Source organism: Colossoma macropomum, unplaced genomic scaffold (assembly GCF_904425465.1).
Source record: "Colossoma macropomum unplaced genomic scaffold, Colossoma_macropomum, whole genome shotgun sequence".
Classification (NCBI taxonomy): domain Eukaryota; kingdom Metazoa; phylum Chordata; class Actinopteri; order Characiformes; family Serrasalmidae; genus Colossoma; species Colossoma macropomum.
The window spans coordinates 14748032-14863849 of record NW_023494801.1 but is presented as its reverse complement, the minus strand read 5'-3'; the positions used below and the strand labels follow the sequence as shown (position 1 = coordinate 14863849).

At 37.7% G+C, this 115818-nt stretch overlaps 6 protein-coding genes across 8 annotated transcripts; 2 read left to right on the top strand and 4 right to left on the bottom strand.

Annotated features, from left to right (window-relative positions):
• Positions 1-3866: 3866 nt before the first annotated feature.
• Positions 3867-9084, bottom strand: LOC118821688 (protein SCO1 homolog, mitochondrial). Its single transcript, XM_036590415.1, has 7 exons — positions 8553-9084; positions 7799-7912; positions 5874-5964; positions 5396-5593; positions 5160-5252; positions 4923-5038; positions 3867-4305 (listed from the first exon to the last, which is right to left on the bottom strand). The coding sequence occupies exons 1-7, from the start codon at positions 8691-8693 to the stop codon at positions 4171-4173; spliced, it is 888 nt and encodes a 295-aa protein (XP_036446308.1). The 5' UTR covers positions 8694-9084; the 3' UTR covers positions 3867-4170.
• Positions 9085-9669: 585 nt separating this feature from the next.
• Positions 9670-34302, top strand: tbl3 (transducin beta like 3). Its single transcript, XM_036590314.1, has 23 exons — positions 9670-9828; positions 9994-10045; positions 10712-10807; positions 10910-10957; positions 11790-11931; positions 12077-12161; positions 14107-14277; positions 14814-14889; positions 15034-15130; positions 16437-16648; positions 17183-17324; positions 17465-17523; positions 18882-18988; positions 20143-20278; positions 20549-20779; positions 20941-21011; positions 22014-22170; positions 23849-23907; positions 25443-25546; positions 26836-26907; positions 28036-28194; positions 29509-29602; positions 33630-34302. The coding sequence occupies exons 1-23, from the start codon at positions 9797-9799 to the stop codon at positions 33976-33978; spliced, it is 2751 nt and encodes a 916-aa protein (XP_036446207.1). The 5' UTR covers positions 9670-9796; the 3' UTR covers positions 33979-34302.
• A 5464-nt stretch (positions 34303-39766) lies between these two features.
• On the bottom strand, positions 39767-43024 carry noxo1a (NADPH oxidase organizer 1a). Its single transcript, XM_036590486.1, has 8 exons — positions 42883-43024; positions 42694-42774; positions 42502-42571; positions 42215-42389; positions 41103-41293; positions 40836-40946; positions 40634-40751; positions 39767-40406 (listed from the first exon to the last, which is right to left on the bottom strand). Exons 1-8 carry the CDS (start codon positions 42949-42951, stop codon positions 39767-39769), a joined length of 1455 nt encoding a protein of 484 aa, XP_036446379.1. The 5' UTR covers positions 42952-43024.
• A 9405-nt stretch (positions 43025-52429) lies between these two features.
• Positions 52430-62124, bottom strand: gid4 (GID complex subunit 4 homolog). Its single transcript, XM_036589712.1, has 6 exons — positions 61771-62124; positions 61136-61195; positions 59912-60019; positions 58532-58633; positions 58248-58378; positions 52430-55824 (listed from the first exon to the last, which is right to left on the bottom strand). The coding sequence occupies exons 1-6, from the start codon at positions 61957-61959 to the stop codon at positions 55761-55763; spliced, it is 654 nt and encodes a 217-aa protein (XP_036445605.1). The 5' UTR covers positions 61960-62124; the 3' UTR covers positions 52430-55760.
• Positions 62125-63004: 880 nt separating this feature from the next.
• On the bottom strand, positions 63005-75947 carry drc3 (dynein regulatory complex subunit 3). The gene is made up of 13 exons (XM_036590034.1): positions 75893-75947; positions 72326-72497; positions 72068-72184; positions 71813-71979; positions 71283-71429; positions 68869-68988; positions 68333-68445; positions 65906-66080; positions 65649-65780; positions 64073-64143; positions 63869-63992; positions 63654-63785; positions 63005-63154 (listed from the first exon to the last, which is right to left on the bottom strand). Exons 2-13 carry the CDS (start codon positions 72483-72485, stop codon positions 63044-63046), a joined length of 1569 nt encoding a protein of 522 aa, XP_036445927.1. The 5' UTR covers positions 72486-72497; positions 75893-75947; the 3' UTR covers positions 63005-63043.
• A 998-nt stretch (positions 75948-76945) lies between these two features.
• On the top strand, positions 76946-115198 carry LOC118820875 (TOM1-like protein 2). Of its 3 annotated transcripts, XM_036589160.1 has the most exons (16): positions 76946-77030; positions 90867-90951; positions 93399-93477; positions 93875-94024; positions 94916-95050; positions 95404-95565; positions 95825-95941; positions 97199-97332; positions 100019-100061; positions 100802-100967; positions 102238-102355; positions 103217-103292; positions 105295-105360; positions 110251-110310; positions 111017-111053; positions 112237-115198. In XM_036589160.1, exons 1-16 carry the CDS (start codon positions 76979-76981, stop codon positions 112383-112385), a joined length of 1629 nt encoding a protein of 542 aa, XP_036445053.1. In that variant the 5' UTR covers positions 76946-76978; the 3' UTR covers positions 112386-115198. The 3 variants fall into 3 exon arrangements, with proteins under 3 accessions (XP_036445053.1, XP_036445051.1, XP_036445052.1); XM_036589158.1 differs by lacking the exon at positions 105295-105360; XM_036589159.1 differs by lacking the exons at positions 105295-105360; positions 110251-110310 and having other exon boundaries at positions 112237-112385.
• The last annotated feature ends 620 nt before the right edge of the window (positions 115199-115818 follow it).

Genomic DNA, 115818 nt, shown 5'->3' with positions numbered 1-115818 from the left:
AATCAAAACTGTGCTCTTGCACTTTTTTCCACAAGGACCTGAGGCCCTCAGTGTTTTGTGTAATATAGACTATGTTTCAGACAAAAAGTCAAAAAGCAATGTGGCCAACTAAAACCCTAGCTTCTCTTAACCTCTGCAGACGCACTAACTAGACTTTGACAGTTTTTATAAGAGCTCGTCTTTTTTTTTTTGTCTCCTGTATTAAACCTGGGCCATATTTGGATTGGGATCTATTATGGATCCAAAGCCACCTTGGGCGGTGAACAATGTTGATTTTGTTTTTGAAATATCTATCTATAGCTGTATTGTGTCACCTCTAAATGTTTTCAATTCTAATCTCCGAGCCAGCCCATTAAAAAGCAATGATGGTTAAGAACGGTAGATTATTGGGTTCTGGAGCCTGACATGGCAGGCCTCATTTTGTAGGATCAGGGAAGATTAGGTGCATGTGGGCATCGCTTAAATTCTGGCAATGACTGTCAGGGATCAGGCCTGGGCAGAATGCTTAGTAGAATAGCTCCGAATGTAAGAGCATTGTGGCATACAATCGTTTACCAGCTTTTCCTATAAAGTAACCATGCACTAAGGTAGAGTCCTTAAGAGTAATGTTGAAAATTCTGCAATTGTAGTTGAGATCCAAGAGAACTTAGCTGCTTAATACTGCTCAGTATTAGTTTGTCTACCCTTTCAGAAAGATTCTCAGTGAGTATATTAAAAAAAAAACAACATGGTGAAGTTTTTCAAAGAAGACAATTAAGTCAGTTAGATGGTTAAGTGATGCAGACCTTTTGATGAACAGTTCAAGTGCATTATGACAATACATTGATCCCTGGAGTCCATCTCTCCATTTGCAAATACCCAGTAGAGGCTTATAAATAACAATGCTGACAATGGATCTGAAAAAAAAAAATCCTTCTAAATCCAGTCGAAATCCCCTGTATAGATTTATATCAATGTGCCCCTATTGCTCTTGTCAATTTAGCAAAGAATGTTTTTCAAGTACCCAGTATGTCACAACCATGTGATGCCAATTCTCTATAAAGAGAATCTGGAATGTCATTCCCTGCTTTAAGTCTGTTAAGCTATATTTATTAAAATCCTTCTGCATACCACACTGGTTAGCATGCTAAAAATGTCTACTAACAGTATAGCAGATTATATAGTGTAATGAAGGTATGCTATGGTTACCACAGTATTTTTGCTCTTTGACATGTGGGAGTGTTATCAACACTACACACTCCTAAAGCTCCACTGACACCCATTTGTGCTCATCCTTCAGTCAAAGTGTATCTGGCCTAACCCTACATATGGCTTTTGCTAGATGTTTTGTCCAGTAATTATTAAATACACAATGGTGCCTGAAGTATATATTTGAGCTAGGGATGCAAATTGTCAGCTGAAAATGGCTTTTAAAAAAAGGCAGTTTTTAACAAAAACAATGTAACACTTTACAAATCATTTTAATAATGAAGAAAAGTAGAAACAGTGAAATGTGATGGAAAATGATGGACAATGGAATTCATTGCCATGGATAACCAACCATCATGTGTTGCTGAGGACGCTGGTTGTTATGTTAACTGTTTTTAATGATTGTTTCATTATCTTTTGTCTTAATGAAAAGGCCTTTTTTAATGTTTCACTCAAACACATCAAAAGGCTTAAATTAATAAATATAAATAAATAAACAAACAAATGAATAAACAAACACTATTAAAGTGAAGTAACCATAGCACAATAATCTGGCAAAAAATAACTTCACAATTATATATATATATATATATATATATATATATATATATATATATATATATATATACACATATATATATATATATATATATATATGTGTGTGTGTGTGTGTGTGTGTCATATCATGTCAAAAACTCAACAACTCATTGGAGTTTGAGGCAAGTGCTTTAGGCTTGTAGTTTCCACAGTGCTAATTGGTTAGTATAAGCTTCCATTACTTGTTAGCTACATTAGCTCCTTGTAGTACCAGGACAAAAGTCAAGAAGTAAACTTTAGAAACCAAACATGTGAGAGCTGAATGGGGAAATTTGTAAATTGTAAACAATTCTTTGTGTCCAATTCACTGATCTGAATCTCATTATTTTTCCTTTCTCTCACTAGCATAATATTGGTGATTTGCAGAGATGTTTAGAGGTGTTTTCCAGCACGTTTCCCATCCTGAACAGCTGAACAACAGCCTGGTCATTGACAATAGCCGATGACGTCTACTAACCCCCAGCCAAACAGTCACAACAGGGTTCTTGTGTTTCTCATCTCGGTCCTTGAGGACATAGAGGGTGAACTGTGACCCATCTTGGCACCACATCATAACGCAGCTAATTGGTATTATTCCAATGGTCCACGAAATGTCAAATGAAGGGCTGGCAACAGCTGTGACTGTTATTCGTCTTTAGCAAACATGACAACTGCTGCTCTGATAACGGGGCCCCATTCCAACCCCTTTGGTCATATCAACTGGTCCCAGAACAGCAGTAGACTCACCAGGAAAGAATAAGGTCACCTCAGCAGCAACTGAAGACAAGGAAGACATTCTCCTGTCTGAGGAAAAATAGATCTGACGACATACGGCTTTAGAAGAGATTAAGGAGTTCAGAAGTTAAAAGACAGAATCTGAATAAAGCAGCCTCTCCTAAAACCAGTCTGCAAAGCCAACTTTACAGGTCAAAAGGACAACTGGGTGTGCATGTTTTTGTATGCTTTGTGAAGAATCAGCTCATCAAAGTGGATCTCAGTGTAGGAGTTCATCAACGGTATGCATGCCTTTACATGCATGTGAAACTGACCACATTCATACCTCCGATTTCAAGACCTGTTTTAATATGGCCTCATCCACTTGGCCTCACTATTTCTCCAGAGGGGCATCCCTGATGCCACATTGAAGGAGAGTTCCCTTTTTTCAGAATTTCTGCATAATTCAGTCACTGAGATGTAAACAAAGTCATTCGGATTGGTTTGATGTGAAAGTCAGATTTCTTTTCAATGGTGTGTACAGGAACAAAAGGCAACAATGTATACAGCACAAATCTAGCCATTTAGTCACTATCCAAAGGTACCAGTAAACCTACACATGTCGAGTTTTTAATCCATAATGTCAATAATGGAAAAAATAAGTTTTCTTTGGGGATTATTTTGCTTTATTACACCCTGCATGTACAGGACATATTGTTTTATTCAAACCTCATCTCAACTTTAACTTTTTGGATCTTTTCCATTACTGTGTTCACAATTGAAGGGTGATATGACATAAGCACTCAGAGGGGTGAGGGATCGAGTGAACATACGTGTCGACTTCAACAGCAGAACTTTGTTGCCATGCATTTCCCTTTTCAAATCTGAAGAAAATATTGGATAAAACTGTTCATGGCTACAGCAGTAAACTACTTTAAAATGCTTAATATTTTAAAACCATAACATTCAATTTGCTGGGATTTGGTTTGCAAACTACTTCATCTCTTATACATGACAGCTAATACAACTTTATCACTTTACTCTGCTGGCTTGCTGGCTGGCATACTAGAGGACAAACGGCTAACAACAACAAAATGAAGGCAATACACCACACTAAAGCTTATAGCCAGGTAAAGCAAGTATTCACGTTTTATGTGGGCTTTGTTAAAACTTAAAAAAAAAAAAAAATTAATGGCTAGCTGATTTGCATACAGAGGCTAACCTAACTGAGGGTATGTTCCAACTGAAAAATTTGCTCCTTGCTGTCTCCTCCATCCCTTGTGTGGCGTAAGTGTGATGCATTTCCAAGCAATGACTGAGTCACTTGGTGCAGGCATGTTAAAAAGCTATTTAAAGGGGGCACCAGTCATCACAACAGTTCTGCAATACTTAAACACCTTATTTTATTGGATACCCTTTAAAAAAAACTGTATTACAACTCAAATCATTCATATTTGTGTTCACTATAAACTGATTATGAACAGTTTAGCTGGAGAGAAACCTGCACAACAGTCTGATTAATAAAAGTAAGGGTGTAACATAATAAATAGTTAATTTTACTTAGAAGTAAAAACGTAAGAATGTTCTGAAGTCCAGAACATTCTGTTGGAAAATAAGGTGTGAGAGAGGTACTGCAGGAATGTGCTTTGAGCACTTATCATCCTTTAAGGTAAGCTCCAGTGTCAAAGAATATTACTTAGTCTGCCTGTGTTTCCTCATGTGTGATGCAATGGAGGAGGAGATTTCAGCTGCTTTCTTGTTCTGTCCGTAATAGTCCACGAACTTGCCATCAGGACCCACCAAGTACATAATGATGGTGTGATCAACCTGAATACAGAAACACATAAACACAAAAGTAATTTAAAAGAAATTCAGAATGTTTGTCAATTAGGACGCCTTCTGCTGAAGCACATCATTGCTACCATACCAAAACCTCTTATCTCCAAAACGGCGAATTTATAAAGAAAAAACATTACAAACTGTTAACTTATGTACTGTTATGATTTTACCATAATTGTATTAGTCATTTTGGAGCATTGGTAGTTATCTATTTATCACGAACAGATTACAAAATGCAAAACGGCAGTTGTTGTTTTACAGTTGGTGCAAAAAATGTAACTAAAAAAGCAGATATGAGATTTTCATATAATAGCGACAATATGAACTTCTGAAACAAGCCAAAACAAATCAAGAACCAACTATTGTGATGTGATTGTGTGCTTAGCATCTACAGCACAAGCATTTGCAATGTGTTACTTTAAACAAACTACTCAAGCTGACAAATCTAATGCTCCATGTCCAGGTTATCAAATATTACATTGTGTTACAAGACTCTAAGATCAAAACATTTACATACATGAGGTCTATTACACAGACATTCAAATGAAAGGTTCCTAATGTTCATTTACAACACCACTAAATGATTAAAGGAATGCAAAGCTCACAATGTAGTCGTTGTCTTCATCTTTTGGACCCTGGCTGTAGTAAACTCTGTAGGCTCTGGAGACCTGTTCAATTTGTTCTGTAGTTCCTGTCAAGCCTATCAGCTTGGGGGAGAACTCTGCAGGGATGAGAAAAAAGTTTAATCTACAAAAATTTACATAAACAAAACCAACGATTAAACCACAAAAATTGCTGTTTTATCTAGTTAGAAACTATACAATTTTCCACATACAAATTACCTTTGACATATGTTGCTAAAGCCTCTGGTGTATCCCTTTCTGGATCAATTGTGATCAAAATTGGTGTTAGATCTGGGAGTGTCTTTATCCTATCTGTAAGAGAAAAAAACAATGATAACTGCATATTAACGGAACAAGTTTTATTTAAAATACTCATTTTTATGTCAACAAAAAAGTGTAATAACACACATGATCCAGAAATGAACAAAGAAGTGGTGTTTTAAAGGTTACATTACCAATTTCATCCACGACTGCAATCATTTTCTCCAATTCATCAGGACAGATGTCTGGACAATGTGTAAAGCCAAAATAGATCAGAACCCACTGGCCGAAGAAGTCTTCACTTTTCGAAGGCTTTTTGTTGTGATCGACAAGTGAGAATGGGCCTCCAAGAGCTGGTTTACCCAAAGACTTTGTCCTCTCTTTCTCAAGCACTGTTGAGATAAAATAAATAATACTTTAAGTATTCTGCATAGGAAGCTTTTCATGGTAATTAATGACTATAGAGACACAACTCCCCAGATCTCCCCTTCAGGACCAATACAGTAATCAGTCTAATCTTTTAATGCAGTAATAACAGCTTAACAAAAACAAAAATATGATACTAGCAATGATCAGACTGCACTTCTGCTCTTGAGGTGTTGTTTTAGACTACATCATTTATGTAGTGCTCTCATGTATGCACTAAAGGAAAAAAACAAATGAATGCCGTACTTTCCTCTTTCTCCTTTTTAAAGTATTTCATCCCCAGAAGAAGAGCCCCACCAAAGGCAAATGTGATGGCGAGAGATTTCCATGTCACTGGCTGTGAAAAGAATGACAAAAGTAGGAGTCTTCAATAGAATGAAGTAAGGTGTTCATCTCCACATGTAATCAAGGTACTATATTTTAGTCTAGGGCAGTGCACATAATAACATTATGTCTTACAAAAATACATGTCTGCGAACAAATTTCTAAGACTTTTGGTGCTGGATTCTGGCAAAATCCCACATTCCTCTGGTCTGGGCTCTTATATACAAGCAAAATAAGCTAGCTAGCCCCTTGCTGTCATTAGATAGACTGTTTTTCCATTGCAAGAGATGTCAATTTTTACCACATGTAATGTGTTTTCCATGAGCTAACAACAGGCTTGTTGTTCATCGCCCCCGTACTTTAAGCTCAACTTGCTCAACAGTGTTGGATCGGTTTATAAATATACCACTCAGTTTGTTTCCACCCACATTTAGCCCAAAATTTCTCATGGTTGTCCCAAGATGCTCTTGTTATGAGATCATGCCTGGCCATGCAAGACAGTAGCATGTGTGGCCATTGCAATAAAATTTAGAATCCAATTTTTGTTATGTACATGTCTGTTGATGCCATTAAAAAGAAATACAACATTTATTTCTTCAGGCTTACAAAGACAGTAAAATATTACTACACTAGCTCAGCATCGCCTAAACGTTCTGCTATTCCAGAGCACAACATACACTAACTGGCCACTTCATTAATCACACCTACCTTGTATCGACACTTATTGTCCATTTTATCAGCTCCACTTACCATAGAGATGCACTTTGTAGTTCTACCATTACAGACTGTAGTCCATCTGTTTCTCTTCATACTTTATTAACCCCCTTTTACCCTGTTCTTCAGTGGTCAGGAACCCCACAGGACCGCCACCATAGTGCAGGTATTATTTGGGTGAAGGATCATTCTCAGCACTGCAGTGACACTGACGTGGTGGTGGTGTGTTAGTGTGTTTTGGTAGTATGAGTGGATCAGACACAGCAGTGCTGCTGGAGTTTTTAAACACTGTGTCCACTCAATGTCCACTCTATTAGACACTTCTACTTTGTTCGCCAACTTTTTAGATATAAAGTCACAGAGAGTAACTCATCTGTTGTAGCACAATTTGTGTTAGTCACCCTGTAGTCCTTCCTCAGTGGTCACAGGACGCTGATGTCTAGATATTTTTTTGGTGGACTATTCTCAGTCCAGCACTCACACTGAGGTGTGTTAAAAACTCCTGTGTTGCTGGTGTATTGATCCACACATATCAGCGCAACACACACTAACACACGACCACCACATCAGTGTCACTGCAGTGCTTAGAAAAATCCAACACCCAAATGAGGCCTGCTCTGTGGTGGTCCTGACCACTGAAGAAAAGGGTAAAAGGCAGTTAACAAAGTATGCAGAGAAACAGATGGACTACAGTCTGTAATTTTAGAAATACAAAGTGCACCTACATGGTAAGTAGAGCTCATAAAACAGACAATGAGTGTAGATACCAGGAGGTGCACTTAATGAAGTGGCCGGTCCCTGAATACATCAATAAACATCAGTTTAATATATAGGTCAAATCTAAACATCTGCCTAATGCCATTTATTTTTTTTAAGCAAATGTGTGCTGAGTCTGATATGATTCTGGTATTATCATGCATCCCTAGAATCAAGTCAGTCACATGACCATAGAAATGTAATCATTTAGCTCCTCCGGCCAATCTCTGACCACATCATATTACGCATTCAGGAATCTGTGCAGCCCTATTTCAGTAGTGGTCTATAAACATCATATGCAAAGCTGACCTGACCAAGATAAATTTCACTCTGATCTAATCTCTCTATAAACTAGAGTCTACAGCAAATATGCTTACACCAGTCTTCTTGTCTGTAGATTTGTTCCCATCAGATGAGGGAGGTGGAGGTACAGCAGACAGTGTTCTTACAGTGGATAATCGTGGTGTTCTGCATGTAAAGGTAAGATTGAACTGCAGAGACGAGAAGAGACAAAACTTTAATGCAGGTGAGAACAAATATGCTTTAGCTTGGCGGTTTCTCAAGCAGGTCCTTTTTTTTTACATTGTTGCTCTAACCCTATGCGTTGAGAGTTGTAATAGAACAAAAATGTGGACCGTTTTGGGGGGTGGGTTTCTAAGATCTGGAGTTGGGCAATATGACAGTATTTATTGTTAGTGTGATAAAATACATCACAATATGCTTGTCTAAGCTTATTGTGCATATTGTCAGCACTTCAAAAACACTTCCTAACTGCATGCTTGATTACAAAGAGAGCATGATTTGTCCAATAGAGTCTAGCAGCAGAAATGCATTTCTGAATTTAGTGCAGTGCAGTATACAAAATGTTCAATATAGGTTACATAACTAGGTTTACAGTTTTTAAAGGCACCTTTAAAATGCAGCTCTACTTTGTCTGTTCTAATTTATCAAATGACAGAAAACATAAATATCGTGACGCATCGTGTATCGTAAAAAACGTCCTGAAGTATCGTGATATTACATTTTGCCATATCGCCCAGTTCTACTGAGAACCACTGCACTGTGATGGACTACAAACACAGCTCTGAAGAGCACTGAATCAGGTGGCTTTCTGAATAGACATGGACCTACCAGTCGGCAGCCTCTCCTGTTTGACAGCTCTGAAGGTGTGAATCCTGTCCTCCACTGCAGGACCAGGCTGCTGTAAGACTTATTGAGAATGAGTGGTTTAAACAGTGGACACCTCAGTCTCTGGACGCACAGCGTGGCCATGACTCGCACTAAACTGTTTTAGGGCTCTTCACTGCGGCACTCTCTCAAAAACATAACTCGAAGCAGCAGCACACGAACGGACTTCTCTATTTCAGTACACTTAGCAGAAGCACAGAGAGGTCAGAAGAGCTGTGTGGTAACTGTTAGCCAGCTTGCTAACGAAACTGAAAGCGGACGTGAGGTAACAGAGGAGAGCCGTAAACAGATGATAGCGACATCTAGTGAGTCTGTAGGTGACATTAACTATGAACCACGTCGCTAATAACTGATTATAGTAGTTGTACAAGAAAACTAAATTCCAGAAAATTTACTAAAATCTCAGTTGACAGATATCCGAACCTCACAGAGCTCAATCTGAGCACTGAACACTGAGCGCTTTCTCCGTGTTCATGTGTCGCCTCAGGCTGTTCGGTTCCAGAAGTGTTGGAGTCGACTCCGATTCTGATTCAAAGCAACTTAAATCCATAGAGTCGATTTGGTAAAATTAAAGCGTGCAACATTAATTATATTTGACATTAGCAAGGAAATGTGGAGAGCCGATACAAATAAAGTAACTTAAAGTGGAACTCCACCGATTTTCCAAAACTTATACGTAATTAAATGGTTAATATGCAAATGAAGTCATTCAGAGTGGTTTGGTGTGAAATACTCCGTTCTAGAGAAACTTACCGAGTCAGACTTGTTCACAGTGGTGATGATAGGAACCAGAGGTCCACCTCTAAAAGCTCCTTCACAGAATGTTATTACATGAAATAGGTATGAATAGTCAGACTGATGTCTTAGACATGCTGTTTTATGATAGGTTTGTGATAAAGTTTAGGCTTAAATGTACTTTTTTCCATTTATTTAAATCCATTCATGACAGAGTGGTTCATGCAGGTTGTTTTTTGCTTTGGAGTCGACTCTGGATTGTTTGGAGTAGAAGATTCGATTCATTTTTGGATTGAATCGCAGCTCTAGTGACGCCATATTTGTGCGACCACCGCTTGAACACATGTACATGTGTGAGGAGAAACTCTGTTCAAATGAAGTCGCAATATTAGGATTTTTTCATTGTAAATAAGATTATTCACGAAAAGCTTGGAAGAGGACTTTAGGCTGGCATGGCTGGCAACAACCTGCGATTCAAAACGAAGTAAGAAAACCTGTTTTCTCGGGCCAAAGGCAGATAGTATAACGTTCTGTAAGCCAAGCTGTGGACATGCTTCAGTTTATGGAGAACGAGATAATAAATGCTCGCAGATCCAGATTAGAGTGTGATGGAAACGTTTAGACACTAATCATCATATTATGTTTTTAGCTATGCTGTCTCCAGCAAAATCGAGCCCTTCTACAAGGGAGGGAAAGTACAGGTAAGTTCTGCTTATATAATAACGATTTATTATTATTATTATTATCATTATTATTATTCTTTCATATGCCAGTCAGTGTACAGACACACAAGGCTTACACTGCATACAGAACTGTGAAAGACCACCATGTTGAACAGTAAAACAGCAGTTGGAAGGGTAAATAAATGAACAAACAGGATAAAATGAAAAGCATCTTAATGAGGATCTTCATCAATTAACCAAAAAACAGTCCATTAAAGTTAACAGTCTTTGGGCTTTCTTGTTTTTCACACTTTTCAGAGACTTGCACAACAAATGAACATTCCTCTTAAACATATTTAGTCCAGGAATCACCTGAGTACATCAGCACTTCTGTATAAAGTATTTGCGTAACACAATCAAAATATTCACTAAAATTCAGTATTTTTCTCTTCCAGGAATAGTCCAACCTTCACAGACATTTCATTAACCATGCATATGTCAATATTTGTAGATCTAAGCCAGTTTTAAAAGGATGTGCAGAATGTTTGTACTTTTTCACACTGCAAGAAAATATTTTCCTCAGTTTCAATGTCATTATGACAAAAACGACATGCATTTGTGTCTAAATTAAATATAGTGATGATTCGCTGCGCTGTGATTTTTTAAAAAATAATTTTTCTCACCTATGCTTTCGTTATCTTGAAGATAAGTCATGATGAAAAGTACATTTTCTGCACCTGTGGACCACGAGTCAACGTTTTGCAAATTGCTACAGGCAAAATTGTTCACAGCATTGAGCAGGTAAGTGTGTTCAGTCTGGTTAAATAAGGAAAGATGTTTCTGCATGTTCTTGTCTATTGGTTTGCATGGCTTGCTGTTCATAATGTGTCTTTCTATGTGTAGGATGATCAAGAGGATATCACCTCGTTTTCCCTCAGTCCCGATGATGAGGTATTTCAAGCTTGCATCTGTTGTTAACACATATGTATATATATGTTTGTGTGTGTATATATATATTTTACAAACATGTTTTCATGTTCAGTTTCCGATAACAGCACAATCCCCCTAAATTGGAACTTTGAGGCCAGTTTCGTCTCTCATATTAACATACTTCTTGGATGTTCTCATTCTAAGCAGACAGCGTCTGAGCAGGGTCCGGTGCATCTCTTTTCACTCAAACTACTATTAGAGGTGGTCAGGGACACGTGTGACCACGTAACATTTGAGAGGGATGTTAAAGTGGAATTCCACCGATTTTTCAAAACTTCTGCCTGATTAAATTATTAAAGATGTAAACAAAGTCATTCAGAGTGGTTTGATGTGAAATGCACCATTCTGAAGAAATTCACTAAGTTAAAATAATTCACAGTGGTAGTGATAGGAACCAGACGACTGAAGTGTTTAATTTCTATGAAACCTCCCTCACAGAAAGATATTACATGAATATCCTGCCTGATGTTTGAGACACTGTTCTTTGATAGGTTGCACCTAGATGCCTAGTTGTGATTACTGACAGCAGTCTCCATGAAAGATGGCAGATGAAAGACCTTTGAATAGACCCAGGGGCATATCAGCACAATTTTAAATTTTGATATGCTGTTTTGACCATTGATTTTTTTTTTTTTTCCCAGATTCTTTGATACTGTGTTGAAATCAATACACCCTTAAACATTTTTATTTAAATCTGCTCGTTTTTCAAATTTCACTTGGTAAAGTTGTAACAGTTCTGCTCACTCAGTAGCAATGCAGGACTGGCCTTGAAATTGTTTTGTTGTTTTTGCAGATGCTGGTGACTGCCAGCAGGGCTCTGCTGCTAAAGCAGTGGGACTGGAAACAGGAGAAGTGCACACGCTCTTGGCGGGCCATTCACAATGTGCCTGTGGCCAGCATGACTTTCGACTGTACCTCTACTCTGCTAGCAACAGGTGGGACACACAAGTATTCAAATGTCCAAACGCTGCTCATGAAATTTTTAAATGAACATTCATCCCGATGTTATGAAAGTGGTGTCCAGATATAAAACCTAATCAGAATTATTGCAATTTTGTGATCATTTCTCTGTCTTTTTAGGGGGTTGTGATGGCACTATAAAGCTGTGGGATGTAGTGAAACAGTACTGCACACACAATCTGAAAGGCTCGTCGGGTGTTGTCCAGTAAGTAGTAAAATATGAATTCTTTTGACTGAGAAATGTGATGACCTCCCCTAATGAGAATTTTTTAGTCGAAGTGATCTTCAGTCAGGTTTCTACATGTAGATTAGAGCAGATTTATAGTGTTAATCGTTATTGGGGCTGTCACAGTTATTGAGACACATCATGAGTCTTAAAGAAGCAACAAAAGTTGGGCAATAATGTTAATAACTTATGTTTGTACAGTAAACAAAAAACACATTTACATTTTAAATTGCAGTTTTTTTAAGTGGCAGTTTACCGTCAGCTAAATTTTTATGATCGTGACAGGCGTAAATGTTTTTGTGATATTGGATTTTGCAATACTACTCTGAGGAAAGCTGCAATATAAGAGATTCCGTTGAAGCAATTGCAGTGTTTTACTGTTTGCTGTATTCATGTAAACACACTAAAGTGTTTTGGTCAGTGCTGGTCATGCTGGTCTTAACCATGTCCCATTATTGCTTTACTTTTGCCTTTTTAATCTGTTGTAAGGTCAAGGTTAGTCAAGTATTTATATTGCACTTTATACAACAGGCGTTGTCGCAAAGCAGCTTTGCAGAAAAATCCAGGTCTAAGCCCCCATGAGCAAACCAGTGGCAACAGTAGTAAGAAAAATTCCCTAATAGTGAGAAGAAGAAACCTTGAGAGGAACCAAGACTCAAAAGGGGAACCCATCCTCCTCTGGTCAACACTGGATAGCAAACAATAACAGAAGAGCAAAATGAACAGAGGATAAGGTTTTTTTAACATTAGTGTAAAATAGTAAAATGCAAAAAATGGGAAAAACAAGTGAAGCAATGGCTATCATTAAACAGTTTGAGTCTGTGCAGCAGCAGCATCATCAGGAGGGTCAGTTAGTGCAAGTGATGTTTGCACAGTGTTGTACAGCAGAAAGCAGAGAACTGGTCCAGAAGCCTGGCGAGCAACAGCATCAGACCACGCAGGATGGACAGTTATTCAGCTCAGCAAAGAAAACACACAGAGAGTTAGTTCTGTTAATAGAGACTGATTACAGTACACAGTGTTAACAGAGTGCAGCAGAGACTCCGGCAGGTCAAGCTGTTACAGCCCAACTAAGTGTAAGAGCAGCGAGACGACAGCACCAACACTCCCACTTTACCATAATACTCGATGTCCATGAACCCTGCACCTTTTATCTAACAGGAAGAACTAATTACCAAAAGCTTGACTGAACAAGCCTGTGTCTGTGTCTCGAGCACTGACTGGAAGATTATTCCAAATCTGGGCAGCAGGCATACGCATTTACAACATCTAGCAATGTAACTGCAGTACTAGTATTTTGTCTTTGTGTAGCCATAATGTAGATGCTTATCTGTGTAATTGCGCAAATCCCCGGTGTTAAATTATATGGAGAGAAATTTGTGCCAAATCAAAATGCAATCACTATAGTGGTAAACTGTAAAATACAGTGCACACATGACATTACTTTTTATAGTGACATGCTGAATATATGACAAAAACAAAATCTCTGTTGCACTGTTTTCATGATGCTTGACCCATTTGTATTAAAACAAAACATGAGGATTTATAAAATTCTGAATTCTTGTCAATATTGAATATAATCCACCTAGAAATATAATCAAAGCACAGGTGTATATTTTTGACACTATGCAGTATAACAACTCCATCAAACTCAATTTCATGTCTGCATTGCATTTCACTGTTCTCAGGCATGTTCATTTTGAAGTACTGCACAGTGAAAAGCATTATAGCTGTGCATTCATAACATTTCAAGGTGAACTGGGTTCAGTTGTGGCACATTTGGCTTTTTTTAAAATGCAAATCCTCATGTATTGTTTTTCAGAAAACAAAACATTGTAATAAAGGTTTTTCTTTTCATTTTGCCTCAAAATAGGTGAAGGTCTAGGTCTTGTGTGCTCAATTTCTGCATTTTTGCCTTGTTTAGTTTGGTTGAGTTCCATCCAAACATCAGCCTGCTGCAGCTTTTCTCCTCCTCTCTGGACTGCGCCATTCGCATTTGGGACCTGCGCACCAGCAAGTGCATCTGTGTGCTGGAGAGCCACTACAGTGCTGTCACCTCCTTGGCCTTTTCCCCTGACGGCCACACTCTGATCAGGTATATGGCAGCTACAGCATGAACAATTTTGGTTAACGATCTTTTTGATAGGGATAGGAAGAAAAGTGTAGTTGTGAATAATAGTGAGAAGATGTAGCCTTTAATTTTTAATCCAGTATGAATCTGCAATGTCTGTAGTTTTCACAAGCCTGACAATAGTAATGTAATTGTCTAAACCTGAAGCTTCCTTAGTAATAGTAGTAGTAGGGAAATAACAAAGCCTGATAATATACAACTGTGCTGTGTGTTATTGTTTTGAAGTGTGTGGCACCTTTTGCGTAATGCTCTGTGTGCATTAGCATGGGCTATGTCTTGTCAATATGGGCTTTCTGTGGAAATTTGGGGAAATCACGTGGTCCAGTCCCATCAGAATTGGTGTGTCAAATCCCTATACCAATGCAAATTACATCACAGAACCTGCTTTGGTAAAACTACTCCAACTAGAATAGTGTTTCATTCATTGGTGGATTTATGGGTCGATCACCTTTTTTCGCTGCATGAATGTTTGAGCCAAGGCATGCTGTGTTTGATTCCAGCTCTGGACGTGACAAAATCTGCACAGTGTGGGACCTTAAACAGAGGAAAGAAAAGAGGACTGTGCCTGTCTATGAGGTGAGACTGCCTTCAGAGCTGCTTCAGAATTCCATGTGTTGAGCCTAAGCTTCTAAATGTGTGCTATAAATGAAAATCACCTAAAAAATGGAAATGGGGAGAATTGTCATTCATAAGGGACATGTATGTGTTTTCTTTGTTTAGGCTGTGGAGGGAGTCGTAGTTCTCCCTGCAAATGAGGACTGCTCTCAGCTTGGGGTGAAAAGTAAAGACCTGCACTTTATCACTGCTGGCAGTAAAGGTAGGCACCACAGCAGCCATTGTTCTAAAGCAAGCCTGATGTTATACAGCACTTACCCCAACAGTGAAGCACAGGAATGTCACAGAAGACAACAAAGAAAAGGAACTACGTTCCTCCAAAGCTTTGATGCAGCATACACACATGGCCCTTGTTTACAGGACCATACAGTCAGAAAGACGTAGACAAGTGTAGCTGTAAAATGTCCCAAAAATAAATTTAACACAATAAATAGCTGAAAAAATCTGTAAAAGAGTGCTGGTTTGATTGCCTTTAGTGACATATAAACTAATCTGCGTTCAATGTATGTAACAAGCAGAGATTTGAGTGCAAATCATGAATCAGTTTCAGTGCGTGAAATCAAGCACCAGCCTACTAGTACCTAATTTACATATCATTTACATAAAACATGCTCTAATACATGTAGGTGTTTCTCTAGGGAGTCAATACAATGATAGTATTCACTGGTTCGTGACAACTTCATAGTGTTAAAATGACAACTGGAATGACTAAAATGTGACGTAAAGAAAATGTCTTAGTGTTTTAAGACAGTAGGATGATGTAATTACTTTCCTTAAATAGGAAATATAGGGAATTGTTACCAGGAATGTATGAGGGTGTTGAGTGGTAGATATTGACAGTCCTGAGATATTGTCATATATTCAGATGGTTAGCTTGAGTTGAGTTAGACAGAGTCTGGGTGGGTGGAAGGGGGCACCTGACAGTCTGTGGGGCTATTACAGAGTCTTGTTTATAAATATTACAAACACAAAAACAAAATGCATTCTTTTATGAAAATATGACAGAGCTGGCACAGAACTAGTGGGAAGACATGCGAAAACAACAGTGTTGTGTGACTTCCATTCACAGTTACAAGCGAGTGAGAGTTTGTCAAAGACAGATTAGCATGATTTACTGTTGGGTGGAACCTGAAATCGGATGAATTATGTGGGCTGGTTGTTCAAACATTTCAAAGATCATTAAAAATCCTTTGTGAAATGTCTCTTTTACAAGGCTGCATAAAGATTGTAAGTTCTAAGAAGTGTTCCTACAGGGAATAACGCATGGGCTTTGGGAGAATACTGTTATTGACATGGTCAGTTCCTTTTGGAATGTTTGGTCAGCGATTAAAAGCTTTACTAATTTTGTGACTGAAATTCATACCGATAGCCCATAACATGGGAAAAGAAAAAAATAACAGGAAAATGCATTTAAGCCCCAGATCTTTTTACAAATTATGTTATTGTTTAATCTGTAAAGTATATTCTCATATGATTGCACTTACTCATGGGTTTGTTGTCCTCTGTAGGTGTGCTGCGGGTGTGGGAGTCGAGCACAGCGCGCTGTGTGTTCACACAGACGCTGCCCAGTGCTCCAGTGTCCAGTCCGGAGCAGACTGATGGAGACCCGCTCAGCCTGGTCTACTGCCTGCCCCTGCCTCTGTCCAACCGTCTGGCTACTGTCACTGCTGAACACAACATTCTGCTCTACCAACTGCCATCTCTGAGTGTGCAGCAGCAGGTTAGGACTCCTCTCTTACTGCCCCCTCCCATATGTCGTCCCGTCCCCCGTCCCCCACCCTATTTATTTAGGTGCAGTTTGGGGTTATTAATAAAAATATTCTGAATACACAAATATAACTGGAGAACCTACTTAACCAGTTGTGATATTCAGACAGTAAGACATTTTTTTACATTTAAAAATAGCCTGAGCATTTTATTTTGGTTAACTTTAACAGTGTTTGAATGTTATTTCAAACCATTTTATTTCAAAACAATGAGAGAAATTTGTTTTTCCATGATATGGGCCATTCACAAATGGGTGTATGCTTTATTGAATTACATTATAGTGGATTATAACAATTTCCAACATTCCTAAACTGTTAGTGTTGCCAGTGTCGATTGTTAAATCCCCAACATTCTTGATTGAGGTTTTTGTAGTGAGAAAACAATAATATATAAATGAATGAACATCAGGTTATAATGGGAATGTAATAAAGACAGAATCTGATTTTATCTGGAGAGTCGTGATGAAGATGTCTTTCTTTGTGTTAAGTTTGTGGGCTACAATGATGACATCCTGGATGTGAGGTTCCTGGGGAAAGAGGACACTCATATTGTAGTGGCCACTAACAGCTCGCAGCTCAAGGTGTTCGAGCTGGCCACCAGCAGCTGCCAAATTCTGTATGGACACACAGGTAAATAATAGCCACCAGGTGGCAGCACTACTATAAGTTATGGATCTATGTATTTATAAGGTGCTAAGATGCAAGTACAGTTGTAGTTGACACTTTTTCAAATTCTAAAGTGTTTTTTTTTCTGTGTGTGTGTTTTGTAGACACTGTCTTGTCCCTAGATGTGTTCAGAAAACGTTCCATGTTTGCAAGCTGTGCCAAGGTAAGACGGTAGTGTTAATGAAAAACAAAACAAGCCTGTTGGAAATGCAGTTGCATTAGATTAGGGTGGTTAATAGAATTACCTTTTTTCCTCAATACATTGTCACATCTACACGATGCACATTTACATTTTTTGCATCCCAGTATCACAGTGTCACATTGTGACTATGTTACAGCCAGCGTTAGGAGGGTTACTTTAGAAATGGATTGTGGTACAGATTACTGATTATCTTTTAAAAAATAAAGTGTATGCCTTAATCCAAAGGATTACTAAATTAAAGTAGCATAATCTGATTACTTTTCATTGCTTTTAAATTTCTTTGTCTTTTTAGAGTCATGGAATTAAATAAATACCAGGGAAGAGCAATTTCTGTGGGATGACATCCAAACACAAGTTAAACAGAAATGTGTTCTGTGAACATACATTCGAAAATTACTTTAAAAATAAAAAATAAATTCATCAGTAAAATCAGTTACAAGCAGGATTGGGATTTAATGGAATACATATTCAGAATACAGAAATCAAGAATCTATATTCAGTCCAAGTTACATTTTGTAACGGCAGTATTCAGAATACAGTTACCTTTTAAATATTTTACATATACTTTTAGAGAATACTAACCCACTAAATAAAATATATACCATTTTTAAAAGAAATACCATCAACGCTTGTTTAGTAAATATTTTAAAGTCAGCACATGATGTGTAAAGATGTGCTCTAAAGAAGAACACAGAAAATGGCTTCCTTACCAACTCTGAAGTTCTGAAGCCTGAGTAGACTGATAAATCAGTGTGAGTTATTAATCTCACTGTTACTAAACTCATTTTCTGGAAGATTGAACTGAACAGTCTCCTCTGTAGTGGGCACATTCATGAGTGATCAGCTTAGCTTAGTCTGTATCAGACTAATACAGTACACTAGTGTGTATTTTTTTTGACAAGGTACATGCATGCCATTAATTGAAAATCACTTGGCTGCCTTCTTTATAGTCAATATGTAAGATGCAGGGGTGAGACAGGCTGCAGCTCATGACAAAATCTGCATTTAACATACAAATTTAGCTTATGGACACAAATACAGGCAAAAAAAGAATCATTAGAGTTGAAGTGATCGTGCTAGTGGTCAGTATTTTTTCTAATGTACTCTGATGACTGATTTTTTTTTTTTCTCCTGTAGAGTAATACAGTAACCTTTCTTTTGTATACTGATCATGTAATGGTGTTACAGGTATTCCGGTACTGCCCATCCCTTGTCACACCAATACGCAGTAATGACAACGTCAGTTCTGCAGTAAACGTTCATGGATGTAACTGGAAGATGGTTCAACTCTGAATATGCGAGTGTTGTGTTTTGTGCAGGATAAGTCTGTTCGAGTATGGAGGATGGACCCCGAGACTGGTCACGTGCGCTGTGTGGCTGAGGGACATGGCCACTCCAATGCTGTGGGCTCCATTTCCTGTTCCAGGTCAGACGCGAAAGTTAAAGCTGAGCAAACACTTCACGTTTGAAACAGATTTCAAAAATGGCGCATGACTCTTTTATAGAATTTCTTTTATTTTTGTCATTAGGGTCACACACATTAGACAATTTGGCAGATCCCCCAAAAAAGACCCAAATCCACGCTCCCCCACTCATCATGTAATACTACACAACTTAAACAAACTAAACTGTGCTTTTATGCACAAACAAGAAGCCTAGCAAAAACACAAACTGTGGATGAATATGTCGTTGAGAAACACAGATATTGTAGTGACAGCTATGGAGATATTTCACTACAGACTTCGATACATTGCATTTCACTGTTCCACTGTTATGATTCCATTTCAGTGAGGCATGTACTTTGAAGTATTACACTGTGGAAACTTTATAGCTGTGTGTTCATAACATTTCAAGGTGAACTGTATTCAGTTTTGATGTGAATTTAACATTTTGCTTATTAAATGCAAATCCTCTTGTACTATTTTTCGTGAACAATGTAAAATCACTGTAATAGAGTATTCTTATTTATTTTTATTTTGGCTAGATTCTGCATGTCACTGTGGAAAAGTAAAGTCTTTTGTGTGTCGCATTTCATGTTTATCCACTGTAGTTATTACATTTCTCTGTATAATTTGACTCATTTGCCATCCATCGCTTACAACTGAGCTCCAAGTTAACTCCGAGCTAACATTCAGCCCTATAATCACTGCGTCATTAATTGCTCTTGTGTTCTTGTAAATGTCTTGGAAAGTTTGTAACTTGAAATACAACTGTAACAAGTGAATCATGAATAAGATGTGTGTGTGATGGTGCTTCAAAATTAATATTAGCTGCAGATCAGTCATCAGTACAATATTTACATTGCGCAGTGATGATTCAGTTGTAGAACTATGAGGATCAAATAAAAGCGGCATGTCTTTGTTAGTTTTCTCTTATCTCGGAAGTGACGGCAGCAGTGCTACACAGTTCTCCCTGTCTCAACCTACCTGGGCAAACCCAGTAAAGACCTGTTGAATAGCTGATCAGTGGAATCTAGGATTCAGGGAAAACACTGTGCTGCACAATCCTGTGGCTTTCCATGAGTTCTGATGAACAGTCCTGAGGTGACCCTTCTCTCTCACATTCTTTGCATGAGGGCAGGTTAAAGAAGGCCTTCCTGGTGTCGGGCAGTCAGGACTGCACTATTAAAGTATGGGATCTTCCTGGCGATCTTCCTGCTGTGGGCGAAGAACCAGCCCAACTCGTTGCGCAGATCACTGAGAAAGCCCATGACAAGGTTAGTCATTCTCATAAGCATTCTTTTTACTATGACTCAATGGGGTCCCACATTGACCTATTTTGGGCCCATTAGGGTTTTACTTTCAGGAAGATGCCAGAAGGAAATAGTCTCAGGTGTCATTTCCTTCAGAGCAAGGTGTATTAATCTCAAATTGCAAGAACAAATGATTTGTTTGCTCTTTATTCATTCATGTTATTCCTTTCTTAACCTCCTCCCCAAAACACATGCACTCATTTTTCAGTTTTCTTCTTCCCTTTTTTTCTTCAGGATGTGAACAGCGTGGCCGTCTCACCCAATGATAAACTCCTGGCATCTGGCTCTCAGGACCGCACAGCTAAGCTGTGGTCCCTGACGGACATGAGTCTGCTTGGAGTTTTTCGGGGTCACCGCCGAGGCATCTGGTGTGTCCAGTTCTCCCCTGTGGACCAAGTCTTGGCCACTGCATCTGCTGATGGCTCAGTCAAGCTGTGGGGCTTACATGACTTCAGTTGCCTCAAGGTAATTCACATAGAGGAAGCATGCGAAGGTTAAATAAGTAGTTGCTGAAAAAGTAAAAAAATGTATGAGGTTTATTTGTTGCTTTTTAATGTTAACCATGTAATCATTTTTTCTGATATATTCTTTTTCTTGACTTTTTATATCTTTTAATCTTTCTCCAGACCTTTGAAGGACACGATGCGTCTGTGCTGAAGATCATTTTTGTCAGTCGAGGAACGCAGCTAGTTTCTGGGTAGGCCACACACTTCCTCTTATTTTATCTTACAGTGGAACACATACAGGCATTTGTAAGCAGTGGGATCCTGGGTGAGTGTTATGAGCTGTATGAAGATTCCTTATCTCACTCCCATGGTAGTGTTCAACAAATAATTTCCGTTACTGTGGTAAGTAAGTAAGTAAAGTTTATTTATATAGCGCTTTTTACAACAGGTGTTGTCACAAAGCAGCTTTACAAGGAAATGAGCATTACAAAAAGAAATCCGGGTCCGAGCCCCCATGAGCAAGCCAGTGGCGACAGTGGCAAGGAAAAACTCCCTAAGAGAAACAAGAAGAAACCTTGAGAGGAACCAAGACTCAGAAGGGGAACCCATCCTCCTCTGGTCGACACCGGATAGTACACATTGTCATGCACTCGTCATGGCAGGAAACAGCACTCTTCAGGGCATAAAGCAACAGTTACAAGGAGTAGTTGAGCATGTAATTATGAAGTACATAATTACATGCATCTAAGGATTAATGCACACAGATTTTTCTTTGTATAACCACTGAGCGTCTGTATGAGAATTGTTTATATGTGCACACTTAATGGGGTGTTCTTAGAGACCTGAAGAGCTAACTTTGATAGTCAACTATTGTTAGCTAACATTTTACATAATGTTACATTATTATGCAAATGAATGACAAACAAACAGAACCAATTCTGAAATGGCATTTTACTATTAAGTCAACAAGAATTTACAAGCAATACAAAATCTACATTGATTGTAACGTTAGTCAACTGCTTTAATCTTCTGACAGGCTAAGTTACCAAAGCGGTTTTGCTCCCGGCTGCGTGGTCACCCAGTAATGTTTGTTAACAGGAAACCTGTCTATAGGAGTGAGGGGTCCTGGGCATGGAAGAGACTAAGCAGCTAGCTGAAGTTTGGTCATCAGCATTGAAATATTGAATCTCTGTTTCTTTCTGTCACTATCTTTCTTTCTCTATCTCCCTCTATCTCGCTGTCTGTCTCTGTAGTGGATCTGATGGCCTGGTGAAGCTGTGGACTATTAAGACCAATGAGTGCGTGAAAACCTTTGATGCTCACCAGGATAAAGTGTGGGCTCTGCATGGCAGCAGCAACGATGATCTGATGGTAACTGGATCTGCTGACTCCAACATCACGATCTGGAAGGTCAGTCTGTTTAGGGTGTCCTACTGTAATGGTTGAACAAAAACAAGTAAGGTAATTTTGCTTCAGTGATCAATGGGGCTGCACACCGTATCGTTTGTTAATTTTTATTAAAACATCTGACGTTTCAGTACTGATATAGACAGATGCAAATGTGTCTCTGTCCACTTAGTGACTGGCCAGTCTATACATGTTTTAATGTACTGCAAATCATACTGTAGTTGCAGTATGTTATTTTGTCCATATTGTGCAGCCCTAGCCAGAATATTTAACTACTGCCTTCATTAACTCTCTTTGTCCACCATTTCCATTGAGTGATCAGTAACTCCATTGAGAATAGTTTTAGTTTATCTAGAGTTTTTTTAATATTGAAATATTTGTTGGGAAAAAATGTGACTTTTTTCCTCCAGCCTTAATCACCAGTGATGTATCCTGTGTAGAGAGTCCTCTGTTCAATGATTAAAAAAGGAAGTGGTGCTTTTGCATGTTTATATCCAACAGGTTTAATAAGGGTTGATGGTTTAAAAGTACCCTATAACAATTTCAGGGAAATGTACATTTCATAAACATGGTAGCTGGATTACTTAGTAACTTTCTGAGGAAAACAATGTGTGAGCCACTTGACAAATGGTATCCTGAATCATCTTGGCTAATCAACTCAGCAGGAAAACAAGTAGAAAGTGATAAATCAGCAGTATTTTGATCTTGACTGCCAAGGGAACTCTTTCAAGTCTTTTTAGGCCCAAACAGTTTTTTATGACTTCTGTTTACTTAGTGTCACTCAGAGGGAAGTTCAGAGAGTATTATACATGCATGAGTACTTCAGTTGCCCTTCTGAGGAAGCCTCTAGTCCTTACGTTTGAAACAATTTCCTCTGACTCTTCAGGGAAGACGGATTTGAGTACATTTTCTGCTTTGCACATTTATACACACTGAGAACGGACCAACCCATATGAAGTTTCTCTGTGATGTTGAGCTATAAGGTTAATGTAGCTAGCACACAATGGAAGCTTAGAATCACTAGGTTAGCATCGGACAAACTGCATGCCTAAATCGTCACACACTTGCCTGTGGCTTTTGACGCTGGATAACAAACTGTTACCTATAAAAAAAAAAAATAGACAAGGCATGATGCAGGGCTAAAAACAGCTGTAGCAACCGTCTTGCACCCTGAGTTTTGTTCATAATTTTTCCACTTTTATATTTAAAAATAGGTTAAACAATGTCAGCAATCACATAAAGAAGTATATTTATGATTTCTTAACAACTGAACATAAGTGTTTGAGGTGGTTGTTTTATGCGTGCAATTTGCACAGTTCTATTCTAATTGCTATATTAACCTCATGGCTCCATTATTAAACAACAGAAGAAAACATCAGACACCAAACTTGTCTTGGCTCATCAAATACATTTAGGGAAAAGTAAAAAAATGCTTAAACTCTATTTTTGGCCAAATCATTGCTCTGAAGAAATTCTTCATTGCATAAAACTTCATTCTGTTTGTTCAAATCAAGGCCCAAAGCTGTTCATTACTTTTTGTAGCTACTTTTTTTTGCAGAGCAGAGTGGTCCAGATCTCAGTACGTAGTGTGGAAAAGGATGACCCTAAAGCTGTTACATTGATTCATTCATTCTTTTTCTTTCTTTTTTTTTTTCTTTCTTTCTTTCTAATCTTCTTTCAGGACGTCTCAGAGGAGGAGCTAGCAGAGTTGCAGGCGAAGCAGGAGGATCAGATCTTAAAGTAGGTTTGCTCTTCATATCGTCTCTGTCCAAAGAAAAACATGTCTCCAAAATAGGAAGTTCACAGGAGAAGGCAAAAACTTTCTTTACTTTTAATGTAAATTAAGGGTAAAGAGATTTTATTCCAAGCAATTTTGGAGCATTTCTGTTGGTCACTTCACCATGAAATTTTAATGCAATAAAAAGGGTAGCTTCTGAGCTCAAATGATGTAGAAAAATAAAAATGGAGAAAAGGGTGTTTTTTTTTTTTTTTGGGACAGCAACAATATGCTCATATTGTTTATCTTGTGAACGTATTTCCATAAGATTTCATATCCTAAATTGCCAACTGTGCATGCTTATCTCTCAGCGTTACACCAGTTTTATTTTGAGTGCCTGTCTGGATCCCCAAAAGCATTGCAGTGTTAGGCGCATCTTAAGAGTTGGACTGTTCAAAGTGATTCTTGCTTTACTGTAATTACAGTCTGATGAGTTCATCTGTGAAACCAAGCCATACACTTTTACTGTGCTGGGAATGGGTGTTAGGTAGAGGTGTAAATGACCTTAACATTTAGATGGACATTGGCTTTTTCACAACGATACAATGCGTTTACAGTACTGAACAATACTGAAAAACAAATGGCAACAATAATTTTGCCTTTTTTTTTTTTTGGTAAAAGCATAAGTGGCACAAACAGGTTCTTAGAAGACAAATATATTTGAACACATACAAAGTGTCCTGTGTAGTACAGGAGAATCATCCTTTCTACTTTTGTGGTTGTCTGTTTTAGGAGTATCACAGAGTGTTTTAAAAGGACAGCAGAAGCATTAGAATTTGGCAGTATGTCTGATATCACAAACATTTTTACGGCATACAATCTAAGTAATTGATTTACAGTACATATTTGTTCACAACCCCTATGTTGGGAAAAATGAATAGGCCTGTTACTGTCATGAAAATTTAGCTGACAATTGCCATATAAATAATTGTGATTAACTGCAGTTGTCTTTGTTGCCGCTGTATGCAACTATTACCGTACAAGCCTAAAGTGGTCAAATTGATTGATTAGCTTTTATCTACAGGTGGCTTCCCAGCTGTAGAGAAATGCGTTATAGCACAAGTCAGAACTTCTGTGTCCCAGTAAATGCTTTTTCTGCATTTATCACAGTCCAGCAGAGGAAAAGGCACCCATTCTTTTTTACATAAACATATGATCTTAAAAAATCTGGAAACTGTGGAAAAAATTGCAGTCAGCTTAAATAAGTTCGATCAGCTGGCATTGCAACATCCTTAGTATTACGTATGCCTAGTCCTGGTATTATATGCTAAGGAACATTTGAAAGTTGCTCACCTTTATTTTATAATTTTTTTTTGCTCCATGCTAAATCTCATTTTTTCCTGCATATTCTGATCACTTTCATAACTCATTGTGTTTGTGCTGTATAAATTAGTTTTGAGGGTAGAAACTGGAGCATCTCTTTTTTACACCCCTTGTACTTGTTCTAGATGCCCAGTGCAAATAAAATGGCTCTGATTGATATAACTCCTCATTTCAGGCAGCAGGAGTTGTCCAATCTGCTCCATGAGAAGAAATACTTAAAGGCTCTGGGTATCGCCATCTCTCTGGACCAGCCTCACACTGTCCTCAAAGTAATCAAAGGTACTGGCATCAGCACTCAGACTACTAACTCTGGCACACTGCCAGAGAGTATCAGTGTGACAGACGCAGGAAGTTAATAGTGGAACTGTTGCTTCTGCTTCTTTTAGTGCTGTTGGCATTTTTGCAAGTTTTCTGCAGCAGACAGTGACCAGCCAAACAGGTCAAGCAACCAGCTTGAATCTCATTCTGAGTAGGTTACGCTTTTCCCAGAAGAAGAATGGAGTGGAAAGTCAAAGTCAAGTGCTCTTCTTGTGATGGAAACCTTTAATAAAAAAGGTTATGAAAAAAAATTATGAACAAAAAGGTTTATTGAAAGTTTTTATATAAGAAGTAACAATCAACCTGAGCTGGTATGTGGTTGAAGCTTGCATTAGCAGTATTGTGAGACCTTTTGGATGGTTACTGTAATTGATGATCTTAATTTGTTAGTGTGGGATTTTTGTGGTCCATCCAGTCTGACTAATCTGTTAGTCATGGATCATTTTTTTCAACTGATGTTTGTCTTTTCGAGCCAGTGCCCACACACATTGAGTGGCACTTCAGTTTCCTTTGCTAGTAATATCACCAAAGGTTCAGGAAAAGGTTTCCTTTAAGTCTGGGTTTTGAAATTAGGTACTTTTATGGTATGGACTGAATTACTTCAGTACTACAGAGTTACCAAATTTCAGAACCTATGTTAGTTTTCTTAGCATCTGTGAGTCAGTAAGCATGCTTGTATCAAAATCTGGATTGGTGATTGGCTTTCTAAATTGATAGACTAATGAAAAAGACTTCTCAGACAATTACTCTTTTCCTGATGACTGTTCAACATAAAGGGGGATTCATCATTCAATTTCCACCTGTTGACACCTTAAAGATCCTATTGACAGTGAGTCATAGCCAGATACAATGAGATGAAATACAGTGAAGTACAGTGAAGTTTCTTCCGTCTCAAATGGAAACTCCAGAGACACGTCTGGGAAGTCGGCCAGAAGTCTTGTGTTGACGATGGTTTTTTCAGTATCAAAAATACTTTAGTCTGAGCAGGAAATCAAGGCTGTCAGTGTGACTGACTCATGCTTCTGATGCAAATTGTTTATTTTAAATGGGCAGTTCACAGATTACACATCTTCTCATTATTGTGATTTTCACATTTTAAAAAAGTGAGCTTATTTCTGCCCACTAATGCAGTTGAGTACATCTGCTGTATTTCAGATTGAGAAGCATAATGTAGTTTTAATGTCAGGGACACCGAGCCTGTCACACTCTCTGATGATGCTGATGGTGGTCTTTAATCACTCTGTTGGCAGAAATCCGGCAGGATAAGGAGGGTCCGCAGCAGCTGGAGAAGACCCTTCTTAGGCTCCGACAGGACCAGAAAGGTGAGCTTAAGGCGTCATCAACTGTGTTCAAATTTCTAATATTACACTGGCTAAGTTCGGATGAAAGAAAGAAAGGATGAAAGAAAGAATAAGACAAGGAAGACAGAAAAAGTTAAATTAGAACTGGAAAGGAAAAAGAAAGAAACTAAATGAAGAAATAAAGATATATATATATATATAGTAATGGAAAAAAGAAAGATATAGAAAAATATAAAAATAAAGAAAAGAAAAATGAGAAAGAAGGAAAAGGGAACATAGAGTAAAGAAATAAATAAAAGATAATGGAATTCAAAATGGAAAAAAATGGAAAAAAAGAAACTAAATGAAGAAATAAAGATAGAAACAGAAGAAAAAAAAGATAAATGAAGAAGAAGACAGAGTAAAAAAAGAAAGGAATACAAAATAGAAAGAAAAGAAAGGAAATGGGAAAAAAGAAATGCAAAAATAAAAAATAAATACAAAATAGGAAGAAAAAGAATAAGAAATTGAAGAAACCAGAAAGAAAGGATAAGAGAAATAGAAAAAAGAAAGACAAATGAAAAAAGAAATGAAAGACACTAAATGAAGAAATTGAAAGAAACGAAAGAAAAAAAGAGGGAAAGAAAGAGAAAGACGAGGAAAAGAAGAAAAAGAGAAAGTTAAAGGTGGGTAAAATAAAGAAAGTGATAGAAGATAACTGAGTTTACAAATGTGTGCTTGAATGACAGTGAATGTTTGCATATAATTAAAATTGAGGTCGTGAATGAGATTTAAAAGGAATGCAAGTGTAAGTGAAAGTTCTATGTGTATAAGTTGTTGCAGGTGAGATAGCAGGCAGAGTGAAGTTCAACTCCAAAAATAATTTGATTATTAGATTATTGTGGTCAGTACCTCTGATGGTGATAGACTGTTTTATTGTACAGTCTAATGGGCCTGAGGTTGGGATGACCTCCCACAGCGCTCTCTGACTAAATCTAGAAGGATTTCTTTGTTCTGGTTTTTTCGAATATCTAGAAGCAAAATCGTTTTCAGTCACTATATTAATATAAGGTAGTTTGTACATTGTAGGATTCGCAGTAATATGAGCTGTAATATGAGGTATGTAAGCCTAGCCTAATGTGAGTGTGTTGTTTTTTTGCATGTGTGTAGAGTCTCTGTTGCGATACTGTGTTGTGTGGAACACAAACGCTCGAAGCTGTCTGGATGCTCAAGCAGTGCTGCAGGTCCTGCTGACCCACCTGAGCCCTGATGATCTGCTGCAATTTCAGGGAGCACGTACTCATCTGGAAGGCCTCATTCCTTACACTGGTCAGTGTGTGTGTATGTACGGATGTGTGTCCATTTATGATCATGCAGTGGTCTGCACAATATTTGTAAGGACCCTGATTTAAGGGGTCCATATTTTGGAAAACTGTTTTCAAACAAAAGAGTTTGATGCAGTTTGTAAACATAGTTAAAGTCATACTAGTTCAAAAAAGGGCTCGTTTACATATATCAGTCTTAAAGGCACAGTAACATAAACAGCCTGTTTAGTCCTATGGAATAAAGAGAGGCTGGAAATGGTCATGTAAAAATGAATTATACATAAAACCACACAAATGGCATAAGTTGTCCTCAGGAAAAAAAAATCAAATACACAAAAAATGTAGAATACAGGACTATAAGCACTAGTCCATAACAGCATATAGTCTATTTTTATTTAACATTGCGCTTTGATTGTTTGTTTGTTGTGGTCTGTTAGTGTTTTTGTGAGCCTACATTGCTAATGTTAATAAGCCTACATTGTTAATGACTTTTATCTGAGGAGTTGAAGTTAAAATGCAAAATAAATCTCCACTGTATGTTATTTTCAACTTTTATTCTTACTAGTGGTATTATAGATAATATTTATAACCGTTTTGATTAGTTAACTGCAAATCAGCCATGTCTTCAGGTTTTTTAATGGTTATGCTCAAATTTACAGGCACTCCAGCCAGACATTAATTTGATCACACAGATACCAACCATGAAATTGGTGAATAACAAAACTGCTGGTGAAATTTGTGTGTTCATTTTACAGTCAGATTTGACTGAATGCATTTTTGTCATTTACCATTTGCACCGTGTTAGAATTTTATGAACGAGAGAGATAGAAAAGGTCCAAAACTTACATTACGATTACATCAACTTCCGTTACAAGTTAATAACGTTTTTTCATTGTCCTGTAAAGTTGCCATTTTGGAGATTTTATTCAGACAGCAACATTGTCAACATGTATTGTAGTAATAAAATTACTAATATCATTTCTGACCTGATTCTACATGCTTGTGTGACAGGCACAAACAGGCCTGTGTGCAAATAATTGCAGCCCTGTGCTCTAAAGTTACTAAAAGCAATGAAATGTGCTCCATCTGCTTTTCTTTTGAATCCAGAGCCTTGTAGCCAGGTGTAACCCATGGTGAATCCCTGTAATGTACACCAAACAAACTGCTGCTAATTCCTTAAGAAGGCTCTGATAAACCACTTAAGCATGTAGTAGAGATGGTGTCATAATGCTGGATTTCAGAAACAGTGAATTTCATGCACTTAGCGGAACAGCATTGCTAACTGGTGCCGACAGATTGTTCTGACTTTGCCTTGCAGAGAGACACATGCAGAGGATCAGTCGTCTGCTCCAGTCCTCGATGTTCTTGGATTACATGTGGCAGAAAATGCGAGTCACAGGAGGCAAAGACAGGTAAGCTCACACTTTTACAAGAAAGTTTTTAACCCTTAAAATGTTGCCCACTGCCTATGTCCTTTGACTGACTCCATTATGCTTAAATGAAAGGACAAAGGTGGCTACATTATGTGAGTGGCAAGAACTGTTTGACGGATCTGATTCATCTGGCAATGATTTTTCTAGGATTTACTGGTGTAGACCAAAGTATTTTCTTTTTTTAATTCATAGGATTAGAGTGACTACAAATGACATATAACCTTTATAGCTTTGTTGGTCAAACTGCCAAACTCAAACTGTGAGAGAGATCGGAGATCAAAATTCGTATTGCAGGTTCTAGGCAGACAATCTATCATACAAAGAAATAGATTCAGACTTGCTCTTCAGTTCCTAAACCTGAACGGCAGCAGCACAGATTTTCAACGTGTTAACCCAACATGACTTATAAGGTATAGAGATATAAATCTGAAAACGTGATGCACAGATCAGGGTTTACCAGTATTTGACAGGTAAAAACTCTTTTTAAATTAAAATTAAAATGGACACAATGTCTGGTAAAGCTTTTAACCCATATAAAATTCTGTGGCAGTGCAATTCTCTGCTGTCATCTGTATGTATCTGTGAAAAGCATTAAAAACGTAGTACATTTTTTAAGTGTAGTTGTTTTATTAAAGCCAACATCTAGGCTAGGCTGTAGTGATAGCCATAGCAAGATAGCTTGAGTGTCATCATTCAAACAGCTAATAGCTATGATCAGATTTTTTTCTTCAAAAACTTTTTGATTATTTACAAATGGCAGCATATGAATCCCTTTCAGTGCGTAAAAGCAAGCCCCTGACTGCCGGTGCATCCATTACATTTCATTTACACGAAGCATGTCCTAATTTATGCAGGTGTTTGGATAGGGAGCCATTAAAACGACAGCATGCAGTGGCTTGTGAGACAATGGCTGTGCTCGTAGGCAGAGTTTGAGGTCAAATTGTGAGCACACTGCTCCCCCCCGACCAAGCTTTATAGTGTGAAAATTACCACGTCCGAATTATGTCAGCAGAAATTGCCATAGCGTTTTGAGGGTTAACAATAAGTTGGATTAGCATAATCCTCAGTTTCAGTCAGACATGGAGCATTCTTTAAACAGACACCATGCCAGACATAGCTTTGTCTGAAGCAGAGATTAAAAGACAGACATTCCAGATGTCAACTAAAGGCCACTGATGAGGACATAATTGTTGTTAGCTTCTGCACGTAGCCTATTAGTCATTCCACTGCATCCGAGTGGTTTCGTTTCCAAGGACGCATGAATGCCATTTTCCTCAACATGGGTTAAACATCCTTCTAAGCTGCCACAACAGACAGCTCTTGTGTGGGAACAATGAAGCTTTGTGGTTGCAATATAACATACTAGATTTAGATATAACCTGTTTAACCAAGTGCCAGGTTTAATAAACTACTTGTGTGGTCTTGTTCTTTTATGTTGTCTGTATTATAAAAATCCCCTATAAAAAAGTGAACCTATTGCAAGATTTTGTCAGTATATTTCAGAATGATGAAAGAGTAAGTAGGCTTGTCATTACTCTTTAAATTTTATCTGCTGAGTAACTGCCATATACAGTCAATTTATCTTTTTTTTTTCATTGCATGCAACTATTAAAGTACGAGCAATGGAATATTTTTAGATATTAAATTTTTGTATGGAACAGCACTGATGAGGTAATGATCTGAGGTTATGGTCACACAAGCCTTATTTCTCACTTCTTCTAATTTTTTTGCTCAGATTCGATCTTTGATGGTACTCGTTTCTAAGTAACCCGTAGGTGATCCCATATCTGTCATCAGTGTGACACACCTGTACCCTAAAAGGACATGTGATGACATTTTATCATTTTCCATCACGTTTTATGGATGATGGCAATGATATGCACATAGTGAACATTTTATTTACATTCATAAAGAAATTCATTTCCAATCAGCAATACTATGGAACAACTGTTTTTGTACACTGTTAGAAATAAAGGTTCTGTGCTGGTACATTCTTTGTTCATCAAGGTCCAAACAATGTAAATGTTACCTCAAAGGTACAATAGTTGTTTTAAGGTCCAATTGTGTACCTTACATAAGTTTTTTTCCCCAGTGGCAAAGTATGTATTTGTACCTTTTCATAAGCCTAATGTTTTAAAATAGAACAATAAATAAAAAGCCTGGAGACGAGACGGGGTGTGTGGAGACAATATAACTTAGAAAATATAATTTCAATGCATTACGGTACAATTATGTTCTATGACTAAAGGTACTGAGATGTACCCTTGAAGGTACCACCCCAGTGACAAGCAGGGTACTACCCCAGTGACAGTTTGATGCCTTTATTTCTAACCATGTAGAAAATGGCATGAGTTGGACATTACTTGAATCTGTATAAAAAAAAAAGGTGTAATGATTTCCCCTATGAAAAGTGAACATATTGCAAGATTTTGTCAGTATATTTCAGAATGATAATATGAACTGAGGTTATGGTCACATAAACAAGCCTTATTTTTTCCTTCTGATTGAGATGCAATCTTTGAATAGTACTCGTTTCCAAGTAATCCATAGGTGACCCATATCTGTCATCAGTGTGACACACCTGTACCCTAAAAGGACATGCATGATGACATTTTAACAGTGTCCGTCACGGTTTATGGATGATGGCAGTGATATGCACATGCTCAGTGAAGTGTGATGTTTTAAAAATAAGTAAATAAAAAGATTTCCGATCTGAGAGTTCTTATTACAGAAAATAGATTTGTGTCGCTACAGCCATATAACATACCCTTATAGAGAACATTTTATTTACATTCGGAAAGAAATTTATTTCCCGTGGGGAAATTGTTATTACACTGTTAGAAATAAAGGTTCTGTGCAGGTACAGATTGTGCACAGGTCCAATTGTGCACATTTAATAAGTTTTTTTTCAGGTGAAAAGTACATATTTGTATCTTTTCATAACCTAATGTTTTAGAACAGAACAATAAAATAAAAATTCTGGAGATGAGACGGGGTGTGTGGAGAAAACATCATTTTAATGTACTATGGAACAATTATGTTCCCTGACCAAAGGTACTGAGATGAACCCTTGATGGACCCACCCCAGTGACAAGAGGCGTACTGCCCCAGTGACAGTTTCATGCCTTTATTTCTGAGCATGTAGAAGATGGCATGAGCTGGGCATTACTGAAATCTGTATAAAATAAAGGTGTAATGATTTCAGTACATTGTTCCATACAGTTGAAAAAAATAATGTTCAGATATATTAAAATTTAAATCTAATAAAACTGCTGTCGGTGATGGGATGCACCCAGATGCCTAGTTTTGATCAGAGTACAGTTGGACTTCAAGACACCTCACAGCAGACATGCCGCATTGTGCAGTGTCCGGAAATTAAAAACCACTGTTTTTAATGAAGGTACACACCAGAGCCGATATTCGTCGTCTATGCGCAAATGTTCTCAGCGCTTGTGCCGCTCAGCATTTTGCCATTCCTGATTTAAGGTAAAGGCATATCGGGACCACAGAAAGCCATAGTGGATAGTGTGGCTTGAAATTTAAACAGAGAAAGGCAGTTAGTCTCTTAGGTGAAAAGACAAATGCTAAAGGTAAGTTGCCTTGTCTAACATTAGTAGCTTATTCCTTTTTATTCTTGTATCTTTTAGCTTGAAAACAGCCAGTTTGTGACAAGGTAGTAAACTGATACCAAATATGATAAATGTAGTTGAATGTTTTATTTATTTTAAATGAGTAGACTGTAAAAGTAACCTTAAAATACGTTTATGATGCTTTCACTGCGACACATTCTACGTAGTACAGCAGCGCTTTGTACTGTGTCTACTGTGAGATGTGACGTGACACACTGTTTGACCTTTGAATTGACACTCAGATCGAACCTCAAAATATGTCTAGCCTTACACTAATATAAAGAAAGGAATCCTCTACATATCTTGAGCCAAAATAAAACTTGAAAGCTCTTAGTATTAATTAACAGATCAATGATATTGTGCTTTGTCTTCTGCAGTGGGGAGCTACAAGGGGAAGAGATGGACGCCAGTCCTCAGGGCATATTTATATTAGACAAGCAGTCTGAGCAGGAGAAAGCTACCCATGCAGCCCAACAGCAGGAACAAGAAGATGATAATGATGAAAGCAAAGCACCAGACAGTGATGAAGAAGTGCAAGAGGAAGAGGAGAGCATCAGCACCTCCAAAAGTGCAAACAGGCAGGCGAGGAAAGAGGTGGGGACAAACGGGGTTGAAAACAGGGGCCACGTGTCCAGTGAAGAGAGCTCGGACGAGGAAGACGTCATGGAAATTTCTACCTCTAAGTCTGTCGTTCCCACCCCCTGCATAGTGAGAGATGCCAGGTGATTGATATGTTTATCAGCAGGTCATGGAAAAGGGCCTTGGGGCCTCGTATACAGTGCAGTGTGGCTGTGACTCGGAACATCCAGGAACCTCAGTGGACAGCTTGAGTTGAACAGTAGTAGAGTTTCCATCAATTATTCATAACATCTTAACATCTGAATGGTTGCTTTTTCCTGTTTCAGGGAGATGGACATTATTTGTACCTGAATAAAAAAAAAAGTCATCTACATTTTATATCTAGCTCCAAAATTAAAGTAGTCTTCTGACAAGCTTTTTCTTTGTGATTACTCCAATGGATTTAAAATAAACTTTCTACTTTGTGAGTTACCGCTTTTTGTTCTTAAATATTGTTGTAGGTATGAAACATTTTTTGACATCCTGCTTCAATTATAAGGAGCATAAACAAATAAAACACATTTACAAAGTATAAACACACAAGACACAACTGATGACTGTATAATCACAATTGTTCAGACTTTTTAATGCCAAATTTAAATGGGTTCAGATACCTGACGTACAGTAGCCCAAAAACGTGTTTGGACGTATGTGCCATACCTAACCTACGTAAGTTGATTGTGTAAGAAACAATGTCAAACCAAGTCAAGACCTTTCAAAAGGCTGTTGCTGTGTTTGTCATCGCTTGAGCAACTTCTTTAAATACTTCTGCAGGTTTGCATTCAAAATACCTTTGCTTTGTTCGATCTCATCAGTGAATACTTTTGTAAGAAAAACAGTTCTAGACTTTGGTGTCTCCACCTCTGTTCTTCTCTAGGATTTCTCTAAATCAGTTTGATGTGCTTAAAAAGTGTTTTTCTAAAACGGTTAATGTTTTGTTGAACATTTTAGAAGCACTCTGTTTAATGGTCAAGTGGTAAAAGTGTCCAAATACATTTTGGGGCCACTCTATAATGCAGTGTTTCTCACTGCTCTGTATATTTTAATGTTTTTCCTGCATCAAACACACCTGATCCAACTAATTAACCCATTAACATCCCATTACTGCGCAGCTAACAAGTGCAGTGTCCTATAATCCTAATCTAGATCTAGAGTGCAGTATAACCACTGCAGAGACGCTGGAGTCTTTTACTTTACTCCAACAACTTGTATACTAGATCTAATTCCTACAGGTTTACTTAAAAACGTTTTGCCAGAAATAACCAAGCCTTTTCTATCTATAATAAACTCTTCTCTCAGCTTCGGCTATGTTCCAAAATCTCTTAAATTAGGTGTTATTAAACCCCTAATAAAGAAACCTAGTCTTGCCCCCCTCTGAGTTATCAAACTGTAGACCTATTTCAAATCTTCCCATTTTCTCAAACATTTTTAGAGAAAGCCGTGGCAAAACAATTATGTTCCCATCTGCATAGGAGTTATATATATGAAAAATTTCAGTCTGGCTTCAGGTCTCACCAAAGTACTAAAACAGCGTTAGTGAAAATTATAAATGATCTTTTATTATCCGCTGACAAAGGAAACATACCCCTACTGGTTTTACTTGATCTTAGTGCAGCTTTTGACACAATAGACCATTCCATTCTATTAGACAGGCTTGAGAAAACTAGTAGGAGTGACAGGTAAAGCTCTTTTGTGGTTCAAATCTTACCTTAGTCATCGCTTTGAGTTTGTTAATGTATATGGTGAACCATCAGCTCTCACAAGACTAAAGTATGGTGTTCCATAGGGCTCTCTCTTAGGACCCATATTATTTACCTTATATATGCTACCAATAGGTACCATCATTAGAAAACATGGCATCAGTTTCCACTGCTATGCCGATGATACACAATTGTATATTTCAGCTAAACCAGAGGACAAAATTGAACTTAATAAGATAGAGGACTGTGTAAAAGACATTTAAGACTGGATGTCAAGTAAGTTGCTGCTAGGAATAATCTGCCTACATTAACTCTTAATCTCAGTAGTTTCTCAATTGCACCAGGCACATCTGTAAATAGCCTTGGTGTCACGATCGATCCAGATCTGGCCTTCGATGAGCATATTACCAATATTACCAGAATAGCTTTCCTCCACCTTCGTAACATCGCTAAATTAAGAAATGCACTGTCGCTGCAGGATGCAGAAACATTAGTTCACCCCTTTATCACGTCCAGGTTAGATTACTGTAACGCTCTGCTTTCTGGTTGTTCCAGCCAAAACCTTAACAAGCTTCAGTTAGTCCAGAATGCTGCAGCCAGAGTTCTCACCAAAATTGTGGTTGCCAGTTAAATTCCACATCGAGTACAAAATTCTTCTACTGACATATAAAGCTTTGAATGGCCTTGCTCCTCAGTACCTCAGTGACCTTATTTCCTATTATCAACCGACCCGCCCACATAGATCACAAGGTGCGGGCTCATTATTAGTACCTAGAATAAATAAAGTTACGTCAGGGGGAAGAGCCTTTTCATACAAAGCCCCCCAGCTTTGGAATAACCTACCAGTCTGTGTTCGGGACTCAGACACAGCCTCCATCTTTAAGTCTAGGCTAAAAACTTACCTGTTTAGTCAAGCCTTTGGTTAATTTGTTTTCCTGTTAGAATAAGGCGCAGATCTGAGACAGAGAGTCCTATGGTAATCTGGTAATGTTGGTGCTGAACTAACTATCTGTCCCCCTTATCCCCCCTCCCCCTCTCTTTCCCTGAGCTGAGCAGCTGCCCGTCCTAAGAGGGTCTGACGTGACTGATGCGGCAGGCGCACTGCACAGAAGTGTAAAACTGTATCCACTAATACTGTTTTGTGTCTGTGCTGTTGTCCGGTGTCAACCAGAAGAGGATGGGTTTCCATTTTGAGTCTGGTTTCTCTTGAGGTTTCTTCCTCTTGTTGAGGGAGTTTTTCCTTGCCACTGTCGCCAAGGCTTGCTCACTGGGGGCGTGGACCTGGATTTTCTGTAAAGCCGCTTTGTGACAACATCTGTTGTAAAAGGCGCTATATAAATAAATTTGACTTGACTGACTTGACTTAAAGTGGATGTATAAAAGCAGGGAAAACTACAATGTGCAGGACAGTGTGTCTCCAGGATCAGGATTGGGAAACTGCTTTAATTACAGAAACAAACATTTACACAACACAGCCGGTTAGTTTAGTGTCACTAAAGCATTCTGACCTGAATTGAGGATTGAGTAATTCATTGAGTCTACAAAACAACAAAAGTGTACGCTGGAAGTGTCGGCTATGTAACAGTGGCATGTCTGTGTAATCATGGAAAGGGAAGATATGCACAATGCAAAAACACTGTTTTGTGGGGAGGGGGAATCTGTTGATTGACTGTAGGAGATGTACAGATGTTCAGAGTAACAGGAGTGTATTTCCTGCTATTTGTTTCAAAATGGGTATTATGTATGATGGGGTCCAAAAGTCCACTACTTTTTTCTTTCACAAGTTATCAAAAACAAATACAATTTCTTTATTAATTTCTGTTTCTCAAACAAGATGACATCATTCTACATTAATATTTGTTAAAAGTTAATATACATGTAGTATGTCTACCTATGAGGAATGGAAAAGTTACATATAAACTTAAGTGAAAGTATGAGGACTGTAAAATTTTATTCAATTAAAAGTGAAAGTGTGGAGCAAAACATACTTGAGCAAAAGCCAGAAAGCATCTAGAAAGTAAAAAGTAAATGTTTGAACAGTAAAGTAACTTGTAAAAGTAAAGTAGCTAATGCTGAGCACAAGCTGATCTCACTCAGTGTAACATAGACTAGTGAGTTTGTCTCGTCGTAAACCTTATCCACAAATTCTTAGATGTTCATAAAATGTCACTAAAATGAAGCTATTTGAAGCCTATAAAGCACAGAAGGGCTATAAAAGATATCAAAGCGCTTCCAGCTCACAATTCCCCCTGTTCAAAATGTCATTAAGTAAACAAGTGAAAGTCCAGGCAAGATCTGGAAGACCAAGAACTGCTTGTATCTTGGCCAGAAATTCCAAGAAAACACCCATATGACAACAAAAGACCTGCAGAAAGGTTTAGTACACACAGGAGTGGTGGTGCACCATTCTACCATGCAGCATTGCTTGCACAAACATAATACATATGGTTAAAATAAGAATTGAATGTTGACAACTAGGCCTAGTACCGGCCCTTGAAAAAAGCTGAATTAACGTAGCTTTGAATGGTTTTATTTTACATGAATTGAATGTGCATTTATCTGGATGTTTTTAGAAAAGCCTATGAATACAAAAACTTAAAAAATAATTTGTAGGTATACTAACTGAGTATTTTCTACCCCTTTCATCATTTGCCTTAACTTACAGCTTGAGCTCTGCCAAGAATTCTCGAAGGTTCTGTAGAACTGGAGAATCCACATTGTTCCACAGATTATCTTGAGTATGTTTTACCTTCCATTTTCAGTTGTCAAGACACACGACACGGTGTGGAGGCTCCGTAGTGAACAAAGTATGTTTCACATATGAAAAGTATGTTTTGCCTGACAGCAGTTATCACTGGCTGGAAATGATTGTGTGCTGTTCAAGATGTGAAAAAAACATGGTTTTAGTCACAATGGAGGATTTTAGTGTGGGTCTGTGTTCAGATTTTACTAAAACGTTGAAAGAATTGGTTCAAAAGTGCATTAAAAACCACTTTAAAAAGCTTGTTTATATTTGCATTGTTTGTAAAGAATGGTGTCAAACTTAATTTAACCTACAACTGCAGAAAATAATCATATTGGGAAAGTTACATCTAAAGTAGTTAAAATAATTTCATGTTATGTTGAAGAAGGCTATTCTTAATTGTGGCTTTAAGAAGGAAATGATGCTCTCAAACTACATGAAAATTTTCATTTTTCATATTTTTAATGTAAGCATTCTACATTTAACATTCTCATGTACCAAATAATGCAAATTGTAATTATATTGTACAAAAAACATCTGCTTTAATATGTAAGATCACATTATCATTGATGGATTACATGTAACAACATCTGAGACAGACACATAGTTCTTTACAATACTAATGCTGAGAAGATCAGTTGATAAGTGCAGTAAACAATGCATATTTTCCAGTATGGAAAAGTGAAAAAGTGAGATCAGTGCAGCACAAAGTTAAATCACATAACAATAAACAGGAAAAAAACTTAAGCTATGATACAACATACCACTATTTAAAATGAGGGAAATGGGACTGTGGGTCAATGCAGATAAACCATATTTTTCACATACATATCGGCCGAAGCTGAAACATTTACATATATTTTACATTTATAAAATGTAGAAATTAGGATTAGGGTTTTGGAAAATATATATTTATTCGTAGAGGGTTACAAATGCAGTAAAATGAATAAAATGCAGAAATTTTAGTGCAGTAGCCCGGCGTCACCTACACATTCTGAGTACAATAAATATGTCTTCATATAATGGTTAAAAATATTGGTCAAATCTTTTTTTAAGCAAACGTCTGCTGATGCTGATAAGACTCCAATATCATTATGCCCCCTATTTACAATGTATTCTATCCAACAAGTAAAGAAAAAACTTTTTCTGCAATTTTGGAGATCGCTTCTCAGAATCAACATGCAGCATACATACACAATCAACATGCAGCTGTAGTGCATCGCTGTTTTTTTCAGCGCTATCAGTCTATAGTTAAACATCTTTGACTACAGGCCTGATATAATCTACTGATGACAATGGCCCATAAAATAAACTAAACATAAACAGCATTATGACAGTAACAGCTGGTTCTCTTTCATTGCATGCTGATCTGAACCTGTAACACCTGTCTGGATCCTGGCCAACAGCCTGCCCAGATCTGGCTTAACATTCTGAACAAGTCCCAAAGTTCTGCTCAGCGACTGTAGACCTCAAGCGGAGGTGACTGTTGGTTCTTGGAGGCATTTTTGCGGGTGATGGTAGTGCAGCGTTTGAGGATCTCCTGCGCCTGAGGCCTGGGGGGTACTTTGGGGGTGCTAGGCAGCTTGAACATGTTAGGGTCAGAGGTGCTGGTCGTTAGCTTGCCCTCTTTGGTGCTGCTCGGTGTCAAGCGGCCGGTTACTATGGGTGTGGGGGTGCGACTCTGCTGGATGTCTGAGGGGCTGGTGCTGCGGGACTCGTTGTCTGAGGAGCTACTGTCGTCGCTGAAGCCTGTCTCGCTGCCCTTGCTGACACTGCTAAGGCTTCTGTCTCTTCCCTCCTCTGCAGGCTGCACCTGGATGGTGGGTGCGACCCGCTGGGCCATGGGACTGGCCTGGGGGTGAGGGATCACATCCATGGAGCAGGATTTGGGCTTACCCGCGAGACGCAAGCCATTGCCTGGGAGCTGCAGGAGGTTGCCCTGGGATCGACTAAGCTCGTGGCCTGGGTTCTGCAGCTCAGCCAGGTTTAGTGAAGAACCACGATTCTCCCTTTGAGCAATAACTACGCGTGCTTGTGGGTTATTGTATGGCTGCAGGTACATGGAAGGGACGTAGCCCGTCCTGCTGTTGTATCTGAAATAAAAGGGTGCAAAATTAATATCAGGTAAAGATACTGTAGCTCCTAATTAAACTGACTTTAGCATTTTCTCTGGAACATTTTTGGAAAACAACTCCATCATGCACAGCTGACAGGTAGGTATCTCTGAACATTCACTAATGAATGGCATGCATGCCTGATGCGTATCATGTTTCACGCATCATTTGGTCTTTTGTCTGCAGTCAAAGAGATATCTGTTTACCTGACAAGCCACCATCCGTTATCAGTTCTTTGAAGCACCTCAGCCACGGAGCCAATCTCTAAAGATAGTTCGTCTCTGTTCATGGATTTGTAACTTCTGGCAGCAACATACAAAACACCTACAGGGAAGAAAATGAATGTTTATATGAAGCTTGTTTATCTTATAGAGAAGAGAAACTTAATTTCAGAAGATGCAATCTTACATTCACCATCTGCCAGATCCTCATCGTCATCATAATCCATCTCTGCCTTTTCCAGATATGGAGCAGGAAACCAGGCGAGACACTTGGCCTCGTTCTCCACCAACCACCATCCTGAGCAGAGACAGATACCAAACTTAGATCTACAACTAATACATCTCAGTGTTAAAACATAAAAAAAGCTCTATTCATAATGCAGTGAGTTCATATCACCAACTCCATCTAAACTGTTTAAATGAAGATGTCACTTTAGTCAGTCGTCCGCCTCACCTGCTTTGTCCTTGATGAGCACATCCAGAATCTCATCCGCCTCAACCTTGAAGGGTCGGTTCTTTGTGTCTTTTGTCTTGTAGGCAGCGATGCAGCGATACGTCTCGGTCACAAACGGCTGCGTTACTCCAGCATCTGATTCTCTACCACCGCTTCTGCCCAGGGACTCTTCAGACGGCATGATCATAATGCTGCGGCAAACAGAACACCAATTTCAACATTTCACTACTTACTTTGACAGACTCAAAGACGATTAATACAAGTGTAACAAATGTTAGCCCAAAGTACAACACAGGCTTGATTCAGGTATATAGTGATAAGCCTAAAATTTGGGTTATTTTAATTATTTTACATATTCATATGTAATATATTTATATCTTACATTGTTTATGGGCACAAGTTTACAACAAAATGTCCATGAATAGGATGGTTAGAACTACATTTCTGTCTGCATTTGCCAACTTGTAGTGTATAAAGCAATACTTTGTACTTTGTAAAAGTACTTTTTACTCTTTATTTCATCTATTAAACATTTACAGGCCGAGTTTAGAGCTTCTCTTGCCAAATGGAGGAGCTCCTTTGCATTTTGATCTGTAACCATTTACTTTTTTACACTTACACTTGAGTACATTTAAAAGTCTATACTTTTTGACTTTCTAGTATTTTTGGCCCCATGTTTCCACTTTAAATGAGTACCTTAATATGGGCTGCATCCAAACCTAATACTAAGCAGTATGTCAAAAATACTACACCACCAGTGTAGTCCACTACACTATGTCCACTATGTGAAGTATACAAGTGTGTGGTTTTGGACGCAGCTATAATTTAACTGTACTTTTTTCAACCCTGTCAACAACTACATGGAAACTTCACCAGTGAACTACACTACTGCAGAACAGTAAGTGTTAAAGTATGCCACAAAAACAACGAAGAAAGAGAAGGACCATCGCCACAAGTAAAATAATGAAGAAAATTAATGCACTGCTAAAGCTAATAGCAGAATGCTGGGATGGCTAGCAGAGAAACATACTAAGCCCTTCCTCTAGAGACGCTACGGCCATTTTATTCGATAATATGTTGACTTTAATGGGTATTAGTAAAAAAATAAATACCTGTTCTGTGCGAATTCAGGTTTGAGGTCGTCTGGTCTGGGCAGCAGAAAGCTGCTGAGCTCGGGGCTCTGAGCGATGCGCGGCTCGGTGAGCAGAGCGCTGCAGTACTGCTCCAGAGAGCGCAGCCTCAGCACTGACCGGCCCACACCCTTCCTCTGAGCGCCTCGCACCTTAGCTGCAAAGAGAAGCCCAAAGAGCCGCATAAATGCCCTGTCCAAGGCCCAGTAGGTGACCACACTTTAATATTCATTTATTTATTACATTTTTAACGTATGCTGTGCGTTCACCTTTGAACTTGGGAACAACTCTTTCTGACTTTCTTAGAGAGCTTGAGGGGAACTTCTTCTTCAGTTGTTTCTAAAAAAAAAAAGAACGAGAATAAGAGAGCGCATTAATGAATAAAGTGAACTGCGTTACAACCATGATAAATAATGATTTTTTTTTTTTAAAAAAAAAGGAAAACAACAAAAACAACTCACATGCAGTGTCTTGAAGTCCTCCAGGTTTCTGTAGATGATGAGCTCGTTTTGATCTGACCAAAGAACGGAGGTCATGTACAGCTAGAGGAAAACAACAGGCGTTTAGTAAGTGAATGCAGTGTTTTTCCTCATTTATTCCCCACAGCTGCATAATACAAAATTCTTAACGATAGCCACAAGCTGCCTTACTTTGCTTGCCTCCTTGTGCAACACTCCGATAAGGCGAACGTTTACTGGGTATCTCTTCTCTTCTTCCATGCTGGACAGGCAGAGTAAGTCACTCGGTTTTATAGCTTCCTCTTGGTATCAGTACCAGCACTTCCACCCTCCTGCAATCAGTGATGAGCTCCGGAATGATTAGGCCTTTATAGACAGATAGAGACTGGAGGCGTGGCCTGATGAGCGTGCACGTGCAAGCCAATCCCAGCGCAGATAGCGGGACCTATTAGCCAATAGCGGTGAAGCTGAGAATTCCACTGCAACTCAGTTTCGCGCTCCCGGAGAAGTTCTGTTGCGTCATTCGTGTAGGTGGAAACTGCTTTAAGTGATGAAGGTGTAAAGAAACACGTAGGAATGCAATAGACGCTGCTTTAGTTTTTGACGTTTGAGAAATGATACGCTGAGCTGGTTTGTCTGAACCAGAAGTTTCCATCTTTCTGTATTGTCTGAGGCCAGGAGTGGAAAAGGGACAGTGCTTCTGTATTTTTATTTGAGTAAAAATAGAAGTTCCTAAAATATTACCTGTATGAAAGCGAGGTGCGAAATACAGGGTGTCCCGGGGGGTCTGGGACTTCCTAATTCCTAAACTCTTTGACCCCCCTGACTCAAAAGTCTGGTGGAGGGTCCCTGAAAATGAATATATTCTGACGTTATGCTGCTGTCTGTTAGGAAAAATAGAAGCTCAGATACAAATTCAGGGAAAGGTAATTGATGAAGCTAGCATCAGCACCAGCAAGAGAGTTAACAGCCAGCTAACGTGGGAGCCCCTGAACACCAAGGGGTATTTCGCACACTGAGTAAAACTTACGCATATTATATTCTGAAGTGCTTCTTCTAAACTGTTCTAAACTCGCTTGTGTGTGTACTATTCTCAAAAGTAAAATTAATTTGAGTTGTGGTTGCAGAGACGACCAACTGGTTTTTCATGTCTGCAGACTCACTGTGCATTAAAATAGTATTACACAAAATCTCAACTGGTTCCACATAACTTTGTTAAGTAGCTTCTGTTAAGTAGATACTTGATTGAGGAATGTGTGCTTAAGAAATTCAAGTAAATTTGCACTAAAGTGATTTGAGTAACTTTTAATTAACTGGACAGATTATTTTTATGGATTACCCCCACAATGTTGGATTTATTTAAAATTGTCGGTCTAGTGGTTCTATATGTTAAGGAACTTTTATGATACTCAACTGAGTAATATGTACTGAGTGAATTCAAGTTAATCACACACAAGTCACTTGTAATATACTGGACTGATTAGTTGTGTATTTATTATTCCAACATTTGACTTAAAATGGTTGTGGTGTACTCATCAAAATACACAAGAACATAAGGTTAGCACATTTATAGTAGAGAACATAATTTCATCACGTTTTTATTGTGCTCCTGTGCTGTCAGAGAATTACACTTAGCAGCAGGTTAGATGGTAACTTGCACTTGTGTATAAAAAGCAAAAAATAAAGATATAGTTCTAGACACCATTAACTATTTACCATGCCATCTAAACACAACTTTTCTTGGCCTTTTCTCTCCCCTCAGAGAGATTTTCCTTTTTTTAAGATAAAACAATATTTTGAGAAAGTTAGTAACTTTTTATGATGTATTATATTATGCATTTTAATGTCAGCTCTATATGAGTATAAATGAAAGGGGAAATAAAAAGAAAAGTATGAGTAAACACTAATTTTTGCTTCCACACTATCCACCTATAATATAACCTACCTACAGTCGTATGCAGAAGTTTGTGTGCCACTGGTCAACTGACGTTTTATTGATTTTCTGTGTGAAGAAAAGTGAACACATCCTCTACAGAGAACACACTTCTGCACATTTTAATACACAATTGCTGATTATTTGGTAAATTTATCACATTGGACAAAAAAAAAAAAACATATAATGTGGCCTTTTATGTTTTCCAGTATGTTAAACTCAGCAAATAAACAGTAACTATGCCCTAAAATTTGCAAACAAATGCCATATTAAAGTTTGTTCCATGTGAAGGTTGTATTCACCTATTTTCACTTAGAAAATCAACAAAATGTAATTTTACTGGGGGTGTAAAACCTTTTGCATTAGACTATATAATAAAACCTCATTATTGCCTTGTACTTTCCCAGTTTCCCAATCCCCCATTTTTCATGGCTTCTTTACATGCGTGTATACAGGCCTATATATATGTTTTCTATAATTCTTTGGTAAATTTTGTTGAAATTAAGTGATTTTCAGTAAATCCATTACTTTCGCCACTGAATAACATTCTTTTTTCACCTATTTACATTTGACCTATATTCTGCCTTCATTTGGCAGCACAACCTTCAGATAAAGTACATTTCAAAACAGGCCTTAAATCCACTTTCATTTGACAGATCATTTGAGCCAATATATTGAATTAGCAATTTCATCCTAAACTTAACTCCTAAAACCATGTTTACGTCAGCCTGTGTTACTGTAATTTTGCCATCAGTCCTGTTTCAGGTGTTACGGTAACTTAACGTGATTCAGATGGTGAGTTGGAGATAACAGATCATAACCATAAAATCATTAGCTGGTTCCCACCGAAACATCCCCCCCAAAAAAGGCAATGACACTTTTTTAGGTCAAACAGTAAATAAGCAGTTACGTGTTGTGCTTAACTTACAGCAGTGAAACTGAAAAACAAAAGTACATAAGCGTCCTGTGGAATTTTCTGAGCATCCTAAATTGTAGTTAGCGAAAGTTGAAGAAAACATTAACTAGGCTTCTTCAGTTTGTTCCTAACTGTTAAACATACCTCTTCATTGGCTGTTTGAGTCACAACACCTTTTTCTGTTGCCTTTTAAATTTTAACTTGTTTTTATATTTGTAGCTTACATTTACAGTAGTACATTGCAACTAAGTTACTGTAAGAGTATTTAGAGATATAAGTAGGTGTTTTATAAATGAGGAGTAAGCGACTTACATAGGCTAAAGCTATAGACCAGAGAAGTTAAGTACTTAAGCAGTTTTTCAGTGATCTGGGTGATTTGTACTTTTGTTTTAGGAAAATGTATATGTATATATATATATATATATATATTGAGATATAAGTAGGTGTTTTATAGCTTAAAATGTGGTTAATTGTATTGTGATCCCAAGCAAGGTGACAACCACTGGATGGGAAAAAACATATTTTAAGGCAGTGGTCACCCATCTTCCTGCAGAGTCTAATTCCAACCCACAATCTGGCCATTGTTTGGTTGGTTCAGTTGCTGGTACCCACCAAAACACCCCCCACCCCCTGCCCCAAAAAGGCAATGACACTTTTTCAGGTCAGTAAATAAGCAGTTACCTGTCATGCTTTTGTGTGTCAGGAGCAGGGTTGGTGACCACTGGTGTAAGGTTTTGTACATTTATTAACAGCAGACACTTTTTTTGATGCACACTTTACATCTTCTTAACATCTGCAGTTAAGGGTCTTTTCCTTTTACATTCACTATTGCCTTTAGTCCAGCATGTCATTCAAATCTTAATGAGAGCATTTTTTTAAAGCTATTACCTCACCTGTAGTAACGTATATTGAAATTTATCAATGAAATAATCTGCACCATTTATATGTGCTAAGAAGCATGTTTGTGGAACTGCATCCGAAAATAAAGCAATTATTAACACTGATTGTAATTTAATAATCATACACAAAGGATTTTTATGTTGATTGCACATTAAAGTAATCATTGGCACCTCCTGGACTTGCCAGTGTGTAGACACACCTGCCTGTTATCTAGCCATGCTGTTAAACATAACCCAGGTGTTCTGGAAAAGGCTTAAGGAAGTTGTTGGCATAAATGAGAATTCCTGTTAGGTCATAAAATAGGTTGAGGAAATACTTGTGGTGTCCACTCCCACACATTGACCCAGCCTTTTCCTAAACTCTACAGGAACACCTTTGTCTTCATCTCCTCCATCACGTACGCAATCCACTTGTTGTTTAAATCGCCACATTAGAGTTTCAAGCGTTTTTCTAAATTACAAAAAATTAAAAATTTAAGGCATTTGAAATGTTTTTGATCATTATGTGTATATGTATAAATATATGCTCAAAATCTTCACTACTGAGACAATCACTACTAAAATCATTGATAAAGTTTCAGTACTGTTTATATACAGGGTTGGGAAGTAACAGAACACAGGTTTTTCGGTTTTTCACCTAATTTGAAAGTACCTGTTGCCATTTGCATTGTGTGTGGATTTCATGATGAATGGACCAAAATAAACAGCCCAAAATTGAAAAAAGTCTGGTTCCATTGACTTACATTAAAAGTAAAGTAGGTTTTTTCCTTTTTCTGTAAAGCCATTTTGGAGATGTTTTGTTCTGACAACATCTCTTATGTTTTGTTGGAGGTTTTTTTTCCAACAGCAGCGATATGTCTTCAGAATATAGACATTAAGTATCTGTATACAGTCCAAGTTACATTTTACATTTTTAGAAGAAAACTTTTACAATACTTAACCACTAAATAAATTTTGGATGAATTTGACTATGGTGTTGATGTTGTCCGCACAGTTGGAAGAGGGGTCATATTGAGCACTAAACTTTATGCTCACTTAAACCATTTACAATTTACTGCACTGTTCTGTAATGATATACAAGTGAAATAAATCATTTAGAAATCGGATTAATCTTTTTGGATCACCTGTATCTATAATATAGTATTTGGGACACCTACAGGAGTTTTTATGACATCCCATTCTAAATCCATAGTCATTAATATGGAGTTGGTTCTCCCTTTGCAGCTATAACAGCTTCCACTCTTCTGGAAAGCTTTCTACTAGATTTTGGAGTGTGTCTGTGGGAATATTTACCCATTCATCCAGAAGAGCATTTGTGAGGTCAGACACTGATGTTGGACGAGAGGGTCTGGCTCACAATCTCCAGTCTGCTTCATCCCAAAGGTGTTCCTTGGGGTTGAGGTCAGGGCTCTGTGAGGACCAGTCAAGTTCCTCCACGCCAGACTCACCCAACCATGCCTTTATGGACCTTACTTTTTGCACTGGGGCTCAGTCATGCTGGAACAGAAAAGGTTCTTCCCCAAACTGTTCCAACAAAGTTGGAAGCAGACAATTGTCCAAAATCTCTTTTTATGCTGAAGCATTAAAATTTCCCTCACTAAGGGAACTAAGGGGTCTAGGCCAACCCCTGAAAAACAACCCAATAGCATTATCCCACCTCCAAGAAGATTATGACATTTTCCTATTGTTCTCTGGTAAGAACACGCTAAAGAGCACAAAGGTGCAAACAATTCTGTGGTTTAAGATGCCATGAATCTGACGTAGACTTTTTCTTAGGACCTTTCTCAAGAACAAAACTTAGGAAGATATTGGTAAATGGGGCCCATTGACACTACTTAGCCCAGAGTGTCACAGTGCCAATGCAGAAGAATGCATTCTTAAGAATGTCCTGGACACAGATTAATAAGCCTCGGCTAAATACTGTCTACTGGATTTTAATGTATTTACTGATTTGTAATATAGTACTTAAGGACTGATTTTAATCTGTAACCCAAAGAGGTCTTGCTGACTAGGATGAGTGCAGCTAATGGTGGGCGATGGTACAAAAATATCATGATTCTCAAAGGCGTTTTTACGATGCATGATATATGTCACAATATGAACTCTAAAGAAGACCTCAATTAACATCTTCTTTGCAAACCACTACCAACCACTAACAGCTGGGAACAGTTGAATTAAGTCAAAATTACAGCAGCTTTTCCTATGTGTCTTATCAGTATGTATTCTAAATGTATTCTGAGTATTCTGAATATGTAACTTTTTTTGTACATTGTAACTGAATATATATATATTTAATAAATATTTAGTTTTTCATAGATTTGTGAACTAGAATGGAATGGAGAAAACAGCAAAACACTTAGCAAAAAAGGATCTAAATAGTATGTAACTATTTTTGTTGTTATATGTAATCATTCCATAGTGAAGAATAATTTAAACATTCAAATGGTTATTTGCGTCCTTACAGATCTATATAATCATTGCCTTTACTAAGAACCCTCAAATAACCTACCTTTATTTCAATGTTTGCAAAATTAAAATTTTTAAGAAGTAACAGGAGCACAAAAAATCTAACCATCTGTAAAAAATAAAGTAAAATAAAATTGTCACAGTGGGATGATGCTACTCATTATGCTCAGAAAAGTGTATTGTGATGATATTCATATAGTCATATTTACTCCCGCCATGTGTATGCTTGTTTATCAGTAAAGACCTTGTACTATTAGATATGTTTCTCATAGAATCCTACAATCCTGGTTGTTGATGGTACTGAAGGGCCAGAAATGTGGTCCAATCGCCCTGAAGCTTTCTTTCAGTAGGGTTCTAGTTCACAGACCAGGAAAGTCGCTTTCTGTTCAGTGATATCCAACTGTGAATTTTTTAATCCTGTCATTATCAGCCTCTTTCCATGCTGGAGTGCACTCGTTTTCGCAACAGAGTCCTGAATGTCTTCCCACACATAACTTCCAGATTCCTTCACGTTTCACTTGTCTTAAATTAAATGGTGTTATCTGATTAGCCTTCCATGGAACCTGCCATTAGAATTTGCTCTGCTCAGTTTTGAGAAAAGAGATATAAAATAATCACATGCCCTTCTAGAAAAACCAGCACAGACCAGCATTGTCGGTCAGCAGCAAAACCAGCATATATTGTGTTTTGGATGCTGGTGTGCTGGTCAGCAGCAAAACCAGCAAATCACTGCTGTCAGAACAAAACCTTGTATCTCCAAAATGGTAATTTTACCGGAGAAGAACAAAAACAACCAGAACCAGAATTTTTTCCAAGTCATTTTGGGCTGTTTCTTTTGTCCATTCATCATGAAATCGACGCACAGTGTAAAGGGCAACGGACATTTTCAAATTATGCCAAAAAATGAAAATAAAAAAGAGGAAGATACGAGGTTTTGTTCTGACAGCAGTGATATGTTGTGTTTTGATGCTGGTATGCTGGTCTACCAGTGTGACCATGCTGGGGTCACCAGCTTAGACCACCAGCATAAGCAATAACTATGCATTTTTATGTTTTTATGCTATTCCATAACATTTATGCTAGCCAAGAGCATTATTTATCTGGGCAGCATTTGTGTTTTGGCCAGTAAAACACTATATGACAATGAAATAAAAACAAATAAACATAAATTTAGTAAAACGTAACGGGAGTTTTAAAAGATTATTGATATATTTCTTAAAAGAATAAGAAAAAAACAGGACTGGTTCCTGACCCCTCAGTGAACTCCAGCCATTTCATAGATTTGTGAAGTTCCATGAGTAGCTCCTGATTTATAAAGGACTGATTAGCTGAACTGGGTATTGGATGTAAACACTGTAAATACTGCTACTGTAACACAGGGCTTCCTCAAGGAGAGATCTGGAAAATGTTAGGCTAACACATCAAGTCACAGTGCATTGTTTAACTGTTTATTTGCATTTATTCACATTTTTCTTGCTGAAAAAAATGCTTCATGTACAGATACAGATGTTTTCAGATGCCTAAAACGTTTGCACACTACTGTATTTAATTAGCCTACAGATGAAAATGCTAATTTTTTAAGCACTTTCACGAACTGACGTAAAACATGACGTACACGTAAATACCTAATTACTCAATTACAGTCGAGCAGGAGGTTTATGAACAAAAACAATGTTATATGGTCCTCATGATTCCAGTATCTCTCACTCACTGACAGTAAATCCACGTCGTCAGCTTTGAAACTTTGCTTGCTGGAGTTTTATGACTTAAAGCAGTGATGAGTCCGTCACGACTTTATTGAGCAAAGGTTTCGCACGTAGTTTCACAGAATAGGCTAAATTCTGACTCATTGGCATCCAAGAATGCAGTGAGGCCTTTTGTATGGTAAAACACTGCCTACCTAAATCCTGAACCACCTTATCGATAAGCAGCTTTTTCTATAATCGGTGTCGTTTATGGTTATTGATGAACAGTCAGTCAGCTTCGATATCTGACAATGTAACACAGTAAAGAGCGCTTCAGTACCGAATCAGAGATCCGGCTGAGGAACGCAAAGTATTGACACTGCCATCTAGTGGTCAGGACAGAGGGTAATTTTTGTTATTATCTGGAGTGAATTTTTCCTGTGTTTAATGAACACCGTTACAGCTTTCAATTAATAATCAATTCATCCATAGAGAACAAACGTTTTGGGATGATTTTAAACTGTAAGTACACAGTAGCTGCGACCAAACAGCTCAATGGAAGCTCCTTTCCGCTCTGCTTGCTGGATCCACATGCTAGTCAGCTCTGTTAGTAGCCTGTGTTTAGTGAGGCTGTGAGATCCATTGATTGATTGGTTGATTAATTGATTGAATAAATACTTCAGCAAGACGTATCAATTTCAAGAACAGACTTAATGAACATAAACTAAACTACATATACACTCTTTAAAAAGATGGTTCTTCAAGAGTTCTTTAGTCAAGAAAATGGCTCTATATGGAACCATGAACACTCATAGAACCCTTTGAATGATTTGAGGATTCTTTGCATTGTGAAAGCGTTCTTCAGATTGATGGGGAATGTGCTGTAGATGACTCTATTTAGAACCTTTTTGAAAAGTGTTCTATATAGCACCAAATGGGTTCTACCATTGTTGCAAGCCAAAGAACCCCTTTGCTAAGAGTGTAGGGGTACAGTTACATAAAGACTCAAAATGACTGGCAGTTTTACTTTGTCTTTATATACCTTATTCAAACAAAACAAAACATTTTCCAGATATAAAGAAAAATCAGATTCAGGATGATTAATTATAAATCTGGCCAGGCCTTTCTTAAAAATTTTCAAAAACCCACAGTGTCAAAATCAATGAAATAAGGTTTCAGTAAATTACAAAACGAGCAGTGTGGGTTAAGATCTTTTTTACTCAGTTAAATACTAGTTTGTTTGGTAGTATCTGTGAAACTTCCTTTATTAGTCACTAGAAATGTATGAGGTGTAGTCTGTTGTTGTTTTTAAGTCCAGAGAAGAAGGAGATTTCACCATTTGGGGTTTTAGTTGGGTCAAGGCTTGGCACAAGGACCAGTGGAGCTCTAATTTTACCTTTATACATCAGTACTACCCCATATTATTTTCCAAATTGAATTAGACTGAAAACAGTGAGGGCTGAATGAACCAATGCAGTACTGCCATCTAGTGGTTATGACAAATGACTGCAGATAACGAGAAGGCCTGATTATCTGACTGAGGTCCTTCCTACATTATTATAGCTTCAACTAAATAATTAGGCAGCTGAGCACTAATAACTTCTAAACATCTACTACAGGTTCCCAGTACACAGTGAATATAAGTGGCAGTTAATGAAGCTGTGCAGCATTGGCATATATTAAAGAGGAATTCCTGCAGTAGCTGAACTTGGGTTTTCCTCTTCACATTGTGATAGATGTTTTACACTATACCAGCAGAAGTGACGTTTTGCATGTTTAACACCTACAGACTTTGTTATTGAAGAAACTACCATAAGCCAAGAAAAGACAGTACATTTTGAAGAAAAGGTTTTTTTTATTGCAATGTAAATGAAACAAAGCTGATCCACTTAACTTCAGTTAGACTTGTATCTTTGTCCATGACAACAAAACCTCGTGACGTAAACCTTTCTCCATGCAGACGCCCTGGGTCAGGAACGAAAACCACAGAAGACTATCGTAAGCTTACATTACTTGTATCTTCAAGGACGAGTCCTTATATAGTCTTTAATATCTCATCTTTATAAATTTGTCTCAATTAGAACATCATATATTTTAAGGAATCCAGTCATCATCACAAAACAACTTTATGTACACCACTCGTGGGTCAATATTACACGGTGCATACACCTTTCAGATACCATTTCACAAACCGATCTGAATTAAAACCTTCGTAGAAAGCCTCTCTACATGTGCAGTGCTTTCAGTAAAAAAAAAACACTTCGTCACATCGTCTCAAATTACTCCAAAACTAAAAGAGGGTCACCTCAGTGCATTGATCTTGCTTCTTCTATCTGAGTGAATGTAATTACAAGGGAAGGGAGCAAGGAGATCCTAGATCACCACTTATACTCGCTGGTGTCTGATATATGAGTGGGCTGGGATTAGGGCTGGGTATAGAAATTCATTACTTCCATGGTACTGAACAAATCACTTCAGTACTACCGAGTATTGAAAAACAGTACCAAATTTCAGTACACAAGAAGCTGGTCTTATCAGCATCCAAGAGCCAATAAGCATGCTTGTTCCAAAATCTAGACTGCTCACTGGTGGCCTGTTGCATTCTGCATGTTTTTAACAACAGCAGTTTTTGTTTAGCATGCTGTGAACAGCAGTCAGTAAATTTAAACAAAATTTCCTGTTTAAAGCCACTACCCTTTCAGTGAGTCATGTAAAAGAGGGTATCAACGGTAGTTTAGGAATTTGTACTGAAATCAAGGTACTGATACAGGTATCGAAAAACGTTCAATAATGCCCAGCCCTAGCTGAGATGTGAAGTTAATTTTGCCTCCAGATTACCTTTAGACATCTTAAAACAGTCTAAAAACTTCAAAACTTGAGTGTCTGGTTTAAGAAGGAATTAGGCATTTAGGCCCAGCTTTGGTCTCAGACCAGGGCTACTTCTCCAGGAGACCTACCCTTTTATAAAAGTATAGCTCCAACCTAATCTTAGCACACCTACCTCTAATGTATGTTCCCTGTCCTCTTTTGAGTAGGTGTGTTAGATCAGAGCTAGAACTAAACACTTTGCAATTGAGCCCAAGACTAATCTTCATTCTTGTCTAGCAAACCTTAGAGACTAGTGAGTAATCCCCAACTGCAGGTATAAGATTTCGCTATGTATTACTGTGCTGCAGCGTTTTACAATGCGCAAGCTGAACAGACTTGACCCCCACAGCACTTGCCACACCACCTTATTACACAACGCAATGCAACCCCAAACCAAGAGGGCCAATTACAAGTGGAACAGCTTTTGAGCTATGGGACATATTACGCATCCACTGATGTGCTGCTAAAAGCCTGGAAGAAGTTTTGGCTACTGAGGCTTTGCATGTCCCACTCCCTCTACCAGACATCATCTTTAATACCCGCAAACTTGCATACATTTCCCCATCCGAAACAGTCGTCCTGTCCATACGGAACCACTCCAACACTTATAAAAATGTATTATATACAAACATTTGACGTTTAAGGCAAATGGTTTGACTAAAGCTTAGGAGGATTGATCTGTGTGGGTGTTTTTTTCCCCTCTGCAACAGGTACATCAGTTCCAATCACTTCACAAATGTTTGTTCATCACCTCAAAAGAGCTTCTTTAGGAAAGTGAGTCAGACGGATTTTCTTAAATCTTTTAGTCTTTTTTTCCTTTTCTTTTTTTGTGCGTTACTTGGGTTCAAAGAAGTGAACAGTTCAGCTCATAGACAGCAAGTTATATTACATTTGTCTTTCCCGGCAAATTCCCTCTGTGCTATAGGAACGAACTGCTGCAGGTATCTCACTGCCATCCGATCAGAATCCAGTATGGCCACTCATGATGGACATTCAAGAGGACATTTTGCTTTGTTTTGTTCGCCTGCCAATCCTTTTCAGCTTTAACTCCAAACGTAGAAAAGGGGCGAAGAAAAAGACAATCCAGGATGTTTCCAAGACCTGTTAAAAATATAAACACGGTCCAGCCCATCCAATCCAAAACTGATATGCCAATGAATGCCAAAGTGCATACCAACCAATACTCTTCTGGTTGTGATTAGTTAAGTGAAAATTACTACTGTTGAGAACATTTTCAAACAATGTGTGATGGCCTAAGATGCACTGAATGCTTACAAGCTGAGATTTTCTTTAACATTGCATAGCAAAACGGAGCATTACAAGTATTGTCAATTTTGCTTTTCTCAAAAGCTGAACACCCCCTACCAAAAAGGAGAAAAAAAAAAAAAAAACTAAAAACCCAAAGCAGCCTACAACTTTACCACTGTGGGATATAAAATACCTCTTTCCAAGACATCTGATTCAATTTCATTACAAAATATATATTATATGTATGCAATCACACTAACAAACAAAAGGGACCCAGCTACTTTGTTTGGAACTTTAAATACAAGCAGTGATTTTTAAAACTAGGAGGGGATGCTGGATGATCTAATGTAACTATCAATTCTTAAACTGGGAACATTGACTCTATTGGCCATGTCACTTAAGGGTTGTCTCCATAGACCCCACACATACAGTGCTGCGCTGCAGCTCATACTGCCTTTAACCTTGAACTCCATTATAGTCTCTCTCCCTCAAAGAGGCCCTGCTGCTTTTTATATAGACTTATTAAAAAAAATAGTAACACAATAAATTAAAAGAAATTTTCAGTTACCTGCATGAGCTGACCTGAATTTGTCCACCCCAATTTTCCAATGACACGGCCAAGAAATCAAAATAAAACGCTTCAATGATTAGCTTCTCCATCAAGAAGAAAAATAAGAGTAACTTTAATCCCAAAACACAGGCTAAAAAGTAAAAATGATGTCTAAGATGGCAGGAGGACAGAAGCTTTAAAAACTTGGAAACAAAATGAAAGTAATGAAGGAGGAAAAAAACAAAAACAAAAAAAACACTGTTGCAAATCCCCAAATCCAACACACTGATCCACTTGTTGCTTGTGAAGACTTGCTCATTTCATGAGTTCTCCATCCATTCATCCATCCATTCATCCATGTGTCCATCTTTGTCATCCTCTTAGTAAAGAGAGAAAATGGCTGAGTCCTTGGCATGATTAGACAGTTTGTCATTCCCTCGACACCAATACTTTTCCCCCGTCTGCCGTAGTTTCACCCTCTTTCAGCCAAGAGAGGGCTCTAGTGTCACCGGAACTCATAGATGGGTGCACTGTGTTCAGGAACATGGGTAAGATTTAGGGACTGGTACCTAGAAAAACAACACAAGAACATGAAGCCATTTGTAATCAGTCTTGACTGTTTCATGTAATAAACATACTAGGGCTGGAAGATACAGACATAAAATGTAATGTTCTATAAAGCTGGATACTGCAATCTTGATATGAGAAGCCATGAATTATGAATAAAATAGTGTCTCTGACTGGCTGTGCAGCAATTACAGACTTTTTGCCAGGTAAACAGAAACAGCGTTGCTGCACAACTTAAAATCAAGTTCAATGCTTTTTAATTCCTTTTTAAGATGTTAGCATAAAAGTACTACTATTTCCACCGCATAACACTGCACACCCTCTAATATGGTAGGTATTAAATAACTATTTATTTACATTTACTGGCTGAAAAAACATGGATATGTGCTTTCAGACTGCACAACGTTTATGTTCATTTAGGTTAGAAACACTGCTGGAGTGTATCAGTACATGGGTTTGGTGGCACGTCGCTTGCAACAAAAGGCAGAAAACAGTCTTTAGCTGCACACACACATTTTACACGCCAGTGTTTGGACTAAAGGCAGATAATTTAAACACAATGGAAACTGGAACTCCAGATGGTACATGTTTAAAGCTCGCTCTTTACAACAGTTCAACACTGTATGCTTTAAGATTGCTTTGTTACTATTCTGAAAACACTCACTGCTGCATGTTGGGCATAATGTTCATTTATGGCACCTCTACAACAGTGGAGTAAACAGAGCTCAAAAAGAAACAAAGGATCTGAACTGGAAAGAGCTTATTTTAGTGGACATATAAACCACTGAAATATGTGTAGCATGGACATCTTTAAATTTTACACCTTTAACAGAAAAAAGAAGACATTTTTGTTATCTATTTTAAATAAAAATAATAAAAATAAGGAAACAGTACTATCTACAACTGCAAATGACCGTTTGAACAAGATTAGACTTCTAAGGGGAGGTGGTGTATGCAATTTTACCACAGGACATCTTAATGTTTATGACTGATTTGCATGGGAAACAAATTTTCTCAGTATTACAGAGATGGGAGTGACTACTCCATTTACACGTTGCCTTCATGGCAAAAAACAAAATGCTGTAGAAAAGTAATAAAAATACTAGGGCTCCATGATACAGACATAAAATGCAATGTTCTATAAAATTGTTGGATATTGCGACGACGATATGAGAAGCAATAAATTATAACTACAAATGTGTCTGAGTGGCTGTGCACCAAATATAGATGTGCAATTTTACCACAGGTTGTGTGTGATGTAGAAAACAGGGCAAGACAAGTTATTTCATTTACCCTAACAATTTACTTTGCTGTCTTAAGTGGAATTTACAGCCAACATCACTGCATACAAACTATCATTTTACAATATAATGTTTAGAATCATATATTTGAAAGGCAGTACACATCGTATATGAGCCACAGGAAAAACAATACACGCTTTTTTATATACGTCCATGCTTAAAAACAGGAAAACTCTCTCCACTAAATTTGTTTATGGAAACAGCAATTCCCACAGGATTAATGTGATTTGGAGTTATTTCTATCCTTTGTTTTATAGCACGTAAATAGCACAGGAATCTTTCCTGAAAAAGGAGCGTGTAATCTGTAAAATGACCGTTATGGTGGATTCAGATGGGTTTAAAATCAATAAGAAATGCAGGTAACTATTACATTACCCCACCTTCTCATGTGAAACTAACACCGTTCGAATAGTACAGTCAGAATACTTTAAGCTGGTAGAAAGCATTCAGCAGTCAGCATTCACTGAACAGCTGTTTCTATCTAGGTTTAAAAAAATGAATAAATATATATATTTTTTTCTACATAGGCCTACAAATATATTTTTAACTCCTTGAAGCAATCCTTTTTCATGGATGATGATGCAGGTTTGTTATGACCGTAGCCATTACTGCTGCATCTTACACACAACTCTGGGACTGAGAATAGTCAACATGTTTGAAACATTTATAGTAGAGGCTTTATAGCAAAATGGTTAACTCATTCTACATGCAAAAGAGTGGGGTTCAAGCTCAGCTCATGAGAGCACACCAGTGATCTATTCCTGCCAATCTAACTATACCACTGTCGCACCACATGACAGTTAAACTCAACTGCATTAAACTTGACCTCTTTGGATAATCAGCAATTATTAGCTGACAACTTCTAGCACATGGATATTATAGATTCTCCTGGTGGTCTGTGTTCTAATAAAAAAATAAAACCTGATAGACAAACCCATCTATTTGGATTTTTATTATCTTATAGCATGTTTTAGAAACTCTGAAAAGTCATGCATGTCAAGTCTTTTAAAAACTCTGAATGGCCATGCTTCAGTCAACACTGACAGCTCTAATCATATATTAATAATGTCTTCTAAATGACTGACAGGCTTAATACGTATGTGAATGAGTTACTGGAAAAGTACCATTCAGAGCTTCTGTGGTAGTAGAAGCCCTCGATGGTGGCTGTGGACTTCTGGAAGCAGATGTAGTAGAAGCCAGCAAAGGAAGCACCACTGATGTCTTTGATTGTGTGGTCTGGGACCAAGAACTGCTCCTGCACACAAAAAAGGTGCGTTTGAGAAAAACAAAAAAGTACTTCATCTTTTGGCTTCATTTATCACTCAATTCAGTGTAGTCATTACACTCCCGCTAAATATCACACCAAGCAATAATATAAAACTGGTTAAAGGATCTTAATATACTATACCTTCCATCGCATGAAGACAAAGTCGCTGTTCTTGAGTTCTTCATAGTCAAAGTCGTCAGAATTAAAGCTTTTTGCATACTGATAAAATGCCTGAAATTTCCCCTGAGAAAATCAATATGAATGTTTAGACACAAATTAGAAAATTTAGAAAATTTATACAGGGTAAAAATGTCACTTGATTAACATTCCTGACAATAACTGCAGAAACTTGCGTGTAACAAGTCCTAAAACATGTAAAGGATAACTATGTGGATGGTTACGTGAAGCTTTTGTTTTTGAATCAATCAAAATCAGAAACAGAGAAATTCTCTCTCATATAGAGAACGTCAAGAAAAACAAGAACAGTGCTGAAAATCATAACCCAAAACACCCCAAAATAGATTAAACAGATGAGGTCTAAATTTTCAGTAGGCCGTAGGGGATTTCTCCTTTATCATATTGTAGTTGCTATCTACTTACAGTTTAATTAAGCAATAGAACATAGCTGTGATTTAGTTGCAGGTACGAGCCAAAGGCGAGATGTTATTTGAGATAACACACAACCTCGAGTGTTCTCTTGCTTTTATACAACAGTTAAATAAATAAAGTAAGAAAGAAATAAATTGGACCATGAACGTGGTATTAATATGTTTTAATGTTCCTTTGCCAAACTATAATTCCTTAACAAGCAGCTTGTTGCTACATCAGAGCAACGAACTCCGCTCACTCGCTGCACAGCCAGCAGTCCGTTCTCCAGCTCCTTACATTAAATTCCGAAACTGTCATTACCACTTGGCAAGCTTTTCAGTCGACAGCTGTGACAGCTTCAGAGTCTGACCAAATCGTATTGAGCCACAAAACTGTCGCAATAAAGAGTTTAGCTCAGTTTTGTCAATTTTTGCTAGATCAATATTAATGTTGTTTTGTTCCAGCCAGTCTGTAAAGCGTCTTACAGCCCATTTCGTTTGGTAAATGGTATTCGGTTCATTTCTGGCTAATTCCAGGTTTTTTAGGTGTTCTTCTGTCACAGCTGCTGACAGAAAAGCTTGCTCAGTGGTGATGACAGTTTCGGTATTTAGTGTAGTCTCATCTTCAGAGTCTGACCAAATTGGCTGTAGGTCAAATGTAAACCTTAAACAGTATCCATTTTCTGTTTGTGGGCAAAGTAAGAAGTAAAAACTTTTAAATGACTTGAGCGTCTCCTACAGCTGTCAAAGTCGTGGCTTAGCAACGGTGTCTCAGCAGAGTGATACAGTGTTTGTAAAAAAAAACAAAAACACAAAAAGAAAAAGATAGCTTCTCAACCAATCAGCTTGCGTGGCTGGAACTAACTGTTGTATAACACCAACAGATCATAGAACAAACAAATAAACAGCAAAATGTAAAATTCAGTTTCATTACCCAGTGTTTGCGGTCAACATCCTCATCTGCATCCCATTTCCTGGTTAGAAAAGGCCGTTTCTGACTGATAATCTCTCCAGCAAAGAACGTGGTGAGGGTGGGATATTCCTATAAAGGGTCATGACACAGAACTTACGGACTTACTGAAAGACATTTACTATTATATTCAGGCTTCTGTAGTCGCTTGACCACAAAGTAATGCATGGTGATCCAAAATATGAAATGGAGTTTTACATAGTATGTCAAATCCTCAACTTCAATTATGCTAAATCTATAGCATATTCTTTCAGGTGGCCTTAAATATACTATTATTCAACATAGTAATGGGGACAATAACAGTGTACCACCCAGTACATCTGAACGCTAATATGGAATGTATTCTCCGGAATGCAGTGGACACATTAAATCTGGGCTTGGACTATATTTCACTGTCTAGTGGATTTTAATTTATTTATTGTGTGATTAGAATGGCAAAGACACAGAGACGCCCTGCAAGCTGAGATTTAAACTGCAGATATGCTTTTTAGTTAAAAACTGGCCCAGTCAGGTAATATTTTCTCAGAAAACCCTAGAATGTTAGAGGCTGATGAGACAACCTTGGTTATAGCCTCTTGAAACATAGCTAAAATAGCCATCACGGTCACATCAGGGCTCAAAACTCAATTAACTTTAAAGATATGATCAGTTCTGTTTATCAACATATTATTGATTATATGTTGATTATTAACAAGGCGGGCAGAAGATGGGAGCAACAAAATAACCTGTGCCAGTGAAAGAGACTGCACAGCAATCACATTCTGCATTGTCACTCTGTATTTCTAAACAGACAATGTAGACCACAACAGGCAAAAAAGGACTAAAACAAAGTGGACCGTCGTGTTTACAAAACTAGGAGGGATAACGTTCCTGGTTGCTGATTACTTAGACCAACGTTGCTCACCTTAACTCCTGTACTTAAGCCCTACATTTCCTATTTTAACGTATTCCCTGCTCCAACACACCCATTCTAACCATATGAAGGTATCGCCCATTAGCTGATCTGTTGAATCAGGAGTGCTGGAGACAGAGCAAAGTGAAATCCAGCACTGAAAACCTCTGACCTAAGCGACACAATTAGAGGCATCAGGTGCACTCCTGTCAAAGCCAGACACTTTATGTAATCCGTGAGATATTAGGCTAGCTTTTAAAACCTCTCATGCCATTAGAAAGCGGACAGCATCTCACCTCGGTTAGACCTTTGATCTTGAGGTATCCGCACAAGTACGAGTCCTCCATGGTCACATGCTACAAGTAAAAGAGAGGAAAAAAAGAGATTCGTCGATTAGCGCTGATACGTGTTTGGCAGAGCTCCACACTTGGGTTATAAGCAGCAAATGTGGGACAGAGCGATAACACGTCTAATGGAATACGGTCACCTGTGTACGCAGCCATACTTCAGCACACCTCAGGACATAACGTGCTAACCTCGAGTCTGGACTGCTTTCAAATTAGGAACCTGTCCAGACTGTCTGGAAACTGCGGCTATCACGTAGCTATGTGGCCAAGTCCCGGGCCACTCAATTAGCAACATGCGACAAAAACTACACTAAACATACAGGCCACTGTCCACAAAACGTATTAGTTAGCTTGCAAGCTAATAAATGTTGTAATGACTAACTCACGCTAACTATCCAGCTTTTTGAATGACAAATCTGGCAGTCATTCTTGTGTAATACTAGCCAGCTGGCTAAATGAAATGTCAAATACCCGTTAGCAAACAAGTTGCGTGCGTTTCACGAAAAGCTAGCGTAAGCTACGAAAACAAACCAGCTAGCCAACTCGAAGAAGGCCCACCTGCGAGAGAAACGAACAAGTTTTACCTGCAGCACTACTTCGACGTCGTATGAGTTGCCTTTGCTCTTCTGGTGGCCCCGAAACTGAGAGCCGCTGTACAGAAGGGAGGTGGCCACGCCGGGCTGCTGTGTGTTGATCGGCGGCGGCGGCACCAGAGAGGCCGAGGCTCCGCAGGCCGCAGGCGAGCAGGGGCAGCACTCGGTACGGACCGGCATGTTGGAAACGCTTTGGCGGGGTGAACCCCGAGCGCAGGTGAGCTCACGACACACGGACCGGATTCAATACGAGAAGAAAGACGGGCGCATTGGCGGCGGTTCGTGAGCTCTGAGTCTCCGCTCAGCTCCGTTCAGCCCCTCGGCACCTGAGCTGCGCTCTTCAACACCAGCCTGTCGTCAAAGTCATCAGTTTTTTCCGATTGGACGGCGCGCGGCGTTAGAAGAGAGGAGCATGATGGGATTTGTAGGCTATCGGAAACCGCAGCGATCTACAACGAACGTTTCCTATCGAAGATGAATGACTCGTTTTTTTTTAAATACTGCTATGTGTTTTCTTACAAACTATAGTCTTATAAATACTCGCTATATAAATTATTTGTATTTCAATTTTGAAAATTTGTATTAATTCTGTGCTCGTGCCTTACATGTTTTTGTATAAATATGTACCCATGTACATATTTATGGTTAAAAAAAAAATCTAAAGAAAAAAATTATGTATTATGATTGGTGCTTTGGTATTGTGTTAGAGCTAATATACACGCTTGCATGACTACACAGTAAATCAGAAATAAACATGAAAATATTTATTAAAATGTATAACCTAAATAACTAAGATTTGATGTTATGTTTTTTGATCACAAGACATTTTAATTTAACAGCTTTCTACAGGTTTCTACAGGTTTTCCATTTTCATGGCAGTTTGTTCATGTAATGCTAATTAATTTTCAGGCTGCTTCAACCACACCCCGATACCGTACATGTACACGCGCGCACACGTGCACATAAACCCTGAGAAATGTCCATTTATGTCCACTCCTCCTTCCCTTTGGGCTCCTGCACCACCCGTCTCTTCCTGTAGGTGGCGGAATTGTCCAACAAGAAAATAAAATTCAATCGTGTCTGAATCTTTAGCGCCACAAAGACTCAAAATGTTTATTAACAGAAAATGCACAAATACAATACTTGTCTACATATTTTTTGAAGATTGTTATTATTAAAATATGCCATTTACTTTTAACAAAGGCTGTGTAGTATGTCTGTAGATATATGTTTGAGAATAGAAAGCAAGTCCCTTTCTCTCCTTTTACTGGTGCTCTTCCAAAAGGATCTCCTCCAGCTGGTCCTTAACATAGTCAACGTAGTTATGGATTTCTGAGATGCGCTTGCGATTCCGCTTGACCTCTTCATCCTGTATCTGTTTACATAAAACATGCCACACAAAATTAAAATATATCAGAGCAATTCTGGAGAGCATTTATTTATTCGTCTCATATGCATTACAAAGGCCCAATCCCATTTGCAGCCATCTTGTGCAGCCATCTTGCTGGTTTTTCTTTTTTTCTCATAACATTCTGTTTGGAGCATGCCTCTGAGAAATCTCCATTTGGAGGGCCATGTAGCCCTAACACTTCACAATGCCCCTCTAATTCAACAAAAACCAGGACACCCTACCCCTAGGCGTGAACGTGCAAAATGAAGGGCTAAGTGGTAGGGGCAAGGAGTGAAATGGGATTGGGCCTAAGTGTGTTTCAGTAGAAGTCACACAACTACCAAATGTACAGTGATGCATCAATACATTATTATTACACTGTTTACCATTTACTAATACTCAGGTAATAATTACTGTATGTTACGGTATATTAAGGTATACCTACTTTACAGTTATGACGAACGTGTTTTTTTCTGCCTCTTACCGACTTTATCAGTGCACTCATCCAGCTGTTGATTCGCATCATGAGCTCGTCCTCCCTGTTATCAATCTTCAGCAGGTGTGTATCATGAGAAGCACTGACAGCATTGATCAATGTGTCCTTATCCACAAAGAGCTAGAGGGCAGCACAGAGGAGTCAGGCCTGATTTATTCTCTAAAGTGAAGCAACTTTTTATGAAATCGACATTCACCACTCACCATGCGCACATCATCAGGCAAATCCTCCTCCAGCTCATTCTTTGCCACCCTGTCTAACGTGGCCACTGCAATCTCGAGCAGTTTCTCATGGTGGTGGTTCTCTAGATCTCGGCACTGAGCAAATGTGGGACACAGTTAAGGATGCTAACATGCAACAAGAAACCAAACTGTCCACTGAAACGGACTTGTTTGATAAAAGGATATATTCCTTGGATGTATTCTGTGAATCCTCCAACCAAGTCTGAGATGTTCCTCTCAAAGTCTTTAATGATGTCCTATGAACAATTGCATAATTGAACATAATTGAGCTGTAATACAATCATCAAGAAAAAATACCAGAGCATTTGTTTTAAGGTGAACATTCAAGACTACTGACCACTGAAATGTATGAAAAACACCCATTCACAATTTCTATGCTGTGACATACCCCAAGAAAAAAAAGACCATGATTTGAATTATTCAAATAGAAAGATTGTAAAATGTAACAGATTTTTTTTTCAGGATTACAGGAACACAAAAAGTAAATATTATGAAGAAAATGTACAAACACAGTGAAAACCCATCACACAAGGTCAACATCAAGCAAAACAACAAACAAAAGCCGAATTAGAGAGGGAGAGATGAGTGAGCAACTATGGCCAACTATGCTTACAACTGCTGATTGGTCAATGCATAGCAGAACTATTATAATGCAGACTTGGACTGGTTTAGAACCATAACTAAATACAATGTCATTGGATAAGTTTAGTCAAGACAATGTCCCACAAGAACATATTTTTTAATCAATTATTTAATTAATCAGTTCAATCAATTGAGTAATCAACCTTTTGAGTGTTTGAGTATTTGTGACAGTCATACATGATTATATTTTTAACTTAAAAAATTAAGTAACCTGGTTGCCTTATAATATTGAGATAATTGAACCTCTGGCACTAAGTTAATCAGAGGAGAATCCTTAGAGCCTTTCAGGACTTTCAGAGGCCTAATGATTTCCGGGAACTGAAAAATACATGACAGTAATTTTAATGAATAGAATCATGCTTATATTTAAACTAAACAAGTATTACTGTATTACTTTTGTTTCATTAAGTTCTGGATGGAAACAAAAAGGGTTAAATTCTTCATATGCAGAGCAGAAAATGGGCCAATCGGGAATTGTTTTTCTCCAGATAAAGCTAAGCAAGCTCTCCTACTGGTTATGACTTCAAGCACTGAAGAGTCCCAACTATCCGATTAACTATCAGCATAATAATGAAATGACAGAGACATCAACTGATCACGATTCCGTGTGGAAATCCTGTACAATCCTGTAACTGCTAAAAATTGTGACTGTACTCTCAATACTGCTTTTTCAAAATGCAACTTGGGCTGAATACGATACTTAATTTCTGTATTATGAATACGTATTCCCGACAATTCTGTTACATTCCAGCCCTGCCTGTTGGTGCAACATTAGAGAACATGTGAGCTGTACACTAGACATATAGGGGTATGGAAAAAACTGTACTTATGCAGTAATCAGCTGTATTTAGAAATAAGGTGAGGTTTATTTTATAAGATAGAATGAGTAATGGAAATAATCAGTAAATTGCTAGTATTATTAGTAATTATACACTACTTTCACAGTGTATGGCATATTGCAATCACAATATGTTGCAATATAATCAGAATTTATTGCTTTGTCTGTCCTGTTCAACCCTCTAGAAGCTGAAAACCCCGATCAACATTATGCACCTATCACTCTTCCATATGGCCAGCAGAACTAATAGATCCACTTTACCTCTAACTGGTCCACCAGCTGCAGCTCCAGAGTCATAAGAGTGTCACACAGCTGGGAGATCTCATCACTGTACTTACTGGCTTGGGCCTCCAACAGTCTGGTGTCTGTTGCCTTCTGCATCTCTGCAATCACCTACAACAGAACAGAACAGAGTTTGTGGTTATCAGTGGGAGTCTGGTGCCATTAAAAGCAATTACAGTTACAATATCATCCAGTCTGACACGCCTAAGGCAACAAGGGATGGAAGTTAAACTGACCTGTCTCCTCGACCTCTCAAAGTCAGCTGCTATCTGAGCTGCTTTCTGCTGATTGTCAGCCACTGCTTCCCTGGAGCACGAGAAGAAGGATTCTACCTCATTCTGCCTTCGTGCATGTTGAGTTAAACCGGCTTCAAACATCTGCATACATAACGCCACAAGCTGGGTCTTATATGTTTAAATGCTGTCAAGGTAAATGCACTGTGATAAAGACTTTTATCTAATATTGTATTTAAATATCTTCTACATGGTGAAAGCTTCTGTTAAGAGTTCATAACAGTCTTGCCAGATGTAAAATTCATCAGGAAAATACACTATTCTGCAAAAGTCTTAGGCCATATGAGAAAATTTTTAAAACAGTTCGGGCAGTAAGTGTACTTTTGCTTGTAAAAAAGCTATATGACCATAAAATAAACACCAAATTATATTTACACAATAAAAGGAGCAGTCATAGAAATGTTATTGATGTGAGGTAGAAAAACACAAGTTTGGTTCCAGCTCTTCATGCATCCCTGCCATTGGTTAGATTTGCTGAATTTAAGTAAATATTGTAAGTAAGCTTGTAAGTATTGACAAGTCAAAGAAGAAATGGTTAAGCTAACACAATGTCAAGACACAAAATCACAATGTTAGTGTTTCTTTACAAAAATAAATGCATACAGTCCAGATAAAAGGTACAGTGCAAAAGCCTCAGGCACCTAAGCAAATTGTGTAAAACCATTTATCCCAACAGTAACCATTTGAACCATTTATCTCTGTTTTGCCAGCAAAAAACAATATGAAACATTCAAATTAATATAAATATGTATAAATACAGTAAAATGTAGTTAGTCAGCTGGTTAGAAGAACACAAGACTGCAAGTTCGATCCCTGGCGATGCCATAGCCAAGAGAGCATAACTGGCCTTGCGCTCTTTAGGTTGGTATAATGGCCCCCCTCTCCCCATCATTAAGCCTGTCATAATTATTGCATAATCGCCTAAGCACAGTTAGTTGAGATGACTGTAGTGATTTGAGAGGATCACAATTATTTAAGCTGACTGTAAGTTTTTTCCACAGTCATTAGAGTCGACATTAATATTATGCCCCAACAAGTAAAATGTGAAGTGGATGTGCTGGATTGAGACAAATAAATCTCAATAAAAGAAAGCAGCAAATGCATTGAGACACATCATGGGACTTAGTGCTCTAACACATAGTATATATGTGTTTAGAGGGTAGCATAAGTAATGTCTGTTTATTTGTGAGGTATGTAGCTAATTCTAGCATTTTATATTTTCACTCTGGCTTTGTTTAAGTCTACACAATGTTCTGTGTAACTGTAGATATGTGAGTAAACATAGCTAGGAAGCAAGATGGCTAAGTCTATTTAGCCCCTTTAGGCTTTACTTTAATGGTTGCACATGATCACCAAAAAAAAAATTAAAAAGTTAATCCCAATTATTTATCTGACAATTAATCGTCAGCTAAAATTTCATGATTGTGACAACTCAGCATGATGTTAGCTAACGTGGGCATCTGTTAGCTGACATAACAGAGCTGGCAGCTAGTGCTCTGTTCCAAGCATGTCAAGCTGTCCAATGAAATTGAGTTAATGGCAGTTTGAAAAGATGTGGTGGTGCTTCATGTGTCTAGGATGAAGCTGGTGTTAGCCTTCACGCTAACAGTTTGGTAGTATTGTGTGATGAGTGTGACCTAGCTATTGGGTGCAACTGGATGCAACTAAATTAGATAAAGCTGGAGAATAATAGATGCTGAATGCCACTGCAATGATTTGTTTAAATTCATTACGAGCCCACCTGATTTAATTTAATGAAGCATTGATTCAGACAAAATAGGTGATGGTTGATACCGGGTGGAAAATGATTAAGCAAACACATTAGCTTACATTAACATACATTTTTGTATATTTTATTTTATTTTTTTATTCTGAGGTTCACTTCGAAAGTTTATGTGGTTTCCAAACACATATTTATATATATCACAATTCATTTTTACATAAATATTTTCCAGCCTCTCTTTATCTCTCATAATTAAACAGGCAGTTTTTGTTACTGTGCTTTTAAGATTGATATTTGTAAATGAGCTCTGTTTTGATTGGCTGCCCTGTATGTGCTACATTCAAAAAGCAGGTCCAGGATTAAACACTGATTCCACAGCTTTACTTGAGTTAACTTGAAGACACTAGAGTTCACCCAACTCAAACTTCTTAGTTTAGTCAAAAGTTCTCTTCATTTTTTAGTTCTCAGTTTGGTAAATGATAAACAGTCTCCATTAGCTGGGACTCTTTTCACCACACAAGCCTCTAATTTCCAGCTTGTGGGATAAATGAGTTGAAAAAACAAGTATTTGAACATTTATGAATATATTGAGTAAAATGACTGGCATCCCTGATCTGGTCCACTGAGGGAGAAGAAGGAAAGGATATGAATCGAGTAGTGTAGTCACTCCAGGGAGGCAGGCCAGTTTAGGTGCGTCAGCATCATCTGCAAACATGCTGTCAAACAGATGTGGCCCATTCAAGAGCTCAACAAATGCATCCTGCCAGAGAAAACAGTGGACGTCGTTGTGATGTAGGTTACGATTCAGAAAACAACATAAATTACTGTACAAGTTTAGGTCATGTTGAGTTTATGAGTTCAGTTTTACATGAGATATTTAGATATTTAGAGCTACGTTGGCCTTCCTTTCACTCATGTTTTTTTATTGGTGTTCTATTAAATTTTTTTTTTTTGTATAATTCTATTTTGCTTAACCCACTTTCCTAAAATGTTATTTTCTCTGATTTTCTCCAATGTCTGAATTTTTGTTTCACCTTATTGAATAAACTGAATTTATTGAGCTGGACATAATATCTAAATAAAGTTTATTATTATTAGTATTACATTACTAGGTTGTAATCAACAGTATTTCAAATTCCGAATGAATAGCATGAAGAGCGGGAATGATTTTATAGATTATTACCTTATGCAGCTGAAGCTCTTGCTCAGTGATTTTTTGAGCCTCCATTTCTTTCTGCTCCTGCAGTTCATTGAGTCTCATCTCCTCAAGTGCATACTGGTAGTCCACGCCGGCCTTCTCTCGCTTCAGACGGAGCATATATGAAAACAGAAAACACTTCAGACAACATTCACTTACTCGACCTTATCACTATTATACTTCCAGTAGTACTACAGTCATTAGTTATACAGTACTGTGTGAAAGATAGAGACCACTTTCCATTCTATTCATTTCCAGTCAAAATGGCCGTTAATCTTTTTAATATTTTAATTAATTAAATATTTTGCTTGATAATATATTTCTTATACCAGTAATATAGTTCTTGGGCCTTTGTGTCTCTGTATGCTTATGACATGTTTCTTGAGATGGATGCTGTGCCATGAGATAAGAACTTGTTTATGTCCATCTCAAATCTTAACAGACATAGCAGCAGATTATCATGCAGGAGTAGGAACTGTGTATTTCTATCATCATATAACTGGGTGAAAGGTGACCATTCAGGAACATTCAAGGTCTTGGGCCTGACTGAGAGGGACGCTGATGTCAGATGTGGTTCTTCATTAACTGAATCTCTCCAGTGATACAGTGTTCAGTTTTTTTTCTGAATGAATCCAAGTCTGCATTACAGTAGTTTTAATTTGTAATGCTGAATCAGCAATCGTATATGTAAATTGTCTAATTTACATATAGTATAAAGGTATAACGGCACCACTTTAAAATAAGACTACCCTTATAAACTGCTTATGTATAGTTTAAAATTAGTTTGTTAATGGTTATTAGTTGGATCATTAACATTTCATTAATAAGCAGTTATAACACATTAATAAAAATGTTAGCTGTGATATCTGATGAATATGAATATGTGGTGAAGCTGACAAGTTTGATGAACAAGATGAAGTAAGATCAGTGAACATCAAAATCTGAGGTTTAAATGTATAAATGAATGAGGGTTCAGCATTAGGCAAACAACAGGCCACTGTTGCCCCCTTTATTTATGTGTTGTAACTGCTTATTAATGATTGTCTTTATGACCTAATTAATAACCATTAATAAACTAATTTTAAACCATTCATGAACCTTTATAAGGGTAGGCTATTTTAAAGTGGTATGGGTTCAACTGCTTTCAACCCCACCACTATCTCTCTCTCTCTCTCACTCTCTCTCTCTCTCTCCTCTTAGAGTTTTAGCCTTTAGCCTGCTGATTTTTTTTCTCTAAGCTTTTGCCTTAGTTAAGCCCTTGCATGTGATGTTATATTTGTTTGTGTGAAAGTATTTACCTTGAGATTATTTTTCTCTATATTTTTTTCTTTTAATCATGTTTCCTTATGTGTTCCTATAATCAATAATTTAATTATTTAATAATTTATAAATAATTTAATCATCTATTCTTCTTTTAAAATTCAATGTGTGGTCTTCTCTTTTTAGTTTTTGGTGTATATTGTGTCACAGAAATTATGAATGAGTGTTTTTCATACATTTTTAATGTTTCTGCCATGGTTATTTACCCAATAAGCTTAACAAATGTTTTAAAAATATAGAGAAAATGACGATACTAACAACTGTGCAAGACCTGTGCAGATCACCAAAACTGTCACCATCAGATAAACAGCACTTAAAGCTTTCATCTTTTGCTCCAGATCTGAAAAAAATCCACAGGTGTTTTTGTCTATCCTTAAACTGTTAAGGATACAACTCAGTGCTATGAGTCTGAAAGGATGTGCAGCTGTCAAGAAGCCCTTACTGAAAAAAAGGAAACAGACAATAAAAGAAGAAAATTTGCAAATCAATAAAAGAAGCTGCTGGTGTTCTCAGAACAGTGGACTGACCACCCCAGAGTCCAGACCTCAACATCAACGAATGTGTTTGGGTTTATTTGGAACATGAGAAGCAAAAATGCAACCAATTTCTGAGACTGAACTTTGGAGGTTTGAAGTCTCCCAAAATGGGTGGATGCACTAAATACTGAAAAGCTCTATATTATTTTTAGTTTTTGAGGCCTTTGTTCTTCAATCCTCTGTTAAATATGTGTTTTCTGCTTTTTTCCTGATGCTAAAAAATGAATAACTGCTATTTAATGTCTTTTTTGACTGAAAGTTAAAAAATGAAGGGTGGCCTCTTTTTGCACAGCACTGTATTTTATAACATCATTACACTGATCCTCTGTTCAATAGTTTCCATACTTCAACAGAAGTATGTGCTCTGTTTGATAAAATCACAGCCAGGGAAATACAGGACAAAATTGTCCATATATTTGCCAGATTTTGGTTCTCTTAGACATTTTGTGTATTTTAGCTGATGATGCTGCTATCATGTATGCAGTGTAAAGAAGCATAACATCAAATGTACATGTCACTGATGGCCATCAATTTCTCACTCACAGTTTGCTCATCCAGTAGCCGATAGTCAAGGTACACCAAATCTGAGAGGTATGCAGCCACAAAGATCTTGTAGTTTTCTTCTTGGCAGATGGGATTTCCAGCCAGATTGAGTGTGTACAATTCCTTAAATTTTCTCAGGTATATTACCTAAAAGTGAAGTTAGATATGTGGGTAAATATTTGCACAAGCAGAATATGATCTTATAAGTGTTTTTAACATCTAAATTTGTCTAAAATATGCAGCTATGATAATCTCAAACATAGGTAAGAATGGAAAGATGATAGACCAAATGATAGACCAAAGAAAGAGAGCGTAGTGTTTCACTTTTTCAGTCTGAATTGCTATCACAATATTGACCTTCACAGTACTGACACTGCAGAAGTCTGTTTTACACAAGTGAGCCTTTAACCATGTTACAGTAAGAATTTATAAGGTATTGTGAGTTACAAGGCATATCTCAGTCATAATGTATAGCAGTATGATCACAATATGCTATTTTGCCCAAATCTAATAGAAGCATTTGAACTTACATTATCAAGCTGGGAGATTAAATTGTTACCAATCGAGACAATCTGCAGGTTTTCCAGTGTGTCCATGTTCTCTATGACAGAAATACGATTGTTGAACAGACTCAGGTTCTGGAGTTTCACCAGTGAGTCCAGTCCCTCAATCACCTCAATGTTATTGAAGGACAAATCTAAACAATAACATATCACTGGTTCAGTGACAAGGACTTCAAATAAAGAATATTCAACATGAAAGTCCTGAGAACCAAGACAACTCACCCAGCCACACCAGGTTGGTGAGCTTCTCTAATCCCTGAATCTTCTCGATGATGTTATTATTTAGCTGAAGCTTGGTCAGAGAAGTGAACTCCCATAAATGGCCAATCTTTAAGATGTCTGCAGACACAAAAGTTTCCACAACATGAATTTCAGGTCACTTTTTAATCTTATATTTTTTCCACAACATGATTTTCATTTCATGCTTTATTTGTAATAGAGCAAGCCTAAACTGAAAATGTGAACTAGTTAAATTCTTACTTCTCAATTCCAGGCACAGTTGAATCACTTCATTATACTGGATGCCCTCTTTTTTAGCTAAACGGCCAGCCTGGCCTTGAGGTCCCTGTTCCTCAACTGCTTTTTGTAGCATCTTCTCATCGATTACGCTGGGCGCCGCTGTATCAAACAGCCTGTTCATTTTGTCAGTATGCTATGAAATGAAACATAATAACAGAATCATAAGGAGAATAAACTTTTATTATCATTATCACATTTCCTCATGGTTTTGTCAGGGGGTGTAAGAATATGCTCAGTCCACTATTTGATTCAATTCACAATCCTGGGTTCACTATTCAGTGCTCTTATGATATTTTGAACAACATTCAAATGAAGAAAAATGATGCCTATAATCATGTTGTTGGATAATTTACAAACCCAATTCTAAAAAAATGGCACAGCAAGTAAAAACAGACAGCAATGAAATTCACTTTGGCCTTTATTTAAATGTAAACACTATAAAGGCAAGATATTTAATGTTTTACCTTTCCAACTTCATTTTTTTTTGTATATACAAACTCGTTCTAAAACTGGCATGCAACATGTTCCAGAAAAGTTGCGACACTGGCAATTTAAGACTAGAAATGTCGTGAAATGATTCAAAAAACATCTTAAACAGGTGATGCATTCATGCTTGGGTAAAAAAGGAGCATTGAGGAAAGGCCTAATCTTTTACAAGAGAAGATGTGTCAAGGCTAACCACTTTGCCCAAAATTGCGGCAACAGTTTAAGAATAACGTTCCTCAATGAGCATTTTCAAGGATTTTAGTTATTTCACCCTCTGTGGTGCAGAATACCATCAAAAGATTCAGAATGCAAAGTTCAAAAGTCAGCGTCTGTCATGGTATGGGGGTGTGTTAGTATCAATAGCATGGAGAAACTTGCACATCTGTGAAGGCACCATTAATGCTGAAGGTTACATACGCATTTTAGAGCAACATATGCTGCCATTTAGACGACATATTTTTAGGGACCTCCTAGCTTGTTTCAGCAAGACAACACCAAGCTACATTCAGCACGGATTAGAACAGCATTGCTTTCTAAAGAGGGCAGGTGCTAGACTGGCTTGCCTACAGTCAAGACCTGTCTCCCTTTTAAAACATGTACCGCATTTAGAGACACAATATATGACAATGAAGACCATGGACTGTTGAGCAGCTTAAATGTGCAGCACTCTTAAAAAAGAAGGACGGTGGTTCAAGGGTTCTTTAGTAAAGGGAATAGTTCTATTTAGAACCATGAGTTAAACGGTTCTTTGCATGGTGAAATGTTTTTTCAGACTGATGGGGAATGTATATGGCCCTCTAAAAGGGTTCTATATAACACCAATAAGAGTTCAAAAGTTTTAAGCTTGAAATTGTAACAATAGCAGAACCCTTTTTGGTGGTGCATAGAGCCATTTTCAAAAAAGGTTCTACAACCCTGAAGGGAAGCTGTGCAAAATGTAAATAAAAACAGAATAGAATGATGTGCAAATCATTTAAACCCTCTATTTAATTGAAAATAGTACAAAGACAATGTATGAAACTGAGGAACTTTTTTGTTTTTGGAAAATATTTGCCCATTTTGAATTTGATGCTGGCAATATGTTTAAAAAAAGTTGGGCCAGGGGCAACAAAACACTAATGAAGTTGTGTAATGCTAAAACACAACTGGTGGAACATCTCATGGCTTATTAAATTGGCAACAGATCAGTAACATGATGGGGAAGGGTTCACCACTCTGTGAAAGGCTGCCAGGCAAATAGTGCAACTATTCAAGAATAACGTCTCTCAACATGAAATAGCAACGAATTTGGGGATTTCATCATCTATGGTACATAATAAGATTTAGAGAATCCAAGAGAATCCAGAGAAATCTCTGTGTGCAAGGGACAAGGCCAAAAACCAATACTAGCTGGCAGTGATCTTCAGGCCCTCAGATGGCACTGCATGATTCTGTAGTGGAAATCACTGCATTGGCTCAGGAACACTTTTGAAAACCACTGTCTGTGAACACAGTTTATTGCTTCAACCAAAAATGCAAGTTAAAACTCGTGCAAAGAAGAAACTATATATAAACAGGATCCAGAAACACCACCGCCTTCTCTGGGCCTGAGCTAAAAGTGTCCTGTGGCCCGATGAATGTTTTTGGAAATCATGGGTGCTGCATTCTCCAGGCTAAAGAGGAAAGGTATGGGGTGCATTACTGCACATAGCATGGGTAACTTGCACATTTGTGAAGGCACCATTAATGTTGAATGGTATATACGGGTTTTGGCAACATATGCTGCCATCTAGACAACGTCTTTTTCAAGTAAGGTCTTGCTTAATACAGTAAGATAATGCCCAACCACGTTCTGCATGTATTACAACAGCATAGCTCCATAATAAAAGGGTCTGGGTGCTAAACTGGCCTGTCTGCAGTCCACACCTGTCACCCATTGAAAACGTTTGGGGCATTATGGAAATGAAAAATATGACAAAGCAGAACCAGGACTGTTGTGCAGTTAAAATCCTACATCAAAAAGAACGGAAAAACGTTTCACTTTCAAAACTACAGAAATTGGTCTCCTCATTTCCTAAACACTTACAAAGTGTTGTTAAAAGAAGAGGTGATGAACCACAGTGATAAACATGTCCCTGTTCCAACTTTTTTGGGACTGTTACTGACATCAAATTCAAAATAGGCATATATTTTTCAAAAAACAGTAAAATTTCTGTTTCAACATTTATTATGTTGTATTTGTACCATTTTCAATTAAATTTAGGGTAGAAATGATTTGCATTGTGTTTTTATTTACATTTTGCACAGCGTCCCAACTTTTTTGGAAATGGGGTTCTATATTTAAGCAATAGAAGAGGGAGACACGAGAGGGAGTTATGTTTTGGTGAAATAACAGCACGGTTAGAACGCTTCTCAACCAATCAGCTTGCGTGGCCAGAACTAACTGTTGTATAAAGAACCATATCCAACACATTCTCTATCAAGCTGTAGATTGCATGCAAAGAATTAATTAAGAATGAAGTTGTTCTATATAGAACTAATGGTTCCAAATAGAACTCTTGCCTTTACTAAGAAACTCTTGAAGGACCATCTCTAGAAGACTTCAAGATGTCATCCAAAATAAGGGACATGCAACAGAATACTATCCTGAAATGCTACATACTAACCTAGCTACATAAAGCAAATACACCCTAATGCTTACTTGAGTAGGTTTTCAATTAGTTACTGGGATCATTCTGAGTTTCACTTAGTAAACTTTTCTGATGGATACGAAAGGAATTTTAAAAGTGATTTCATTTTTAGATGTGAATATTTAGATGCTCGGATGTTAATTTTTAGATTATAATAATTTTGTACATTGAGGTCACCGCCGCTTCACTATACTGCAATAATAAAAGCGCAGCACTGAATGTAGGTTAGGCAGCTTGACTGGCTTACCTAAAACTAGCGGTTAGATTAGCGCCAACCACACACTCAGAGGAAGTCAGCAATTTAACAAATTGAAACATCTGTGGTAAGAAACTATCACACGAAAGTAAAGTGGATGTTAGTGAAGTAAATTACCTGTTCGGCAGTGTTTTTGTATTATTCAGGCCCTCCCGCGTCTGCTGTATTGAAGCTGCTGTTGCCTAGCAACTTGGACACGCTTCTAGGCTGCGTTCAATCGTCACAGCTGTTTTGTCAGTGGCTAAGCGAGCAGCAGAAGAGGTTATGGCCTGAAAAGATTGCCTTAGGCCAAAATTTGAACCGCAAAATCCACACAATGCCATCGAGTAATCAATCATATCTGTCAAGTTTCTGTTTGTTCAGCTTTGACGGGTGAGCTACTACTCAGTTACTGTTAGAAAGTACGCCAACCCGTATACTTACCGTTAGGCGTCGTAGTTTAATAATGCTCAGTGAACCCTCAAGTGCCAAGAGTTCTCACTGAACAGGGAAAATCAGCTGCGGTGCACCACCGAGCTGAATTCATTTCAGGAAACTCTAAAGCTTCGCTCAAAGGTGTCACATGAACATTTTAAACGTTTAGTCTGTGCGTAGTTGTTGTTTTGAATTTTTAAAAATGATTTAATGTACTTTATTATCGACGTTTCTATTATTTTATCCCTACTTGATTTGTCATTTCTTATGACAAATTTATTTGTTATTTCATTTTTATAATTCTATTGTCTATATTGATTTGATTGATTTCTTATTGTTACATTGTATTATTTTTATTAATTAATTAATTTATTTTTGCTTTGATACATTTTCAAAGCATTTTAAATGTGTTTACATTTTTGTTCTAATCCTGTTTCTTCTATCTCTGACTTCTGTAACGTAATGCAATGTGCTCCGAATTTAATTAAAGGTTGATTGAAAAAACATTAGAGCCATCAATATTGCTCATAAAAGTAGCTGTATTCATTTCTCATTTATCATCATTTAGAACATCAAAGTTGTTGGATCATGTGTAATAATTTGCCCATTCAACTTAGCACTGTGAGACACAGGAGCCTAACCAATTGCGTTTCTTTTTCTGATTGACAAACATTTTCACCAATCAGCGAAAGGTTTTATCCGACTCTTCCAATCAAATGACGCAAAGGGCGGACCTTAATTCTGTGCTCACTGTCAGCTTCTCGCTGCGGATTGTTTGTTGTCATCAAGATGGAGTTCTTGTTGGGGAATCCGTTCAGTACTCCCGTTGGCCAGTGCATTGGTGAGTTACAGGGTTTATGCCAGCCCAAAATGTATGACGATATGTAGTGTCAAAAGAGGTTATGCCACTTGTATCCTTAGCGAATGCATTTTCATTCTACAGTAAATTACCATACTGCCGGATAGTCCAGCATCCGGTAGCAGTTATCGTGAAGCTAGGTTAGCTTAGCTAGCAGTGTTAGCGAAATAGACAGTTTCTTTATAACGTTAGACACTCATTAGCTGGCTGTGCTTTCTTCTCAACGTTAGCACGACACCTATGACAAATTTAAGCTGGCAGCTTTCTTAGGTACATGATAGGAGATAACGTTTTGAGCAAGCTGAGGAAGTCACAGAGCTGTCTGGCTAACTTGAAGTAGTTTTGACCGTCCGTTTTACTCTGCTGCCCTGACTAACCTGACTAAGCCTAATTTGACTGTGTAGAGGTTCTCTGTTGTTGGTATTACGTTGCGGGAAAGCAGTAGCGTCTCCAGACGTTTCATTTAGAAGGTGCTAAGTAGTCTGTAGTCAATGGACGTTATTCTGGGCAGTATTTCACAAGTTAGCTGCATCACTTTAAGACAGACATAGACAGTGTTCTCATTTTGGCTTAAGTCATTCAACTCACTGGCAAATGGCACACTGTCAAATACCCCCTGTTTTAACAATGGCTAACAGTGAAATCAATAATTTTGCCATGAAGGACTGAATTTCGCTGATATACTGAGATAGAAGAGCACATAGACAGATCTACGCCTAGGCCTTGTAAACCCCAAAAGAGCGTTCTTTATGGCTCTCCAAAGCAAGTCATGCTGCCATTTAAAGCGGCACATTCCCAGTGTAGTCTGTGTGACGATCTGTTAAAACAGTCTTTCTTGCTTAATGTGTGACTGTGTTTTTCAGTAATTTAAGGATTCATCTGGGTGTGTTGCAGTAGTTAAGTGGCATGAATCACCCAAATTTCCTAGTTTTCGTAATCAAGTCTCTTTTCCTCTTCCAATTGTAGAGATCATGTCTCCCACAGCTCGGAAGTGGGGAGCATTTCCAAAGTAATTGTTGTTAAACGTTTTTTTGAATATTGAGAGGCAGATACCAGCTGCTCTGTTTAGCTGTGTAAATATATGATGGCCTTAACTCTGCTTGGTTCAATGTACATCACATTTGCATTTTTCCTATGAAACACACAAAACAGGGTGGCATGTACTAGAAATATAAAACGATTAACATGCAGATTAAACTTCTAGATTTTCACAGAAGGTGTGTTTTATTTATCTAAAGAAGTATCTGACTAATCCAGGGTAGCAACATATCATGGGCATAACCATGCCTTCATTCATGTGCTGTTGTTTTATTAGAACAGGTTCTGTAGGGCAGGCATTAAAAGTCTTATTACAGTCATACAGACTTGAGCTGGGACTATATGAAATTTTTAAAAAATTCAATAAATCAGAAGCAAATTATGTAGTTTGCGGTCATGTATGCAGTATATCTAGGACAGTTTCCATTTGTGACATTGGGGCGAAAAACCTTCAGCCTTCAGTGTGTTAAGTCTGTAAAAATCTACTCCTGATGACTAAGTATGAAACTTTAATGAAGTATGAAAAAAGACATTGTTTCTTATGCCAGCACTCCATTATAACACTTACTCATGTAAGCAACTCACTGCTGTGTGCGTAAATGCAGAAAAAACCAGGACCATCGTTTTGGACGACAGACTGGAGAGCAGAAAGCTCACACGTACAAAATGGAAAGGAAAAACTGATAAATTCTACATATTGATATGTAGGATTGCACTGAATCCGATACTGATATTTATATTGGCAGTCAGTATTGGTGTTGGAGGATACTTCTGACCAATACTACAAAGCAATTTCTAGTGCATGCTTTTGGACGAAACTTAACAACGGCAGTGTGAGTTGAGAAGCATCAGTAAAGCTGCTCATAGAAAAAACTAATGCCTGTATTTTGTGGAGAGGCAGTAGTAGTGGGTGATATACCGGTTGGAATTGTTCCTAAACTTTTTTTTTTTTCACTGAAATGTCACAAAACACCATATAATGCAACATACAGACAGTGCAAAACATGCTAACGGGAGATCCTTACCTGAGTAGCTAAGTCAGGCTTCTTTCACTAATCCCTCATCTGCCACTGTGTAGTCAGTTACAGTCTGACTCTGTGCTAGTCTAGGTTGTTATTAAGGGAGCGAACTTTAGAGAGACGTAATTAAGAAACTACTGGTCTCTTAATGAAAGCCTTTAGGCCTGGTTTAGCCTTTGGCATAGCAGCCCTTTGTATCCACTAGCTCTTCCTCTGTCAGTCAGCTGCATCTTGCAGTGGTGTGGTCTTGTGGCCTTTTGCTTCAGCCAAGCCAAGAAATCTGTGGCACAACTGCTGCTGCCGATGTTGTAAACATTGGTAATATTTACCAAACTCTGAGTCTGATGCTCGGATATGTGGCACAAGTGAACAAGACACATATATGAAACAAATGACTTGTTTGAAATGTTAATGTGAAACAACATTTAGCACCGTTTTTGCTGAGCAAGAAAAGAAACCGCGTGTTTACATGTACAGACCACAGGCTTATCTATAAATAGTTTAGTTCTGTTTGTAACTATTCTGCACAATAAAAATATTTTGCATTTCCTTCAGTTGTTAAAAATGGTTCTTACTACTAATTCTATGATTGTGTAACAGCTTTTTATACAATCTCTATTATGAAATGGTTAAGAGCAGTTTTTTTGTGGTGCCATCAGACAGAGAAGCACTGAAAATATGTGGTGGAAGAAAGTAAAAAGAGTTGTTGTTGGGCCATCCTGTACATTTCTTGTTTTATTAATAATTATTATTAAGTTAGATGAACCTCCCCAAAGAAACATGGTTACAATAGCTATAGTAATACAATAGTAAATAAAAAAGTGGAACTATATAAATATTAGGACTGAGAAGCTAGTTAGGTTAGATAGAGTTAGTATTGGTATTGTTACTCAGTATCAGCCAATACTAAAGCGTCAGGTTTGATGTTTTGCCAGTGATGCTGCTGCTTCAGCTGGTTTCAGGGCTTTGGTTGCTACGCTGCAGTGTGTAAAGTGATGCTTTGCTGGCAGGCCTGGTATCAGTTGTTGCCAAGGGAATAGCTGAGAACTGAGCAGCATTTCAGCAAATGATTGATCCCCTTATTATAATATGACTGCAATAAAAGCAATATCAAACTTGCTTAAAGTGAAATACAACTTTTTGAAAGCAGAATGAGGTGGATAAATGCTTGCTTGTTAAAGCCATATTTCTGTTTAGTCCCAGTCTACTTTAAGTGGAAGGACCTCTTGAGCTTCTAGACCATCTTTTCTTAACTCGTGGGTTGAGACTATTTTCATGTTGGTTCTAATTTAAAATAAATTAAATGGTTTTGTTTTTTTTTTCAGTATGAACTTTGAAAACAGCGAACCTACACTATTTCACATTTTAACAGTCGCTAAGGGAATAACTGAGAACAGAGCAGCAATTCAGCATATGATCCCCTCATTGTAAGTCAGCTAATTGGACTTTGTCATTAGTCAAGCGGTTGAACGGAAGCTCTACATGGCCGGTGAGTTTTTGTATTAGCTTTTGCTTAAGCAGGTTCAAGCTTTCAGGTTTACACAAGGCTAAGGCAAGCCCAGTTAGCTAAGTCACACGCAACAAGGAAAATAAAAACATATAATAAATAAGGGCCAGTAGGAGCTAAAGCTAGCAGCCTTTTTTCCATGTTGATGGAACAAGTTGCATGGCATGGTACTTCTGCAGACGGTTCCTTTCCGTTCCTATCCCTCAAAATTGATGCCCTGTTTCCTTCGTAGCACAGTGTTGCATTGTAATCTTAATTCTTTGCTTTACTTTATGTTATGATGCAGTTTTCCAGGGCTGTGTGGGTGTCTTGGGTTCCTCCTGTTTCTCTCCACTGTAATTAAGAATAACATGCTCACCTGCTATTATTTTGTGGAGTGTAGCAGTGAGATTATGGTGCTTGTCCTGAGGGGATTAGGTGTTGATGAAGCTGGATAAAGAGCCCCTCGACTGTCTTGTAGCCCCATCATTTCTGGTAGAAATAATGCTGGGCCAGGCCTGTTCAGCCATTGGTGTCTCCCAAAGGAGGGTTGGGCGATATGGCAGAAAAAATTCTACAATACTTAATTTTAAGACATTTTCACAATACACATGATATTGATATTTATTTAATATATAATTTAATTTAATATAAAATTTTGATTTAATAAGTGGGAACGGACTAAATAGAACCTGTAGTGCCACATATAAAGAATACTTTATTAATAATAATAATAATAATAATAATAATACAGTTAGTGTTTTTTTTATTCAGTGATCTACTGCACTGCTCTAAATCTGATTAAACAGGCCTAATTATTCTGATTTTGTAATGAAACATGTAGTTAGTCAGTGTTCTTTAAATAATGACGATATCCACAAGATGCCCAGATACGTGTGTTGTGATATATAATGAGTGGTTATGGCAATAAGAGTTGTTTGGCAAGACTCCCAGTGTTACATCCACTGTTGAAAATGGATCTAAATAAGTGTGGCTGCTCACATAAAGATAATAATGTGAACTTAAAAAGGGAAAAAAGTAAAATTGTAGGATATTAATACAAGTACTCATTCTGCAGTGTTTTCCTTTTAAATTAGACTTTTGTTTGTAATGTCAGTTTAAAATATCTATTGGACAAAAACTTTATTTTTGACCAAATTGTTGTTAGACTTATTCAATATGGATTTCATTTTTAAAGCATAATGAAGGAAGTGAATGCTCATCTATTTAAGCCATGACAATTTGTGTTTCTACAGGTAGTCTACTTTAGGTGGAAGGAAGTGTAAGAGCTTCTACACAAGCTTTTTTTAACCTGTGGGTTGAGACTATTTTCATTTGCAGCTCTTGACAGGACTCTAATTTTTGAAGGACTTAAGTAAATTACTATGTTGTGTGTTTTTCTTTTTCTTTTTTTTTTTCTTCAGAAACTGAACTGACACTGTATATGCTTTTGGTAGTAGAAACACTGTTTTGTTGTGCTGTTTCAGAATATGTAGCATTTAATAAGAAGTACTGTTCTGTAGGGGTGGGCAATATGATGATATCTATTAATACTGTTATAAATGCAGTCACAGTAGAGTTGTGCAATATGGCAGAAACATCAGATCACAATACTTCAAAACATTGTTATGATGTTTTTTTAATGCAGGACTTTGGGCACAATGATTTTTTTATTCAACATTTCACATCCTGTACTGCTGTAAATCTAATTATACAGACGTAATTATGGTCTCTTTGTTAATGTAACATGCAATTACACAGTGTTCTTCAAGCACTGATGACCTTCAAAAGATGCTTAGAAAAGCATATTGTTCATCATGATAACAAAACCTACCATGATAACGATAAATATTGTCATATTGCCCACCTCGACATCGCACTGTGTTTTTCTGAGAATATTGTGGATGTCTTCAGTACTCAAAGAACATTGAATAACTACATGTTTCAGAGCATAATTTGTCCTGTTTAATTGGATTTAGATCAGTACAGCATATAAAAGGCTGAATGAAAATCATTTTATTCACAGTTGTTGATGGTATTATTGGTGCCTTTTTTCCTTCTTATGAAACCCCAGAAAAACATAATATTGTGATGCATATCAAGTCATGTGAAAAAGCCTTTGTGATTTTATGTTTGTCAAGTTGCCCAACCCTTCTGTTCTGTATTAATTTTAAAATTACTTCTATCTTAGGTTTGAACGTTTTGTAGCTCAATTTGTTTTGTCTCTGCCCAATGAGTTTGTTTTTTCCTTATTATTATTGACTCATTATTAACTCAGCAGCATTATGATTAGATATCTGAATGTGGGGCCTTACTCCTAATCTGAGAAAATGTAAGTAATTCCGAAAAATAGGATTGTTTCAAAGGACCAGCATTTTAAATGAAACATTTGACACCTTAATGTTCACTTAATTATGTTAGAGATTAATTTATCAGCACCCAGGGCGCAGCCTTCAGCAAAAATCCCATATCGTCCTACCTGGGGCTTTTAGCCTGCAGCTCAGCATTCTCTTCCTACACGTGACAGCAAAAGTAAAAGAAGCTGCTTTTAATGTAAGTGGTGCTTTACTGTATCACAATTCATAAATAGTTAAGAATTTTAAAATGTAAAATTTAATAGGCTACTTAAATGGTGTAACACTTAACATGAACAATGATTAGGGCCAGTGTTTATGAATTTAATTCGTTTGAAATGGTTCGAGGCAATATGTGATGGTTTTGGCATGCAGTTTGCACAGTGCTAAGTACTGGGATGTAAGTGTAGCTCCAGTGCAAAACTAAAGAAACAAACTTTAGACATCAAGCATGTTGGCTGTATCTTTTTTTTGTTTTTTGCGTGTTTCACTGTTACATCTTCAGTGGTTTATGACTGTAGAAGTGAGTCTGTCTCTACAGCATTTGGCAGTGGATGGTACAGCCTGTCGCTCAGCACCACATGACCTGCTCTGCTTTTCCAGCTTGTGGCGCTGGGCCGGCTGGCCTAAGCACTCCATGTTTTCCGCTCCAAGCACTCGGCAAGCACATGCCCACATCCCCATGGGACCGTTTGGATGGGGTTAAACGGATCTTCCATTTGCTGTTATCTTTTTTATCACTTTTTTCTGTCTCTTTCTGTCTGTCTCATTTGGTTATTTTTCCTATCAAGCTCTAGGCCTCTGTGTCCACCTATTGTATGTTAGGATTTCGTGGTCAGAATATCCCAGCAGAACTAGCTGGTTAATTCACTTTCATAGTCTGCCACTGCCAAGTGACTGAATAATTAGAAGTGGCACATCACCACTTTTTCCTTTCCGATACCAATATTGAAATCTTGAGTATCGGCTGATACCAATTCAAAGCTTTTTCTTTAAAAGCTATTAAATTTTAAAATGAGCTGTTTTAAATTGAAGCACTTTACTTTGAGTGAGCATCTAAAAGGCTCAATCATGCTCAGCCACTCAATCACTCTGTAACCTCACAGGAAGAAGTATACAGATAGCCACAGCACTCAGTAGAAGTATGTGTGTGGTTTCGGTCTGTTGCTGGATTGGATTGAATTCATTCTTTTTTCTTTTTTTTTTTTACTTTCCGATATCCGGTCCTAAGTTTTCTGCTGATTTCAGCCCAATACCAATGCCCACCAGTACCGATATTCCTCTCTAAGACATTCTTATTCTTATTCTAACAACTGTTGCAGTCCTTCAAATATGACAGTAGTATGTGCAGTATAACGTAAAAATATTGGCCTGTTTTATATTTCTGTTTCTCTGCTGCTTGTTGTTGTGCATATACATTTATTATTTGTTGATTCATCTTAATTTCTTAATTGGCAGAAGCTGCACCTTTTAATTTTAACAAAAAAAACTTAAAAGGAGTAGCATTACTGAGTCAGGAAAAAACAAGCTAAAATCTAATGTGCATGCTTTGCTGTACACCCCTGCAAAACCCATATAACCTGAATTAATCATTTAAAAGTCAGAGTTTTTTGGATCATGTAGTTTGTCTTTATGTATTAGAGTTTTGAAAATAGCTTTATTGTATTTAATGAACTGTATAAAGAAATTCTTCAAAAAAATAACCTTTCAGGCATCTGTTAAGTAGCTTAATAATTGCTAAACTTTATGAGTAGAATTCCATTGGTTTTGAAAATAACTGCATTGAAAAATTATATTGTTTAATAGCTAAATTTACTAAAAAGCTTAAATATAAGTTTAGGTTAAGTTTAAGTTTAATTTCAATTAAGGAATTTTAAATAGGGTTTTAAACTTTGTTTAGTCAGTTAAAGCTATAGTAATACTTTTATTGTATTTTGGTAATTAGTCAAATTTAACTATGCTTGTTTAAAAACTCAGCCTTAAGTAGAATTTTACGTAGGCTTTCGAATTTTATTTTTTTGTTAGGCCTTAAGCATTATTTAAGCTTGTTAACGAGTTACAGTAGAATTATGTAAATGTATTCTGTTAAATACTAACATAACTATGCTTGAACGTAAGTAGAATCAGTATAAGGTTTAGAAAGTAACTTTATTGTATTCTGTACCTCCTGCTGCCTGGAACAAATCTTAACATCAGAGATTTTGTCATGTTGGATTTTTTTCAAAAGTCAGCTCATGGGTACCATGAAAGTGGACAACTGACACAACGGACAGAATGAACGGGTGTGATGGGTGAGAGCTCAAGGCTTCCGCTGGTGGCGGTGAGCAAGCAGGCCAGAACAGCAGGCATGCGCAGCCCTCTCCCCCAGGCCCGCTCAGATTTGACAGTTTGATTAAAGCGAAAGGCCAGCACATGAATAAAGCATGGACGCCGTCCTGCAGCTCACCAGGCTGGAGGAAGGGTCTTCAGCCAGCCGTGAAAGCCGAGTCTGCGCTCCAGCCCCTCTTCAAGCATGGCATAGACAGCTCACTAGCACTGCCAAGCTGAACAGAGGCCCAGAGCTGCTGATTGATGGCAGCTCCTGTCTGAGGGAGAGACAGAAGTGCAGAGTCACAGCCCACAGTGGGCATCTCTGACGCAGCTTCAATCTGACAAAGTTGATCAGAATCTGTTTGATAGTTGGGTGAAAGAGCTGCATGATATGGACAAAATGCTAGTATTGTGTTTGTATTGCTATGGACCATTCTGTCCAATTAGTTCACACTGCAACCTCACAATAAAAAATAAACTATTTAAAAACACTTAAGGATTCAGTCCTTAGATATTTACAAGGAATAATGGTGAAACCCAAGCCATAATTTATAGAGTACTTTTTGTTGGGATGTGGCTGTCCCAAACCCTAACCTTTTTTAAACTTTATTTATTTATTTTTTTTTTTTAAAAAAAGTGAAGCTGAAATTTTAAATTTATCATGGAAAACGTGATTAAAAAAATGCTCTCCCATGTTTTCATGTCACTGTTGAAACAAAGATTTTTAATCCACAGGTAGAGGCTTATTTTAGCCTCACCCCTGCATTTTAGAGCAGGAAGTGACACTGCATCCCTGTCCCTCATGGCCACATGGTGAGCAGTTAGATCCCATTGTTCTGAAGTAAATCAGTGTGTACCATTAAGAATTGTTACTACCGAAACAAATAGAAGTTTTTGGTAGTGACAAAATTGAATGTTCAATCATTAATTTTAATACAAACACACACACACACACACACATATATTTTCTAAGCCGCTTATCCTTCTGGGTCGCGGAGGGAGCTGGAGCCTCACTGGGCGGAAGACAGGATACACCCTGGACAGGTCGCCAATCCATCGCAGATGAATTTTAATAAAATAAACATAATTACATATAGGATCACTCCAAGCAAAATGTTTTTAGTCTGAATTTCAACTCCATCAAAAGTCCAAAATGTGACTTTGAACCAACTCTGTAGAATGATCCATATTTTATTATTTTGATATATCTTGCAATATAGTAAAGTTGCATTGGTGCATTCATATTGTGGCATTGTTAAAGATGGGCTTGTATTATTTTTGTCTCAAATTATTATTTTTGGCTAATATGAATATTTTCTTCAAAACACCAACAGAAACCCACAGAAAATAATGATACAGATTAACACACGATGTATTGTGCAGCTCTTGGGTCATCTGAGGTTCAAGCCCAAGCCCAGTGAGCATCCTTTCTAAACCTGAGTTGCTTAGGCACCTCGGCACTTTGGGTTTGTTTTCACACAGGTGCTGTGAAATTACAAGCTGCGACCTGGAGGGAAAACCCGAGAGGCCCTTGGGTTTTGCTTTTGAACTCTTAGCGTAGCGGACATGTACTGTGTGTGAATGAAGCTCTTACAGCCCAGCAGGCTCTGACCGGGACCACACTGTGTTTGTGTGCTTGCGCAAGCAGGGCGTGTAAGGAAAGGGAAAGGAAAAGGTCTGGGTCTTTGGTTGAGCAGTGATCACAGTAGCAGAGTTGGTTTGTTTGAGCGGTCTTCAGAGTACTGAGAGGTGAAAAGGTCATTTTATCTGCTCTCTGTCTGTTTGGATGTGATCACCAGCCACCACACTTGTGATGAGTTACTCAGCAGGAAATCAGTCTGTCTTAACAGAAGTTTACATCAGTGAGCTATGACTGTGTAACCCCTCATTTTCATGTGCTTTTGTTCTGTCTTTAACATTTTCATCTGACCACTTGTAAGACTTCTTGTTTAGTAGCTACTACAAATTATTTAGAAACTATGAAACTAATATGCAAGTTAAAATGTTAATGGAGCTTTAAAACTGCTCACAGTTCATTGGAGTTAAAGGAATAGTTTGGAAAAAAATCAAATTTACATATTTGTACACTTACTCCATATGCAGTCCATGAGCCAAGACACGTTTGGTGTGTCAGTTTTCTTTCTTTAGTTTAGAATTGGAGCTAAGAGGCTAACTTTGCTAACAAACACTGGAAGTCAATAGCCACACAAACTACCAAAGCTTCTGTTGACTCTTGTCTCTCTCAAAAACTGCATCCGGTTCTTAATTCAGGTTACACAGAGGAATATGAGCTATTAAAATGATAAAACTTTTCAGGGTAGCTAAAAGAAGGGGCAGCCAGTTAGGTACCAGTTACCACAGTTTGGTATTATCCCGTGCAAGACGGGGTAAAGGATTTGACAACATAGATGCACCATAGGCTATCACAGGTAGAGAAGCTAAGCAAGTGTGCTCAGAAAATCAGTACAGTTGTGAGTCCGGTTATGAATTTGACAGCCCACGTTTTTTGCACAAATGAGCATCAACCATATATTCGAACCTGGTTGTACACATAACATGATGCCCCAGACGCACCTCTTAGCACAAAGCTGATGTTACACTGTATTGTTATAGTACAACCTTCTCTTTATGAAAGGCTTACAGCAAAAAAATCCAGTATGTATATTTCTCAGTAGATGCAGTCCTTATTATTCTACATCATTTGTTTTTTTCATCGCACTATGTATTCACTCCATATGTGTTTTTATTTATTTATTTATTTATTTATTTATTATTTATTATTTTTTTATTATTATTTTTTTAAATCAACTCATCAAGGCCACATAGCGCATGGGGGGAAAAAAGCTCTCTGTGCTCTCTGGGTGAATTCCATCTGCATACTTTCCTTATCTAATCTATCTCCCCAAAAAGAACAGTTTGTTTCTGTTGTCTGAATAATACACGGGGACACCAAGGCAGCATGTTGCATGGGGCAGTGGTGATAGTGGCCTTGTCTCTGCTCGCAGTCACGGAGAAAAGAGTGTGCCATGCTGAGTAGTGATTAAACAGGCTTAGCGAGCTGAAGATGCGTGCTGTAACTGTGGTTAGATTGCAATTAAGCTTTAGGCAGTAACAGTCACATAGTGTGAAACAGGCCTAGGGAGTCTGAGTGGTGCTTAAGCATGCCATTTCATGTTGATAAGAGGTCTTTTTGTGTGGAATCTAGGGCCTAAATCAGCATGAAAACTCTTAGAATATTTTGAGCTGTTTGGTAACATTTTCACCATGTTTACCAAGTACCAGTTATTAAGAATATGTACATATGTCTGGAGGAGATTTGTTTAGCCCATTTTTTTCAGCTTTTTCCAAACCAGTGGCATTTCAGAGTGCTTTACAGACAGATGTTAAAGCTTTACAGTAGTAGAAGAAAGTTTTAATTAAAATCATACAAGGCAATGACTCGGCTCAAATTAAAAAGCTAAATACCAAAAGAGAACAAGAATTTTATTGAAATGCTAAGTTAAACAGACACACATTCAGATGTTCCTTTAAAGTGTGCACTGAGGTTGACTGTCTAATTAAAGCTTGAAATTGAGTTCCATGGTTTTTAAGCATAATAACAGAAAAAGGCCTCTTCACGTTCTCTGTATTTTACAGAGTATTTAAAGAAGGCCAGTATCTGCAGATCTAAAATCACATGGTGAAACATAAACAGACAGACATTTTGTAATGTAAGTGGGCGCTTTAAGGTCATTTAGAGCCTTAAAAAGTAGTAACATAACTTTTAAAATCTGTCTAAAACAGAAAGGTAGTCGGTGCAGTTCTTCCAATAGAGGAGTGATTTGAGCTCTCGATTTTGTTTTTGTTAGGATCCGTGTTGATGCATTTTGTACGAGTTGTAAAGGATGTATTGTTTTCTTAGGAAGTCCAGTAAGAAGAGCATTACAGTAATCAACTCTGCTGTAACAAATGCATGAACAAGTTTCTCTGCGTCGCTCTGAGATAGAAAAGGCTGAATGTTAGCAATATTTCTCAAATTACAAAAAGCTACTTTGGTGACTACATTTACATGTGGGATAAAACAGAGCTCACAGATTTCTGCTTCATGCTTGGTATACGATGCAAAAGAACCTAGCTTCTCTTAAAGCATTTTTCTTTGAATTTTAGTACCAAAAATCAGTATTTCAGTTTTTTCTTGATTTTGTTGTAGACTATTATGTGACATCCGCAAAGAAATAGGCTTACCAGCTATGTGTCAGATGTCAAAAGAGTCTAGATTTTCAGAGGGAATGGAGATGTATAGATGCATATCGTAAAGGAGGACACAGGTCACTGGTTGAAGTTTGGATGGGAGAGCATGGGAAAGTTTTCAAAGAAGGTCCCTCCCTTTAATAAAATGAGTCAGTCTGCTTGGTAATTTAAGGTGTAAACAGGAAAACCGTTTGTGTTATTTGACCCAAATTCTACTAAGTATTTAATGCTGTTTTTGTAAGGTTGTATCAGAGGTTTAAATGTGGCTTTTAGTTTCAGTTTTCAAGTCTCTCCCCATTTAAACCAATAGGAGCCTTGTCTTGTATGAGTGGAAATAGCTTCCTGGGGTTTTGCCAAGATGGCCGTTGAGTGGACAGACTTTCCCATTAGGACTTTGATTAAAACATAAAACAAGTTGAATAATGTGAGAAATCATTAAATTTTCACATTGCGATGTTGATGTATAAAAGCAATTCATCTTCCAGGTCTAACTGTAATAAAGATAGTAAGAATTAAGAAGTAAGATAGTAGATTTTTATCTTTAGCAGCTGTTTTGCATCTTGGTCGCTCTGAACAAGCCGAACAAATGAATAATGCTAATGGGCCGAAATACGTTCTTGTGTGAAGTAACTGAACGACCTGCCTTAGATGACAGGCTTTTTCTGACAAGCCAGCACTACACATTTGGGCACTTTGTAGCATAATAAGCTACTAATCGTGTAATATATTCATAAGATAGTGAAGTGAGCTGCTAGTTTATCTGCATGGCTGAGCTGCAACCGTGTTATAATTTTCCATTTTCCGCACTCACACTTTCAGCGCAGCCACTCTCTTTAACTTTTAATGACTGCAGGATATTCCTGGCATGAGGGTTATAATAGACAAGTCATTTTCAAAGATACATCAAGATAGGCCTAATTAGCTTTTTTTGACAACTATCTTGCAAGTCAAAGCGATGTGCCTTTTGTAACGCTTGATAATTTACGCTGAGTGCCTCCTTGTGGATTTATGAGACATAACATTGACTTAGAAAGCTGGTGTTTTATTGCAGTTATGTATCTGACTTATTTTCTTTGCATTACATTAATGCATTACAAATTTGAACATATTCAAGGAGGAAAAGAGAAAATTAATTTTTGCCCCAATTTGACAGTCCTAGTCTTGTGTTTCAGTTAATAACTCCCATTAACAGCTTACACTATTTAAAAAAAAAGAAATTATATTGTTTATATTGTAAGAAATTATAACTGTCTGTGCATTTACTGCTGAACTATTCTGATGATAAAGCAGTGAATATTTGAATAGTAATTCTGACTGTTTCGTCAAGCCTTTATGTGCCTGTGTTTGTCTGGTGATTGACTGTGTGCTCTGCTTATCACAGAGAAAGCCACCGATGGCTCCCTGCAGAATGAGGACTGGACGCTGAACATGGAGATTTGTGACATTATTAACGAGACAGAGGAAGGGTGAGTGCACACGCAGAGTTGGCTGATGACTCACTGCAGCTCTGGCTGACTCACTCTCTGGAAAACAGACTCTCTTTTAAAGCAGATTGAATGGACATGATTCTCGCTGCATTGTGTGTGTTCTGGTGGCTAAGTAAGTACTCCAGGAGGTTTAGACACTATAGAGGTTTCTCATGACTGCACTGTTGGCATAAACATATTACCCTATTTCACACCCTCTCTCACTGAAAATGATCTCTCTCTGTCTGTCACTCAGACTAACAGAGACACACACACATGGCTGGCACCACAGGCCTGCCTCTGTTCTATATGAGAGAAAAGAGAGTTTTGTGTTGCAGGACAACAGCAGGTTACTTAGGCTGGGCCTATTCTCTGTGTCTGAGCTTGTGGGAGATTGCAAGAATTTGAGCTATGTCCTGTGTCTTTTTCATACAGACTCTCTTTGCATAGTCTATATGGTGAGCATGTGTTCATTATGGAGTTTAAATAACAATATGATTTTGATATCTGGCAACCCTCTACTACTTATGTACATATTAAGTCAAACATTGAAGGGGTTGTCAGCTTAGTTTCTAATATTAACAATATCTCAATGAGCCTAAAGATATGTGCCTTGGTGGCTGTTAACCAGTTGTAGTTTTGAAAGTGTACATTGTCGCTCTTCAAAGAAAAACAAGTGACTCCAAAATGACAACTTTACAGGAGAAGGCAAAAACGTTATTTTTTGTAGTTAATGTAAGTTAAATAATATAAATGTAATTTAATTTTGTGGCAGCTGCCATACTTAAATGATGAAGGGGGGGCATGGTTTAAAAAATGGAGATACTTGTTTTTATTTAGACAGAGACAGTATCCTTAATTAGTAGCCTGTCAGTAGTAGACTGTGAACCGCAGTAAGAGGGCAATCACATTCTTTTTTGTTTTGAACTAACCAAACCTGCCCAGTCTGAATGCACACTTAATGTGGTTTATTAGAACCAATGAGGACACTGCTTTGGCATGCATGTACCCGACCCCCGGGGTACAAGAGCCTGCAGGAAGGTGGAGCCCGAATTCCAAGCGAAGATGGAGTCCCGCGAGGAGGGCGGGGCTCGGGACTCGCGTGCAGTTCCCCACTCAGTTTCCCCACCGTCTTTGCGGGGCTTCGTTTTCGCCCTGTGTTCGGACCCCACCTTCCTCCCGGCTCTCGTGGCTGTCATTGGGGTCCGGGGAACAGGCGCATGCCACAGCTGCCTTTTGAGAATGTGAGGCTTGGTCCACTTACAAATGATCTCTGGTGCAGGTCATTTAAGGTATTAACATAATATGGACACAATATGGACCAAAGACAGATGAACCAAAGACATCTCCCCTCTTCTTTTCTATGTGCAACAGATGCATTTCTGTTGCTTTTTGACCCTTGCATTCATTTTAACATCCCTTCATGACTTGGTGATTTATAAAATGGGTAGTTGCGGTTTTAAAACATGTCTGAGGCACATTTGGAGCTGTTGTGTAATACTCAGTATGCACACGCTGTCTGTACATGTATCAATGTGCCAACTTTTTGCCATGTAAGTCACTCAAGGCCTTTGGCTCAGTGATTTTTACTCAACTTGACATCATTTGAAAACCACAGTAAGGCATGGCCTTATGTGGCTTACTGCTTTAGAGTGTACATAAAACACAGTGCAGCCAGAGTACAGCATAGCACTGAAAACTCGGTGGATATATAATCAGTAAAAACCCTTACACAGAACTCTTTAACTAACAGTAAACAGCATTAAAGAGGTCTAGAAAATACGTTGAAAGCCCCTTGAAAATACAGGTGGTTATTTTGATGTTGAAATTCTGAGGCAAATTTTACATTGTCCCCGCCGTCAAACACAGTAACTGTTTTTTAAATGGCCTTCATCCCCTCTTTGTAGTTCTGAGTGGTACTTAAGAAAGGTGACTGAATGAGAAAGAGCCTTGCCAATGCCTACAATCTTGCACATCTATCTCTAGGTTTATTTAAAAAAAAAAAAAGCTCATTACTGTTTATGTCACTAAAGGCGTAGCTTTGATCCCATTGCAGAAAACTCTGCCAAGTCTTGCGTAACCCCAGTAGCTTCGAAATCTGCCCAATCTGCTTTGTATTCTGTCAGTGCTTTTCAGGTTTGGAGATCATGAACACTTGTAATCTCCCCTGTCTTTTTGTCTTTCAGTGTCTTGGTCTCTTTCTCTTTTGTAGCCAGCTATTTTGCCTTTAGCATTGTGATTGCTGTGGTTCACTTTGCCTCTTGAGGGGGAAAAAAAAAAAAATCATAGCGATCATGACCAGCATAAGTGGGCTTGTAGTTAGTGACCACAGCCTCAATGTTCAATGCTAATCCAAGATTAATGTTGTATAATTACCATGCCAGCAATCTTAATCCATTTAGATCAACACTTCTTTAATCTCTTCCTCTAATCCACTGTTTGCGCAGGCCTAAAGATGCCATCCGCGCCATCAAGAAAAGGCTGAATGGCAACCGAAACTTTCGGGAAGTGATGTTGGCTCTGACTGTGAGTACAGCTGGCTGAGGGACCATATTTGGTGGGGGCAGGTCTATGGAGAGCACCCCCTGCTCATTAGACCTTAACAAGCCTCAGTGTACCGTTCAACTAAGTCTCAGTGGAAAATCTGGCATGTTTGTAGCGTTCCTGCTACTTTCCCTGATTAATGCTTGACAGTGAGCGAGCGTGGAGCATTTCTGCTATACCAACCAGAGGCTGTTTATATTTCCTTAATGAGCTGATTTGTGCCTTCTCAGCTTCATGCCTTCTTCTGCTCTTTGATATTCTTGGCTCATTAGCTTAAAGCCTCTCTTGGCTGTCAGACAGAATCATTTGAACTTGCTGTTATTGTGCAAACATAATTTATCAGTGGGTTTTGGAACTGAAGCCCCATCTATTCCCCCAGGTGCTGGAGACTTGTGTGAAGAATTGCGGCCATCGCTTCCATGTGCTAGTGGCCACCCGTGACTTTATCGATGGCATACTGGTGAAGATCATCTCTCCAAAAAACAATCCCCCTTCCATAGTGCAGGACAAAGTGCTGGCACTGATTCAAGTATGTGATCTAATGTAATTTGAGCAGTAGGACCTAACTGATATGAATTTTTGTCACTCATACAGATTTTAAGGAGCTATACATTTTATTACATTATAATTTTATATGCTCAAATTCCAGTAGATGTAACAGCACTTTACTGACTGATATTATTTGTCAGTAATGATGTTGCAATGAAAAAAGATTTTAAAATGAAAAATTCTCATAAACGAGCCATTCTTCTATACAGTATGAAACAAGCCATATACACACACACAGTTGAATGCAAAAGTTTGGGCGCCTCTTAACAAATTACATGTTTTGTTGATTTTCTAAGTGAAAATAAGTTAACACATCCTCTGCAGAGAACAAACGTTTGCATATTTTACTGCACACTTTCTGCTTTATTTGCTGATTGTAACATATTGGACAAAAAAACATTAAATGTACAAAAGTTATGGCACATTTATATTTTATGTTTTATTTTTCCCAGTATTTTAGAGTCAGCAAATAAATAGAAGTTGTGCACTGCAGTGTGCAGAAAAATAAAGAAAATATGTACATCTGCCTGTCATGAAAACTGATGAAATGCTGAACATAACTTCCTTCTCAAAATAATACTGCAGTCACACAAATTCTGTCTTCTTCTTTGACTTCTTTGACTTTGAATTTTTTATTTTCATGGTGTCATACTCAGTGGGGCTGCAGAGTTAATCTGATGAGCCTGGTGCAGAGGGAAAGTTAGTATTAACTTGAACGACAGTCAGAATTCATTTATTTGCTTCAGAACATTTTTTCTGCTTGTTAGCCATTCAGCTTCTTCCGTCACCTTCACTGTATGTCAGTTATTCTGACATAGCCAAGGCAACGTGGCGATGTCTGTGTTTTTAACAAGACTGTATTTTCTTGCAGGCCTGGGCAGATGCATTCAGGAGCAGTCCAGACCTGACAGGAGTTGTCCACATTTATGAGGAGCTGAAGAGGAAAGGCATCGAGTTCCCCATGGCAGACCTTGACGCTCTGTCACCCATACACACACCCCAGAGAGTACGACATCCAGCACATGATACACTGAGCACTGTTTTTAAGTAGTGTAAAACATGCGCTGATTGTTGCTGTTTTAACAAATCCTAGTATTGTGCTAGAACGTTTATTAAAACAACTGTTTTCATTTTTCTGTCTGTCTTTTCAAACTTTTTTTCCAATGTTCCTTTAAAATGTCCTTCAAACCTTCTTCCAAACTTCCTTTCTTCAAACCACCTTTCTTCCAAACTTCATTTCAAACTAATGTCCTTCTAAACCTCCATCCAGACTTCCATCCAAACTTCTTAACCTCCAGACTACCTGACTTCCAGGCGCTTTTTATCCCTTTAATGCATTTTATCCTGTGTGTTGATCAGGGAGTTCCAGAGGTGGATCCAGCTTCACATAAGTATAAAGCACCTCCTCAGCCCAAACCAGCATCCCAAACACCTCAGAAGGCTGCTGCTGCCCCAACTACTGACTTCAGCACTGCACCGATCCCCAGCATTACTGGGCCCATCTCAGTCAACCCGGAACAGGTTAGTCTCATTGCCCCAGTGACTTAATATTAATACTACATATCTAATACATGAATGAACAAAAGTGTTGTGTTCTTACAAATGGTTTTCTGTTAAGTTTGTGTTTCAGCAGTGTTTTGTACCTGGCCTTTAAGCTTGATTTACCCATAAGACCCATAACTATAAGAATTTACTGTATGTTAAGAGATAAGAGATAACTAAACTGTCTTGCTCGTGTGTGTGTGTTTGTGTGTGTGTGCGTGTATGTATACGTTAACAGATTGCCAGGCTGAGGAGTGAGCTAGACATTGTGCGTGGGAACTGCAAAGTGATGTCAGAGATGCTGACCGAAATGGTGCCAGGACAAGAGGAGGCTTCTGACCTTGAACTCCTCCAGGTCTTAAATACCCCCAGTTTCCTTTTCATATACAGTATTGTACAAAAAGCAGAGATCACCCTTTTCTTTAATTAATTTCCAGTCAAAACAGCCACTAAATGCAAGTTATACATTTTTGAGTGTTAGGAAAACAGCAAGGAATGTTGTAATATGAAATCTGTCATTATTTACTTTTAAAGCCAGTGCATTAACACAAGAAACTACCCAAACTTTGCAGATTTATTTCTCATGTGCATCTAAAATGTCTTAAGGAGATATTTAGAGTTATAAGATAACATATTTTTAGAGAAATAAGATAATCCACTTGCATACAGAAAGGGAAAGTGAAGGGATAATAAGTGGGGGAAAAAACAGGAGCTTCCAAATACTGATGTTAAAAAAATGAACTGTGCTACCCCTGGCAGACCACCGAAACTGTCACCATCAGATAAACAGTACTTAAAGCTTTCATCTTTGAGAGAGGAGAAAATCAAGCTTTACTCTTGCATCACATCTGCAAAATCCACAGGGGTTTCTGTCCATCCTTCCACTGTGAGAAAACAACTCAACACTATGAGTCTAAAAGGATGTGTAGCTGTCAAGAAGCTATTCCTGAATAAAAGAAATTTGGAAGAAAGTTTGCAATAGGACACCGAAACTGGACATGAGTGATTGATGAGTGAAAATTTGTGGTTGATAGAAAATGCAACCAGTTTCTAAAAATAACCTTTGGAGATGTGGAATAATATGTCTGCAGATGTCTTTAAAAACTGAAAGCAAGTCTCCCAAAAAATGGAAGCAATAATAAAGGCAAAGAGTGGACACACTGGAAAAAATGTGATATTTGTTTGTCGGTATAAGAAAAAAGCTGAAAATTACACAAGAGTGTCAACAACTGAATGGCTGTTTTGACTAGAAAGTAAATAAATGAAAAAAAATGGTCTCTGGCTGTTGCACTATGCTGTACACATGGCATTCATTCATATAGGAGTGCTTGATTTTATATAGTCACAACTTTGCTCTTGCTGTCTCTAACATGATTTAACAGTGGTCAGTTCAGAATACACCACTAGGGGGAGTAGTAACACAGCATAGACCAAGAGCTGCTAGACGGAAACACACAAGATAGATTTGTGATCTGTTGCCACTGTAGAGTTAGATGTTGAAACATTAGAACAGTACAGTTACGCCCTGGGTAGATCTGTTTCTAAACCATTAAATGAAACTAGGTACAGTACTACACATGCACAAATGATGAGAACTCTTCTGTGTGAGCAGGAGTTAAACAGGACGTGCCGGGCCATGCAGCAGAGGGTAGTGGAGCTCATCTCCCGCGTCTCCAATGAGGAGGTCACAGAGGAGCTGCTGCACGTCAATGATGACTTAAACAACATCTTCCTGCGATACGAGAGGTAGATGACCACCATGTTTTCCAGTTATCATTGATATTTTGTAGGTTTATCTAATAATAACATGTAAAATGTAATGATGCTGGACAGTTTAAATTGAGTTATCCATGCTCGTGGAGAACTTTTACAGAATATGCATAAAAATCTTATTCAATTAAAGAAATTGTACTGCACTCAAAATACAGAAATTTAACATGCGTTATTCATTTCAAATTATATTTATTTTCTAAGGATGTTAAAGATCAATCTGTAAGAATATGTTAGGAGTAGTTTTGTAGGATATTAGAGGTTTTTTTTAGAGATAAACATATACTTGATAAGCTGAGCAGAAAGTTCACAAGAAGCTTAATCTGTTTTAACTTTACAAGTTCACTAAGTTAGCGCTAAAGCCTACACTACTGTCTACTGTACACTGATTAAGTTTGTATACAGTGAGAAGCACAAATATTGGGATATTTAGAAATAACAGTCAGAAATCAGTAATTTTTGTTATGTTTATGATATTTATGTTCTAGAATGTCTAAAGAATGTTAGTTTTACTTTTTTTGGGTGATTTTCCATTCATCATAAAACATACAGGAAAAAAATACTAGGCAAGCTTGTAACAACAAAATAACCCTTTTTGGTGCTATTTAGACCCTTTTTCAAAAATGTTATATATAGAACCATAGAGGTTTGCCTTCACCCTCCTAGTGTAATTGAGGGAGTCCTAACTAGTGGGTGGAACTGGATACCACTAAACTGGAGAGGTAATTGCATATAACATTTTTTATACATAAAAATGCAGCTCAGCATGCTTCAGAGTAAAATTAAATGAAACAGTAAAATAAAACAGTAAGTGTATGCAAAACAGTGAGCAGCATAATGGAAGAAAACAAAAATAAAACATTTGTTAAAAAAGAAACATAAAAGAGCTAGAGAAATCAAGAGAGCATTTAGAAACAAAAATGGGGGAAAAAATGAAAATTGAAATGAAAATGAAAGTTGAAATTGTAAAATAGGATTCTAAATAAATCCTAAAGGAATATAGAGCAACAAAAATACTAAATGAAATAAAAAGGTTTCTTTCTCTATTTATTTAAACCATGAATGGTCAACCCACTCCTTCTATGCTTAAAAGCCTATGGGCTCAAGACTTTGGGAAAGACATATGTGAGACATGGCAGGCAATAGTGCCATGTGTCCACACCTCTTCTGTAAGTGCCAAACATGGGGCAATACAGTGTGAACTGCAGCAGCTGTACAGGACCAAAACTAAACTTTTTAGATTTTTTGGAAATGTGGACTAGAGGTACCATAATACCACAGGGTACTCCAGTATTTTGTGGAGTGGGGTCGTACACGGGAGATGATGGTTAACCAACACAGTGCAGGCAGGAATGGGACAACATGTACATGTACAGAAATCCTGCAAATTAATGAACAAACCTTTAAAAAATAATAACAATCACTTAATAACTGGAATATAAATAATATCTGACAGCAAAAGAACAAGATGTAAAGAAAACTCATTGTAAACAGAAGCAACCAATTGCCTATGTGAATTGTGTTCTTGTAGGCTACCTATGCAACATGCTTTTAGATAGTCAGATGGCCACACCTGTGAAAAGTGCTCTTCATAAAGGCGATTACACAATAATAAAACTGACTCAAGGGAAGTCTGACCTGTGGCAGTCATTTTCAGTCATGACTAATGCATATGGAAATCATTTAGACAGGTCTGCAGGTGGGAGCGGGACAAAATCTTGTGGGAGAGGGACTAAAAAATTGGTCCCTAGTGTAGACCCTAACTGTGACAGATGTCATCAAGCCCTGCCAAATTATATCATGTGTCCTGGGCCTGTCCTCCTTTGCAGACAAACTCCATATTTAGTTCACTGTCAGACATAAGTGTCCGTTCCCTCTCCAGTTATTGCACTCTTTGGCGTCTTTCCTGTCACCCACTCTTTATGTAGATACATATCCAATCTGGTAGCATTTGGGTCTCATAGCAAGTCAGCTCATTTTGATGAACTGGAGAAAACAAACCCACCTTTCCAGACATGTTGAATCAGAGATTTACTGTATTTTCTGAAACTGGAAAAGACTACATAGACTCTTAAAGGCTCCATAGCTAAATATTATTGTTAGTTGTGGGGGGCCTTTTTTAGCACATCTGGATAAAATGGATCTGTCAAACACCAATTAGGTACATTTAAAGTGACTTTCTTCTATAATTTTGTCTTTAACTGTTGCCTGCTGAACTAATTTGGTAACTGGACCACACATTTTCTAACTGTGCATATCCACACTCTAGTTTGTCTGTGCATGTCTAGCTAGTATGGTTTTGTGTTTTCTTTTCTTTCACTTTTTCTTTTTTTCCCCTCTCCTCATCTTAAAATTGATAAATATAAACAAAGCATTTGTGAGCACAGCATAGATAGCTAAGTAATAGATTCCAGTACTTGTCTTGGGAGTTTATGATCTCTGCTTGCTCTGGCTAACTGGCTACTTGTTAGAAGTGTTAGCGCTTGAATCAGCATGCTTAGATCATAGAAACATCCAATCTCTAATCTAATAACTAGAGAAACTGTGCAGTACTGAAATACTCCCAGATTTAGATTGCAAAGCCATTGTGTTCTTCTTGGTATCTGTTGGTATGTTTCTTTTTTTCTTTCTTTTGTTTGATTGTTTGCTTCTGTGGTTGCAGATATGAGAGATACAGAGTGGGCCGAGTAGCACAAAATAACGGGGTGAGATTTTACTTCACTGCATTTACATTGATCTGTTACCTAGTCCATAAAATTCTGCCTGAGATATGTTTTTGGTTTATTGCTCTGCCATCAGTATTATTTACTTGATAGAGAATAATTCTTTGTGCACAAGCAGAGCTTGTTTGTGTGTTGCTTTGCACTGTCAGTGCCCTTCTGGTGTTTCATACTGTTGTGTCTGTAGTTTTTTGCCAGTGATAATGCATGCTTATGTGTCGATGGTTATTTTATTTTTCTATTCGTTTTGTGTTTGTGCAATGACCAGCTGAGGAAGGCAAGTATAACAGAATTCTGGCATATATGGTAAATGTGGAAGTCAAAAGAGAGAAAAGTTAAAACGTAGTCGGTTTGTGAGTGCTTAGCACAGCCTCAGCCTGACCTGGTTTGTATGACATATTTTGACTTCAAACTCTCTCTAGAAAGCACTGGAACAGTCCTCTTCCCCTTTTATCCTGCTCTGTCTCATAAACACACTCACAATAGCCTATTGTATATTGATCCTGTAGCCAGTGTCATTGTGTCTTTATTCTTTATTCCCTCATAACACCGTCTCCTCTGCAACCCTGATAACATGGAGAGCAGCACTGCAGCTTTTGATAATTCCGAGAATCCTCCACTCTCCTGTAAATGTAGAAGTGGATTTGAGTGCATAGCTATAAACCCACATTCTGTGCAGTGCATTATAGTCAGTCATTTGATTATGTGTATGTGTTCATGCACAGGTGTTGAATGAGGCTTCTGAAGAGGATAATCTGATCGATCTAGGTCCTGGCTCTCCGGCTGTGGTCAGTCCTCGGGTCAGTGCTGCAGCCACCCCAACGCCGTCTGCCAGCCAGACGCCGCCTGCTGCTGCCGCCACCTCCCTCTCCACACAGCTCGCAGGACTGAGTGAGATTTGTGCATGAACACTTTCATGCAAACATTACAATACTGTGCAAAAGTCAGAGACCACTGCTCATTCGTTTAATTTCCAGGCAAAAAATAAGTACAAGTTATTCATTTTATCCATTTGACGGTGTTCTGTAAAAAAAGAAACAAAAAAAACAAAAAAGCAGTAATCTTGTGCTTTACATTACGTGAAAATTTCATGATTGGACATATAGATATGCTCCAAAATTGCTTGGAAAAATCTCTTTTATTTAACTTGGATTAAAAATTAAGGAGGTTTTGCCCTCCCATGTAAAGTTAGCATTTTAGAGGTATTTTGACAGTTTGACAGAGACAAATGGACAGTAATTCTTGAATCAGTTACATTGTTCAGTCAATACTGATTTAGAAAGACAAAAGTTACTGTTATCAGGCCTTTGAGAGGGTCAAGAGAGTGCAACACTATCAGTGGTTGTAGTTTATCATAGACTGTTTGCTTTGTATGATGTCGTTGGTTCTGGATGTGTATTTTATGTGGAACACAATGGTTTATGGCACCCAAACCATTTCTAAGAAATCAGTTAGTAAAATAATATTGTCACATTGTACAAAAACACAGTCTTTTGCAAAATTTTAGGTGCCCCAGGTAAAAAACCATTTTGTTGATTTTAAGTGAAAATAGGTTAACACATCCTCTACAGAGAACACACTTAAATGTGTATACACACACACTTTTTTATATAATAATTTCTATAATAATATAACAATATATGTTTTAATATGTATAATATAGCTTTTGCATAGGCCACATTTTGTGTTTTATTTTTTCCACTGATATGTAAAATTCAGCAAATAAACAGTAATTATGCTTTAAATGTGTGTTCTCTGTAGAGGATGTGTTAAGGCTCCAGGTGTTTTTTTTTTTTAAGAAGACCAACACATCCATGTTTTTTGGGCTTGAGGCTTGAATGCTAAATGTAGTGTGCCGCACTGTCAGTTCACAAGATCTGTGCTGTTAGTTTAATTTTTCCCACTTAAAGGTTGTTAAGACACAGTAGAAAATTGTAGGTTATACTTAAAATTGCACTCTATCAAATTGCAATTTTGATATAAAAATTATTATTCAGTCCTACACACAAAATATGTCGGTAATTTAGTTAACTAAATGATACCATATTTATTAGCTTGTATGGTTATGATAGTAACATTTGATTCTGGTAAACATATGATTTGCTATGCTTGTACCAGAATATTCCTGCTTGGCTAATGTAACCTGTGCATCTTCCTGTAGATATAGAGGCAGAGAGTGTGAGTGGAACTTTGAGCTCACTATCTACCCGCAACCCTCATGACGACTTTGACATGTTTGCCCAGACCAGAACCAGCTCTCTTGCTGAGCAACGCAAAAAGTAAGGCCTGCAAAAATGTGCTCTTTAACACAGCTGTAAAGTTTTATTTGTTGATTTGTTTGTGATGTATGCCTCTGCAGCCATTTTCTGTGGCTCAGTGCATTCACATGATCCAAGAAACATTAATAATTTGTCAAAATAATGCAAGCCAAGCTTTATTCATTTCATCAGAGGTTTTAGTATATTCCAAAGCAAAATGTAGCAATATATTGACAGTATGGTACAATCATATGCAAAAGTTTGGGCTTGCCGATCAGATGACGTTTGGCTGATTATCTAAGTGAAAATAAGTTAACATGTCCTCTACAGAAAACACACATCTGCACATTTTAATGCACAATTACTGTTTATTTGCTGAATTAAATATATTGGAAACCACAACATGAAATGTTGCAAAATTATGGCACATTATATATTTTATGTTTTATTTTTTTCCTAACTTGTTAAACTCAGCAAATATATAAATATTGCACTGTAAAATTTGCGGAGAACTTGCATATTTAAGTGTGTTCTCTGTAGAAGATGCGTACTAATTTCACTTAGAAAATCAACGGAACTTGTCATTTTACTGGAGATGTTTAAACCTTGCATATGACTGTATTTTGTATATATGCAGCCTGTTAATACAGTGAGTATTAATGGAATACAGTTGTTACATAAAGAATTTTAAAGCAACTGCCTAAATTTATTCCTCAAAATGCACTCTCTCCTTTGAGACTGATAATTGGCTTCATTTTTTGGCAGGGGTTAGGAAATTTCAAGTCTGATTAAAATTAAAAAGTACTGACCTTTTTCCCAATACAGTTCACCCCTCATGCAGTGTCACTTTGTCTCTAAACACTTCTCTTTCACCTGTTTCAGCGTGAAATATGAAGACCCACAGGCTCTCGGTGGCCTGGCATCCGCTTTGGACATCCGACAGCAGAATGCTGCCGGGGTGAGTACTGTGCTGCATGCTGGCAATTGTGGTTTTAACTCTTTGCCCCACCCATCGTGTGGTGAGGTTGGGGCTGTGTGTAGTGTTAATGCCTGATGAAACTCTAGTGATGTTCTGAGTAGTTGATCTTTGCATGGCCTGAGCTTTAATACACTGTCGTCCTCTGTTTCAAGCTGTGAAGCTGTAACTCACCCTGTTAGAGCACACATAACTCCTCTATAGTAATACAGTAGTTGTAAATGGCTAATCTTAAGTAGAGACAGCACTAGCACACTGGCTTTGCATGCACGTGGAATTCATGTTGCATTTCTCTTTTGACTTGGGTGCTCAGTAGATATAAAATATATATAAAAGTTTGAATTTTCAGATGGTACCCTATTTGTTTGTTGCCACTGTTAGGAGGTAGTAGCAAAGCTGACTGAAATCAGTATCAGTTCATCCCTGTATATTTTAATATCAGTGAATGAAATTCTTCCTTTCTTTATGACAAAGAATTCTCAGTGATTACCAATTTAGAAGTTAGCGCAATTTGAAAAAATATATTTATTACGCTTCCATCTTGGGGCAATAGCCTTTTTTTCATGTGTATTTTGGGCATTTAATATTAGCGATACTCTGATCCAATACTCTGGATTCATATTGGCAACAATACTGACATCATGATCGGGTATTATCTAAATGTGATATATTCACTGTCAATACAGTTTTGTAGACAAAGTCGCTCTAAAATAGAAGTGTCATTCCAAAACATGATACACAGCAAGTTCTAAGTTTAAGTTATAAATATTAATGGAACCGAACTCTCAACATACAGTTAGTAATTATGAAGGATCACATTACAGGCAAACTTGTCCAAGGAGGTAAAATGAGTTTCTTTACAAATAGGAATTGCATGTTTAATGTGTTGCTCTACAAAGCGCTACAGTGCCAAAATGAAAGCCCTTATTAGCAAAGCATAAAAGCCCTGTCCAGGAGCACTTATCTAATTCTACAGTGATCAGTTAGACTTTGTAGCCCTAAAATAAATTAGAAGAATATGGTTGATTATGCAGTACTTGTCCAGTGTGCCTTAATGTGTTCTTAATGTGTCCAAAATTTTTAAAAATTAAAATTTAATATTTCAAGTTTGAATGCAACCCTTGAATTGTAACAGCACATTATATGAAAAAAAAAACATTGTAATGTATCTGTACTTAATATTGGCCAATATCTGGAATTCATGTTTTGGAATCAGCATCTGGAGAAAAAAGTTGGGTCGGTGAATCCCTATTTGATGTGAACATTGATGTTCATTTGTTTGGACAGTTTCGGCTTGTGTTTTAATTATACACTGATATCACAGACAAAACTACACAAGACTTCACTACCTAATTGGTAGAATTTGGCATATGCAAATCAGGTAAACTGTACTGGCAAATCCTGAAATTAACCACAATGACAGCTTTATGATACTTTTTCTTAAATAATTGCAGAATCTGGTTCGGTCTCAGATAGTCTGTTTGCATCCAAATATTGCCAACCTTTAGTCTGTGAACAGACATAGGTTGGAGATATTATGAAATCTTCATTACACTATGTCACTAAACACATGGGGACTGATTACAGCTGGTCTCTGCTGCCAAGCACTGTTCTGCTGCAGAGTGTGTCGAAATCTTCAGGCTAAAGCCAGGTCGAAGTGTTACTACAGGACAGAGCTGGAGCTTGGTGATCAGCCCACGGGTCAAAGTTTATTCTTTTTTTTTTTCATCCCACCTGCTTTGATATATTCTGATATCATTTTATCATTTCTTTTTCTGGAGTTTTCTCGGTTTCTATACGTAACTTAATACCTACTTTTACCCTGTGTTGATAGAAAGCAGTCACATGTCATTTCTATGTTTCTGTTTCTTTCTTTCTTGCTCTTTCTCTCTATCTCTCATATTCTCTCTCTCAGTCTGGGATGGGTGGGGATGGTGATTTTCTGCTTCACATTTGTAAGGTGTTTTCTGTTGTTGTGATTCAGCTGAGTGTAAAAGGTGATAACGCAGAAATGGAGCCCATAGACAGCTGGCTCATTACCCAAGGAATGGTGAGGACTTAGCACAGTAGCACTGTCTCCTCAGTGTCCTCCCGCATCCGTCCACACTGTCACCCCCTCATGCCCGTCTCCCTCACCACTGCTAAACCAGTCCACTCCACACAGTAAAAGGGATAGCCCTTCATATCCGAGTCCACACAGGTCCAGTCATTAGACTAATCTCTGACTTTGGCAAATAAACCTTAGTTGTGATATCTTGTGAATTTTCATTATTTAATTGAATTGCGCGATTTCTATTCGGTCCATTTTATTATAGTGAGTATTTTCATTGTGAAGAATAATGCACCCTGCATGCATTTTACTATTTATAATAAATCATTGCATTGTTTGAATGACAATTCTACCAATTTTTTTTTTCAAAATTTCTGCATAATTAAATGGTCAAGATGAAAACTAGAGAAACTTACAGAGTCAGAATTGTTCACAGTGGTGGTGATAGGAACCAGATGTCTAAAGTGTTTGATGCTTCTAAAAGCAACATCAAGTTTTTACTTAAAATGTTTGTGAATACATGCCTGATGTCTGAGATACTGTTTTACAATACTTTTGAGAGAAGGTTTTGGCCAAAAATTGATTTTTTAAAAACACATTCATGGCAGAGAAGTATACAAGGTGTTAAAAGGCAAAATAATACCCCAATTTTTTAAAATCTTTTTTTATCATTATCAACGCTACATATTAGACCCAGAAGGTATGTGTAGGTTCACTGGTCATTGTGTATAGCAAATAAAATTACTATATTTACATTGTAGACATTGCAACCCCTGGTTCCTATCACCACTACTGTAAAGAAATTTGAGTCGGTACGTTTCTCAATAATGCACCATTTCATATCAAACCACTCTGAATGACTTTGTTTACACCTCAACAATGTAATTATGCAGAAATTTTGAAAAATTGCAATTCCCCTTTAATATTTTAGTCGTTTTTTTACATTAACTCTCCCTTTCTCTTGAAACGGAAAACTCTGACCTCTTAGAGAGGTGTAGATAATTAAATTGCGCTCTGTGATGATAAACCCCATTGGTAGGAGTCTTTCTCTTCTACATCTCAAAGCCGAAGCTTTTCAGAAACTTCATGGTCTGCTGCTTCCTTTCGGGGCTTCTCCTTTCGCTCTGTCCCTTTTACTGTGGGTCACACCATCCTCCTCCATCTTCACTGCATTCGCTCACTGGTAGAATGAAAAGGCCTGTTTGTTCCATTGAATAGGTGTGGATTTTCATCACATACAAACAGGCCCTGGCTTCTGTCACAAAGGTTAACACAAGAGCAGCCAGCCCTTGTTCATGGAAGGTTCTAGAACCACGTGTTCAAGCTAGCAAAAGCTTGTATTCACTGCACCTCTGAAAAAGGAATGATCCCTGATTTTCTCAGAGAGGGTAACATCTGAATGAAACTAATACAGTTTAGAAATCACAGACCTAAACATGTTTGGTACCTATAGGACTATTAAGATTAATTATATGGTCAGGTCACTTTGCATTACGCAGTATGAAACATTATTGTCCATTGCAATCTACTATACTGTGCAAAAGTCAGAGGCCACTTTCATTCCAGTCAAAATGGCCATTAAGTACAAGTTATGCATTTTTCAGAAGATGATGAGGTCAGATATAAGATAATCCACCTGAATAAGGGAGGGAAACATCAACGGGAGATAAGTGGGGAAGAAAATGAAAATTTCCAAAACTGGAATTTAAGATACAGAGAAAATGGGACTTGAACAACCAAGCAAGAGCTGATAGACCACTAGAACGGTCACCCTTTAGATAACCGGTACTTAAAGCTTTCATCTTTGAGAGAGAGGAGGAAATCAAGCTCCACTCTTGCTTCAGATCAGAAAAAATCAACAGGTATTTCTGTCCATCCTTCCACTATGAGAAGACAACTCAGACAAATGCTGTGAGTCTGAAAAGATGTGTTGCTGTCAAGAAGCCATAATTGAGAAAAGGAAGTAGACAATAAAACACTACGATCTACATATCAAACAAAGAAGCTACTGGTAGTCTCAGAACAATGGACTGTCCACCCCAGAGTCCAGACCTCAACATCACTGAATGTGTTTGGGATTGCTTGGATTTTGAGGAAGAAGGAAGAAAAACAACTTCTAAGACTGAACTTTGGAAAAATATCCCTGTAGATTTTGTTAAAAACTGAAAGCAAGTCTCCCAAAAAGATTGGAAGCTGTAATAAAGGCAAAGGGTGGACACTTTAAGTAAAATTTGATATTATATATAGTTGTTGTTTAATGGACTTCTTCGTAATTTTCTGTTAAATATGTTTTCTGTTTTCCCCTGATGCTCAAAATTTAATATCTTGTAACTAATGGCTGGAAATTAAATAAATGACCGGTGGTTTCAGACTTTTGCACAGGACTGTATGTATAAACTTATTTCTAGTTACATATCTAATACATTTCCATAGGCACACCCTATTGACATGCCTGGCGCTGCAGAGCGGTTTGGCACAGTTGACGGTCATGCTAAAATGGTTGGCTGCTATGCATTTAAGTGATCCAGCAGCTATGCAGTGAGATCTTTTCCACTTGTCTTCAGTCATTACCGTTTATTAATAATGTGTCACATTAAAGTTAGAATAAAATAACTTATGTGTTGTCCATCATGTTTGAAAACTATTAGATTAACATATTTTTTGGTTTACTAACCAACCAACTACCAACCAATCTGATATCATAAATACACTATATGTCCAAAAGTTTGTAGACACCTGCATATCTTCTGAAATTAAGAATATAAATAAGGAGTTTGATCTGCAGTAACAGCCTGTATTCTTCTGAGAACACTTTTCACTAAATGTCGGAATATTGCTTTAAGGATTTCATTGCATTCAGCCACAAGAGCAATAGTAAAGTAAGGTACTGGTGTTAGATGATTATTTCTGGATCACAAATGCCACTTAAACTCATCCCAAAGGTATTGGATGGAGCTCCATCACTCCAGAGAACACAGTTCCACTGCTCCACAGCCCAAAGCTGGAGGGCTTAATACCCTTCCAGGTGATGCTTGCCAGTTCGGTCACCTTAGGCCAGTTTGGTGTCTTACAAGTTCAATCACTTGTGTTTGAGCAGGAAAATCACCAAACTGTGCTGGAGTCCAGCCATCCAGGACCAGAGTTCCCCACCCTGCCATTCATGTGCAGCCACTACAGTGTGTCCTATTCTAAAGGCGTCTAATTCTATAGAAGGGGTGTCTGGATACTTCTGGACATGTAATGTGTTGTCACTCAGTCACCTTGATGGTCAAATTTCTTGCTGTGTGGTCAAGACACTTCTACTGATTTAGAATAATGTGTCTTAAAGGGGTAGTTTAATAAAAGTCTAAGTTTATAGCATTTGTCTCTTAAAGGTGATCCGCTAAGACATGTTTTAAGTTTGCTAAAGCAGCTAACAACTTGCCTATGTGGTTGTGAGGAATATGGTGAGGTGCTTCCGTTATTTTGTTAGCTACATTAGCCTTGTCTCCTCATTGCAAAACTAAGTGATCCTGAGACACTAGGGCAAATACATTTGGAGTACGGAGGTCAATTTGTAAATTTTATTTTTGATTTTTTTGCTTAGCAGAACATACTGAAGTGAACATAACAAAACACACTGTAATCTACTCGTTGCTGTGTAACTCAGCAGCTGTTATACAACCTACCAATAAGGCGGGGGTCTCAAACTACCGGCTTGTGAGATAGCTATGTATGGGTTGTCACAACTTCAGCCCACAAATTTTTCCCTGGTTTCCTGTGTCTAAATATTTACAACTGACCCAGTAGATTTGCTTCATTCACCAGACTGTGGCAGGTTATCTGAGCTTTATAAAATCAGCTTAGGGTGATGCATACGATGTTAAAAGCAAAAATACAGCGCTGCTTGCAAGAGGAACCATCCAAACAGAAACCTGACGGGGCATGAATGCCGCACTTTAAGCAGGCCAGCTGTAATTTAACTATAACTTAATTGGCTATTATTCTAATTTAGACCGATAGTTGATTAAATCTACCTTTGTGGATTCATTCTTGACATAGCAGTATGTCAGAATTAAGAACTGCATGTAATTATTTAGTGAATGCACTGGGAACGCAGCATTAACTGCTGATTTTTACACTACCACAGTGTCACGTAAGTTTAACAGTAGAGTTATATATATATATATATATATATATATATATATATATATATATATATATATATATATATATATATATATATATATATATATTAGTTTTCGTTATTATTGTTATTATTAGTAGTAGTAGTTGTGGTTTGTGGTGACCGCTAATAAAGATTGACTAGGATACCTAAATTATATGCTTAGTTCAAAAGATGATTTCTTGCAGTTAAAGACAACAGGATCACCATCCGTAAAATAACAGAATAATCTGTAAAAACCGCTAAATCTGAAAAACCATGCGGCTATTTGATGGAGTCACAGTAGTGTCCTCAGGGAAATGTGAGGTGATGTTTGAATGCAAAGGGCAGTCTCCACAGAACTGTCCTTTGTTCCCTTGAGCCCCGCGTTCAGAAAATCTGTCCTTTTTTTCCGGCCACACTTCATGAATCTTCCTCCCAGACGGCTCCTCATCATCTTTCACTCTCACTGCATGCAATACAGCAACATTCATGCTTGATGGGCTGTGTGAGTGTGTGTGTGTGTGTGTGTGTGTGTGTGTGTGTGTGTGTGTGTGTGTGTGTGTGTGTGTTGGGGTATGTGGGTCTCAGCTTGGTTTGACTTTGATTGCATGTTTTCTGTTGTTGTTATTTTCCTCGCAGACCTCCTTGTGATTTCTATTGTTGTTTTTCTGTTTATTTTTGGGGCGGGGTTTATTTTGTGGCTTTGCGGGGGCCTTTGGTTTGTCCATGGCTTTGCTCCATAGATTCCTGTATCGCAGTCCTCTGTCATGGATGACATTGAGGAGTGGCTCTGTACTGATGTGGTGAGAATTCTTTACCTTGATTTCATTCTGTCTTTGTTTTTGCATCTTTCTGTGGTGTCGTTCCATGTTCATTTCATGTAACCTGATAAATCACTTTAGATTTCTTATCTACTTTATATGTAATTAGCAGTCATTTGTTTTCCACCAATCATATTAACACAGTCTACAATCAGGTTTGCCACTCATCCATACTCATACCATGAAACTAACTTTGTAACTGGGGAACACTAAGTTACTAAGCAGTGGGAAATTACGTAGAGGGAGTGTCTTACAAGGGTTTTTTGTCACTTGGTTTGTTGTTTGTGTTCACATATTACATACAAGTGTTTTAAAAGCCTAAGAGAATGGTGGTGGGTGAATGTTTCAATAAAGTGGTGCAAATTGTTCTGTCAATCTGGTGAACTGTCATCATCCTTGGTTGCGTTGTTTTTGTATTGGTAAACAGAACACAGTATGTAAAGCTTGATCAAACTTGAAAGTGGTTTGCCCCATTGTCCTAAGTGGAAGAACAAAAAATGAAAGTGTGCATGATTGTTATAAAGCTACTTGTCTTGTGAAGGTGTACTTCAAGGTGGGTATCAACGACTTGTTTGTCTGGTCATTGATCAAGCACTCAGCCATTGTGGTGGGTTTCAATAAATAAATAAATGAATGAGGCAAGACTGAAATTGAAATAATTGTGCTTCTTCTGTCTCCTACTAAACAGAAAGGTGATAAGGCTGAGGAGGGGGTCACTAGTGAAGGTAGGAAATGGGGCTTTAAAATTAATTATTCCTTTGACATTAAAATTACTTTGAAATGAATATCTGTATACATACACTACCATTAAAAGTTTGGACACACTTGATTTTAAAGACGTGGTGAGGGGAAACTAAGATATTTTTTGTTATTTAATATATTTTCTTTGCATATAACCGCTTCAGATTTACACATAATGTCTTTTGACTTATGTTCAAAAAAATAAAATTGATTGGCGGAAAAAAGTAATCAGACACCACAAATAATAACATTAGTACTTTGTTGCAAAGCCGTTGTTGGCAGTTACATCGCCATGAAGTCTGCTGTGAGAAGTAATAAGCTTTTTGCACAACTGTAGTTGAATTTTGACCCATTTCTCCTGGAAAACTGCCTTCGGTTCCCCAAGGTAAGAGGGTTCCTCTGTTGGACTCACAACTACAAAATTGTCCCTAAATTTCTGATGGGATTCCAAGGCCAAACAAGCACCTTCACTTTAGAAATCAGTCTTGAGTTATTTTGGCTGTGTGTTTAGGATCATTGTCTTGGTCAATTTAAATTCCCCTCTAATGTCTCCCAGTACATCGCATTTATTCGATTCAATAATATGTAATGCCCCAGAGAAGCAGCCCCATATCATTAAGCTTCCACCTTCGTACTTCACTGTGGGTCTGGTATTCTTGGGATTATCTGCACAATCCTTCTTTCTCCCAACATGAGCCGCTAAGTGATGCTCAACGAGTTGTATTTTTGTTTTGTCTGACCAGCGTGCATTGTTCCAGCAGAGTGCTCATATGTCCAAATGTTTGCGTGCAATTTTAAATTCACATCTGTGTGCTTCTTTTTTAGCAGAGGAGTTTTGCGTGGAATATAGGAACAGAGTTTGGCCATGCTCCAGCAGAAAACAATGTTAACCAGTAATATCATGTTTTAGCTTAATGTTTTTTTTGTGACTGCGTAATTCCATAGTTCATAGTTTTGATGTCTTAACGATTGTTCTAAAATGTGGAGAATATAAAAATGGAAAGGGAAAATCTTTCATGAGTTAGGTGTGTCCAGACTTCACAGGTGGCGCATGTCTAAATAGTACCATGCATGTTATTGTGACTGAAAATGTATTTAATCATAACTTCATTAAAACCAGCACCAGTGTTTTATCATAAATATCCTTCTTCATTGGCTGTTTTCTAGAGTTCGACAAATTCCTAGAAGAGCGGGCCAAGGCTGCTGATGCTGCTTTACCATTGCCCCCCAGAGGAGAGCACAACCCTCCCGTAAGTGCGCCTAGCAGCAGCCGCAAGAAGGCAGAGCGGACTGAGGACACCCTCTTTGCCTTATAGAGTGCAGATGTTGGAGATAAGCTTCACCTACTGGAGACACCCCCTGTGCTCCAGCTCTGTTGCAGCGACCACCACCCTCATACCTTGCCAATGTCCAAATGCCTGCCGCCCCCTTACTGCGCTCTGCATCTCTATCGCTCTCCTGGTGCGTCAAAGGTTTCCCTGTTCTGTTCCACCACCTCAGTTCCTCTGGCTGGAGCAAGGCTGCTTCTACACTGTGCGATATGGCTCCTCTTTAAGGCTCCTCATGGCTCTGCCTGTGCCTTCAGGAGCAGAGGGATGCAGTAAAGTCTAGTAGATATTACAACTTCAACCAGCGAGGTTCTCTGCAAGGAGGTTGTGTTGGAAATTGTAAGTTTGTTTTTTTGTGATTTACATTGAGTTTATTTAATGTGCTCCAGTTTATTAACAGAACATGTAATATACTAAGCCTGTGGAATCTTGCTTGCGTGGAAAGCATTGTTGTATCTTGCACTTCCCTTGTTTTACAGACTAATTTGAAATATGCCATTCCGTAAAATGTGTTTGCTGTTCTTATAGTTACATACAAATAAGCCATTCCTGTGTAATATATAGTCGCTGTCATATCAAAACCTTTGATATTAAAACTCTTTTTTCAGGTTTTTTTTTGCATCATTGGAAAATGCCAGCTTCTACTCACATTGCGTGAACATTTCATTTTAAATGAACCAATAGAAATGGTCCAGAATTACATTACTGATGTTAAAGTTAAGAACATGTTTTGCTTCTCCATTTCTGAGATAGATATAACATTTTGGTATGACAGTGACAATATCTAATCTAGTGCTAAGGATTAGCAGTTGCCTAATTGAAAAGAAAGGGAAACAAACAAAAAAAATCATGTGTTCTGTGCTCCTTCCTTGTTGAATATTGGCTTGGTGAATCAGCTGCATTCTCATGATCATCAGACGCTAACCAAAGACAGTTTAGCTCAAACATGCTGTCCTACAGACTTACTGAAAAAAAAAAAGATTTGATCACTCTTGTTCCAAAGAGCAGCAAAATCTGTCAGTTTGTTATTGTGAGAACAAAGTGATATAAAACAGTGTTCAGAGTGTTTAATTACCCTCAAGAAAAGTTGTGTTTGTAGAAAGTAGAACTTTACTTTCATTATTGTATATTATTGTCCATGGGTGGTTAGTTGTCTGCGTGCTTTTTGCACTAGCCTTGTTTCAGACTCTCCTGAAATTCCAGCCCTGTAGCAAAGAAAAGCACACAGGAAAGTCTGTCAGAGTTGTTTTTTTTGTCTTACATACATGCCACCCCTCTAGTTCAAAACTGGATCCAAAGGAAAGCTGTGCAAAAAGCAAATTTAAAAGAGAGCGGAATGAATTTGTTTGGCGATAGGATTCAGCTTACGGTATTACATAATGGTAGCATCATTTGTAAACTATGTATTCATATGTATACATAAATAGGTGTATATGCATCACAAAAGTGTTTATTTTAATCAATCTTTGTCGTAAATTTTGGGCAAGATGTTCAGAAAGTCTGTTCAGTTTTGTATATTTCTTATGTCTTAGTTTGTGACACCATGCAAGAAAACTGAATTACATTAAACCCAAGTAGTTGCACAAAAACTACTATCTGAATATCGTCGCTGTCGGATCAAATTCTTGTAACTTTTTTTTTGGTCCAAAATAACTTCCTAAAAATATTAGTACTTATAAATTAACTTACATTAAAGGTTAAGAATGTGTTTTTTTTCTGTTCCTCTCAAAAGTCACCATTCTGAAGATACAAGATTTTTGTTCTAACAGCGACAATATAGTGTTTATACTGTTTAATGATCTAACTGACAGTGGTGATGGTAGATGTGATATGTTAGGTAGATGGATAGATGAAGTGTTGACTTATATTACTGGGAGGCCGTCTAGTGTAGTGTAGGAAGAAAGGAATGAGAGTACAGAGAGAAAGGTGGTGAAATGATTGGGAGCTCACATAAGGGCAGGTATGAGATGTTTGGCTCAGTGACATTCAGTTTGATTTACCACGTTCGGCAGCTCTAAAGGCACAGTTCAGTTAAACAGTGCACTTCGTTATGCCCTATGTATACATTGGACAGTGTTGGTCTTCTCTAAGCAACAAAACGGAGCTATTGATCATAAACAGCTAGTGATAAACAAAGGTCACGTGAAATGTGTCCAGAAAGAACAAAAACGCTGCTGTCTCTGATACCAAGTCTGTAGGAAAAGTCCAGCTTTGAATTTCTTAAGAATTGATCAACATTCGGTCTTCAGCTGTTTGACCTGATATATTGTTTTACCATAAACATTGTAGTTATAGTTCCTCTACATCTGAAGTTTACCTTCTGCTAATATGACACTGAAACACACCAGCCTACCATAAATCAGAGCAGCAATGAAAATAAAACACTGTTATTGTCTTTAGATGGTTCTGCTATATGCTTTACTGAATAATTATAAACCAATATAAAAGAGCTGAATTGAACTGTATTGTAATGGTTAAAAAGACCCTAAATCAAAACCATAATTAATCTTAAACCCATGTTACATGTTACTGCTTATAAGATAAAACATTATGTTTTTGTTTGTTTATAATCTTCTGTTGCTTAAACCAATGAAACTAAGAGCTGTCAGTAATCCGTCTGTGTTCTATAAAAAGCTTTGCTTTCAACTGAGGTGGCAATCGTTATTTGTAATAACTGCTTTAATGAATGTTACCATGTGACATTAAAAGTCTTAACTATTTTGATTATTTATCTCAAAGATTAATGTCTGTGTATTTTAGTATATTGAAATGTAATAAAAATTTCCTATTGTGACATTTAATGTTTCACGGTTTTGTTTTATTAAAGTGATCCAGAGTCGCATTTGATAAAGCAAACCTCATCTCATCTTTTTTGATCAATCAGACTAAAAGCAAATGGTGTGTGTGTGTGTGTGTGCATCTGTACGAATGGCAGTTTATATGTTAACATAATTCATAACTGGGCAAAACAAGCTGTTCAAGGTGATGTTGATCAGATTATTGGTACATGGCCCTACGCCAATAACTTGAAATGCCAATAAAGCGTCATTGTATGATTAAGATTTTAATGTGTGAGAACAATTAAGGGAAGTTCATTAGAATAACAGGTACATGAGACAAACACTGAAAATGACATCTTTTAAAAAAAGATACATAGACAATAATGGGCAAAAGTCCCCTGTTTAAGAGCAGCGTCCATTTATTGCAAACAAAACCATGTGTGACCCCCCCCCCACCACACCCCACTCAGGAAATCTTGCATTAACTTGTCATCTAGGTTTTACAGAATGTATCATTTATAGGTGTAATCATTTCTAGTCTTTTTTTTTGTTGTGACAGCACTATTTAATTTTTTTCTACTATATTTTTAGATTCTCCAAGTTTCTGTCAATTTATGTATAATAAATTATGACAAAAGACA

What these genes read in the sequence shown, in the direction of transcription:
- LOC118821688 (XM_036590415.1), bottom strand. Translation starts at nt 8,693, where the DNA reads ATGGCCACGCTGTGCGTCCAGAGACTGAGGTGTCCACTGTTTAAACCA. An exon ending in CTACAGACAAGAAGACTGGT is followed by an intron (nt 5,965 to 7,798) that starts GTAAGCATATTT and finishes TTCTTTTCACAG; the next exon opens with CCAGTGACATGGAAATCTCT. An exon ending in TGCAGTCGTGGATGAAATTG is followed by an intron (nt 5,253 to 5,395) that starts GTAATGTAACCT and finishes TTTCTCTTACAG; the next exon opens with ATAGGATAAAGACACTCCCA.
- tbl3 (XM_036590314.1), top strand. Translation starts at nt 9,797, where the DNA reads ATGGCTGGCAACAACCTGCGATTCAAAACGAA. An exon ending in ACAAGGGAGGGAAAGTACAG is followed by an intron (nt 10,046 to 10,711) that starts GTAAGTTCTGCT and finishes GTTATCTTGAAG; the next exon opens with ATAAGTCATGATGAAAAGTA. An exon ending in CTCTACTCTGCTAGCAACAG is followed by an intron (nt 11,932 to 12,076) that starts GTGGGACACACA and finishes CTGTCTTTTTAG; the next exon opens with GGGGTTGTGATGGCACTATA.
- noxo1a (XM_036590486.1), bottom strand. Translation starts at nt 42,951, where the DNA reads ATGGAAGAAGAGAAGAGATACCCAGTAAACGTTCGCCTTATCGGAGTG. An exon ending in TGCACAAGGAGGCAAGCAAA is followed by an intron (nt 42,775 to 42,882) that starts GTAAGGCAGCTT and finishes GTTTTCCTCTAG; the next exon opens with CTGTACATGACCTCCGTTCT. An exon ending in GCTCATCAAGGACAAAGCAG is followed by an intron (nt 40,947 to 41,102) that starts GTGAGGCGGACG and finishes GTCTCTGCTCAG; the next exon opens with GATGGTGGTTGGTGGAGAAC.
- gid4 (XM_036589712.1), bottom strand. Translation starts at nt 61,959, where the DNA reads ATGCCGGTCCGTACCGAGTGCTGCCCCTGCTCGCCTGCGGCCTGCGGA. An exon ending in AGATCAAAGGTCTAACCGAG is followed by an intron (nt 60,020 to 61,135) that starts GTGAGATGCTGT and finishes GACCCTTTATAG; the next exon opens with GAATATCCCACCCTCACCAC. An exon ending in TTGTCTTCATGCGATGGAAG is followed by an intron (nt 58,379 to 58,531) that starts GTATAGTATATT and finishes TTTTGTGTGCAG; the next exon opens with GAGCAGTTCTTGGTCCCAGA.
- drc3 (XM_036590034.1), bottom strand. Translation starts at nt 72,485, where the DNA reads ATGAACAGGCTGTTTGATACAGCGGCGCCCAGCGTAATCGATGAGAAG. An exon ending in TAATCTCCCAGCTTGATAAT is followed by an intron (nt 71,430 to 71,812) that starts GTAAGTTCAAAT and finishes CTTCACTTTTAG; the next exon opens with GTAATATACCTGAGAAAATT. An exon ending in AAGAGCTTCAGCTGCATAAG is followed by an intron (nt 68,446 to 68,868) that starts GTAATAATCTAT and finishes TTTCTCTGGCAG; the next exon opens with GATGCATTTGTTGAGCTCTT.
- LOC118820875 (XM_036589160.1), top strand. Translation starts at nt 76,979, where the DNA reads ATGGAGTTCTTGTTGGGGAATCCGTTCAGTACTCCCGTTGGCCAGTGC. An exon ending in TCCCGTTGGCCAGTGCATTG is followed by an intron (nt 77,031 to 90,866) that starts GTGAGTTACAGG and finishes TGCTTATCACAG; the next exon opens with AGAAAGCCACCGATGGCTCC. An exon ending in GAGTAGCACAAAATAACGGG is followed by an intron (nt 100,062 to 100,801) that starts GTGAGATTTTAC and finishes GTTCATGCACAG; the next exon opens with GTGTTGAATGAGGCTTCTGA.